A 144,179-nucleotide genomic window follows, 5' to 3' on the forward strand; every position below is an offset into this window, starting at 1 on the left:
CTACCATCACCAGGTAGCTACGCCACTACCATCACCAGGTAGCTACACCACTACCATCACCAGGTAGATACCACCACTACCATCACCAGGTAACTACACCACAACCATCACCAGGTAGCTCCACCACTACCATCACCAGGTAGCTACACCACTACCATCACCAGGTAGATACCACCACTACCATCACCAGGTAGCTACACCACTACCATCAGCAGGTAGCTTCACCACTACCATCACCAGGTAACTACACCACAACCATCACCAGGTAGCTCCACCACTACCATCACCAGGTAGTTACACCACTACCATCACCAGGTAGCTACACCACTACCATCACCAGGTAGATACCACCACTACCATCACCAGGTAGCTACACCACTACCATCACCTGGTAGCTCCACAACTACCATCACCAGGTAGCTACACCACTACCATCACCAGGTAGCTACACCACTACCATCACCAGGTAGCTACACCACTACCATCACCAAGTAACTACACCACTACCATCACCAGGTAGCTCCACCACTACCATCACCAGGTAGCTCCACCACTACCATCACCAGGTAGATACCACCACTACCATCACCAGGTAGCTACACCACTACCATCACCAAGTAACTACACCACTACCATCACCAGGTAACTACACCACTATTATCACCAGGTAGCTCCACCACTACCATCACCAGGTAGCTACACCATTACCATCACCAGGTAGTTACACCACTACCATCACCATGTAGATACCACCACTACCATCACCAGGTAGCTACACCACTACCTTCACCTGGTAGCTCCACCACTACCATCACCAGGTAGCTACACCACTACCATCACCACGTAGATACCACAACTACCATCACCAGGTAGCTACGCCACTACAATCACCAGGTAGCTATACCACTACCATCACCAGGTAGCTACACCACCACCATCACCAGGTAGCTACACCACTACAATCACCAGGTAGCTACACCACTACCATCACCAGGTAGCTACACCACCACCATCACCAGGTAGCTACACCACTACCATCACCAGGTAGCTACACCACTACCATCACCAGGTAGCTACGCCACTACCATCACCAGGTAGCTACACCACTACCATCACCAGGTAGCTACACCACCACCATCACCAGGTAGCTACACCACTACCATCACCAGGTAGCTACACCACTACCATCACCAGGTAGCTACACCACTACCATCACCAGGTAGCTACACCACTACCATCACCAGGTAGCTACACCACTAACATCACCAGGTAGCTACACCACTACCATCACCAGGTAGCTACACCACTACCATCACCAGGTAGATATCACCACTACCATCACCAGGTAGCTACACCACTACCATCACCAGGTAGCTACACCACTACCATCACCAGGTAGCTACACCACTACCATCACCAGGTAGCTACACCACTACCATCACCAGGTAGCTACACCACTAACATCACCAGGTAGCTACACCACTACCATCACCAGGTAGCTACACCACTACCATCACCAGGTAGATATCACCACTACCATCACCAGGTAGCTACACCACTACCATCACCAGGTAGCTACACCACCACCATCACCAGGTAGCTACGCCACTACCATCACCAGTTAGCTACACCACTACCATCACCAGGTAGCTACACCACCACCATCACCAGGTAGCTACACCACTACCATCACCAGGTAGCTACACCACTACCATCACCAGGTAGCTACACCACTACCATCACCAGGTAGATACCACCACTACCATCACCAGGTAGCTACACCACTACCATCACCAGGTAGCTACACCACCACCATCACCAGGTAGCTACACCACTACCATCACCAGTTAGCTACACCACTACCATCACCAGGTAGCTACACCACCACCATCACCAGGTAGCTACACCACTACCATCACCAGGTAGCTACACCACTACCATCACCAGGTAGCTACGCCACTACCATCACCAGGTAGCTACACCACTACCATTACCAGGTAGATACCACCACTACCATCACCAGGTAACTACACCACAACCATCACCAGGTAGCTCCACCACTACCATCACCAGGTAGCTACACCACTACCATCACCAGGTAGATACCACCACTACCATCACCAGGTAGCTACACCACTACCATCAGCAGGTAGCTTCACCACTACCATCACCAGGTAACTACACCACAACCATCACCAGGTAGCTCCACCACTACCATCACCAGGTAGTTACACCACTACCATCACCAGGTAGCTACACCACTACCATCACCAGGTAGATACCATCACCAGGTAGCTACACCACTACCATCACCTGGTAGCTCCACAACTACCATCACCAGGTAGCTCCACAACTACCATCACCAGGTAGCTACACCACTACCATCACCAAGTAACTACACCACTACCATCACCAGGTAGCTCCACCACTACCATCACCAGGTAGATACCACCACTACCATCACCAGGTAGCTACACCACTACCATCACCAAGTAACTACACCACTACCATCACCAGGTAACTACACCACTATTATCACCAGGTAGCTCCACCACTACCATCACCAGGTAGCTACACCACTACCATCACCAGGTAGTTACACCACTACCATCACCATGTAGATACCACCACTACCATCACCAGGTAGCTACACCACTACCATCACCTGGTAGCTCCACCACTACCATCACCAGGTAGCTACACCACTACCATCACCACGTAGATACCACAACTACCATCACCAGGTAGCTACGCCACTACAATCACCAGGTAGCTATACCACTACCATCACCAGGTAGCTACACCACCACCATCACCAGGTAGCTACACCACTTCAATCACCAGGTAGCTACACCACTACCATCACCAGGTAGCTACACCACCACCATCACCAGGTAGCTACACCACTACCATCACCAGGTAGCTACACCACTACCATCACCAGGTAGCTACGCCACTACCATCACCAGGTAGTTACACCACTACCATCACCAGGTAGCTACACCACTACCATCACCAGGTAGCTACACCACTACCATCACCAGGTAGCTACACCACTACCATCACCAGGTAGCTACACCACTACCATCACCAGGTAGCTACACCACTACCATCACCAGGTAGCTACACCACTACCATCACCAGGTAGATACCACCACTACCATCACCAGGTAGCTACACCACTACCATCACCAGGTAGCTACACCACCACCATCACCAGGTAGCTACACCACTACCATCACCAGTTAGCTACACCACTACCATCACCAGGTAGCTACACCACCACCATCACCAAGTAGCTACACCACTACCATCACCAGGTAGCTACACCACTACCATCACCAGGTAGCTACGCCACTACCATCACCAGGTAGCTACGCCACTACCATCACCAGGTAGATACCACCACTACCATCACCAGGTAGCTTCACCACCACCATCACCAGGTTGCTACACCACTACCATCACCAGGTAGCTACACCACTACCATCACCAGGTAGCTACGCCACTACCATCACCAGTTAGCTACACCACTACCATCACCAGGTAGATACCACCACTACCATCACCAGGTAGCTACACCACCACCATCACCAGGTAGCTACACCACTACCATCACCAGGTAGCTACACCACTACCATCACCAGGTAGCTACGCCACTACAATCACCAGGTAGTTACACCACTACAATCACCAGGTAGTTACACCACTACCATCACCAGGTAGCTACACCACTACCATCACCAGGTAGCTACACCACTACTATCACCAGGTAGATACCACCACTACCATCACCAGGTAGATACCACTACTACCATCACCAGGTAGATACCACCACTACCATCACCTGGTAGCTACACCACTACCATCACCAGGTAGATACCGCCACTACAATCACCAGGTAGCTACACCACCACCATCACCAGGTAGCTACACCACTACCATCACCAGGTAGCTACGCCACTACCATCACCAGGTAGCTACACCACTACCATCACCAGGTAGTTACACCACTACCATCACCAGGTAGTTACACCACTACCATCACCAGGTAGCTACACCACTACCATCACCAGGTAGATACCACCACTACCATCACCAGGTAGCTACACCACTACCATCACCAGGTAGTTACACCACTACCATCACCAGGTAGATACCACCACTACCATCACCAGGTAGATACCACCACTACCATCACCAGGTAGATACCACCACTATCATCACCTGGTAGCTACACCACTACCATCACCAGGTAGCTCCAGCACTACCATCACCAGGTAGATACCTCCACTACCATCACCAGGTAGATACCACCACTACCATCACCTGGTAGCTACACCACTACCATCACCAGGTAGATACAACCACTACAATCACCAGGTAGCTACACCACTACCATCACCAGGTAGCTACACCACTACCATCACCAGGTAGCTACACCACTACCATCACCAGGTAGCTCCACCACTACCATCACCAGGTAGCTACACCACTACCATCACCAGGTAGCTCCAACACTACCATCACCAGGTAGCTCCACCACTACCATCACCAGGTAGCTACACCACTACCATCACCAGGTAGCTCCAACACTACCATCACCAGGTAGATACCACAACTACCATCACCAGGTAGCTACACCACTACCATCACCAGGTAGCTACACCACTACCATTACCAGGTAGCTACACCACCAATATCACCAGGTAGCTACACCACTACCATCACCAGGTAGCTACACCACTACCATCACGAGGTAGCTACGCCACTACCATCACCAGGTAGCTACACCACTACCATCACCAGGTAGATACCACCACTACCATCACCAGGTAGCTACACCACCACCATCACCAGGTAGCTACACCACTACCATCACCAGGTAACTACACCACTACCATCACCAGGTAGCTACGCCACTACCATCACCAGTTAGCTACACCACTACCATCACCAGGTAGATACCACCACTACCATCACCAGGTAGCTACACCACCACCATCACCAGGTAGCTACACCACTACCATCACCAGGTAGCTACACCACTACCATGACCAGGTAGCTACGCCACTACAATCACCAGGTAGTTACACCACTACAATCACCAGGTAGTTACACCACTACCATCACCAGGTAGCTACACCACTACCATCACCAGGTAGCTACACCACTACCATCACCAGGTAGATACCACCACTTCCATCACCAGGTAGATACCACCACTACCATCACTAGGTAGATACCACCACTACCATCACCTGGTAGCTAAACCACTACCATCACCAGGTAGATACCGCCACTACAATCACCAGGTAGCTACACCACCACCATCACCAGGTAGCTACACCACTACCATCACCAGGTAGCTACGCCACTACCATCACCAGGTAGCTACACCACTACCATCACCAGGTAGTTACACCACTACCATCACCAGGTAGCTACACCACTACCATCACCAGGTAGATACCACCACTACCATCACCAGGTAGTTACACCACTACCATCACCATGTAGATACCACCACTACCATCACCAGGTAGCTACACCACTACCATCACCTGGTAGCTCCACCACTACCATCACCAGGTAGCTACACCACTACCATCACCACGTAGATACCACAACTACCATCACCAGGTAGCTACGCCACTACAATCACCAGGTAGCTATACCACTACCATCACCAGGTAGCTACACCACCACCATCACCAGGTAGCTACACCACTACAATCACCAGGTAGCTACACCACTACCATCACCAGGTAGCTACACCACCACCATCACCAGGTAGCTACACCACTACCATCACCAGGTAGCTACACCACTACCATCACCAGGTAGCTACGCCACTACCATCACCAGGTAGCTACACCACTACCATCACCAGGTAGTTACACCACTACCATCACCAGGTAGCTACACCACTACCATCACCAGGTAGCTACACCACTACCATCACCAGGTAGCTACACCACTACCATCACCAGGTAGCTACACCACTACCATCACCAGGTAGCTACACCACTACCATCACCAGGTAGCTACACCACTACCATCACCAGGTAGATACCACCACTACCATCACCAGGTAGCTACACCACTACCATCACCAGGTAGCTACACCACCACCATCACCAGGTAGCTACGCCACTACCATCACCAGGTAGCTACACCACTACCATCACCAGGTAGCTAAACCACCACCATCACCAGGTAGCTACACCACTACCATCACCAGGTAGCTACACCACTACCATCACCAGGTAGCTACGCCACTACCATCACCAGGTAGCTACACCACTACCATCACCAGGTAGATACCACCACTACCATCACCAGGTAGCTTCACCACCACCATCACCAGGTTGCTACACCACTACCATCACCAGGTAGCTACACCATTACCATCACCAGGTAGCTACGCCACTACCATCACCAGTTAGCTACACCACTACCATCACCTGGTAGATACCACCACTACCATCACCAGGTAGCTACACCACCACCATCACCAGGTAGTTACACCACTACAATCACCAGGTAGTTACACCACTACCATCACCAGGTAGCTACACCACTATCATCACCAGGTAGCTACACCACTACTATCACCAGGTAGATACCACCACTACCATCACCAGGTAGATACCACCACCACCATCACCAGGTAGATACCACCACTACCATCACCTGGTAGCTACACCACTACCATCACCAGGTAGATACCGCCACTACAATCACCAGGTAGCTACACCACCACCATCACCAGGTAGCTACACCACTACCATCACCAGGTAGCTACGCCACTACCATCACCAGGTAGCTACACCACTACCATCACCAGGTAGTTACACCACTACCATCACCAGGTAGCTACACCACTACCATCACCAGGTAAATACCACCACTACCATCACCAGGTAGCTACACCACTACCATCACCAGGTAGTTACACCACTACCATCACCAGGTAGATAGCACCACTACCATCACCAGGTAGATACCACCACTACCATTACCAGGTAGATACCACCACTATCATCACCTGGTAGCTACACCACTACCATCACCAGGTAGCTCCAGCACTACCATCACCAGGAAGATACCACCACTACCATCACCAGGTAGATACCACCACTACCATCACCTGGTAGCTACACCACTACCATCACCAGGTAGATACAACCACTACAATCACCAGGTAGCTACACCACTACCATCACCAGGTAGCTACACCACTACCATCACCAGGTAGCTACACCACTACCATCACCAGGTAGCTCCACCACTACCATCACCAGGTAGCTACACCACTACCATCACCAGGTAGCTCCACCACTACCATCACCAGGTAGATAGCACAACTACCATCACCAGGTAGCTACACCACTACCATCACCAGGTAGCTTCACCACTACCATCACCAGGTAGCTACACCACCATTATCACCAGGTAGCTACACCACTACCATCACCAGGTAGCTACACCACTACCATCACGAGATAGCTACGCCACTACCATCACCAGGTAGCTACACCACTACCATCACCAGGTAGATACCACCACTACCATCACCAGGTAGCTACACAACCACAATCACCAGGTAGCTACACCACTACCATCACCAGGTAACTACACCACTACCATCACCAGGTAGCTACGCCACTACCATCACCAGTTAGCTACACCACTACCATCACCAGGAAGATACCACCACTACCATCACCAGGTAGCTACACCACCACCATCACCAGGTAGCTACACCACTACCATCACCATGTAGCTACACCACTACCATCACCAGGTAGCTACGCCACTACAATCACCAGGTAGTTACACCACTACAATCACCAGGTAGTTACACCACTACCATCACCAGGTAGCTACACCACTACCATCACCAGGTAGCTACACCACTACCGTCACCAGGTAGATACCACCACTTCCATCACCAGGTAGATACCACCACTACCATCACCAGGTAGATACCACCACTACCCTCACCTGGTAGCTACACCACTACCATCACCAGGTAGATACCGCCACTACAATCACCAGGTAGCTACACCACCACCATCACCAGGTAGCTACACCACTACCATCACCAGGTAGCTACGCCACTACCATCACCAGGTAGCTACACCACTACCATCACCAGGTAGTTACACCACTACCATCACCAGGTAGCTACACCACTACCATCACCGGGTAGATACCACCACTACCATCACCAGGTAGCTACACCACTACCATTACTAGGTAGTTACACTACTACCATCACCAGGTAGATACCACCACTACCATCACCAGGTAGATACCACCACTACCATCACCAGGTAGATACCACCACTACCATCACCTGGTAGCTACACCACTACCATCACCAGGTAGCTCCACCACTACCATCACCAGGTAGATACCACCACTACCATCACCAGGTAGATACCACCACTACTATCACCTGGTAGCTACACCACTACCATCACCAGGTAGATACAGCCACTACAATCACCAGGTAGCTACACCACTACCATCACCAGGTAGCTACACCACTACCATCACCAGGTAGCTACACCACTACCATCACCAGGTAGCTCCACCACTACCATCACCAGGTACCTACACCACTACCATCACCAGGTAGCTCCACCACTACCATCACCAGGTAGCTCCACCACTACCATCACCAGGTAGCTACACGACTACCATCACAAGGTAGCTACACCACTACAATCACCAGGTAACTACACCACTACCATCACCAGGTAGATACCGCCACTACAATCACCAGGTAGATACCGCCACTACAATCACCAGGTAGCTACACCACTACCATCACCAGGTAGCTACACCACTACCATCACCAGGTAGCTACACCACTACCATCACCAGGTAGCTACACAACTACCATAACCAGGTAGTTGCACCACTACCATCACCAGGTAGATACCACCACTACCATCACCAGGTAGCTACACAACTACCATCACCAGGTAGATACCGCCACTACCATCACCAGGTAGCTACACCAGTACCATCACCAGGTAGCTACACCACTACCATCACCAGGTAGCTACAACACTACCATCACCAGGTAGCTCCACCACTACCATCACCAGGTAGATACCACCACTACCATCACCAGGTAGATACCAACACTACCATCACCAGGTAGCTACACAACTACCATCACCAGGTAGATACCGCCACTACCATCACCAGGTAGCTACACCACTACCATCACCAGGTAGCTACACCACTACCATCACCAGGTAGCTCCACCACTACCATCACCAGGTAGCTACACCACTTCCATCACCAGGTAGCTCCACCACTACCATCACCAGGTAGATACCACCACTACCATCACCAGGTAGCTACACAACTACCATCACCAGGTAGATACCGCCACTACCATCACCAGGTAGCTACACCACTACCATCACCAAGTAGCTACACCATTACCATCACCTGGTAGCTACACCACTACCATCACCAGGTAGATACCGCCACTACCATCACCAGGTAGCTACACAACTACCATCACCAGGTAGATACACCACTACCATCACCAGGTAGCTACACCACTCCAATCACCAGGTAGCTACATCACTACCATCACCTGGTAGATACCACCACTACCATCACCAGGTAGCTACACCACTACCATCACCAAGTAACTACACCACTACCATCACCAGGTAACTACACCACTACCATCACCAGGTAGCTCCACCACTACCATCACCAGGTAGCTACACCTCTACCATCACCAGGTAGTTACACCACTACCATCACCAGGTAGATACCACCACTACCATCACCAGGTAGCTACACCATTACCATCACCTGGTAGCTCCACCACTACCATCACCAGGTAGCTACACCACTACCATCACCAGGTAGATACCACCACTACCATCACCAGGTAGCTACGCCACTACAATCTCCAGGTAGCTATACCACTACCATCACCAGGTAGCTACACCACCACCATCACCAGGTAGCTACACCACTACTATCACCAGGTAGCTACACCACTACCATCACCAGATAGCTACACCACCACCATCACCAGGTAGCTACACCACTACCATCACCAGGTAGCTACACCACTACCATCACCAGGTAGCTACACCACTACAATCACCAGGTAGTTACACCACTACCATCACCAGGTAGCTACACCACTACCATCACCTGGTAGCTACACCACTACCATCACCCCGTAGATACCACCACTACCATCACCAGGGAGATACCACCACTACTATCACCAGGTAGATACCACCACTACCATCACCTGGTAGCTACACCACTACCATCACCAGGTAGATACCGCCACTACAATCACTAGGTAGCTACACCACCACCATCACCAGGTAGCTACACCACTACCATCACCAGGTAGCTACACCACTACCATCACCAGGTAGTTACACCACTACCATCACCAGGTAGCTACACCACTACCATCACCAGGTAGATACCACCACTACCATCACCAGGTAGCTACACCACTACCATCACCAGGTAGTTACACCACTACCATCACCAGGTAGATACCACCACTACCATCACTAGGTAGATACCACCACTACCATCACCAGGTAGATACCACCACTACCATCACCTGGTAGCTACACCACTACCATCACCAGGTAGCTCCACTACTACCATCACCAGGTAGATACCACCACTACCATCACCAGGTAGATACCACCACTACCATCACCTGGTAGCTACACCACTACCATCACCAGGTAGATACAGCCACTACAATCACCAGGTAGATACAGCCACTACAATCACCAGGAAGCTACACCACTACCATCACCAGGTAGCTACACCACTACCATCACCAGGTAGCTACACCACTACCATCACCAGGTAGCTACACCACTACCATCACCAGGTAGCTACACCACTACCATCACCAGGTAGCTACACCACTACCATCACCAGGTAGATACCATCACCAGGTAGCTACACCACTACCATCACCTGGTAGCTCCACAACTACCATCACCAGGTAGCTCCACAACTACCATCACCAGGTAGCTACACCCCTACCATCACCAAGTAACTACACCACTACCATCACCAGGTAGCTCCACCACTACCATCACCAGGTAGATACCATCACCAGGTAGCTACACCACTACCATCACCTGGTAGCTCCACAACTACCATCACCAGGTAGCTCCACAACTACCATCACCAGGTAGCTACACCCCTACCATCACCAAGTAACTACACCACTACCATCACCAGGTAGCTCCACCACTACCATCACCAGGTAGATACCACCACTACCATCACCAGGTAGCTACACCACTACCATCACCAAGTAACTACACCACTACCATCACCAGGTAACTACACCACTATTATCACCAGGTAGCTCCACCACTACCATCACCAGGTAGCTACACCACTACCATCACCAGGTAGTTACACCACTACCATCACCATGTAGATACCACCACTACCATCACCAGGTAGCTACACCACTACCATCACCTGGTAGCTCCACCACTACCATCACCAGGTAGCTACACCACTACCATCACCACGTAGATACCACAACTACCATCACCAGGTAGCTACGCCACTACAATCACCAGGTAGCTATACCACTACCATCACCAGGTAGCTACACCACCACCATCACCAGGTAGCTACACCACTACAATCACCAGGTAGCTACACCACTACCATCACCAGGTAGCTACACCACCACCATCACCAGGTAGCTACACCACTACCATCACCAGGTAGCTTCACCACTGCCATCACCAGGTAGCTACGCCACTACCATCACCAGGTAGTTACACCACTACCATCACCAGGTAGCTACACCACTACCATCACCAGGTAGCTACACCACTACCATCACCAGGTAGCTACACCACTACCATCACCAGGTAGCTACACCACTACCATCACCAGGTAGCTACACCACTACCATCACCAGGTAGCTACACCACTACCATCACCAGGTAGATACCACCACTACCATCACCAGGTAGCTACACCACTACCATCACCAGGTAGCTACACCACCACCATCACCAGGTAGCTACACCACTACCATCACCAGTTAGCTACACCACTACCATCACCAGGTAGCTACACCACCACCATCACCAAGTAGCTACACCACTACCATCACCAGGTAGCTACACCACTACCATCACCAGGTAGCTACGCCACTACCATCACCAGGTAGCTACGCCACTACCATCACCAGGTAGATACCACCACTACCATCACCAGGTAGCTTCACCACCACCATCACCAGGTTGCTACACCACTACTATCACCAGGTAGCTACACCACTACCATCACCAGGTAGCTACGCCACTACCATCACCAGTTAGCTACACCACTACCATCACCAGGTAGATACCACCACTACCATCACCAGGTAGCTACACCACCACCATCACCAGGTAGCTACACCACTACCATCACCAGGTAGCTACACCACTACCATCACCAGGTAGCTACGCCACTACAATCACCAGGTAGTTACACCACTACAATCACCAGGTAGTTACACCACTACCATCACCAGGTAGCTACACCACTACCATCACCAGGTAGCTACACCACTACTATCACCAGGTAGATACCACCACTACCATCACCAGGTAGATACCACTACTACCATCACCAGGTAGATACCACCACTACCATCACCTGGTAGCTACACCACTACCATCACCAGGTAGATACCGCCACTACAATCACCAGGTAGCTACACCACCACCATCACCAGGTAGCTACACCACTACCATCACCAGGTAGCTACACCACTACCATCACCAGGTAACTACACCACTACCATCACCAGGTAACTACACCACTACCATCACCAGGTAGTTACACCACTACCATCACCAGGTAGCTACACCACTACCATCACCAGGTAGATACCACCACTACCATCACCAGGTAGCTACACCACTACCATCACCAGGTAGTTACACCACTACCATCACCAGGTAGATACCACCACTACCATCACCAGGTAGATACCACCACTACCATCACCAGGTAGATACCACCACTATCATCACCTGGTAGCTACACCACTACCATCACCAGGTAGCTCCAGCACTACCATCACCAGGTAGATACCTCCACTACAATCACCAGGTAGCTACACCACTACAATCACCAGGTAGCTACACCACTACCATCACCAGGTAACTACACCACTACCATCACCAGGTAGCTACACCACTACCATCACCAGGTAACTACACCACTACCATCACCAGGTAACTACACCACTACCATCACCAGGTAGCTACCCCACTACCATCACCAGGTAATTACACCACTACCATCACCTGGTAGCTACACCACTACCACTACCAGGTAGCTACACCACTACCATCACCAGGTAGCTCCACCACTACCATCACCAGGTAGCTACACCACTACCATCACCAGGTAGCTACACCACTACCATCACCAGGTAACTACACCACTACCATCACCAGGTAGCAACACCACTACCATCACCAGGTAGCTACACCACTACCATCACCAGGTAGCTACACCACTACCATCACCAGGTAACTACACCACAACCATCACCAGGTAGCTCCACCACTACCATCACCAGGTAGCTACACCACTACCATCACCAGGTAGATACCACCACTACCATCACCAGGTAGCTACACCACTACCATCACCAGGTAGCTACACCACTACCATCACCAGGTAACTAAACCACAAACATCACCAGGTAGCTCCACCACTACCATCACCAGGTAGTTACACCACTACCATCACCAGGTAGCTACACCACTACCATCACCAGGTAGATACCACCACTACCATCAACAGGTAGCTACACCACTACCATCACCTGGTAGCTCCACCACTACCATCACCAGGTAGCTACACCACTACCATCACCAGGTAGCTACACCACTACCATCACCAGGTAGCTACACCACTACCATCACCAGGTAACTACATGACTACCATCACCAGGTAGCTCCACCACTACCATCACCAGGTAGATACCACCACTACCATCACTAGGTAGCTACACCACTACCATCACCAAGTAACTACACCACTACCATCACCAGGTAACAACACCACTACCATCACCAGATAGATCCACCACTACCATCAACAGGTAGCTACACCACTACCATCACCAGGTAGTTACACCACTACCATCACCAGGTAGATACCACCACTACCATCACCAGGTAGCTACACCACTACCATCACCTGGTAGCTCCACCACAACCATCACCAGGTAGCTACACCACTACCATCACCAGGTAGATACCACCACTACCATCACCAGGTAGCTACGCCACTACAATCACCAGGGGGCTATACCACTACCATCACCAGGTAGCTACACCACCACCATCACCAGGTAGCTACACCACTACTATCACCAGGTAGCTACACCACTACCATCACCAGGTAGCTACACCACCACCATCACCAGGTAGCTACACCACTACCATCACCAGGTAGCTACACCACTACCATCACCAGGTAGCTACGCCACTACCATCACCAGGTAGCTACACCACTACCATCACCAGGTAGTTACACCACTACCATCACCAGATAGCTACACCACTACCATCACCAGGTAGCTACACCACCACCATCACCAGGTAGCTAGACCGCTACCATCACCAGGTAGCTACACAACTACCATCACCAGGTAGCTACACCACCACCATCACCAGGTAGCTACACCACTACCATCACCAGGTAGCTACACCACTACCATCACCAGGTAGCTACGCCACTACCATCACCAGGTAGCTACACCACTACCATCACCAGGTAGATACCACCACTACCATCACCAGGTAACTACACCACAACCATCACCAGGTAGCTCCACCACTACCATCACCAGGTAGCTACACCACTACCATCACCAGGTAGATACCACCACTACCATCACCAGGTAGCTACACCACTACCATCAGCAGGTAGCTTCACCACTACCATCACCAGGTAACTACACCACAACCATCACCAGGTAGCTCCACCACTACCATCACCAGGTAGTTACACCACTACCATCACCAGGTAGCTACACCACTACCATCACCAGGTAGATACCACCACTACCATCACCAGGTAGCTACACCACTACCATCACCTGGTAGCTCCACAACTACCATCACCAGGTAGCTACACCACTACCATCACCAGGTAGCTACACCACTACCATCACCAGGTAGCTACACCACTACCATCACCAAGTAACTACACCACTACCATCACCAGGTAGCTCCACCACTACCATCACCAGGTAGCTCCACCACTACCATCACCAGGTAGATACCACCACTACCATCACCAGGTAGCTACACCACTACCATCACCAAGTAACTACACCACTACCATCACCAGGTAACTACACCACTATTATCACCAGGTAGCTCCACCACTACCATCACCAGGTAGCTACACCATTACCATCACCAGGTAGTTACACCACTACCATCACCATGTAGATACCACCACTACCATCACCAGGTAGCTACACCACTACCTTCACCTGGTAGCTCCACCACTACCATCACCAGGTAGCTACACCACTACCATCACCACGTAGATACCACAACTACCATCACCAGGTAGCTACGCCACTACAATCACCAGGTAGCTATACCACTACCATCACCAGGTAGCTACACCACCACCATCACCAGGTAGCTACACCACTACAATCACCAGGTAGCTACACCACCACCATCACCAGGTAGCTACGCCACTACCATCACCAGGTAGCTACACCACTACCATCACCAGGTAGTTACACCACTACCATCACCAGGTAGCTACACCACTACCATCACCAGGTAGCTACACCACTACCATCACCAGGTAGCTACACCACTACCATCACCAGGTAGCTACACCACTACCATCACCAGGTAGCTACACCACTAACATCACCAGGTAGCTACACCACTACCATCACCAGGTAGCTACACCACTACCATCACCAGGTAGATATCACCACTACCATCACCAGGTAGCTACACCACTACCATCACCAGGTAGCTACACCACCACCATCACCAGGTAGCTACGCCACTACCATCACCAGTTAGCTACACCACTACCATCACCAGGTAGCTACACCACCACCATCACCAGGTAGCTACACCACTACCATCACCAGGTAGCTACACCACTACCATCACCAGGTAGCTACACCACTACCATCACCAGGTAGATACCACCACTACCATCACCAGGTAGCTACACCACTACCATCACCAGGTAGCTACACCACCACCATCACCAGGTAGCTACACCACTACCATCACCAGTTAGCTACACCACTACCATCACCAGGTAGCTACACCACCACCATCACCAGGTAGCTACACCACTACCATCACCAGGTAGCTACACCACTACCATCACCAGGTAGCTACGCCACTACCATCACCAGGTAGCTACACCACTACCATTACCAGGTAGATACCACCACTACCATCACCAGGTAACTACACCACAACCATCACCAGGTAGCTCCACCACTACCATCACCAGGTAGCTACACCACTACCATCACCAGGTAGATACCACCACTACCATCACCAGGTAGCTACACCACTACCATCAGCAGGTAGCTTCACCACTACCATCACCAGGTAACTACACCACAACCATCACCAGGTAGCTCCACCACTACCATCACCAGGTAGTTACACCACTACCATCACCAGGTAGCTACACCACTACCATCACCAGGTAGATACCATCACCAGGTAGCTACACCACTACCATCACCTGGTAGCTCCACAACTACCATCACCAGGTAGCTCCACAACTACCATCACCAGGTAGCTACACCACTACCATCACCAAGTAACTACACCACTACCATCACCAGGTAGCTCCACCACTACCATCACCAGGTAGCTACACCACTACCATCACCAGGTAGCTACACCACTACCATCACCAGGTAACTACACCACTACCATCACCAGGTAGCAACACCACTACCATCACCAGGTAGCTACACCACTACCATCACCAGGTAGCTACACCACTACCATCACCAGGTAACTACACCACAACCATCACCAGGTAGCTCCACCACTACCATCACCAGGTAGCTACACCACTACCATCACCAGGTAGATACCACCACTACCATCACCAGGTAGCTACACCACTACCATCACCAGGTAGCTACACCACTACCATCACCAGGTAACTAAACCACAAACATCACCAGGTAGCTCCACCACTACCATCACCAGGTAGTTACACCACTAATATCACCAGGTAGCTACACCACTACCATCACCAGGTAGATACCACCACTACCATCAACAGGTAGCTACACCACTACCATCACCTGGTAGCTCCACCACTACCATCACCAGGTAGCTACACCACTACCATCACCAGGTAGCTACACCACTACCATCACCAGGTAGCTACACCACTACCATCACCAGGTAACTACATGACTACCATCACCAGGTAGCTCCACCACTACCATCACCAGGTAGATACCACCACTACCATCACTAGGTAGCTACACCACTACCATCACCAAGTAACTACACCACTACCATCACCAGGTAACAACACCACTACCATCACCAGATAGATCCACCACTACCATCAACAGGTAGCTACACCACTACCATCACCAGGTAGTTACACCACTACCATCACCAGGTAGATACCACCACTACCATCACCAGGTAGCTACACCACTACCATCACCTGGTAGCTCCACCACAACCATCACCAGGTAGCTACACCACTACCATCACCAGGTAGATACCACCACTACCATCACCAGGTAGCTACGCCACTACAATCACCAGGGGGCTATACCACTACCATCACCAGGTAGCTACACCACCACCATCACCAGGTAGCTACACCACTACTATCACCAGGTAGCTACACCACTACCATCACCAGGTAGCTACACCACCACCATCACCAGGTAGCTACACCACTACCATCACCAGGTAGCTACACCACTACCATCACCAGGTAGCTACGCCACTACCATCACCAGGTAGCTACACCACTACCATCACCAGGTAGTTACACCACTACCATCACCAGATAGCTACACCACTACCATCACCAGGTAGCTACACCACCACCATCACCAGGTAGCTAAACCGCTACCATCACCAGGTAGCTACACAACTACCATCACCAGGTAGCTACACCACCACCATCACCAGGTAGCTACACCACTACCATCACCAGGTAGCTACACCACTACCATCACCAGGTAGCTACGCCACTACCATCACCAGGTAGCTACACCACTACCATCACCAGGTAGATACCACCACTACCATCACCAGGTAACTACACCACAACCATCACCAGGTAGCTCCACCACTACCATCACCAGGTAGCTACACCACTACCATCACCAGGTAGATACCACCACTACCATCACCAGGTAGCTACACCACTACCATCAGCAGGTAGCTTCACCACTACCATCACCAGGTAACTACACCACAACCATCACCAGGTAGCTCCACCACTACCATCACCAGGTAGTTACACCACTACCATCACCAGGTAGCTACACCACTACCATCACCAGGTAGATACCACCACTACCATCACCAGGTAGCTACACCACTACCATCACCTGGTAGCTCCACAACTACCATCACCAGGTAGCTACACCACTACCATCACCAGGTAGCTACACCACTACCATCACCAGGTAGCTACACCACTACCATCACCAAGTAACTACACCACTACCATCACCAGGTAGCTCCACCACTACCATCACCAGGTAGCTCCACCACTACCATCACCAGGTAGATACCACCACTACCATCACCAGGTAGCTACACCACTACCATCACCAAGTAACTACACCACTACCATCACCAGGTAACTACACCACTATTATCACCAGGTAGCTCCACCACTACCATCACCAGGTAGCTACACCATTACCATCACCAGGTAGTTACACCACTACCATCACCATGTAGATACCACCACTACCATCACCAGGTAGCTACACCACTACCTTCACCTGGTAGCTCCACCACTACCATCACCAGGTAGCTACACCACTACCATCACCACGTAGATACCACAACTACCATCACCAGGTAGCTACGCCACTACAATCACCAGGTAGCTATACCACTACCATCACCAGGTAGCTACACCACCACCATCACCAGGTAGCTACACCACTACAATCACCAGGTAGCTACACCACTACCATCACCAGGTAGCTACACCACCACCATCACCAGGTAGCTACACCACTACCATCACCAGGTAGCTACACCACTACCATCATTAGGTAGCTACGCCACTACCATCACCAGGTAGCTACACCACTACCATCACCAGGTAGTTACACCACTACCATCACCAGGTAGCTACACCACTACCATCACCAGGTAGCTACACCACTACCATCACCAGGTAGCTACACCACTACCATCACCAGGTAGCTACACCACTACCATCACCAGGTAGCTACACCACTAACATCACCAGGTAGCTACACCACTACCATCACCAGGTAGCTACACCACTACCATCACCAGGTAGATATCACCACTACCATCACCAGGTAGCTACACCACTACCATCACCAGGTAGCTACACCACCACCATCACCAGGTAGCTACGCCACTACCATCACCAGTTAGCTACACCACTACCATCACCAGGTAGCTACACCACCACCATCACCAGGTATCTACACCACTACCATCACCAGGTAGCTACACCACTACCATCACCAGGTAGCTACACCACTACCATCACCAGGTAGATACCACCACTACCATCACCAGGTAGCTACACCACTACCATCACCAGGTAGCTACACCACCACCATCACCAGGTAGCTACACCACTACCATCACCAGTTAGCTACACCACTACCATCACCAGGTAGCTACACCACCACCATCACCAGGTAGCTACACCACTACCATCACCAGGTAGCTACACCACTACCATCACCAGGTAGCTACGCCACTACCATCACCAGGTAGCTACACCACTACCATTACCAGGTAGATACCACCACTACCATCACCAGGTAACTACACCACAACCATCACCAGGTAGCTCCACCACTACCATCACCAGGTAGCTACACCACTACCATCACCAGGTAGATACCACCACTACCATCACCAGGTAGCTCCACCACTACCATCACCAGGTAGCTACACCACTACCATCACCAGGTAGATACCACCACTACCATCACCAGGTAGCTACACCACTACCATCAGCAGGTAGCTTCACCACTACCATCACCAGGTAACTACACCACAACCATCACCAGGTAGCTCCACCACTACCATCACCAGGTAGTTACACCACTACCATCACCAGGTAGCTACACCACTACCATCACCAGGTAGATACCATCACCAGGTAGCTACACCACTACCATCACCTGGTAGCTCCACAACTACCATCACCAGGTAGCTCCACAACTACCATCACCAGGTAGCTACACCACTACCATCACCAAGTAACTACACCACTACCATCACCAGGTAGCTCCACCACTACCATCACCAGGTAGATACCACCACTACCATCACCAGGTAGCTACACCACTACCATCACCAAGTAACTACACCACTACCATCACCAGGTAACTACACCACTATTATCACCAGGTAGATACCACCACTACCATCACCAGGTAGCTACACCACTACCATCACCAAGTAACTACACCACTACCATCACCAGGTAACTACACCACTATTATCACCAGGTAGCTCCACCACTACCATCACCAGGTAGCTACACCACTACCATCACCAGGTAGCTACACCACTACCATCACCACGTAGATACCACAACTACCATCACCAGGTAGCTACGCCACTACAATCACCAGGTAGCTATACCACTACCATCACCAGGTAGCTACACCACCACCATCACCAGGTAGCTACACCACTACAATCACCAGGTAGCTACACCACTACCATCACCAGGTAGCTACACCACCACCAACACCAGGTAGCTACACCACTACCATCACCAGGTAGCTACACCACTACCATCACCAGGTAGCTACGCCACTACCATCACCAGGTAGTTACACCACTACCATCACCAGGTAGCTACACCACTACCATCACCAGGTAGATACCACCACTACCATCACCAGGTAGATACCACCACTACCATCACCTGGTAGATACCACCACTACCATCACCAGGTAGCTACACCACTACCATCACCAGGTAGCTACACCACTACCATCACCAGGTAGATACCACCACTACCATCACCAGGTAGCTACACCACTACCATCACCAGGTAGCTACACCACCACCATCACCAGGTAGCTACACCACTACCATCACCAGTTAGCTACACCACTACCATCACCAGGTAGCTACACCACCACCATCACCAAGTAGCTACACCACTACCATCACCAGGTAGCTACACCACTACCATCACCAGGTAGCTACGCCACTACCATCACCAGGTAGCTACGCCACTACCATCACCAGGTAGATACCACCACTACCATCACCAGGTAGCTTCACCACCACCATCACCAGGTTGCTACACCACTACCATCACCAGGTAGCTACACCACTACCATCACCAGGTAGCTACGCCACTACCATCACCAGTTAGCTACACCACTACCATCACCAGGTAGATACCACCACTACCATCACCAGGTAGCTACACCACCACCATCACCAGGTAGCTACACCACTACAATCACCAGGTAGCTACACCACTACCATCACCAGGTAGCTACGCCACTACAATCACCAGGTAGTTACACCACTACAATCACCAGGTAGTTACACCACTACCATCACCAGGTAGCTACACCACTACCATCACCAGGTAGCTACACCACTACTATCACCAGGTAGATACCACCACTACCATCACCAGGTAGATACCACTACTACCATCACCAGGTAGATACCACCACTACCATCACCTGGTAGCTACACCACTACCATCACCAGGTAGATACCGCCACTACAATCACCAGGTAGCTACACCACCACCATCACCAGGTAGCTACACCACTACCATCACCAGGTAGCTACGCCACTACCATCACCAGGTAGCTACACCACTACCATCACCAGGTAGTTACACCACTACCATCACCAGGTAGTTACACCACTACCATCACCAGGTAGCTACACCACTACCATCACCAGGTAGATACCACCACTACCATCACCAGGTAGCTACACCACTACCATCACCAGGTAGTTACACCACTACCATCACCAGGTAGATACCACCACTACCATCACCAGGTAGATACCACCACTACCATCACCAGGTAGATACCACCACTATCATCACCTGGTAGCTACACCACTACCATCACCAGGTAGCTCCAGCACTACCATCACCAGGTAGATACCTCCACTACCATCACCAGGTAGATACCACCACTACCATCACCTGGTAGCTACACCACTACCATCACCAGGTAGATACAACCACTACAATCACCAGGTAGCTACACCACTACCATCACCAGGTAGCTACACCACTACCATCACCAGGTAGCTACACCACTACCATCACCAGGTAGCTCCACCACTACCATCACCAGGTAGCTACATCACTACCATCACCAGGTAGCTCCAACACTACCATCACCAGGTAGCTCCACCACTACCATCACCAGGTAGCTACACCACTACCATCACCAGGTAGCTCCAACACTACCATCACCAGGTAGATACCACAACTACCATCACCAGGTAGCTACACCACTACCATCACCAGGTAGCTACACCACTACCATTACCAGGTAGCTACACCACCAATATCACCAGGTAGCTACACCACTACCATCACCAGGTAGCTACACCACTACCATCACGAGGTAGCTACGCCACTACCATCACCAGGTAGCTACACCACTACCATCACCAGGTAGATACCACCACTACCATCACCAGGTAGCTACACCACCACCATCACCAGGTAGCTACACCACTACCATCACCAGGTAACTACACCACTACCATCACCAGGTAGCTACGCCACTACCATCACCAGTTAGCTACACCACTACCATCACCAGGTAGATACCACCACTACCATCACCAGGTAGCTACACCACCACCATCACCAGGTAGCTACACCACTACCATCACCAGGTAGCTACACCACTACCATGACCAGGTAGCTACGCCACTACAATCACCAGGTAGTTACACCACTACAATCACCAGGTAGTTACACCACTACCATCACCAGGTAGCTACACCACTACCATCACCAGGTAGCTACACCACTACCATCACCAGGTAGATACCACCACTTCCATCACCAGGTAGATACCACCACTACCATCACTAGGTAGATACCACCACTACCATCACCTGGTAGCTAAACCACTACCATCACCAGGTAGATACCGCCACTACAATCACCAGGTAGCTACACCACCACCATCACCAGGTAGCTACACCACTACCATCACCAGGTAGCTACGCCACTACCATCACCAGGTAGCTACACCACTACCATCACCAGGTAGTTACACCACTACCATCACCAGGTAGCTACACCACTACCATCACCAGGTAGATACCACCACTACCATCACCAGGTAGTTACACCACTACCATCACCATGTAGATACCACCACTACCATCACCAGGTAGCTACACCACTACCATCACCTGGTAGCTCCACCACTACCATCACCAGGTAGCTACACCACTACCATCACCACGTAGATACCACAACTACCATCACCAGGTAGCTACGCCACTACAATCACCAGGTAGCTATACCACTACCATCACCAGGTAGCTACACCACCACCATCACCAGGTAGCTACACCACTACAATCACCAGGTAGCTACACCACTACCATCACCAGGTAGCTACACCACCACCATCACCAGGTAGCTACACCACTACCATCACCAGGTAGCTACACCACTACCATCACCAGGTAGCTACGCCACTACCATCACCAGGTAGCTACACCACTACCATCACCAGGTAGTTACACCACTACCATCACCAGGTAGCTACACCACTACCATCACCAGGTAGCTACACCACTACCATCACCAGGTAGCTACACCACTACCATCACCAGGTAGCTACACCACTACCATCACCAGGTAGCTACACCACTACCATCACCAGGTAGCTACACCACTACCATCACCAGGTAGATACCACCACTACCATCACCAGGTAGCTACACCACTACCATCACCAGGTAGCTACACCACCACCATCACCAGGTAGCTACGCCACTACCATCACCAGGTAGCTACACCACTACCATCACCAGGTAGCTAAACCACCACCATCACCAGGTAGCTACACCACTACCATCACCAGGTAGCTACACCACTACCATCACCAGGTAGCTACGCCACTACCATCACCAGGTAGCTACACCACTACCATCACCAGGTAGATACCACCACTACCATCACCAGGTAGCTTCACCACCACCATCACCAGGTTGCTACACCACTACCATCACCAGGTAGCTACACCATTACCATCACCAGGTAGCTACGCCACTACCATCACCAGTTAGCTACACCACTACCATCACCTGTTAGATACCACCACTACCATCACCAGGTAGCTACACCACCACCATCACCAGGTAGTTACACCACTACAATCACCAGGTAGTTACACCACTACCATCACCAGGTAGCTACACCACTATCATCACCAGGTAGCTACACCACTACTATCACCAGGTAGATACCACCACTACCATCACCAGGTAGATACCACCACCACCATCACCAGGTAGATACCACCACTACCATCACCTGGTAGCTACACCACTACCATCACCAGGTAGATACCGCCACTACAATCACCAGGTAGCTACACCACCACCATCACCAGGTAGCTACACCACTACCATCACCAGGTAGCTACGCCACTACCATCACCAGGTAGCTACACCACTACCATCACCAGGTAGTTACACCACTACCATCACCAGGTAGCTACACCACTACCATCACCAGGTAAATACCACCACTACCATCACCAGGTAGCTACACCACTACCATCACCAGGTAGTTACACCACTACCATCACCAGGTAGATAGCACCACTACCATCACCAGGTAGATACCACCACTACCATTACCAGGTAGATACCACCACTATCATCACCTGGTAGCTACACCACTACCATCACCAGGTAGCTCCAGCACTACCATCACCAGGAAGATACCACCACTACCATCACCAGGTAGATACCACCACTACCATCACCTGGTAGCTACACCACTACCATCACCAGGTAGATACAACCACTACAATCACCAGGTAGCTACACCACTACCATCACCAGGTAGCTACACCACTACCATCACCAGGTAGCTACACCACTACCATCACCAGGTAGCTCCACCACTACCATCACCAGGTAGCTACACCACTACCATCACCAGGTAGCTCCACCACTACCATCACCAGGTAGATAGCACAACTACCATCACCAGGTAGCTACACCACTACCATCACCAGGTAGCTACACCACTACCATCACCAGGTAGCTACACCACCATTATCACCAGGTAGCTACACCACTACCATCACCAGGTAGCTACACCACTACCATCACGAGATAGCTACGCCACTACCATCACCAGGTAGCTACACCACTACCATCACCAGGTAGATACCACCACTACCATCACCAGGTAGCTACACAACCACAATCACCAGGTAGCTACACCACTACCATCACCAGGTAACTACACCACTACCATCACCAGGTAGCTACGCCACTACCATCACCAGTTAGCTACACCACTACCATCACCAGGAAGATACCACCACTACCATCACCAGGTAGCTACACCACCACCATCACCAGGTAGCTACACCACTACCATCACCATGTAGCTACACCACTACCATCACCAGGTAGCTACGCCACTACAATCACCAGGTAGTTACACCACTACAATCACCAGGTAGTTACACCACTACCATCACCAGGTAGCTACACCACTACCATCACCAGGTAGCTACACCACTACCGTCACCAGGTAGATACCACCACTTCCATCACCAGGTAGATACCACCACTACCATCACCAGGTAGATACCACCACTACCCTCACCTGGTAGCTACACCACTACCATCACCAGGTAGATACCGCCACTACAATCACCAGGTAGCTACACCACCACCATCACCAGGTAGCTACACCACTAACATCACCAGGTAGCTACGCCACTACCATCACCAGGTAGCTACACCACTACCATCACCAGGTAGTTACACCACTACCATCACCAGGTAGCTACACCACTACCATCACCGGGTAGATACCACCACTACCATCACCAGGTAGCTACACCACTACCATCACTAGGTAGTTACACTACTACCATCACCAGGTAGATACCACCACTACCATCACCAGGTAGATACCACCACTACCATCACCAGGTAGATACCACCACTACCATCACCTGGTTGCTACACCACTACCATCACCAGGTAGCTACACCACTACCATCACCAGGTAGCTACACCACTACCATCACCAGGTAGCTACACCACCATTATCACCAGGTAGCTACACCACTACCATCACCAGGTAGCTACACCAATACCATCACGAGATAGCTACGCCACTACCATCACCAGGTAGCTACACCACTACCATCACCAGGTAGATACCACCACTACCATCACCAGGTAGCTACACAACCACAATCACCAGGTAGCTACACCACTACCATCACCAGGTAACTACACCACTACCATCACCAGGTAGCTACGCCACTACCATCACCAGTTAGCTACACCACTACCATCACCAGGAAGATACCACCACTACCATCACCAGGTAGCTACACCACCACCATCACCAGGTAGCTACACCACTACCATCACCATGTAGCTACACCACTACCATCACCAGGTAGCTACGCCACTACAATCACTAGGTAGTTACACCACTACAATCACCAGGTAGTTACACCACTACCATCACCAGGTAGCTACACCACTACCATCACCAGGTAGCTACACCACTACCGTCACCAGGTAGATACCACCACTTCCATCACCAGGTAGATACCACCACTACCATCACCAGGTAGATACCACCACTACCCTCACCTGGTAGCTACACCACTACCATCACCAGGTAGATACCGCCACTACAATCACCAGGTAGCTACACCACCACCATCACCAGGTAGCTACACCACTACCATCACCAGGTAGCTACGCCACTACCATCACCAGGTAGCTACACCACTACCATCACCAGGTAGTTACACCACTACCATCACCAGGTAGCTACACCACTACCATCACCGGGTAGATACCACCACTACCATCACCAGGTAGCTACACCACTACCATCACTAGGTAGTTACACTACTACCATCACCAGGTAGATACCACCACTACCATCACCAGGTAGATACCACCACTACCATCACCAGGTAGATACCACCACTACCATCACCTGGTAGCTACACCACTACCATCACCAGGTAGCTCCACCACTACCATCACCAGGTAGATACCACCACTACCATCACCAGGTAGATATCACCACTACTATCACCTGGTAGCTACACCACTACCATCACCAGGTAGATACAGCCACTACAATCACCAGGTAGCTACACCACTACCATCACCAGGTAGCTACACCATTACCATCACCAGGTAGCTACGCCACTACCATCACCAGTTAGCTACACCACTACCATCACCAGGTAGATACCACCACTACCATCACCAGGTAGCTACACCACCACCATCACCAGGTAGTTACACCACTACAATCACCAGGTAGTTACACCACTACCATCACCAGGTAGCTACACCACTATCATCACCAGGTAGCTACACCACTACTATCACCAGGTAGATACCACCACTACCATCACCAAGTAGATACCACCACTACCATCACCAGGTAGATACCACCACTACCATCACCTGGTAGCTACACCACTACCATCACCAGGTAGATACCGCCACTACAATCACCAGGTAGCTACACCATCACCAGGTAGCTACACCACTACCATCACCAGGTAGCTACGCCACTACCATCACCAGGTAGCTACACCGCTACCATCACCAGGTAGTTACACCACTACCATCACCAGGTAGCTACACCACTACCATCACCAGGTAGATACCACCACTACCATCACCAGGTAGCTACACCACTACCATCACCAGGTAGTTACACCACTACCATCACCAAGTAGATACCACCACTACCATCACCAGGTAGATACCACCACTACCATTACCAGGTAGATACCACCACTATCATCACCTGGTAGCTACACCACTACCATCACCAGGTAGCTCCAGCACTACCATCACCAGGAAGATACCACCACTACCATCACCAGGTAGATACCACCACTACCATCACCTGGTAGCTACACCACTACCATCACCAGGTAGATACAACCACTACAATCACCAGGTAGCTACACCACTACCATCACCAGGTAGCTACACCACTACCATCACCAGGTAGCTACACCACTACCATCACCAGGTAGCTCCACCACTACCATCACCAGGTAGCTACACCACTACCATCACCAGGTAGCTCCACCACTACCATCACCAGGTAGATAGCACAACTACCATCACCAGGTAGCTACACCACTACCATCACCAGGTAGCTACACCACTACCATCACCAGGTAGCTACACCACCATTATCACCAGGTAGCTAAACCACTACCATCACCAGGTAGCTACACCACTACCATCACGAGATAGCTACGCCACTACCATCACCAGGTAGCTACACCACTACCATCACCAGGTAGATACCACCTCTACCATCACCAGGTAGCTACACAACCACAATCACCAGGTAGCTACACCACTACCATCACCAGGTAACTACACCACTACCATCACCAGGTAGCTACGCCACTACCATCACCAGTTAGCTACACCACTACCATCACCAGGAAGATACCACCACTACCATCACCAGGTAGCTACACCACCACCATCACCAGGTAGCTACACCACTACCATCACCAGGTAGATACCACCACTACCATCACCAGGTAGCTACACCACTACCATCACCAGGTAGTTACACCACTACCATCACCAGGTAGATACCACCACTACCATCACCAGGTAGATACCACCACTACCATCACCAGGTAGATACCACCACTATCATCACCTGGTAGCTACACCACTACCATCACCAGGTAGCTCCAGCACTACCATCACCAGGTAGATACCTCCACTACAATCACCAGGTAGCTACACCACTACAATCACCAGGTAGCTACACCACTACCATCACCAGGTAACTACACCACTACCATCACCAGGTAGCTACACCACTACCATCACCAGGTAACTACACCACTACCATCACCAGGTAACTACACCACTACCATCACCAGGTAGCTACCCCACTACCATCACCAGGTAATTACACCACTACCATCACCTGGTAGCTACACCACTACCACTACCAGGTAGCTACACCACTACCATCACCAGGTAGCTCCACCACTACCATCACCAGGTAGCTACACCACTACCATCACCAGGTAGCTACACCACTACCATCACCAGGTAACTACACCACTACCATCACCAGGTAGCAACACCACTACCATCACCAGGTAGCTACACCACTACCATCACCAGGTAGCTACACCACTACCATCACCAGGTAACTACACCACAACCATCACCAGGTAGCTCCACCACTACCATCACCAGGTAGCTACACCACTACCATCACCAGGTAGATACCACCACTACCATCACCAGGTAGCTACACCACTACCATCACCAGGTAGCTACACCACTACCATCACCAGGTAACTAAACCACAAACATCACCAGGTAGCTCCACCACTACCATCACCAGGTAGTTACACCACTACCATCACCAGGTAGCTACACCACTACCATCACCAGGTAGATACCACCACTACCATCAACAGGTAGCTACACCACTACTATCACCTGGTAGCTCCACCACTACCATCACCAGGTAGCTACACCACTACCATCACCAGGTAGCTACACCACTACCATCACCAGGTAGCTACACCACTACCATCACCAGGTAACTACATGACTACCATCACCAGGTAGCTCCACCACTACCATCACCAGGTAGATACCACCACTACCATCACTAGGTAGCTACACCACTACCATCACCAAGTAACTACACCACTACCATCACCAGGTAACAACACCACTACCATCACCAGATAGATCCACCACTACCATCAACAGGTAGCTACACCACTACCATCACCAGGTAGTTACACCACTACCATCACCAGGTAGATACCACCACTACCATCACCAGGTAGCTACACCACTACCATCACCTGGTAGCTCCACCACAACCATCACCAGGTAGCTACACCACTACCATCACCAGGTAGATACCACCACTACCATCACCAGGTAGCTACGCCACTACAATCACCAGGGGGCTATACCACTACCATCACCAGGTAGCTACACCACCACCATCACCAGGTAGCTACACCACTACTATCACCAGGTAGCTACACCACTACCATCACCAGGTAGCTACACCACCACCATCACCAGGTAGCTACACCACTACCATCACCAGGTAGCTACACCACTACCATCACCAGGTAGCTACGCCACTACCATCACCAGGTAGCTACACCACTACCATCACCAGGTAGTTACACCACTACCATCACCAGATAGCTACACCACTACCATCACCAGGTAGCTACACCACCACCATCACCAGGTAGCTAGACCGCTACCATCACCAGGTAGCTACACAACTACCATCACCAGGTAGCTACACCACCACCATCACCAGGTAGCTACACCACTACCATCACCAGGTAGCTACACCACTACCATCACCAGGTAGCTACGCCACTACCATCACCAGGTAGCTACACCACTACCATCACCAGGTAGATACCACCACTACCATCACCAGGTAACTACACCACAACTATCACCAGGTAGCTCCACCACTACCATCACCAGGTAGCTACACCACTACCATCACCAGGTAGATACCACCACTACCATCACCAGGTAGCTACACCACTACCATCAGCAGGTAGCTTCACCACTACCATCACCAGGTAACTACACCACAACCATCACCAGGTAGCTCCACCACTACCATCACCAGGTAGTTACACCACTACCATCACCAGGTAGCTACACCACTACCATCACCAGGTAGATACCACCACTACCATCACCAGGTAGCTACACCACTACCATCACCTGGTAGCTCCACAACTACCATCACCAGGTAGCTACACCACTACCATCACCAGGTAGCTACACCACTACCATCACCAGGTAGCTACACCACTACCATCACCAAGTAACTACACCACTACCATCACCAGGTAGCTCCACCACTACCATCACCAGGTAGCTCCACCACTACCATCACCAGGTAGATACCACCACTACCATCACCAGGTAGCTACACCACTACCATCACCAAGTAACTACACCACTACCATCACCAGGTAACTACACCACTATTATCACCAGGAAGCTCCACCACTACCATCACCAGGTAGCTACACCATTACCATCACCAGGTAGTTACACCACTACCATCACCATGTAGATACCACCACTACCATCACCAGGTAGCTACACCACTACCTTCACCTGGTAGCTCCACCACTACCATCACCAGGTAGCTACACCACTACCATCACCACGTAGATACCACAACTACCATCACCAGGTAGCTACGCCACTACAATCACCAGGTAGCTATACCACTACCATCACCAGGTAGCTACACCACCACCATCACCAGGTAGCTACACCACTACAATCACCAGGTAGCTACACCACTACCATCACCAGGTAGCTACACCACCACCATCACCAGGTAGCTACACCACTACCATCACCAGGTAGCTACACCACTACCATCACCAGGTAGCTACGCCACTACCATCACCAGGTAGCTACACCACTACCATCACCAAGTAGTTACACCACTACCATCACCAGGTAGCTACACCACTACCATCACCAGGTAGCTACACCACTACCATCACCAGGTAGCTACACCACTACCATCACCAGGTAGCTACACCACTACCATCACCAGGTAGCTACACCACTAACATCACCAGGTAGCTACACCACTACCATCACCAGGTAGCTACACCACTACCATCACCAGGTAGATATCACCACTACCATCACCAGGTAGCTACACCACTACCATCACCAGGTAGCTACACCACCACCATCACCAGGTAGCTACGCCACTACCATCACCAGTTAGCTACACCACTACCATCACCAGGTAGCTACACCACCACCATCACCAGGTAGCTACACCACTACCATCACCAGGTAGCTACACCACTACCATCACCAGGTAGCTACACCACTACCATCACCAGGTAGATACCACCACTACCATCACCAGGTAGCTACACCACTACCATCACCAGGTAGCTACACCACCACCATCACCAGGTAGCTACACCACTACCATCACCAGTTAGCTACACCACTACCATCACCAGGTAGCTACACCACCACCATCACCAGGTAGCTACACCACTACCATCACCAGGTAGCTACACCACTACCATCACCAGGTAGCTACGCCACTACCATCACCAGGTAGCTACACCACTACCATTACCAGGTAGATACCACCACTACCATCACCAGGTAACTACACCACAACCATCACCAGGTAGCTCCACCACTACCATCACCAGGTAGCTACACCACTACCATCACCAGGTAGATACCACCACTACCATCACCAGGTAGCTACACCACTACCATCAGCAGGTAGCTTCACCACTACCATCACCAGGTAACTACACCACAACCATCACCAGGTAGCTCCACCACTACCATCACCAGGTAGTTACACCACTACCATCACCAGGTAGCTACACCACTACCATCACCAGGTAGATACCATCACCAGGTAGCTACACCACTACCATCACCTGGTAGCTCCACAACTACCATCACCAGGTAGCTCCACAACTACCATCACCAGGTAGCTACACCACTACCATCACCAAGTAACTACACCACTACCATCACCAGGTAGCTCCACCACTACCATCACCAGGTAGATACCACCACTACCATCACCAGGTAGCTACACCACTACCATCACCAAGTAACTACACCACTACCATCACCAGGTAACTACACCACTATTATCACCAGGTAGCTCCACCACTACCATCACCAGGTAGCTACACCACTACCATCACCAGGTAGTTACACCACTACCATCACCATGTAGATACCACCACTACCATCACCAGGTAGCTACACCACTACCATCACCTGGTAGCTCCACCACTACCATCACCAGGTAGCTACACCACTACCATCACCACGTAGATACCACAACTACCATCACCAGGTAGCTACGCCACTACAATCACCAGGTAGCTATACCACTACCATCACCAGGTAGCTACACCACCACCATCACCAGGTAGCTACACCACTACAATCACCAGGTAGCTACACCACTACCATCACCAGGTAGCTACACCACCACCATCACCAGGTAGCTACACCACTACCATCACCAGGTAGCTACACCACTACCATCACCAGGTAGCTACGCCACTACCATCACCAGGTAGTTACACCACTACCATCACCAGGTAGCTACACCACTACCATCACCAGGTAGCTACACCACTACCATCACCAGGTAGCTACACCACTACCATCACCAGGTAGCTACACCACTACCATCACCAGGTAGCTACACCACTACCATCACCAGGTAGCTACACCACTACCATCACCAGGTAGATACCACCACTACCATCACCAGGTAGCTACACCACTACCATCACCAGGTAGCTACACCACCACCATCACCAGGTAGCTACACCACTACCATCACCAGTTAGCTACACCACTACCATCACCAGGTAGCTACACCACCACCATCACCAAGTAGCTACACCACTACCATCACCAGGTAGCTACACCACTACCATCACCAGGTAGCTACGCCACTACCATCACCAGGTAGCTACGCCACTACCATCACCAGGTAGATACCACCACTACCATCACCAGGTAGCTTCACCACCACCATCACCAGGTTGCTACACCACTACCATCACCAGGTAGCTACACCACTACCATCACCAGGTAGCTACACCACTACCATCACCAGGTAGCTACACCACCACCATCACCAGGTAGCTACACCACTACCATCACCAGGTAGCTACACCACTACCATCACCAGGTAGCTACGCCACTACCATCACCAGGTAGCTACACCACTACCATCACCAGGTAGTTACACCACTACCATCACCAGATAGCTACACCACTACCATCACCAGGTAGCTACACCACCACCATCACCAGGTAGCTAGACCGCTACCATCACCAGGTAGCTACACAACTACCATCACCAGGTAGCTACACCACCACCATCACCAGGTAGCTACACCACTACCATCACCAGGTAGCTACACCACTACCATCACCAGGTAGCTACGCCACTACCATCACCAGGTAGCTACACCACTACCATCACCAGGTAGATACCACCACTACCATCACCAGGTAACTACACCACAACCATCACCAGGTAGCTCCACCACTACCATCACCAGGTAGCTACACCACTACCATCACCAGGTAGATACCACCACTACCATCACCAGGTAGCTACACCACTACCATCAGCAGGTAGCTTCACCACTACCATCACCAGGTAACTACACCACAACCATCACCAGGTAGCTCCACCACTACCATCACCAGGTAGTTACACCACTACCATCACCAGGTAGCTACACCACTACCATCACCAGGTAGATACCACCACTACCATCACCAGGTAGCTACACCACTACCATCACCTGGTAGCTCCACAACTACCATCACCAGGTAGCTACACCACTACCATCACCAGGTAGCTACACCACTACCATCACCAGGTAGCTACACCACTACCATCACCAAGTAACTACACCACTACCATCACCAGGTAGCTCCACCACTACCATCACCAGGTAGCTCCACCACTACCATCACCAGGTAGATACCACCACTACCATCACCAGGTAGCTACACCACTACCATCACCAAGTAACTACACCACTACCATCACCAGGTAACTACACCACTATTATCACCAGGTAGCTCCACCACTACCATCACCAGGTAGCTACACCATTACCATCACCAGGTAGTTACACCACTACCATCACCATGTAGATACCACCACTACCATCACCAGGTAGCTACACCACTACCTTCACCTGGTAGCTCCACCACTACCATCACCAGGTAGCTACACCACTACCATCACCACGTAGATACCACAACTACCATCACCAGGTAGCTACGCCACTACAATCACCAGGTAGCTATACCACTACCATCACCAGGTAGCTACACCACCACCATCACCAGGTAGCTACACCACTACAATCACCAGGTAGCTACACCACTACCATCACCAGGTAGCTACACCACCACCATCACCAGGTAGCTACACCACTACCATCACCAGGTAGCTACACCACTACCATCACCAGGTAGCTACGCCACTACCATCACCAGGTAGCTACACCACTACCATCACCAAGTAGTTACACCACTACCATCACCAGGTAGCTACACCACTACCATCACCAGGTAGCTACACCACTACCATCACCAGGTAGCTACACCACTACCATCACCAGGTAGCTACACCACTACCATCACCAGGTAGCTACACCACTAACATCACCAGGTAGCTACACCACTACCATCACCAGGTAGCTACACCACTACCATCACCAGGTAGATATCACCACTACCATCACCAGGTAGCTACACCACTACCATCACCAGGTAGCTACACCACCACCATCACCAGGTAGCTACGCCACTACCATCACCAGTTAGCTACACCACTACCATCACCAGGTAGCTACACCACCACCATCACCAGGTAGCTACACCACTACCACCACCAGGTAGCTACACCACTACCATCACCAGGTAGCTACACCACTACCATCACCAGGTAGATACCACCACTACCATCACCAGGTAGCTACACCACTACCATCACCAGGTAGCTACACCACTACCATCACCAGGTAGCTACACCACTACCATCACCAGTTAGCTACACCACTACCATCACCAGGTAGCTACACCACCACCATCACCAGGTAGCTACACCACTACCATCACCAGGTAGCTACACCACTACCATCACCAGGTAGCTACGCCACTACCATCACCAGGTAGCTACACCACTACCATTACCAGGTAGATACCACCACTACCATCACCAGGTAACTACACCACAACCATCACCAGGTAGCTCCACCACTACCATCACCAGGTAGCTACACCACTACCATCACCAGGTAGATACCACCACTACCATCACCAGGTAGCTACACCACTACCATCAGCAGGTAGCTTCACCACTACCATCACCAGGTAACTACACCACAACCATCACCAGGTAGCTCCACCACTACCATCACCAGGTAGTTACACCACTACCATCACCAGGTAGCTACACCACTACCATCACCAGGTAGATACCATCACCAGGTAGCTACACCACTACCATCACCTGGTAGCTCCACAACTACCATCACCAGGTAGCTCCACAACTACCATCACCAGGTAGCTACACCACTACCATCACCAAGTAACTACACCACTACCATCACCAGGTAGCTCCACCACTACCATCACCAGGTAGATACCACCACTACCATCACCAGGTAGCTACACCACTACCATCACCAAGTAACTACACCACTACCATCACCAGGTAACTACACCACTATTATCACCAGGTAGCTCCACCACTACCATCACCAGGTAGCTACACCACTACCATCACCAGGTAGTTACACCACTACCATCACCATGTAGATACCACCACTACCATCACCAGGTAGCTACACCACTACCATCACCTGGTAGCTCCACCACTACCATCACCAGGTAGCTACACCACTACCATCACCACGTAGATACCACAACTACCATCACCAGGTAGCTACGCCACTACAATCACCAGGTAGCTATACCACTACCATCACCAGGTAGCTACACCACCACCATCACCAGGTAGCTACACCACTACAATCACCAGGTAGCTACACCACTACCATCACCAGGTAGCTACACCACCACCATCACCAGGTAGCTACACCACTACCATCACCAGGTAGCTACACCACTACCATCACCAGGTAGCTACGCCACTACCATCACCAGGTAGTTACACCACTACCATCACCAGGTAGCTACACCACTACCATCACCAGGTAGCTACACCACTACCATCACCAGGTAGCTACACCACTACCATCACCAGGTAGCTACACCACTACCATCACCAGGTAGCTACACCACTACCATCACCAGGTAGCTACACCACTACCATCACCAGGTAGATACCACCACTACCATCACCAGGTAGCTACACCACTACCATCACCAGGTAGCTACACCACCACCATCACCAGGTAGCTACACCACTACCATCACCAGTTAGCTACACCACTACCATCACCAGGTAGCTACACCACCACCATCACCAAGTAGCTACACCACTACCATCACCAGGTAGCTACACCACTACCATCACCAGGTAGCTACGCCACTACCATCACCAGGTAGCTACGCCACTACCATCACCAGGTAGATACCACCACTACCATCACCAGGTAGCTTCACCACCACCATCACCAGGTTGCTACACCACTACCATCACCAGGTAGCTACACCACTACCATCACCAGGTAGCTACGCCACTACCATCACCAGTTAGCTACACCACTACCATCACCAGGTAGATACCACCACTACCATCACCAGGTAGCTACACCACCACCATCACCAGGTAGCTACACCACTACCATCACCAGGTAGCTACACCAGTACCATCACCAGGTAGCTACGCCACTACCATCACCAGGTAGCTACACCACTACCATCACCAGGTAGTTACACCACTACCATCACCAGGTAGTTACACCACTACCATCACCAGGTAGCTACACCACTACCATCACCAGGTAGATACCACCACTACCATCACCAGGTAGCTACACCACTACCATCACCAGGTAGATACCACCACTATCATCACCTGGTAGCTACACCACTACCATCACCAGGTAGCTCCAGCACTACCATCACCAGGTAGATACCACCACTACCATCACCAGGTAGATACCACCACTACCATCACCAGGTAGATACCACCACTATCATCACCTGGTAGCTACACCACTACCATCACCAGGTAGCTCCAGCACTACCATCACCAGGTAGATACCTCCACTACCATCACCAGGTAGATACCACCACTACCATCACCTGGTAGCTACACCACTACCATCACCAGGTAGATACAACCACTACAATCACCAGGTAGCTACACCACTACCATCACCAGGTAGCTACACCACTACCATCACCAGGTAGCTACACCACTACCATCACCAGGTAGCTCCACCACTACCATCACCAGGTAGCTACACCACTACCATCACCAGGTAGCTCCAACACTACCATCACCAGGTAGCTCCACCACTACCATCACCAGGTAGCTACACCACTACCATCACCAGGTAGCTCCAACACTACCATCACCAGGTAGATACCACAACTACCATCACCAGGTAGCTACACCACTACCATCACCAGGTAGCTACACCACTACCATTACCAGGTAGCTACACCACCAATATCACCAGGTAGCTACACCACTACCATCACCAGGTAGCTACACCACTACCATCACGAGGTAGCTACGCCACTACCATCACCAGGTAGCTACACCACTACCATCACCAGGTAGATACCACCACTACCATCACCAGGTAGCTACACCACCACCATCACCAGGTAGCTACACCACTACCATCACCAGGTAACTACACCACTACCATCACCAGGTAGCTACGCCACTACCATCACCAGTTAGCTACACCACTACCATCACCAGGTAGATACCACCACTACCATCACCAGGTAGCTACACCACCACCATCACCAGGTAGCTACACCACTACCATGACCAGGTAGCTACACCACTACCATGACCAGGTAGCTACGCCACTACAATCACCAGGTAGTTACACCACTACAATCACCAGGTAGTTACACCACTACCATCACCAGGTAGCTACACCACTACCATCACCAGGTAGCTACACCACTACCATCACCAGGTAGATACCACCACTTCCATCACCAGGTAGATACCACCACTACCATCACTAGGTAGATACCACCACTACCATCACCTGGTAGCTAAACCACTACCATCACCAGGTAGATACCGCCACTACAATCACCAGGTAGCTACACCACCACCATCACCAGGTAGCTACACCACTACCATCACCAGGTAGCTACGCCACTACCATCACCAGGTAGCTACACCACTACCATCACCAGGTAGTTACACCACTACCATCACCAGGTAGCTACACCACTACCATCACCAGGTAGATACCACCACTACCATCACCAGGTAGTTACACCACTACCATCACCATGTAGATACCACCACTACCATCACCAGGTAGCTACACCACTACCATCACCTGGTAGCTCCACCACTACCATCACCAGGTAGCTACACCACTACCATCACCACGTAGATACCACAACTACCATCACCAGGTAGCTACGCCACTACAATCACCAGGTAGCTATACCACTACCATCACCAGGTAGCTACACCACCACCATCACCAGGTAGCTACACCACTACAATCACCAGGTAGCTACACCACTACCATCACCAGGTAGCTACACCACCACCATCACCAGGTAGCTACACCACTACCATCACCAGGTAGCTACACCACTACCATCACCAGGTAGCTACGCCACTACCATCACCAGGTAGCTACACCACTACCATCACCAGGTAGTTACACCACTACCATCACCAGGTAGCTACACCACTACCATCACCAGGTAGCTACACCACTACCATCACCAGGTAGCTACACCACTACCATCACCAGGTAGCTACACCACTACCATCACCAGGTAGCTACACCACTACCATCACCAGGTAGCTACACCACTACCATCACCAGGTAGATACCACCACTACCATCACCAGGTAGCTACACCACTACCATCACCAGGTAGCTACACCACCACCATCACCAGGTAGCTACGCCACTACCATCACCAGGTAGCTACACCACTACCATCACCAGGTAGCTAAACCACCACCATCACCAGGTAGCTACACCACTACCATCACCAGGTAGCTACACCACTACCATCACCAGGTAGTTACGCCACTACCATCACCAGGTAGCTACACCACTACCATCACCAGGTAGATACCACCACTACCATCACCAGGTAGCTTCACCACCACCATCACCAGGTTGCTACACCACTACCATCACCAGGTAGCTACACCATTACCATCACCAGGTAGCTACGCCACTACCATCACCAGTTAGCTACACAACTACCATCACCAGGTAGATACCACCACTACCATCACCAGGTAGCTACACCACCACCATCACCAGGTAGTTACACCACTACAATCACCAGGTAGTTACACCACTACCATCACCAGGTAGCTACACCACTATCATCACCAGGTAGCTACACCACTACTATCACCAGGTAGATACCACCACTACCATCACCAGGTAGATACCACCACCACCATCACCAGGTAGATACCACCACTACCATCACCTGGTAGCTACACCACTACCATCACCAGGTAGATACCGCCACTACAATCACCAGGTAGCTACACCACCACCATCACCAGGTAGCTACACCACTACCATCACCAGGTAGCTACGCCACTACCATCACCAGGTAGCAACACCACTACCATCACCAGGTAGTTACACCACTACCATCACCAGGTAGCTACACCACTACCATCACCAGGTAAATACCACCACTACCATCACCAGGTAGCTACACCACTACCATCACCAGGTAGTTACACCACTACCATCACCAGGTAGATAGCACCACTACCATCACCAGGTAGATACCACCACTACCATTACCAGGTAGATACCACCACTATCATCACCTGGTAGCTACACCACTACCATCACCAGGTAGCTCCAGCACTACCATCACCAGGAAGATACCACCACTACCATCACCAGGTAGATACCACCACTACCATCACCTGGTAGCTACACCACTACCATCACCAGGTAGATACAACCACTACAATCACCAGGTAGCTACACCACTACCATCACCAGGTAGCTACACCACTACCATCACCAGGTAGCTACACCACTACCATCACCAGGTAGCTCCACCACTACCATCACCAGGTAGCTACACCACTACCATCACCAGGTAGCTCCACCACTACCATCACCAGGTAGATAGCACAACTACCATCACCAGGTAGCTACACCACTACCATCACCAGGTAGCTACACCACTACCATCACCAGGTAGCTACACCACCATTATCACCAGGTAGCTACACCACTACCATCACCAGGTAGCTACACCACTACCATCACGAGATAGCTACGCCACTACCATCACCAGGTAGCTACACCACTACCATCACCAGGTAGATACCACCACTAATATCACCAGGTAGCTACACAACCACAATCACCAGGTAGCTACACCACTACCATCACCAGGTAACTACACCACTACCATCACCAGGTAGCTACGCCACTACCATCACCAGTTAGCTACACCACTACCATCACCAGGAAGATACCACCACTACCATCACCAGGTAGCTACACCACCACCATCACCAGGTAGCTACACCACTACCATCACCATGTAGCTACACCACTACCATCACCAGGTAGCTACGCCACTACAATCACCAGGTAGTTACACCACTACAATCACCAGGTAGTTACACCACTACCATCACCAGGTAGCTACACCACTACCATCACCAGGTAGCTACACCACTACCGTCACCAGGTAGATACCACCACTTCCATCACCAGGTAGATACCACCACTACCATCACCAGGTAGATACCACCACTACCCTCACCTGGTAGCTACACCACTACCATCACCAGGTAGATACCGCCACTACAATCACCAGGTAGCTACACCACCACCATCACCAGGTAGCTACACCACTACCATCACCAGGTAGCTACGCCACTACCATCACCAGGTAGCTACACCACTACCATCACCAGGTAGTTACACCACTACCATCACCAGGTAGCTACACCACTACCATCACCGGGTAGATACCACCACTACCATCACCAGGTAGCTACACCACTACCATCACTAGGTAGTTACACTACTACCATCACCAGGTAGATACCACCACTACCATCACCAGGTAGATACCACCACTACCATCACCAGGTAGATACCACCACTACCATCACCTGGTAGCTACACCACTACCATCACCAGGTAGCTCCACCACTACCATCACCAGGTAGATACCACCACTACCATCACCAGGTAGATACCACCACTACTATCACCTGGTAGCTACACCACTACCATCACCAGGTAGATACAGCCACTACAATCACCAGGTAGCTACACCACTACCATCACCAGGTAGCTACACCACTACCATCACCAGGTAGCTACACCACTACCATCACCAGGTAGCTCCACCACTACCATCACCAGGTACCTACACCACTACCATCACCAGGTAGCTCCACCACTACCATCACCAGGTAGCTCCACCACTACCATCACCAGGTAGCTACACGACTACCATCACAAGGTAGCTACACCACTACAATCACCAGGTAACTACACCACTACCATCACCAGGTAGATACCGCCACTACAATCACCAGGTAGATACCGCCACTACAATCACCAGGTAGCTACACCACTACCATCACCAGGTAGCTACACCACTACCATCACCAGGTAGCTACACCACTACCATCACCAGGTAGCTACACAACTACCATAACCAGGTAGCTGCACCACTACCATCACCAGGTAGATACCACCACTACCATCACCAGGTAGCTACACAACTACCATCACCAGGTAGATACCGCCACTACCATCACCAGGTAGCTACACCAGTACCATCACCAGGTAGCTACACCACTACCATCACCAGGTAGCTACACCACTACCATCACCAGGTAGCTCCACCACTACCATCACCAGGTAGATACCACCACTACCATCACCAGGTAGATACCAACACTACCATCACCAGGTAGCTACACAACTACCATCACCAGGTAGATACCGCCACTACCATCACCAGGTAGCTACACCACTACCATCACCAGGTAGCTACACCACTACCATCACCAGGTAGCTCCACCACTACCATCACCAGGTAGCTACACCACTTCCATCACCAGGTAGCTCCACCACTACCATCACCAGGTAGATACCACCACTACCATCACCAGGTAGCTACACAACTACCATCACCAGGTAGATACCGCCACTACCATCACCAGGTAGCTACACCACTACCATCACCAAGTAGCTACACCATTACCATCACCTGGTAGCTACACCACTACCATCACCAGGTAGATACCGCCACTACCATCACCAGGTAGCTACACAACTACCATCACCAGGTAGATACACCACTACCATCACCAGGTAGCTACACCACTCCAATCACCAGGTAGCTACATCACTACCATCACCTGGTAGATACCACCACTACCATCACCAGGTAGCTACACCACTACCATCACCAAGTAACTACACCACTACCATCACCAGGTAACTACACCACTACCATCACCAGGTAGCTCCACCACTACCATCACCAGGTAGCTACACCACTACCATCACCAGGTAGTTACACCACTACCATCACCAGGTAGATACCACCACTACCATCACCAGGTAGCTACACCATTACCATCACCTGGTAGCTCCACCACTACCATCACCAGGTAGCTACACCACTACCATCACCAGGTAGATACCACCACTACCATCACCAGGTAGCTACGCCACTACAATCTCCAGGTAGCTATACCACTACCATCACCAGGTAGCTACACCACCACCATCACCAGGTAGCTACACCACTACTATCACCAGGTAGCTACACCACTACCATCACCAGATAGCTACACCACCACCATCACCAGGTAGCTACACCACTACCATCACCAGGTAGCTACACCACTACCATCACCAGGTAGCTACACCACTACAATCACCAGGTAGTTACACCACTACCATCACCAGGTAGCTACACCACTACCATCACCTGGTAGCTACACCACTACCATCACCCCGTAGATACCACCACTACCATCACCAGGGAGATACCACCACTACTATCACCAGGTAGATACCACCACTACCATCACCTGGTAGCTACACCACTACCATCACCAGGTAGATACCGCCACTACAATCACTAGGTAGCTACACCACCACCATCACCAGGTAGCTACACCACTACCATCACCAGGTAGCTACACCACTACCATCACCAGGTAGTTACACCACTACCATCACCAGGTAGCTACACCACTACCATCACCAGGTAGATACCACCACTACCATCACCAGGTAGCTACACCACTACCATCACCAGGTAGTTACACCAATACCATCACCAGGTAGATACCACCACTACCATCACCAGGTAGATACCACCACTACCATAACCAGGTAGATACCACCACTACCATCACCTGGTAGCTACACCACTACCATCACCAGGTAGCTCCACTACTACCATCACCAGGTAGATACCACCACTACCATCACCAGGTAGATACCACCACTACCATCACCTGGTAGCTACACCACTACCATCCCCAGGTAGATACAGCCACTACAATCACCAGGTAGATACAGCCACTACAATCACCAGGAAGCTACACCACTACCATCACCAGGTAGCTACACCACTACCATCACCAGGTAGCTACACCACTACCATCACCAGGTAGCTACACCACTACCATCACCAGGTAGCTACACCACTACCATCACCAGGTAGCTACACCACCATTATCACCAGGTAGCTACACCACTACCATCACCAGGTAGCTACACCAATACCATCACGAGATAGCTACGCCACTACCATCACCAGGTAGCTACACCACTACCATCACCAGGTAGATACCACCACTACCATCACCAGGTAGCTACACAACCACAATCACCAGGTAGCTACACCACTACCATCACCAGGTAACTACACCACTACCATCACCAGGTAGCTACGCCACTACCATCACCAGTTAGCTACACCACTACCATCACCAGGAAGATACCACCACTACCATCACCAGGTAGCTACACCACCACCATCACCAGGTAGCTACACCACTACCATCACCATGTAGCTACACCACTACCATCACCAGGTAGCTACGCCACTACAATCACTAGGTAGTTACACCACTACAATCACCAGGTAGTTACACCACTACCATCACCAGGTAGCTACACCACTACCATCACCAGGTAGCTACACCACTACCGTCACCAGGTAGATACCACCACTTCCATCACCAGGTAGATACCACCACTACCATCACCAGGTAGATACCACCACTACCCTCACCTGGTAGCTACACCACTACCATCACCAGGTAGATACCGCCACTACAATCACCAGGTAGCTACACCACCACCATCACCAGGTAGCTACACCACTACCATCACCAGGTAGCTACGCCACTACCATCACCAGGTAGCTACACCACTACCATCACCAGGTAGTTACACCACTACCATCACCAGGTAGCTACACCACTACCATCACCGGGTAGATACCACCACTACCATCACCAGGTAGCTACACCACTACCATCACTAGGTAGTTACACTACTACCATCACCAGGTAGATACCACCACTACCATCACCAGGTAGATACCACCACTACCATCACCAGGTAGATACCACCACTACCATCACCTGGTAGCTACACCACTACCATCACCAGGTAGATACAGCCACTACAATCACCAGGTAGCTACACCACTACCATCACCAGGTAGCTACACCATTACCATCACCAGGTAGCTACGCCACTACCATCACCAGTTAGCTACACCACTACCATCACCAGGTAGATACCACCACTACCATCACCAGGTAGCTACACCACCACCATCACCAGGTAGTTACACCACTACAATCACCAGGTAGTTACACCACTACCATCACCAGGTAGCTACACCACTATCATCACCAGGTAGCTACACCACTACTATCACCAGGTAGATACCACCACTACCATCACCAGGTAGATACCACCACTACCATCACCAGGTAGATACCACCACTACCATCACCTGGTAGCTACACCACTACCATCACCAGGTAGATACCGCCACTACAATCACCAGGTAGCTACACCATCACCAGGTAGCTACACCACTACCATCACCAGGTAGCTACGCCACTACCATCACCAGGTAGCTACACCACTACCATCACCAGGTAGTTACACCACTACCATCACCAGGTAGCTACACCACTACCATCACCAGGTAGATACCACCACTACCATCACCAGGTAGCTACACCACTACCATCACCAGGTAGTTACACCACTACCATCACCAGGTAGATACCACCACTACCATCACCAGGTAGATACCACCACTACCATCACCAGGTAGATACCACCACTACCATCACCTGGTAGCTACACCACTACCATCACCAGGTAGCTCCACTACTACCATCACCAGGTAGATACCACCACTACCATCACCAGGTAGATACCACCACTATCATCACCTGGTAGCTACACCACTACCATCACCAGGTAGCTCCAGCACTACCATCACCAGGAAGATACCACCACTACCATCACCAGGTAGATACCACCACTACCATCACCTGGTAGCTACACCACTACCATCACCAGGTAGATACAACCACTACAATCACCAGGTAGCTACACCACTACCATCACCAGGTAGCTACACCACTACCATCACCAGGTAGCTACACCACTACCATCACCAGGTAGCTCCACCACTACCATCACCAGGTAGCTACACCACTACCATCACCAGGTAGCTCCACCACTACCATCACCAGGTAGATAGCACAACTACCATCACCAGGTAGCTACACCACTACCATCACCAGGTAGCTACACCACTACCATCACCAGGTAGCTACACCACCATTATCACCAGGTAGCTAAACCACTACCATCACCAGGTAGCTACACCACTACCATCACGAGATAGCTACGCCACTACCATCACCAGGTAGCTACACCACTACCATCACCAGGTAGATACCACCTCTACCATCACCAGGTAGCTACACAACCACAATCACCAGGTAGCTACACCACTACCATCACCAGGTAACTACACCACTACCATCACCAGGTAGCTACGCCACTACCATCACCAGTTAGCTACACCACTACCATCACCAGGAAGATACCACCACTACCATCACCAGGTAGCTACACCACCACCATCACCAGGTAGCTACACCACTACCATCACCATGTAGCTACACCACTACCATCACCAGGTAGCTACGCCACTACAATCACCAGGTAGTTACACCACTACAATCACCAGGTAGTTACACCACTACCATCACCAGGTAGCTACACCACTACCATCACCAGGTAGCTACACCACTACCGTCACCAGGTAGATACCACCACTTCCATCACCAGGTAGATACCACCACTACCATCACCAGGTAGATACCACCACTACCCTCACCTGGTAGCTACACCACTACCATCACCAGGTAGATACCGCCACTACAATCACCAGGTAGCTACACCACCACCATCACCAGGTAGCTACACCACTACCATCACCAGGTAGCTACGCCACTACCATCACCAGGTAGCTACACCACTACCATCACCAGGTAGTTACACCACTACCATCACCAGGTAGCTACACCACTACCATCACCGGGTAGATACCACCACTACCATCACCAGGTAGCTACACCACTACCATCACTAGGTAGTTACACTACTACCATCACCAGGTAGATACCACCACTACCATCACCAGGCAGATACCACCACTACCATCACCAGGTAGATACCACCACTACCATCACCTGGTAGCTACACCACTACCATCACCAGGTAGCTCCACCACTACCATCACCAGGTAGATACCACCACTACCATCACCAGGTAGATACCACCACTACTATCACCTGGTAGCTACACCACTACCATCACCAGGTAGATACAGCCACTACAATCACCAGGTAGCTACACCACTACCATCACCAGGTAGCTACACCACTACCATCACCAGGTAGCTACACCACTACCATCACCAGGTAGCTCCACCACTACCATCACCAGGTACCTACACCACTACCATCACCAGGTAGCTCCACCACTACCATCACCAGGTATATCCACCACTACCATCACCAGGTAGCTACACGACTACCATCACAAGGTAGCTACACCACTACAATCACCAGGTAACTACACCACTACCATCACCAGGTAGATACCGCCACTACAATCACCAGGTAGATACCGCCACTACAATCACCAGGTAGCTACACCACTACCATCACCAGGTAGCTACACCACTACCATCACCAGGTAGCTACACCACTACCATCACCAGGTAGCTACACAACTACCATCACCAGGTAGCTGCACCACTACCATCACCAGGTAGATACCACCACTACCATCACCAGGTAGCTACACAACTACCATCACCAGGTAGATACCGCCACTACCATCACCAGGTAGCTACACCAGTACCATCACCAGGTAGCTACACCACTACCATCACCAGGTAGCTACACCACTACCATCACCAGGTAGCTCCACCACTACCATCACCAGGTAGATACCACCACTACCATCACCAGGTAGATACCAACACTACCATCACCAGGTAGCTACACAACTACCATCACCAGGTAGATACCGCCACTACCATCACCAGGTAGCTACACCACTACCATCACCCGGTAGCTACACCACTACCATCACCAGGTAGCTCCACCACTACCATCACCAGGTAGCTACACCACTACCATCACCAGGTAGCTCCACCACTACCATCACCAGGTAGATACCACCACTACCATCACCAGGTAGCTACACAACTACCATCACCAGGTAGATACCGCCACTACCATCACCAGGTAGCTACACCACTACCATCACCAAGTAGCTACACCATTACCATCACCTGGTAGCTACACCACTACCATCACCAGGTAGATACCGCCACTACCATCACCAGGTAGCTACACAACTACCATCACCAGGTAGATACACCACTACCATCACCAGGTAGCTACACCACTCCAATCACCAGGTAGCTACACCACTACCATCACCTGGTAGATACCACCACTACCATCACCAGGTAGCTACACCACCACCATCACCAGGTAGCTACACCACTACCATCACCATGTAGCTACACCACTACCATCACCAGGTAGCTACGCCACTACAATCACCAGGTAGTTACACCACTACAATCACCAGGTAGTTACACCACTACCATCACCAGGTAGCTACACCACTACCATCACCAGGTAGCTACACCACTACCGTCACCAGGTAGATACCACCACTTCCATCACCAGGTAGATACCACCACTACCATCACCAGGTAGATACCACCACTACCCTCACCTGGTAGCTACACCACTACCATCACCAGGTAGATACCGCCACTACAATCACCAGGTAGCTACACCACCACCATCACCAGGTAGCTACACCACTACCATCACCAGGTAGCTACGCCACTACCATCACCAGGTAGCTACACCACTACCATCACCAGGTAGTTACACCACTACCATCACCAGGTAGCTACACCACTACCATCACCGGGTAGATACCACCACTACCATCACCAGGTAGCTACACCACTACCATCACTAGGTAGTTACACTACTACCATCACCAGGTAGATACCACCACTACCATCACCAGGTAGATACCACCACTACCATCACCAGGTAGATACCACCACTACCATCACCTGGTAGCTACACCACTACCATCACCAGGTAGCTCCACCACTACCATCACCAGGTAGATACCACCACTACCATCACCAGGTAGATACCACCACTACTATCACCTGGTAGCTACACCACTACCATCACCAGGTAGATACAGCCACTACAATCACCAGGTAGCTACACCACTACCATCACCAGGTAGCTACACCATTACCATCACCAGGTAGCTACGCCACTCCCATCACCAGTTAGCTACACCACTACCATCACCAGGTAGATACCACCACTACCATCACCAGGTAGCTACACCACCACCATCACCAGGTAGTTACACCACTACAATCACCAGGTAGTTACACCACTACCATCACCAGGTAGCTACACCACTATCATCACCAGGTAGCTACACCACTACTATCACCAGGTAGATACCACCACTACCATCACCAGGTAGATACCACCACTACCATCACCAGGTAGATACCACCACTACCATCACCTGGTAGCTACACCACTACCATCACCAGGTAGATACCGCCACTACAATCACCAGGTAGCTACACCACCACCATCACCAGGTAGCTACACCACTACCATCACCAGGTAGCTACGCCACTACCATCACCAGGTAGCTACACCACTACCATCACCAGGTAGTTACACCACTACCATCACCAGGTAGCTACACCACTACCATCACCAGGTAGATACCACCACTACCATCACCAGGTAGCTACACCACTACCATCACCAGGTAGTTACACCACTACCATCACCAGGTAGATACCACCACTACCATCACCAGGAAGATACCACCACTACCATTACCAGGTAGATACCACCACTATCATCACCTGGTAGCTACACCACTACCATCACCAGGTAGCTCCAGCACTACCATCACCAGGAAGATACCACCACTACCATCACCAGGTAGATACCACCACTACCATCACCTGGTAGCTACACCACTACCATCACCAGGTAGATACAACCACTACAATCACCAGGTAGCTACACCACTACCATCACCAGGTAGCTACACCACTACCATCACCAGGTAGCTACACCACTACCATCACCAGGTAGCTCCACCACTACCATCACCAGGTAGCTACACCACTACCATCACCAGGTAGCTCCACCACTACCATCACCAGGTAGATAGCACAACTACCATCACCAGGTAGCTACACCACTACCATCACCAGGTAGCTACACCACTACCATCACCAGGTAGCTACACCACCATTATCACCAGGTAGCTACACCACTATCATCACCAGGTAGCTACACCACTACCATCACGAGATAGCTACGCCACTACCATCACCAGGTAGCTACACCACTACCATCACCAGGTAGATACCACCACTACCATCACCAGGTAGCTACACAACCACAATCACCAGGTAGCTACACAACTACCATCACCAGGTAACTACACCACTACCATCACCAGGTAGCTACGCCACTACCATCACCAGTTAGCTACACCACTACCATCACCAGGAAGATACCACCACTACCATCACCAGGTAGCTACACCACCACCATCACCAGGTAGCTACACTACTACCATCACCATGTAGCTACACCACTACCATCACCAGGTAGCTACGCCACTACAATCACCAGGTAGTTACACCACTACAATCACCAGGTAGTTACACCACTACCATCACCAGGTAGCTACACCACTACCATCACCAGGTAGCTACACCACTACCGTCACCAGGTAGATACCACCACTTCCATCACCAGGTAGATACCACCACTACCATCACCAGGTAGATACCACCACTACCCTCACCTGGTAGCTACACCACTACCATCACCAGGTAGATACCGCCACTACAATCACCAGGTAGCTACACCACCACCATCACCAGGTAGCTACACCACTACCATCACCAGGTAGCTACGCCACTACCATCAACAGGTAGCTACACCACTACCATCACCAGGTAGTTACACCACTACCATCACCAGGTAGCTACACCACTACCATCACCGGGTAGATACCACCACTACCATCACCAGGTAGCTACACCACTACCATCACTAGGTAGTTACACTACTACCATCACCAGGTAGATACCACCACTACCATCACCAGGCAGATACCACCACTACCATCACCAGGTAGATACCACCACTACCATCACCTGGTAGCTACACCACTACCATCACCAGGTAGCTCCACCACTACCATCACCAGGTAGATACCACCACTACCATCACCAGGTAGATACCACCACTACTATCACCTGGTAGCTACACCACTACCATCACCAGGTAGATACAGCCACTACAATCACCAGGTAGCTACACCACTACCATCACCAGGTAGCTACACCACTACCATCACCAGGTAGCTACACCACTACCATCACCAGGTAGCTCCACCACTACCATCACCAGGTACCTACACCACTACCATCACCAGGTAGCTCCACCACTACCATCACCAGGTAGCTCCACCACTACCATCACCAGGTAGCTACACGACTACCATCACAAGGTAGCTACACCACTACAATCACCAGGTAACTACACCACTACCATCACCAGGTAGATACCGCCACTACAATCACCAGGTAGATACCGCCACTACAATCACCAGGTAGCTACACCACTACCATCACCAGGTAGCTACACCACTACCATCACCAGGTAGCTACACCACTACCATCACCAGGTAGCTACACAACTACCATCACCAGGTAGCTGCACCACTACCATCACCAGGTAGATACCACCACTACCATCACCAGGTAGCTACACAACTACCATCACCAGGTAGATACCGCCACTACCATCACCAGGTAGCTACACCAGTACCATCACCAGGTAGCTACACCACTACCATCACCAGGTAGCTACACCACTACCATCACCAGGTAGCTCCACCACTACCATCACCAGGTAGATACCACCACTACCATCACCAGGTAGATACCAACACTACCATCACCAGGTAGCTACACAACTACCATCACCAGGTAGCTACACAACTACCATCACCAGGTAGATACCGCCACTACCATCACCAGGTAGCTACACCACTACCATCACCAGGTAGCTACACCACTACCATCACCAGGTAGCTCCACCACTACCATCACCAGGTAGCTACACCACTACCATCACCAGGTAGCTCCACCACTACCATCACCAGGTAGATACCACCACTACCATCACCAGGTAGCTACACAACTACCATCACCAGGTAGATACCGCCACTACCATCACCAGGTAGCTACAATAACTACCATCACCAAGTAGCTACACCATTACCATCACCTGGTAGCTACACCACTACCATCACCAGGTAGATACCGCCACTACCATCACCAGGTAGCTACACAACTACCATCACCAGGTAGATACACCACTACCATCACCAGGTAGCTACACCACTCCAATCACCAGGTAGCTACACCACTACCATCACCTGGTAGATACCACCACTACCATCACCAGGTAGCTACACCACTACCATCACCAGGTAGCTACACCACTACCATCACCAGGTAGCTACACCACTACCATCACCAGGTAGCTCCACCACTACCATCACCAGGTACCTACACCACTACCATCACCAGGTAGCTCCACCACTACCATCACCAGGTATATCCACCACTACCATCACCAGGTAGCTACACGACTACCATCACAAGGTAGCTACACCACTACAATCACCAGGTAACTACACCACTACCATCACCAGGTAGATACCGCCACTACAATCACCAGGTAGATACCGCCACTACAATCACCAGGTAGCTACACCACTACCATCACCAGGTAGCTACACCACTACCATCACCAGGTAGCTACACCACTACCGTCACCAGGTAGCTACACAACTACCATCACCAGGTAGCTGCACCACTACCATCACCAGGTAGATACCACCACTACCATCACCAGGTAGCTACACAACTACCATCACCAGGTAGATACCGCCACTACCATCACCAGGTAGCTACACCAGTACCATCACCAGGTAGCTACACCACTACCATCACCAGGTAGCTACACCACTACCATCACCAGGTAGCTCCACCACTACCATCACCAGGTAGATACCACCACTACCATCACCAGGTAGATACCAACACTACCATCACCAGGTAGCTACACAACTACCATCACCAGGTAGATACCGCCACTACCATCACCAGGTAGCTACACCACTACCATCACCAGGTAGCTACACCACTACCATCACCAGGTAGCTCCACCACTACCATCACCAGGTAGCTACACCACTACCATCACCAGGTAGCTCCACCACTACCATCACCAGGTAGATACCACCACTACCATCACCAGGTAGCTACACAACTACCATCACCAGGTAGATACCGCCACTACCATCACCAGGTAGCTACACCACTACCATCACCAAGTAGCTACACCATTACCATCACCTGGTAGCTACACCACTACCATCACCAGGTAGATACCGCCACTACCATCACCAGGTAGCTACACAACTACCATCACCAGGTAGATACACCACTACCATCACCAGGTAGCTACACCACTCCAATCACCAGGTAGCTACACCACTACCATCACCTGGTAGATACCACCACTACCATCACCAGGTAGCTACACCACCACCATCACCAGGTAGCTACGCCACTACAATCACCAGGTAGTTACACCACTACAATCACCAGGTAGTTACACCACTACCATCACCAGGTAGCTACACCACTACCATCACCAGGTAGCTACACCACTACCGTCACCAGGTAGATACCACCACTTCCATCACCAGGTAGATACCACCACTACCATCACCAGGTAGATACCACCACTACCCTCACCTGGTAGCTACACCACTACCATCACCAGGTAGATACCGCCACTACAATCACCAGGTAGCTACACCACCACCATCACCAGGTAGCTACACCACTACCATCACCAGGTAGCTACGCCACTACCATCACCAGGTAGCTACACCACTACCATCACCAGGTAGTTACACCACTACCATCACCAGGTAGCTACACCACTACCATCACCGGGTAGATACCACCACTACCATCACCAGGTAGCTACACCACTACCATCACTAGGTAGTTACACTACTACCATCACCAGGTAGATACCACCACTACCATCACCAGGTAGATACCACCACTACCATCACCAGGTAGATACCACCACTACCATCACCTGGTAGCTACACCACTACCATCACCAGGTAGCTCCACCACTACCATCACCAGGTAGATACCACCACTACCATCACCAGGTAGATACCACCACTACTATCACCTGGTAGCTACACCACTACCATCACCAGGTAGATACAGCCACTACAATCACCAGGTAGCTACACCACTACCATCACCAGGTAGCTACACCATTACCATCACCAGGTAGCTACGCCACTACCATCACCAGTTAGCTACACCACTACCATCACCAGGTAGATACCACCACTACCATCACCAGGTAGCTACACCACCACCATCACTAGGTAGTTACACCACTACAATCACCAGGTAGTTACACCACTACCATCACCAGGTAGCTACACCACTATCATCACCAGGTAGCTACACCACTACTATCACCAGGTAGATACCACCACTACCATCACCAGGTAGATACCACCACTACCATCACCAGGTAGATACCACCACTACCATCACCTGGTAGCTACACCACTACCATCACCAGGTAGATACCGCCACTACAATCACCAGGTAGCTACACCACCACCATCACCAGGTAGCTACACCACTACCATCACCAGGTAGCTACGCCACTACCATCACCAGGTAGCTACACCACTACCATCACCAGGTAGTTACACCACTACCATCACCAGGTAGCTACACCACTACCATCACCAGGTAGATACCACCACTACCATCACCAGGTAGCTACACCACTACCATCACCAGGTAGTTACACCACTACCATCACCAGGTAGATACCACCACTACCATCACCAGGAAGATACCACCACTACCATTACCAGGTAGATACCACCACTATCATCACCTGGTAGCTACACCACTACCATCACCAGGTAGCTCCAGCACTACCATCACCAGGAAGATACCACCACTACCATCACCAGGTAGATACCACCACTACCATCACCTGGTAGCTACACCACTACCATCACCAGGTAGATACAACCACTACAATCACCAGGTAGCTACACCACTACCATCACCAGGTAGCTACACCACTACCATCACCAGGTAGCTACACCACTACCATCACCAGGTAGCTCCACCACTACCATCACCAGGTAGCTACACCACTACCATCACCAGGTAGCTCCACCACTACCATCACCAGGTAGATAGCACAACTACCATCACCAGGTAGCTACACCACTACCATCACCAGGTAGCTACACCACTACCATCACCAGGTAGCTACACCACCATTATCACCAGGTAGCTACACCACTACCATCACCAGGTAGCTACACCACTACCATCACGAGATAGCTACGCCACTACCATCACCAGGTAGCTACACCACTACCATCACCAGGTAGATACCACCACTACCATCACCAGGTAGCTACACAACCACAATCACCAGGTAGCTACACCACTACCATCACCAGGTAACTACACCACTACCATCACCAGGTAGCTACGCCACTACCATCACCAGTTAGCTACACCACTACCATCACCAGGAAGATACCACCACTACCATCACCAGGTAGCTACACCACCACCATCACCAGGTAGCTACACCACTACCATCACCATGTAGCTACACCACTACCATCACCAGGTAGCTACGCCACTACAATCACCAGGTAGTTACACCACTACAATCACCAGGTAGTTACACCACTACCATCACCAGGTAGCTACACCACTACCATCACCAGGTAGCTACACCACTACCGTCACCAGGTAGATACCACCACTTCCATCACCAGGTAGATACCACCACTACCATCACCAGGTAGATACCACCACTACCCTCACCTGGTAGCTACACCACTACCATCACCAGGTAGATACCGCCACTACAATCACCAGGTAGCTACACCACCACCATCACCAGGTAGCTACACCACTACCATCACCAGGTAGCTACGCCACTACCATCACCAGGTAGCTACACCACTACCATCACCAGGTAGTTACACCACTACCATCACCAGGTAGCTACACCACTACCATCACCGGGTAGATACCACCACTACCATCACCAGGTAGCTACACCACTACCATCACTAGGTAGTTACACTACTACCATCACCAGGTAGATACCACCACTACCATCACCAGGCAGATACCACCACTACCATCACCAGGTAGATACCACCACTACCATCACCTGGTAGCTACACCACTACCATCACCAGGTAGCTCCACCACTACCATCACCAGGTAGATACCACCACTACTATCACCTGGTAGCTACACCACTACCATCACCAGGTAGATACAGCCACTACAATCACCAGGTAGCTACACCACTACCATCACCAGGTAGCTACACCACTACCATCACCAGGTAGCTACACCACTACCATCACCAGGTAGCTCCACCACTACCATCACCAGGTACCTACACCACTACCATCACCAGGTAGCTCCACCACTACCATCACCAGGTAGCTCCACCACTACCATCACCAGGTAGCTACACGACTACCATCACAAGGTAGCTACACCACTACAATCACCAGGTAACTACACCACTACCATCACCAGGTAGATACCGCCACTACAATCACCAGGTAGATACCGCCACTACAATCACCAGGTAGCTACACCACTACCATCACCAGGTAGCTACACCACTACCATCACCAGGTAGCTACACCACTACCATCACCAGGTAGCTACACAACTACCATCACCAGGTAGCTGCACCACTACCATCACCAGGTAGATACCACCACTACCATCACCAGGTAGCTACACAACTACCATCACCAGGTAGATACCGCCACTACCATCACCAGGTAGCTACACCAGTACCATCACCAGGTAGCTACACCACTACCATCACCAGGTAGCTACACCACTACCATCACCAGGTAGCTCCACCACTACCATCACCAGGTAGATACCACCACTACCATCACCAGGTAGATACCAACACTACCATCACCAGGTAGCTACACAACTACCATCACCAGGTAGATACCGCCACTACCATCACCAGGTAGCTACACCACTACCATCACCAGGTAGCTCCACCACTACCATCACCAGGTAGCTACACCACTACCATCACCAGTGTGACGGAGTTCCCCCCCTTATAATTCTCCCACGCCTGCAGTAAGAGTCATGTCTACTTTTCCCAAGCGTTCTCTACGTTGCAGGCTACAATTTGATATATGGGAGAGAGTGAAGTGTTCTCGGAGAGCCGAGAAATTTGTGAAATAGTAATATTTTGGCCTGTGGTTTAGGCCCTTTAGGGAGCCAAGATGGCGCTGGCCTCTCTGATCTCCCGCCAAAACCGTGTGACGTCAGTGGCACCGGATTGGTCACCGACAGCAAGGTGGCACCGGGAGCCAATGAAAACTTCCCTTAGCGAAAGTGACGTCACGATGGAAGGGGGTCCGGGCCGCGCGCCACTCTGGCGCCATCAGTCATACACGACACGTCATAGAGGTCGGACGTGCGACGAGTGGTCCTGTCTGTCGGACAGCTGTTTCCCACTACCGTGGATTTACGCGTCACCTGAAGTTCGCCAGTACTCTGAGAAGTCTTCCCTAGTTCATGTGTTGAACCAGAAGAGGGAATTGACGGTTATTTGAGCAACAAGTGCTCCAGTCAGGTACTGTGCCAGTAGCAGTGAAGCCGTGCAGTGACGTAGGTTGACGTCTGTGGCAATTCACCAGTTCGTGACAGCGTAGTGGCTGACAGAGCCACTGGGTAGCTGAGGAAGAGAGGACTATTTGGGGAAACCGGACGACTGTAGCTGAGACGTAGGCGACAGCCGTTGCTGGGAGAAGACGACGGCCAGGAGACCGACTCCAACCTTCAATAAGTCAAGGAGGAGGACGGACCTGCAGTGAGGAGGCACGGAGACGACGCGCTAAACGGTGGGACGACGAGAGGCTCTGGTAGGACACGACGACGTGTAGTGTGGGGGCGTTCCCGACACGAGGACCAGGAGCTACATCTCGACTCTCATCGGAGGATAGGGTGAAGTAGGTGGTTCTAGTTCCCTCCCCATTCCCCTTTAGTTAGCTATATTATTTGGCTATATTATCTAGCCTGAAGATTTTATATGTCGTGAGCAAGTCTCACCTATGTCACGGTAAAGCACCAGTGTGCTAGACAGTACTATCAAGAGTACTTGTAATATTCGTGTTGATTATTGGTGTGTACAGACACCAGGAACCAGTGATAAATTTACTGTGTTGTGTATATCTTTCTATAGATTTTGATATGAACATATAGTGGTAAATTATATATAATATTATGCCAGTATTTGGAGGTTAGGCTATGTGCCCAGAAACTAATTATTTTCCATGTATTGATGATTGATTTATATACCATATATATGTCTATGTTCATTCAGTGAATAATCATTTGTGAGTACAGTGAATTATTGCGTTATCGCCCACGAGAGAAAGTACTGAAAACTCCAGTGTTAATATTTCATAATATATTGTTGGATAAATAACAATGTGAAGCCATTACAGTGAATCATTATAGCATTGATTGTAGAAAAGACTGTTTGAGCCTGAGTACAGTGTAACTGAGTAATACGGTTTATTTGTGCCAATATCGAGTGTGCGAGTTTCTGGTAATATTGGAAATTTTAAAGAAACAGCGCGCGTGAATCTAGAAAACAAGCAAAGTTCGCGCGGAGAGGCCATTGCAATCAGCTGTTCTTGACACTTGATGAGGAGGGGGAGAGTGTTGCCCTCTAGTGATCGCATAATATCCGTGGGAATTACCGGCCGAGTCAGGATCAGTTGATTTATCGATTATTGTGTGGCCTTGTGACATCTTTCATACATTTTAAGTAAAATACAAAACTATCTTAGTGTTTTTATCATTCCCTCCATTGATCTTGTGACTATATTATACTGCTAAACATAGAGTGGTAACAATAAGTACCTGCCTGATTCCTGATCTTCGAGTGTGACCTTGCCAAGGCTATCACTGAATACACCAGTCCACTGAGGGTGTTACTGGCCACCTTAAACACCAGTTGGCGACCTTGTGATTAACCGTAGAGCCCTATTGTTGGGGAGGGCACACGACGGTCGAGGTGAACGAGTCGTGTTCTCACTCTTTCTTAATAAGAGGCCGTTAAGATTGACTGGGAGACTCACCTGGCGTGCAGTGGCGCCGTGAGGATCGAGGGAAGACCCGCAGGGCTACGGTGAGTTATCTTGAGCGTAACTATTGCTTACCCCAGAGTAAGGGTAGAGAATAATAGAGAGGTGAAAACCCCAACACCAGGTAGCTCCACCACTACCATCACCAGGTAGATACCACCACTACCATCACCAGGTAGCTACACAACTACCATCACCAGGTAGATACCGCCACTACCATCACCAGGTAGCTACACCACTACCATCACCAAGTAGCTACACCATTACCATCACCTGGTAGCTACACCACTACCATCACCAGGTAGATACCGCCACTACCATCACCAGGTAGCTACACAACTACCATCACCAGGTAGATACACCACTACCATCACCAGGTAGCTACACCACTCCAATCACCAGGTAGCTACACCACTACCATCACCTGGTAGATACCACCACTACCATCACCAGGTAGCTACACCACTACCATCACCAAGTAACTACACCACTACCATCACCAGGTAACTACACCACTACCATCACCAGGTAGCTCCACCACTACCATCACCAGGTAGCTACACCACTACCATCACCAGGTAGTTACACCACTACCATCACCAGGTAGATACCACCACTACCATCACCAGGTAGCTACACCATTACCATCACCTGGTAGCTCCACCACTACCATCACCAGGTAGATACCACCACTACCATCACCAGGTAGCTACACCACTACCATCACCAGGTAGATACCACCACTACCATCACCAGGTAGCTACGCCACTACAATCTCCAGGTAGCTATACCACTACCATCACCAGGTAGCTACACCACCACCATCACCAGGTTGCTACACCACTACTATCACCAGGTAGCTACACCACTACCATCACCAGATAGCTACACCACCACCATCACCAGGTAGCTACACCACTACCATCACCAGGTAGCTACACCACTACCATCACCAGGTAGCTACACCACTACAATCACCAGGTAGTTACACCACTACCATCACCAGGTAGCTACACCACTACCATCACCTGGTAGCTACACCACTACCATCACCCCATAGATACCACCACTACCATCACCAGGGAGATACCACCACTACTATCACCAGGTAGATACCACCACTACCATCACCTGGTAGCTACACCACTACCATCACCAGGTAGATACCGCCACTACAATCACTAGGTAGCTACACCACCACCATCACCAGGTAGCTACACCACTACCATCACCAGGTAGCTACACCACTACCATCACCAGGTAGTTACACCACTACCATCACCAGGTAGCTACACCACTACCATCACCAGGTAGATACCACCACTACCATCACCAGGTAGCTACACCACTACCATCACCAGGTAGTTACACCACTACCATCACCAGGTAGATACCACCACTACCATCACCAGGTAGATACCACCACTACCATCACCAGGTAGATACCACCACTACCATCACCTGGTAGCTACACCACTACCATCACCAGGTAGCTCCACTACTACCATCACCAGGTAGATACCACCACTACCATCACCAGGTAGATACCACCACTACCATCACCTGGTAGCTACACCACTACCATCACCAGGTAGATACAGCCACTACAATCACCAGGTAGATACAGCCACTACAATCACCAGGTAGCTACACCACTACCATCACCAGGTAGCTACACCACTACCATCACCAGGTAGCTACACCACTACCATCACCAGGTAGCTACACCACTACCATCACCAGGTAGCTACACCACTACCATCACCAGGTAGCTACACCACCATTATCACCAGGTAGCTACACCACTACCATCACCAGGTAGCTACACCACTACCATCACGAGATAGCTACGCCACTACCATCACCAGGTAGCTACACCACTACCATCACCAGGTAGATACCACCACTACCTTCACCAGGTAGCTACACAACCACAATCACCAGGTAGCTACACCACTACCATCACCAGGTAACTACACCACTACCATCACCAGGTAGCTACGCCACTACCATCACCAGTTAGCTACACCACTACCATCACCAGGAAGATACCACCACTACCATCACCAGGTAGCTACACCACCACCATCACCAGGTAGCTACACCACTACCATCACCAAGTAACTACACCACTACCATCACCAGGTAGCTCCACCACTACCATCACCAGGTAGATACCACCACTACCATCACCAGGTAGCTACACCACTACCATCACCAAGTAACTACACCACTACCATCACCAGGTAACTACACCACTATTATCACCAGGTAGCTCCACCACTACCATCACCAGGTAGCTACACCACTACCATCACCAGGTAGCTACACCACTACCATCACCAGGTAGCTACACCACTACCATCACCAGGTAGCTACACCACTACCATCACCAGGTAGCTACACCACCATTATCACCAGGTAGCTACACCACTACCATCACCAGGTAGCTACACCACTACCATCACGAGATAGCTACGCCACTACCATCACCAGGTAGCTACACCACTACCATCACCAGGTAGATACCACCACTACCATCACCAGGTAGCTACACAACCACAATCACCAGGTAGCTACACCACTACCATCACCAGGTAACTACACCACTACCATCACCAGGTAGCTACGCCACTACCATCACCAGTTAGCTACACCACTACCATCACCAGGAAGATACCACCACTACCATCACCAGGTAGCTACACCACCACCATCACCAGGTAGCTACACCACTACCATCACCAAGTAACTACACCACTACCATCACCAGGTAGCTCCACCACTACCATCACCAGGTAGATACCACCACTACCATCACCAGGTAGCTACACCACTACCATCACCAAGTAACTACACCACTACCATCACCAGGTAACTACACCACTATTATCACCAGGTAGCTCCACCACTACCATCACCAGGTAGCTACACCACTACCATCACCAGGTAGTTACACCACTACCATCACCATGTAGATACCACCACTACCATCACCAGGTAGCTACACCACTACCATCACCTGGTAGCTCCACCACTACCATCACCAGGTAGCTACACCACTACCATCACCACGTAGATACCACAACTACCATCACCAGGTAGCTACGCCACTACAATCACCAGGTAGCTATACCACTACCATCACCAGGTAGCTACACCACCACCATCACCAGGTAGCTACACCACTACAATCACCAGGTAGCTACACCACTACCATCACCAGGTAGCTACACCACCACCATCACCAGGTAGCTACACCACTACCATCACCAGGTAGCTACACCACTACCATCACCAGGTAGCTACGCCACTACCATCACCAGGTAGTTACACCACTACCATCACCAGGTAGCTACACCACTACCATCACCAGGTAGCTACACCACTACCATCACCATGTAGCTACACCACTACCATCACCAGGTAGCTACACCACTACCATCACCAGGTAGCTACACCACTACCATCACCAGGTAGCTACACCACTACCATCACCAGGTAGATACCACCACTACCATCACCAGGTAGCTACACCACTACCATCACCAGGTAGCTACACCACCACCATCACCAGGTAGCTACACCACTACCATCACCAGTTAGCTACACCACTACCATCACAAGGTAGCTACACCACCACCATCACCAAGTAGCTACACCACTACCATCACCAGGTAGCTACACCACTACCATCACCAGGTAGCTACGCCACTACCATCACCAGGTAGCTACACCACTACCATCACCAGGTAGATACCACCACTACCATCACCAGGTAGCTTCACCACCACCATCACCAGGTTGCTACACCACTACCATCACCAGGTAGCTACACCACTACCATCACCAGGTAGCTACGCTACTACCATCACCAGTTAGCTACACCACTACCATCACCAGGTAGATACCACCACTACCATCACCAGGTAGCTACACCACCACCATCACTAGGTAGCTACACCACTACCATCACCAGGTAGCTACACCACTACCATCACCAGGTAGCTACGCCACTACAATCACCAGGTAGTTACACCACTACAATCACCAGGTAGTTACACCACTACCATCACCAGGTAGCTACACTACTACCATCACCAGGTAGCTACACCACTACTATCACCAGGTAGATACCACCACTACCATCACCAGGTAGATACCACTACTACCATCACCAGGTAGATACCACCACTACCATCACCTGGTAGCTACACCACTACCATCACCAGGTAGTTACACCACTACAATCACCAGGTAGTTACACCACTACCATCACCAGGTAGCTACACTACTACCATCACCAGGTAGCTACACCACTACTATCACCAGGTAGATACCACCACTACCATCACCAGGTAGATACCACTACTACCATCACCAGGTAGCTACACCACTACCATCACCAGGTAGTTACACCACTACCATCACCAGGTAGCTACACCACTACCATCACCAGGTAGATACCACCACTACCATCACCAGGTAGCTACACCACTACCATCACCAGGTAGTTACACCACTACCATCACCAGGTAGATACCACCACTACCATCACCAGGTAGATACCACCACTACCATCACCAGGTAGATACCACCACTATCATCACCTGGTAGCTACACCACTACCATCACCAGGTAGCTCCAGCACTACCATCACCAGGTAGATACCTCCACTACCATCTGCACTAAGAGTTTTTGATCACTTTTTATTAGCTGACAGTCACCAACTTCAAGAATATTGTCAAATACTGGCATTTCCCTTCTTCTTGCCTTTACTGTGCCCCACACACTAGTTCTATTTTCAAGCAAGAACCTAGTTAGCGAGGGACTTGTATAATAGTTATCTGTGTATAAAATGTGGACTTTGTTCAGCCATGGTGCCATCAGTGTCTTCACTATAGAAACCATGTTGGTCCTTACTGCTTGATACCTGCTTGATGGGGTTCTGAGAGGAGTTCTACGACCCAAGCCCGGCCCGAGGCCAGACTTGACTTGTGAGAGTTTGGTCCACCAGGCTGTTGCTTGGAGCGGCCCTCAGGCCCACATACCACCACAGCCCGGCTGGTCTGGCACTCCTTGAAGAAAACAATCTAGTTTCCTCTTGAAGATGTCCACGGTTGTTCCGGCAATATTTATGATGCTCACTGGGAGGGTGTTCAACAACCGCGGACCCCTGATGTTCATACAGTGTTCTCTGATTGTGCTTATGGCACCTCTGCTCTTCATTGGTTCTATTCTGCATTTTCTTCCATGTCGTTCACTCCAGTACGTTGTTATTACGTTGTACGTTAGTACGTTGTTAAGACAGCTAATGTAGTCCCAATTTACAAAAAGGGTGACAGGCAAGAGTCACTGAACTACAGGCCAGTTTCCCTAACTTGTATACCATGCAAGGTGATGGAGAAGATTGTGAGGAAAAGGCTTATAAAGCATCTGGAGGGAAACAGCTTTGTAACACACCACCAGCATGGGTTCAGAGATGGTAAATCGTGCCTCACAGGCGTAATAGAATTCTATGACCAAGCAACACAAATTAGGCAGGAAAGAGAAGGGTGGGCAGACTGCATTTTCTTGGACTGTCAGAAAGCCTTTGACACAGTACCTCACAAAAAGCTGTTACAAAAGTTGGAGCAGCAGGCAGGAGTAAAAGGTAAGGTGCTCCAGTGGATAAGGGAGTATCTAAGCAATAGGAAACAGTGAGTAACAGTGAAGGGGGGTCATTAGAGTGGCGAGATGTCACCAGCGGGGTTCCACAGGGCTCTGTTCTCGGATACATCCTGTTTCTAGTGTATGTAAACGACTTTCCAGAGGTTATATGCTTATTCCTCTCAATGTTTGCTGATGACGCAAAAATTATGAGAAGAATCTAAACGGATGAAGATAGACAGAGACTACAGGACGACCTGGACAAACTGGAGGAATGGTCTAGAAAATGGCTGCTAAAGTTCAACTCAGGAAAGTGTAAAGTAATAAAATTAGGCGAAGGGAGCAGAAGGCTGAACACAAGGTACCATCTGGGAGGTGAAATCCTACAAGAGTCAAATAGAGAGAAAGATCTGGGGGTCGATATCACACCGAACCTGTCCCCAGAGGCCCACATCAAAAGGATATCATCAGCGGCATATGCTAGACTGGCCAATATAAGAACTGCCTTTAGAAACTTGTGTAAGGAATCGTTCAGGACCCTGTATACCACTTATGTAAGATCAATCATGGAGTATGCAGCTCCAGCCTGGAGTCCATACCTAGTTAAACACAAGACAAAGTTAGAGAAGATTCAGAGGTATGCCACCAGACTGGTCCCGGAACTGAGAGGAATGAGTTACAAGGAAAGGCTAAGGGAGCTGAACCTCATGTCCCTGGAAAACAGAAGAGTAAGGGGAGACATGATAACCACCTACAAAATTCTCAGGGGAATTGACAGGGTGGACAAAGACAAACTCTTTAGCGCGGGTGGAATACGAACAAAGGGACATATACGTGGCTCCTTTCCCTGACTACGAGGCAGTCGGGGTCGATGCCTTTTGGCAGGACTGGTCGAGGTGGGGTTACCTTTACCTCTTCCCCGCTGTTCCGCTGTTGCTCCAGGCCCTGGCTCGCTAGGAGACTTACCAGTGGGAGAGTAGTCCTCTTGGGCCCCTTGGTGGCTGGCCCAGCCTTGGTTTCGAGTGCTGCTTGCTCTGTGTCCAAACCTGGGGGTCTTCCTGCCGCTCTGCCTTTTTCAGGAGATCGCCCTAGTCCGCTACATGGCTGGTTCGATCTTCCCCTCGAGTCTTCGCGTCTGGTATTTTTTTACTCGAGTCTATCACCATTTGTATGGTGAGCAGGTGGCTTCTTTGATGGTGTCCCACGTGTGTGCTTTGTCTCGGCGTCAGTATAAAGTTTCCTGGCGGTCCTTTCAGTTTTTCTTATCCCTTCGTAGGTTTACTTAGGTTTCTGATGCTGTGGTGTTGTCTTTTCTTTCGTGGTTGTTACAGGACCGTCATCTTAGACCTAATACTGTCGCTTCTTATCGTGCGGCGCTGGCAGAGCCACTACAGCTTGTGTTTGGGGTCGATTTAACTTCTCTACCGTTCCGCAAGCTGTCTCGTGCATTATTTCACCTCTGGCCTGTTCACTCGCTACCTGAGTCATCCTGGTCTTTGGATCGGGTGCTCTCCTTTCTCTCTCCTCCTCCGTTTGTAGTGGCCCCTTGGGTTAAGGATTGTTTCTCTAAGGCTCTTTTTTCCTGTTGGAATTGGCCTCTGGGGGTCGGGTCTGTTAGCTTCATGCTCTCCTCTGGCGCAGAGGTTTCTGCCTGTTTGGTCCTTGTAGTAGGTTTGTTCAATTGCAGCCGTCTCCTTTTATGGCAAAGAATGGGACTCCTGCTTTCTGGAGTAGTCCTTGGTTGTTGATGCTTGGTTAGGCTGGGGGGTGCATCATGTTTTGTGTCCAGTTGCGGCTCTCTGCCATTATCTGTGTAATTACCTAAGTGTAGTTACAGGATGAGAGCTACGCTCGTGGTGTCCCGTCTTCCCAGCACTCTTTGTCATATAACGCTTTGAAACTACTGACGGTCTTGGCCTCCACCACCTTCTCCCCTAACTTGTTCCAACTGTCTACCACTCTGTTTGCGAAAGTGAATTTTCTTATATTTCTTCGGCATCTGTGTTTAGCTAGTTTATATCTATGACCTCTTGTTCTAAAAGTTCCAGGTCTCAGGAAATCTTCCCTATCGATTTTGTCGATTCCTGTTACTATTTTGTATGTAGTGATCATATCACCTCTTTTTCTTCTGTCTTCTAGTTTTGACATATTTAATGCCTCTAACCTCTCCTCGTAGCTCTTGCCCTTCAGTTCTGGGAGCTACTTAGTAGCATGTCTTTGCACCTTTTCCAGTTTGTTGATGTGCTTCTTAAGATATGGGCACCACACAACTGCTGCATATTCTAGCTTTGGCCTAACAAAAGTCATGAACAGTTTCTTTAGTATATTGCCATCCATGTATTTAAAAGCAATTCTGAAGTTAGAAAGCGTGGCATAGGCTCCTCGCACAGTATTCTTTATGTGGTCCTCAGGTGATAGTTTTCTATCTAGAACCACCCTTAGATCTCTTTCTTTATCAGAATTCTTTAAAGATTTCTCACATAATATATAGGTTACCTACCTACCTTGAGCTACCTTGAGGTGCTTCCGGGGCTTAGTGTCCCCGCGGCCCGGTCGTCGACCAGGCCTCCTGGTTGCTGGACTGATCAACCAGGCTGTTAGATGCGGCTGCTCGCAGCCTGACGTATGAGTCACAGCCTGGTTGATCAGGTATCCTTTGGAGGTGCTTATCCAGTTCTCTCTTGAACACTGTGAGGGGTTTGCCAGTTATGCCCCTTATGTGTAGTGGAAGCGTGTTGAACAGTCTCGGGCCTCTGATGTTGATAGAGTTCTCTCTCAGAGTACCTGTTGCACCTCTGCTTTTCAACGGGGGTATTCTGCACATCCTGCCATGTCTTCTGGTCTCATGTGATGTTATTTCTGTGTGCAGGTTTGGGACCAGCCCCTCAATTATTTTCTACGTGTAAATTGTGATGTTATTTCTGTGTGCAGGTTTGGGACCAGCCCCTCAATTATTTTCTACGTGTAAATTGTTATGTATCTCTCCCGCCTGCGCTCAAGGGAGTACAGATTTAGGCTCTTTAGTCGGTCCCAGTAATTTAGATGATTTACTGAGTGGATTCTAGCAGTAAAGGATCTCTGCACGCTCTCTAGGTCAGCAATTTCTTCAGCTTTGAAAGGGGCTGTCATTGTGCACTCCACTCTAGAGAGCACAAGCGTTTTGAAAAGTATCATCATCGGTATAGCATCTCTAGTGTGAAAAGTTCTTGTTATCCAACCTGTCATTTTTCTTGCAGTTGTGACGGCTACTTTATTGTATTCTTTAAAGGTAAGGTCTTCCGACATGAGTACACCCAGATCCTTTACATTGTCTTTTCATTCTATGTTATGATTTGCCTGAGTTTTGTACGTAGTTTCTGTTTTTATATTTTCAATTTTTCCGTAGCGCATGAGCTGGAACTTATCCTCGTTAAACACCATATTATTTTCTGTAGCCCATAGAAAGACCTGATCTACATCTGATTGGAGGTTTGCCGTGTCCTCTATGTTGCCAACTCTCATGAAAATCCTAGTGTCATCTGCAAAGGATGATACAGTGCTATAGGTTGTGTTCTGGTCTATGTCCGATATGAGGATGAGAAAAAGTACTGGAGCAAGCACAGTACCCTGGGGGACTGAGCTCTTCACGGTTGATGGGCTGGATTTTATTTTGTTGACTATTACACATTGTTTTCTGTTAGTCAGGAAATTGTAGATCCATCTGCCTATTTTTCCGGTAATTCCTTTTGAACGCATTTTATGTGCAATAACACCATGGTCACATTTATCAAAAGCTTTTGCGAAATCTGTGTAAATTACATCAGCGTTTTGTTTGTCTTCCATAGCATCTAATGCCATATCATAGTGGTCCAGCAACTGCGACAGGCAAGAGCGCCCTGTTCTGAATCCATGTTGTCCGGGGTTATGGAGATGCTGTGATTCCATGTATTTTGTGATCTTACTTCTTAGCACTCTCTCAAAAATTTTTATGATGTGCGATGTTAGTGCTATCGGTCTGTAATTTTTTGCCTCTGCCTTATTTCCTCCTTTATGGAGTGGTGCTATCATTGCTGTTTTTAGTATGTCAGGGATAACGCCAGTATCTAGGCTTTGTCTCCACAGAATGTGAAGGGCCTGCGATAGTGGTTTTTTACAGTTCTTGATGAATATGGAGTTCCAAGAATCCGGGCCTGGTGCAGAGTGCATAGGCATACTGTTTATGGCTTCTTCAATATCTAGTGGGGATAGGGCGACGTCTGATATGTGATTTGATGTTGGTATCATATCCATGAAAAATTCATTTGGGTTATCAATCTTTAGTGCATTTAATGGCTCGCTGAAAACAGAGTCGTACTGCTTCCTCAGTAACTCGCTCATTTCTTTGTTGTCATCGGTGAAAGTTCCATCTCCCTTTCGGAGGGGCCCGATACTAGATGTGGTTTTTGATCTTGATTTTGCATAGGAGAAAAAATATTTCGGATTTCTCTCTATTTCACTGATGGCCTTTTGCTCTCTTTGCCTCTCCTGGGTTTTGTATGATTCTTGTAGCTTGAGTTCAATTGTTTCTATTTCTCTACCTAACCTTCTTCGCCGTTCTTGAGATAGGGTGCGACTCTCAAGTTGTTCCGCGATTTGTTTTCTTCGCCTATATAGGGAACGACGTTCCCGTTCCAATCTGCATCTCTCTCTCTTTTTTCTTAGGGGTATGCGGTTTGAACATATTTCTTGTGCTACTGAGCTTATTTTTTCCAGGCACTGGTTCAGGTTTGCATTTCCTAGCTGTTCTTCCCAGTTTATTTCTGTGAAGTCCTGGTTTATTTGCTCCCAGTTTATCCGTTTATTATTGAAGTTGAATTTGCTGAAATCTCCTCCACCGGGAATCTGGACTGGTTTTGATGGTCCATTCCCCATGGTTGTCAGAACTTCAATTAAGTTGTGATCTGAGTAACAGGTATTTGTAATCATTATGTTCCCGATCAATTCATCATTATTAGTGAAAATGAGGTCCAGCGTGTTCTCCTTCCTAGTTGGTTTTACTATTGGCTGGTTTAAGGCAAACCTATCGCATATCCGTAGCAGGTCATTTGCATGTGCCTGTTCATTTAGGCTACTTCCTGGTATTCTTTCTGATATTACTGTATTAGCCAGGTGCTTCCATTTCAGGTGCCGTAGGTTGAAGTCCCCAAGCAGGATGATGTTCGGAGCTGGATTTGTGAGGTTTTCGAAGCAGTGTTCTATTTTCATAAGTTGGTCTTTAAACTGCTGAGGGTTTGCCTCCGGTGACTTATATACAAGGACAACAACTACATTTAGGATCTCTATTTTGAGTATCAGCACTTCCACCATATCATTTGAGGTGTTTAGCAGCTCAGTACAGATGAGTGTGTCTTTGATGTAGAGGCTGACCCCACCCTGAAGCCGGTGTTGCCTATCACATCTGAAGAGATTGTATTCTGAGATCCATATTTCACCATCAAGGTAGTCCTTTGTGTGAGTTCCCGTTAGGGCTGCAAACACTGCATTTGCCTCATGAAGGAGACCATCTATAAAGTGAAATTTGTTGGATTTGCGTGTTTTTATACCCTGGATGTTGGCAAATATAAATGATTTTATCGTGTTAGTGGAAGTGCTGGATGCTTTAATTGGTGTTAATATCTGAGGCTCTGATAAGGAGGCCACTGTGTTTGCGTCCTCTCTAGTATTTGACCGAGATGGTGGTAGAGTCTGGTCATTTTTAGCCATTCTTCTCCTCCTCCTCTTGCTAAAAAATTACCCCGGTCGATGGAGTAGTGTCTGTTTGCATAGTGGTAGTCTGTCGGTTTTATTCGCCTGGTACCTCTTATATGAAAAGCTGGGCATTCAGCATTGAAGCACTCTTTCCTGTCCAAAGAGTTCTTGCAAATTTCTGGATGAAAGAATTCACAGCTTTTGGTACATTTACCTGTATTGAGGAGGTTTCTGCACTTTCTAGGGTGATCGTGTGTACATGTTCCATTTATTCTTCCCGATTCCCCATGCTTACAGGTAGCCCATCTGTAATACCAACAGATTTTGGGGCCTTGTTTTGTTTGTGTCCCTCTGCCAGGGACCGCACTCTGCTGCGGCGCCCCCGACACTGTGCCCTGCTCCGGTGCCTGTGACACTGTGCCCTGCTCCGGGGCCTGTGACACCGCGCTCTGCTCCGGTGCCTGTGACACACTCTGCTCCGGGGCCTGTGACACTGCGCTCTGCTCCGGGACCTGTGACACCGCGCTCTGCTCCGGGGCCTGTGACACCGCGCTCTGCTCCGGGGCCTGTGACACCGCGCTCTGCTCCGGTGCCTGTGACACCGCGCTCTGCTCCAGTGCCTGTGACACCGCGCTCTGCTCCGGTGCCTGTGACACCTCGCTCTGCTCCGGTGCCTGTGACACCGCGCTCTGCTCCGGTGCCTGTGACACCGCGCACTGCTCAGGGGTCCCCGGGGTTGTGTTGGGTCTATGTTCTCCTATTCCACATTCCATAACATGGCATTTATTAACATTAAATTCCATTTGCCAAGTGGCGCTCCATGTACTTATTTTGTCCAGGTCTTCTTGAAGGGCATGACAATCATCTAAGTTTCTTATCCTTCCTATTATCTTAGCATCATCAGCAAACATGTTCATATAATTCTGTATACCAACTGGAAAATCACTTATGTAGACAATAAACATCACTGGTGCAAGAACTGAACCCTGTGGTACTCCACTTGTGACATTTCTCCAGTCCGATACATTGCCTCTGATCACAGCCCTCATTTTTCTGTCAGTCAGAAAATTTTTCATCCATGTTAGAAGTGTACCTGTCACTCCTCCAGTATTTTCCAGTTTCCAGAACAACCTCTTATGTGGAACTCTGTCGAAAGCCTTTTTTAGGTCCAAATAGATGCAGTCAACCCAACCATCTCTTTCCTGTAATATCTCTGTTGCTCGATCATAGAAACTGAGTAAATTCGATACACAGGATCTTCCAGATCGTGTCCCAAGGCTTCTGTGTCCGGAGATGTGCTATTGGGTTGACCTAGTTTCCCCTTCTTCCTTGTTCCAGGGTTCAGATCTCCCAGGTCGTCCGCAGGGTTATTCGGTCCAGCCAGCCTGCGGTCTATCCCCGTGCCCACAATATTCATAAGTTTGCTGCGCTTGCTGCCGTCTTCAGTACCATGTCTTAGGCTGACATTTGGGCGCGGGGTTTTTGGTGGTCGAACAGGGTCCTGGCTACGCGCTGCCTGGTCAGTGTTCCTGGGCCTAGTCGGGCCTGTGTCGCTTTGTATCAGCGGTTGCAGCCAGTTGTCTTGACTTCGGGTTGAGGAGCGAGTGCCGACCACCTCCCGGGTAAGTCCATTTTTATTTTTGTCTTTGGGGAAGTAGCTCTGAGGAGCCGAAGGGCCTTCTCCTAGAAAACCAGTGTTGAATGTAATGAAACACCATTATCTGGGTGCAACCTTGAGGCTCCTCGGCATCCCTCCCTCCCTCCGGTCGGCAATTTTTGTTGCATGTTTTTGACATCCAGCCTCAGAACTGAGGTGTGGGTATCTGGCATGAGGGTCTGGGGCTTCCCCTTCCCCCTTCCAGGGAGGGGGGGAGCTGTGCAGACAAGCTAGGCGGTGATGTGGTAACGTTGTGCTCATTTTTGGTTGAGGAGTTCTGTCCACTATTTCGGCTTTCTGCAACAATTTCTTCACCAGAATAAGGGTTTGTTTTGGGGTGCTTACCTTTCTGGGTGCCTAACCCAGTCAATGGAAGACATAATTCCTCCAACCTTACAGGGGTTTCTGTAGGCTATTGCTCCTTGTGCCTCTCTGTGGGGGTCAGATTCTGGCTCGTGGTACCTGGTAGGCGTAGAACTTCATTCACACTGACTGATGCCAAAGTCTAATACAGGGGTACCTCAGCTTACGAATTTAATCCATTCCCAGAGACAATTCGTAAGCTGAAAGTAAATTTTATACCTAATTCACGCAAATCTTCAGTACTAACATATGTATAAGTTTTCCCTTATCTTTATTGATGACTCTTGTTAGCGTATGGCAGACGGTGAGGAGGGGGGCGGGGGAGAGGAGGGAGAGGTGTTAGTGTTTGGAAGGGGAGTCTTCTTCCATTATAACATCAGGCAGTAATGACTTCTTTGCGGTACACTCTCTCGCATGTTTTGCCTGCATACCACTAGGACCTGCCTGTGGCTCACTGCTTCATTTTCTCACAAAAAATCTATCCATAGAAGATTGTTTTTCCCTTTGTCGTAACATTTTGTTCTACATTCATCTACGTCCTCTAATTACTTAACACAAAACTGCTATTAGAACAATATCAAACTCTGGCCCCAGACAGCACTTGGTACTCTTACTGAAGTCTTTAAGTATGTTAGATATTAAGTCACTGCACATCCTCTCATGTGTACTCTATATATTTAAAACTCTGAACAGTAATGCCAATCCTGACCTTAAGGATTAAGCTTTAGTCTAAGTGTTTTTTTCCCCCTCATCTTGCCCGAAGCGCTCTGTGTATTAGTGGCTTTAGGTATTGTATGTACTAGCTCTATCTATAAATCAAACATTATGTTTGTAACTTATCTTCTTTGTATGTACTTTTTCCATGAATAAACATTTTGAATTTTATTTCATTTTTAACTTGTCTGTTGTGAGGTATCACAGTGTCATTAAATAAAGTTGATGCAATGGCCTACTAGAGCTTGCTCTGGATGAGTCGTTTCGACAAAAGTTTGCATTTCTTCCCACAGTCTACACCATTTCCTAATTGTTGTGGAAGGGGCATTCCATACTGCCTTTTCCTCCCCTGAAAACATTTCCTCATCTGCCTTTTGTTGCTGCTCTTTGTTAGGGGCTAGGAGTTCGGTGGTCAGTTCTTCGCTGTGTTTTTACACCAACTCCTCATCAGCACCATCCAACTTCAAGCCCAATTTCCAGCCCAGAGTAACAATTTCCTCAACAATAGACACTTCAGATCCAGGCTCAAACCCCTCAAAGTCTAGTTCTGAAACACATTCAGACCACATTTTAACCTCATAACTGCGCCAACCGAGTATTCTCGGTTGGAGCAGCTTTCTGCCGAAGCTCTTTTCAAAAAATCAAAACTATTTTTTATTTTTTCGTACCCACTCTAAATGTGTGCGAGGTTGGTTGTGTACGAAATGGACTCTTAGGACCTCCAGTGAGAGGCAGCCATCTTGGAAAAAATTCCCAGAATGCCCAGTCGGGAGCATTAACCACTTAACTGTGCCAACCGAGTTTTCTTGGTCGGCGGGAAACTGCGCCAACCGAGAAAACTCGCTTTGATTTTTCGTAACCAATTCTAAATGTGTACGAAGTTGGTTGTGTACGAAATGGACTCTTAGAACCTCCAGTGAGAGGCAGCCATCTTGGGAAAAAATCCCAGAATGCCCTAGGGCTGCTTGCTGGGTTAGTACTGAATGAGCAACCATGGGTGGCGCACGCGCCTCTGCCTCCCAAACACCTGTCCGACGCGGTGTTGAAAGATAATGCTCTGTCGGTGAAATTCAAACCTTATTGTTTGAAGAACTTAAAAGTCATAATATTGGGGAAGCCAGGCGCAATAAGGACCTAACACAAAGGTCGGATGCAAGTGATACAGCACCTATGAGGACGATATAGCGAGTGTATCCAGTTGTAGCTCTTGAGCGTCACCCTTGCAATCCTATGATATTTATTTACATGATACTTACATGAATCGTTTTCTGCGTTCAGTGATGATGCATCTGATACAAATAGCATAGATGAACAGTGTTAGCGGCTTCCATGGTGGTGTTTTCAATAGATATTTTCAAGAATACCTGAATCTCTTCCTGACTGATGGACACTCTTGAGGTATGCTGAATCTCTTCCTGTGTGGGACCATACAAAGCGATCTTTTCAAGACTACCTTACAAATTGATCTTTTCCTATAATCTTTTGAATACTACCTTATGCTTTACAAGCTTGGTTACATACAACCTACGAGTTCTAAAGCCAAGGGTGTACGTGAGTGCGTTATTTGCAAGCACACAGAATGAAGAAACAGGAAGCGAAAATTTATCTGTACCTGGTGCACTGAGAGCAAAGTCGCGCTGTGTACCATGGGCTACTTCGTTGATTATTACTCACTTCCGAAGTACTGAGTGTGTAATACAGTGTGTTACTGTGTAAATAGTGTGTGAAACTGTACATATCGTAATTTTAGTGTTTTTTTAACAGGTAATATTGCGACTAAACATTTATTGTGGACACATTACTGAAACATGTATCACTGTTCCATGGAACATTATGAATGTTCTACTGTATACATATTGTAAAGGACACACATATGCATCATATACGATAAAAAAACAAATAAAACCGCATTGGAAATACATAAAACAAATAATTGAAAATATATTTGTGGCCACACCCGGTGCTTGAATGGCCCGCGCGACCGGGTCTGGGCGAGTCACGCACGCACGGGCGACCAGGCCCTGATGACGTCACAGCGCATCTTGTCCATGTCCCTACAGCCAAAGTAAGTGGAATTTGGTACTTATTTTGACATAGACATGTTCAGGGAAGGGAATTTATCATTTTACGAAGAAAAAATAATTTTTTGGGAACACTTCATTTCATGCACACCGGGGGGAATTTCTCAATAAACTCCGAGCAGCACGGTGGTTAAGGGAGCCGGTCGGCCGAGCGGACAGCACACTGGACTTGTGATCCTGTGGTCCCGGGTTCAATCTCGGGCGCCGGCGAGAAACAATGGGCAGAGTTTCTTTCACCCTATGCCCCTGTTATCTAGCAGTAAAATAGGTACCTGGGTGTTAGTCAGCTGTCACGGGCTGCTTCCTGGAGGTGGAGGCCTGGTCGAGGACTGGGCCTCGGGGATACTAAAGCCCCGAGATCATCTCAAGGTAACCTCAAGATAGCCCAAGGGCTGCTGACTGGGTTATTTCTTAGTGAGCAACCATGGGTGGTGCACATGCCTCTGGCTCCCAAACACCTGACAGACGCGGTGTTGAAAGATAGCGCTTTTTTGGTGAAATTCATACCTTATTGTTTGAAGAACATGAGGGTCATAATATTGGTAAAGCTAGGCGCAATAAGGACCTAACACAAAGGTCGGATGCAAGTGATACAGCACCTATGAGGACGATACAGCGAGCGTATCCAGTTGTAGCTCTGAGCGTCACCCTTGCAATCCTATGCTACCTCCAATTTATTTAGATGATACATATATGAATCGTTTTCTGTGTTCAGTAATGATGCATCTGATACAAGTAGCATAGATGAACAGTGTTAACGGCTTCCATGTTGGTGTTTTCCATAGATACTTGGTTGATGGGGTTCTGGGAGTTCTTCTACTCCCCAAACCTGGCCCGAGGCCAGGCTCGACTTGCGAGAGTCTGGTCCACCAGGCTGTTGCTTGGCCGCTCCAAGCCACACACCCACAGGCCACATACGCACCGCTGGGCCACATACCCACCACAGCCCAGCTGATCCGGAACTTCTCTAAGAAAACCGTTCAGTTCTCTCTTGAAGATGTCCACGGTTGTTCCGGCAATATTTCTTATAGTCGCTGGGAGGACGTTGATCAACCGCGGACCTCTGATGTTTATACAGTGCTCTCTGATTGTGCCTATGGCACCCCTGCTCTTCACTGGTTCTATTCTGCATTTTCTTCCATATCGTTCACTCCAGAACGTTGTTATTTTACTGTGTAGATTTGGGACCTGACCCTCCAGTATTTTCCATGTGTATATTATTTGGTATCTCTCTTGTCTCCTTTCTAGAGAGTACATTTGGAGAGCTTTGAGACGATCCCAATAATTTAGGTGTTTTATCTCGTCTATGCGTGCCGTATATGTTCTCTGTATTCCCTCTATTTCAGCAATCTCTCCTGCTCTGAAGGGGGAAGTGAGTACTGAGCAGTACTTGAGACAGGACAACACAAGTGACTTGAAGAGTACAACCAATGTGATGGGATCCCTGGATTTGAAAGTTCTCATAATCCATCCGATCATTTTTCTGGCTGATGCGATATTTGCTTGGTTATGCTCCCTAAACGTTAGATCGTCAGACATCATTATTCCCAAATCCTTGACATGCTGTTTTTCTACTATGGGAAGATTCGATTGTGTCTTGTACCCTGTATTATGTTTCAGATCCTCATTTTTGCCGTTCCTAAACAGCAGTGGTGCAAGGACTGTACCTTGAGGTACAGAGCTTTTAACATCGCTAGGACTCGATTTTATCTGATTGACTGTTACTCTTTGTGTTCTGTTCGACAGGAAATTGAGTATCCAGCGTCCTACTTTTCCAGTTATTCCCATTGACCTCATTTTGTGAGCTATCACCCCATGTCACATTTGTCGAACGCCTTTGCAAAGTCTGTGTATACAACATCTGCATTTTGCTTTTCTTCTAGGGCTTCTGTGATTTTGTCATAGTGGTTGAGTAACTGTGACAGACAGGATCTTCCCGCTCTAAATCCATGTTGTCCTGGATTGTGCAATTCATTGTTTTCCATAAAACTAGAAATTTGATTCCTAATCACTCTTTCAAACACTTTTATTATGTGTGATGTTAGTGCAACTGGCCTATAATTTTTTGCCAAAGCTTTACTCCCCCCCTTGTGCAACTGAGCTATATCTGCAGATTTAAGTGCTGCTGGTATCTCCCCTGTATCCAGGCTCTTTCTCCATATTACGCTGAGTGCTCTCGCTACTGGTACTTTACATTTCTTTATGAATATTGAATTCCATGAGTCAGGCCCAGGAGCTGAGTGCATAGGCATATTGTCAATTTCTCTTTCAAAGTCTTCCGAGTTTGTGGTAATATCCGTTATATTATCTGCAGCTTGAATGTCATTCAAAAAGAAGCTGTCTGGGTCATCAACTTTCATGTTGTTTATTGGTGTGCTAAACCTCATACATGAGGCCTCATACTGGCCTCTTAGAATTTCACTAATCTCTTTGTTGTCCTCTGTGTACGTACCTTCATTTGTAATTAACGTTCCAATACTGGTCAAGGTTTTGGATTTTGATTTTGCGTATGTGAAAAAATATTTCGGATTTTTCCTTATCTCTTGTATAGCTTTCTGTTCCAATTCCATTTCCTCAGACTCATATGATCGCTTCAACGTTTGTTCTATTTCTTCCATCTCCCTGCTTAGGCTTGTTTTCCTTGCTTGTGATAGTTGTGTCTGTCGAAGCATTTCCGTTATTTTTTTTTCCTTCTCCTGTACACTCGTCTGCGTTCTGTTTCTAGAGTGGTCCTCTTTCTCCCCCTCCTCACAGGCAAGTGCTTCAAGCAGACCTTGTAAGCTTCAGCTGTCAGTTGAGCTATTCCCTGTGTGGGAGTTTTGTCGCTTAAGACCGTCTCCCATTGAAAGGTTGCAAGGTCTACATTTATTTTTTCCCAGTCAATCCTCCTATTGTTGAAATTGAATTGATTGAATATTCCTTCTCGATTGTTGGGTCTCTTAGACCTACTACCGTTGTTTATGCTAGGTCGCTCTTCAATGAGCTTATGGTCTGAGTATGAAGTATTTGAGATTGTGATGTCTCTGATTAGTTCATCATTGTTTGTGAATAACAAGTCTTGTGTGTTTTCGTTCCTAGTTGGTTCTGTAATCTGTTGATTGAGCGAGAATTTGTCACAGAATCTCAAAAGTTCTCTGACCTGTGGTTGGTTATTTCCCGGGTCATTCCCTGCTACGATATTTGTGTTTGCCATTCTCCATCTTAGACTCGGTAAATTGAAATCTCCAAGGAAGATAATATCTGGAGCTGGGTTTGCTAGGTTATCAAGTATGTTCTCTATTTTGTGCATCTGCTTTGTGAATTCCTCAACTGTTGTATCTGGTGGTTTATATATTAGAATTAGGTTTAGTTTCTCTAACTTAATTCCAAGTACCTCTACCACCTCATTAATTGAGTTTAGTAGTTCTGTGCATACCAGGTCTTCTTTAATATACAGACTTACTCCTCCATTTGCCCTAGTTTTTCTATCACATCTATATAAATTATAATTTGGAATCCAGATTTCACCATCCATGTAATCTTTTGTATGAGTTTTCGTGAATGTCCCAAATATTGAGTTTGACTCTAATAGGAGGCCATTTATGAAATTAACTTTATTTCTTGACTTTGGCTTTAAACCTTGAATGTTTGCAAATATGAATGATTGTCCATATTGTGTGTCACTTCTGGAAGGTTTTGGTGATTCTCCCTCCTCTCTATCCTGACCCAGGGTGTGTTGTTGTGGCAATGGTTTGCCCAGTTTTGGAAGTGATACTGGGGAGTGTGGTAGTCTCTGTGTAGTTGGGGGTTGTAGTATGTGTGGGCTTGATGACGAACCGTAGTCCAGTTTTGGGCCTTTCCCCCTCTCCATCCGTACTCCTGCCATGTTTCTGCCTGTCTGTTTCTCCCTCTGTTTGTGCCTGCCTCTAAAAAAATTTCAGGGCTATTATATTGGACTTCCTTTCTTATATAGCGCTGTGTACCTCTGACGTGGAAATCTAGGCAATGAAGATCGTAGCATTTCCTCTCATTAACTGCGAGTTTGCATAGCTTAGGGTGAAAATATCTACACTCTGTATCAAAACGACATCTGCCTTTCCCTAACCAGTTTCGGCATTTCCGTGGGTGCATGAATGAGCATTCCGTGCCTCTGGGCCCATATCTGCACTGTCCTTTTACATAATACCTGCAAATATTTTCATCTGTGATTGTATTATTCTTGTTTGTACCCTTCTTCTTGAGATATCTTGAGATGATTTCGGGACTTTAGTGTCCCCGCGGCCCGGTCCTCGACCAGGCCTCCAACCCCAGGAAGCAGCCCGTGACAGCTGACTAACACCCAGGTACCTATTTTACTGCTAGGTAACAGGGGCATAGGGTGAAAGAAACTCTGCCCATTGTAACGGGGGGGTTGGGGAAATAGCTCTATCTTGTCCATTATTCCACCCCCCAGTTAACTAACGAGGCCGGGGGAAACAGCTCTCTCTAGTCCGTTATCCCGTCCCCAGTTAGCTAACTATTCTAGAGCACCTCCAGAGTTCCTAAGGCAGCCTCTCTCGTTCAACACCTTGTAACCTAGGTATTTGACTACCTAGGTGCTAAGACTACAAGGCGCCGTAACTTGATCCGCTACCAGAAACTCTAGAGAGAACTCTAGAATACATTTCACTGCCACAAACGTATAAGAGACACGAAAGGAAAGAAATGAATAGTGAAGTAATTAGTGAGGGTTTGGGGTGAGAGGTGGGAGGAGCGAGGAGGGTCATTAGTTGAAAGTGAGAGTTTAGAGAGGGGTGGAGGGAGAGGTATAGATAGGTAGAAGTAGAAGAGTAGATAGTAGAAGTAGAAGAGTAGATAGTAGAAGACGAAATGCTGCCACCATCCATTCAAGACCATTATATACCAGACAAGGAATGGAACTTGTCTGTATCACAATATTCACAAAAGATGTTATCAAGAGGTCATTATTAGTATGTCCCATCTTTATCATTTACTCATTAAATCATGAAACCAGTAATCACAGAGGCTTTCTCACCTCAACTCAAACTCTAGGGGACACAAAGGCAATTTAAATAATAAATTCAATTATATTTCACATGATAACTATTATAATTTAAGCAATGTTCAAGATCTATATATGTAAAGTGAGTCATCCTCCAAGAATCTGAGAACACTACAACTGACTGCCCCTGATCATCACACAACACTTGTAAAACACGACCAAGTCACCTTAATGTTCAACTCACCAAGTGTCTGCCTATAGCTGGATAGAGGGGGGGGGGGTCTATAGTTGACAGAGACTGTCTCGCCCTGCCAGCCGACAGCCTCCCTGCTAGGGCCGTCTTCTCTGCTCTGCTGACTGCCGTTCTTCTCTGTCTCGTTAATGCTCTTGAATCGATGGTTCTCCGAGTATATATTGGGGAACCTAGTAGCTAACTCCGCCCACAAGTAGATAGCCTCCGGCTCTCTACCAAGCCACTCCTTAAACGTCGGCATGTTTGAAGGCTACCAGGCTCCAATTATAAGATTAGCAGAAGCAAGGTGAAATTCTCATGATCTGACCTCAGGTCACTTGAGGTCATTAACGGTTAGAGGTGTGAAACTCAGGCCGACCAAGCTGGCGCCTTCTCAAATTCCTGTCTGTGACTCATGTACTCTATGTATGTATTAAATACAACTAAACCAAGCACTTTTACAGTGTTACACCATTGTTTCTCGCCGGCGCCTGGATCTGCAGGATCGCAAGTCCAGCGTGCTGTCCGCTCGGCAAGCATGACTTGGCTACCTCTGTGTTTTTTGTTCTAACTTTCTCGTTTCTGCATTCATTGCACATTGCCCTTGCACGACTTGGCTACCTCTGTGTTTTTTGTTCTAACTTTCTCGTTTCTGCATTCATTCTCGGTATTGGCCTTACCTCTCCTCCTTGTTGCTTTCGTCTTTCTCATTTGTGTTCTCATTCATCTCATTTTTTCTCTCCTTATTCATATCACCAGTTTGCTCTACAATATTGATTTCTTCATTTTTGCCTTCATTTTTGTGTACCTCGACACTATGTCCTTCTACATTGCTACTTTGACTCTCTAAATTCTCAGTCCCTGGGTTGTGCTCAGAGTTCGTTGCTGTCTTTATATACTCTGCATATATTTCTGGTAGTTTCTGTCTGTGTGAATTGTAGCCTGTGTACTTCAGGAATGTTATTCATTAGTATGGTAATGTTTTCCCACATCTGTCTGTCTCTTTGACAGATCCAGTAGTTACCTTCCTGGTTTGCATATTGTGTAGGTAATCCTGTACAACTCAGGTGAAATCTTGTTACAAATGTTACATACAATGCCTACAACAGTCTTCCGAAGTGACTTAAGGCAGCCTCCACACACCTCCATGTTGGGTTTGTGATGTTATGATATTATATGCATATACTGTATTTATAATATTATATGTATGTATTGTCGGGTATGCGAGGCAAGTAACAGTATACAAGATATCCTAAGTACTTTATCCTGTCAACGGTCGCCAACGTTGGGGTGTCTCTCTCTCTACATGGACACCACCCAATAGTATTAGCTATAACTGTTACTCACCGTAGCCCTGCGGGTCTTCACTCAATCCTCGCTGCGCCACTGTTCGCCAGGAGAGTATCCCAGTCGATCCCCAGCCAGCCTTAAAGCCAAAGAATGAGTGGGAACACAGTTTGCTCTCTCCTAACCATGTGCCCGCCCCAACAAGGGCTCTACTACTAACGGCAAGGTCGCCAACTGGTGTTTCCCGTGTCCAGTAACACGTCAGTGGTATTGTGGAATTGTGGTACTAATGGCAGAGCTCACTTATTAAATCTGGTCTCAGGCAGGTATATGTCTCTAATACTCTTACTCTTTGGAACTGTTCTATAGCAACAAGATATATGGAGGGATAATACAAACGCAAAGGTATTTTGTATTTTACTTAAAACTTTAAGGTATTATATCCGTATCAACAACGAAACATCAAGTACAATGCAGAAAGTTACTCTCTCTTCATAAAACTGGGGCTCATCTAGAGGGCAATACTCCCCCCTCCTGTCAATGTCATAATCAGCTGAGCGGCCCCCCTCATCATACGAATGCTTAGTACTTGTTTCTTTGGCGTGAAGCGCCTGACTCTTTAAATTCGCATTTAAATTAAAAAATTTAAATTCTATGTTTGTAATCAACACAATATTTCTATAATGGCAATAGAACACAATGAATCACAACACTGATCTCAAGTTCAATAACTCATTTCTACAGCAATTAACATAATATTTCACTATAATAGTGTAATCCACTGTACTTCATAATAATTACAATGAATGCAATTAACCACGGTACTGTTCTTAGATTCAGTAATTCCTCTCGAAGGCGATAACACAATTAATCACTGCACACATGGAAATGTTATTCATCACACCAACATATACATATACAGAGATAAATTCATCAATATCGATAATAATAAGATAAATACTGGGCACACAGCCTAACACCAATAACTGGTACACTTATATATATATTCTCTGGCATAAGTTATCATATTAATGTCACATGAAAGAAATCATCAACAACACAGTCAACTCTTCAATAATTCCAGGTGCCTGCACACACCACAAATATATATACTGTGAGAGCTTTCTATAGCCTCACTTCTCACAACTGTGTCCTACAAAACGCTTGTGCTCTCTAGAGTGGAGTACTGCTGCACAATGACAGCCCCTTTCAAAGCTGGAGAAATTGCTGACCTGGAGAGCGTGCAGAGATCCTTTACTGCTAGAATCCACTCAGTAAAACATCTAAATTACTGGGACCGACTAAAGAGCCTAAATCTGTACTTCCTTGAGTGCAGGCGGGAGAGATACATAATAATTTACACATGGAAAATAATTGAGGGGCTGGTCCCAAACCTGCACACAGAAATAACATCACATGAGACCAGGAGGCATGGCAGGATGTGCAGAATACCCCCGTTGAAAAGCAGAGGTGCAACAGGTACTCTGAGAGAGAACTCTATCAACATCAGAGGCCCGAGACTGTTCAATACGTTTCCACTATACATAAGGGGCATAACTGGCCGACCCCTCACAGTGTTCAAGAGAGAACTGGATAAGCACCTCCAAAGGATACCTGATCAACCAGGCTGTGACTCATACGTCAGGCTGCGAGCAGCCACGTCTAACAGCCTGGTTGATCAGTCCAGCAACCAGGACACTAAGCCCCGGAAGCACCTCAAGGTAACCTCAAGGTAACCAAGGTACCGTGACATAGACATTAGTGAGCCTTGCTCACGACATGAAAGATACTCTGGCTAAATATATAGCTGATTAAAGGGGAATTGGGAGGGAAACTAGAATCACCTATTTCCACCTCACTGATGTGGACTCGCCCTCCGGTGAGAGTTGAATTGCTGCTCCTGGTCCCGGCTCTTGCCTCGTTGTAGGGAACGCCCCCCCACACACACACTGATGCGTTCTCCAGGAACCCAATCAACGTCCCAAAATAAACGCGTCGTCTCCATGCTCTGTCCCCCGCAGGTCCGTGTTTCTCCACAACGTTTTGTGGGGTTGGAGTCGGTCTCCTGGCCATCGACTTCTCCTCACAACTACGGCTGCCAACCTACTTCTCGGCTGCAGTCGTCCTGATTCCCAATTAGTTTTCTTTTTCACTGCTTCCCGGTGGATTGGCCCAGCCGCTACGTTGTCACTGTGAAGCTATCATACGCCCCAGATATCACTGTCTAGACTTCACTTCTTGCACAGCACCTGTCCCTGGAGCACTTGTTGCTCAATATTCCGTCGATTCCCTCTTCAATCCAACACATGAACAAGGGAAGACCTCACGGCGTACTTGCAGACTACGGGTGACGCGTAAAATCCACGGGAGCGGGGTACAACTGTCAAATCTAACAGGACCAACCTTCGCACATCCGTCCCCCTTGATGTGTCGTGTCAGACTAGTTCCCTCACGGAGGATTGGCCGAGCCACTACGTCATCACTGGTGAAGCTATCAGATGCCCCAGTCGTCACTGCCTAGACTCCACTCTTGCACAACACCTGTCCCTGGAGCACTTGTTGCTCAATATTCCGTCAATTCCCTCTCTGGTCCAACACATGAAGGAAGGAAGACCCCACAGGTGCTGGCAGACCACGGGTGATGCGTAAATCCTCTGGAGATGGGGTAAACTGTCAAACTGACAGGATCCCCCAGCGCACGTCCGACCTCCTTGGCGTGCTGTCTCAGACTGGTCGCGCCAAAGAGGCACGATCTCCGGACCCCCCCTGCCTTCGTGACGTCATACTTGCTAGGGGCGGTTTTCATTGGCTCCCTGTGCCACGTCACTGTCAGTGACCAATCTGGTGCCACTGACGTCACACAGTTTTGGCAGCAAAATGGAGGGGCCAGCGCCATATTGGCGTCCTAAAGGGCCTAAACCACAGGCCAAAATACTCCTCTTTTACGAATTTCTCGCCAACGCGAGAACACTACACGCTCCCACATATATGAAATTGTTGCCCGCAACGTAGAGAACGCTCGGGAAAAGTGGATATGACTCTTACAGCAGGCGTGGGAGAAATATAAGGGGGGGAACACCGTCACAGTATATATATAATATGTATTCAGTATATTTATAATATTACATATGTTTATATGTTCAAGTTTGTGTAGGGGTACTTATTGCCTTGTGGAGAAAATATGGTCCTCTTGGGACCGTCTAGTTGACCGTTGTTTGTCCCAGGTCGGGAGCAGGATGCCACCGGTTGCCAGTTACTTGATTTATACACTGATTATTTGCCTGTGATGTCCTAAGGGAATTTCTACTTTCTTCCAGCTTGCAATGTTATTCACTTACTCTATTACTAGTTCCTAGATCCACTTTCCCGTATTACAGTATATATTGCCAGTATATTATCACTGAGGGAGTATACTGTTACTGAGGGACGTCCCCTATACTGTGTAGGCCTAGTGGCTGTGGTGTAAACAGTCAAGTGTGATGCCTCCTCCACAACTTCTCTTCCTGACTGACGGACACTCTTTGAGGCTAGCTGAATCTCTCTCTGACTGACGGACACTCTTTGAGGCAAGTTGAATCTCTTCCTATGTAGGACCATACAAAGTGATCTTTTCAAGACTACCTTACAAATTGATCTTTTCCTATAATCTTTTCAATACTACCTTATGCTTTGCAAGCTTGGCTACATACAACCTACAAGTACTAAAGCCAAGGGTGTACGTGAGTGCGCTCTTTGCAAGCACACAGAATGAAGAAACAGGAAGCGAAAATTTATCTGTTCCTGGTGTAACGAAAGTGAAGTTGTGCTGTGCACCATGGACTACTTCGTTGATTACTACTCACTTCCGAAGTACTGAATGCGTAATACAGTGTGTTACTGTGTAAATAGTGTGTGAAACTGTACATATTGTAATTTTAATTAATTTTTAACAAGTAATATTTTGACAATAAACATTTATTGTGGACACATTACTGACACATGTATCACAGTTCCCTGGAACATTATGAATGTTCTACTGTATACATATTGTAGAGGACACATATATGCATCATATATGATAAAAAACAAATAAAACCACATTGGAAATACATAGAACAAATAATTGAAAATATATTTGTGGCAACACCCGGTGCTTGAATGGCCCACGCGACTGTGTCTGGGCGATTCACGCACGGACGACCAGGCCCTGATGACATCACAGTGCACCTTGTCCAGTCCCCAGAGCCAAAGTAAGTGGAATTTGGTATTTATTTTTACATAGACATGTTCTGGGAAGGGAATTTATCATTTTACGAAGAAAAAATAATTTTTTGGGAACACTTTATTTCATGCGCACGGGGAATTTCCCAATAAACTCGGCGCAGCGCGGTGGTTAACCCTTAAATTGCGCATCGCATCATATCATATGATGCTTTGGTCTACTGCGCACGATTTGAAATTCCCGCAGGGTATAGGGGGTCCCCATATGCTACTCAGGGGCTATAGTAAACAGCCGCCATTTTGAAAAAAACTCCAGCTCACGCTACTATCGCTTGGGAGGCCTCAGTTACCCAGCAGCCTCCATGTCGAGCACACGGCCGAACGCTTCCCGGGCACGCCCCACGCAATCACTCACCCAAGAGCAAATAACCAGTGAATTATTTTCCGATGGTGAGGAAAGTGACTTTGATGATTCTGATATAGATAAAGACTACACACAATTGACTGATGAAGATAGCACGGACAGTGAAAATGAGATACAGCCGCCTCCCATGGCGAGGCCTATACGCTCACCCATGCCACCTCGCCCAGCGTCTACCCCAATTCACCCACGACCATACAGTTCCTGTGCTTATTTAGAGTCTGAGGATATTTTCGGTGACAAGTCAGAGGAAACTGACTCTTTTTCTGGTTTTAGTGAAGTGGAATCAGAACATAGTGTTACCCAGCCTGGTGCCAGTACCAGTGGTGTTACTGGGCGAGATTTTGTCGCGTCAGCAGCGTCTTGCCCAGCCAAGTGCCACCGCATGGAACAATTTGAGGCACCAAGAGCCTCATGTTCACGTTCTTCTACCTCACGTGCACGTAGCAACCATACTGTGCGTAGACGGGCTTCAGCTCCTGGTCCACGGGGTGCATCGCTTCCTCACCGTAGTGCCCCTGTTGTGCCCCCTGCGTCTCGCAGGACACCAGGTGTACTAGTGTGGAGTGATGATGCTGGTTTTATTCCCTGAATTCCTGCCTTTGACAATAAGGACATTGGGATTACAGAGCTTTTCCCTGATAATGGAGAGTATATGAGTGAATGTGATTATTTTACAGCATTCTATGATAAGCCGCTCATGGAATATATTGTACACCAAACGAACCTTCATGCGGCTCATCTCATTAGAAGAGAGATAACAGAATTTTTACGATTGCAACGTTGGAAAAACACCAAGAGCTACGCTTGTGGTGTCCCGTCTTCCCAGCACTCTTTGTCATATAACGCTTTGAAACTACTGACGGTCTTGGCCTCCACCACCTTCTCACCTAACTTGTTCCAACCGTCTACCACTCTGTTTGCGAAAGTGAATTTTCTTATATTTCTTCGGCATCTGTGTTTAGCTAGTTTAAATCTATGACCTCTTGTTCTTGAAGTTCCAGGTCTCGGGAAATCTTCCCAATCGATTTTTATCAATTCCTGTTACTATTTTGTGATCATATCACCTCTTTTTTTCTGTCTTCAAGTTTTGGCATATTTAATGCCTCTAACCTGAACCACTTAGTAGCATGTCTTTGCACCTTTTCCAGTTTGTGTGCACGTGTGTATGTGCATACGCACGTGTGTGTGTATTTATATGTGTGTATAAGCCTGAATGGTCGGAGGCGTCTAAGAATGTGCAAGAAGCAGCGCGTCCCCACCGTGTGGTGTTGACGTTACTCAAACCAGCGTTCGTCATACGGGACAATTTGACACCGATCGGGCCATTCGTTACCCAAAATGTTCGTCTTTTGGGGCGATCGTTATGCGAGGTACCACTGTACTTATATATAACGTGTGTATAGACAACCCGTTCTCGCAAATTTAATAAGTCAATATTGACTTATTAAATATGTGCATAGGTGACATACTTAACATAATAGATACCCTTAAAAAGATTCATAGAAAACACCGACCTTACCTAACCTTGTTAGTATCTTAAGATAAGCATCTTATAGCTTCGTAATTACAATTATTACCTAACCTATAATAGGTATAGGTTAAGTAATAATTGTAATTACGTAATTAGCTTCGTAATTACAATTATTACCTAACCTATAATAGGTATAGGTTAAGTAATAATTGTAATTACGAAGCAATAAGTTGCTTATCTTAAGATACTAACAAGGTTAGGTAAGGTCGGTGTTTTCTATGAATCTTTTTAAGGGTATCTATTATGTTTAGTATATCACCTATGCACGTAGTTAATAAGTCAATATTGACTTTACGAATTTGCGAGAACGGGTTGGTATAGAGGGTATAAACAGCAAGAGAAGGTTGAGAGCCGCCATTTTGGTGATGGCGGTGGCGTCGTCTGCATGACGCCACCGTGCAGACGACGGTGTTGTTTACTGGTTACCACGATGGTCTTTGGGCACCATACAAGTTAAGCGTGTCCAGACCACGGTTGTGTGCGGTCGCAAGGTTGGCGCTCTTGGCGTCCGCTGATTGGTGGGAGGTGGAGTATTGTCCCACACTCTTCGTTTTTGCACGTGGTGATACAGGATATTGTGAATTTGTTCTCGATTATTGACAGCGTCGAAGAAATGGCTGAGGCAGTATGTCTAAGTGGTAGTGAGGAGGAGAGACAAGATGATAACAGACCGTTTGAAGTACTAGTGAACAGAAAGAAACGGAGAAATAATAACAGACAGCGAGACAGTGAGAGTGACGATGAAATTACAAAGAGACCAAAGAATGAGACCTTACTCAGCAAGACTCAAGACAAGCAAGACAAGACAAGAAGGAAGAGGCTGTTGTTCCCTACAACATGCCAATTGAATTTCCACCAAAAGCTAGAGTGGACGGTACGTCTAGCTAAACAATATTTGGAATACAAACCACTCTTCAAGGAGGGTCTTCACCGGCCCTACATAACAGTTGGGACTGAACAGGCCGTGGAACGCCTCACGACGGTTGGTTTTGAAAATGTAGTGATGGTTCCTCCAGAAGAAGGTATGTTGCACACAAAGATCATAGTTTTCAAGTTTCCAACTTATTTGGATCCTGACTGTCTTCTTCTTAACAATGATAATGTTGTCTGGGCAAAGAGGAACAGTGTTCGTGGTGACAAACAAAGCCAGGTTGTTGCCTTGGTAAAGGGTGAGGCGCTGGAGAAAATTTTTGGGCAAGGACTAGGCTATAGGAACGTTGCAAAATACGTTGAGGAGCCCATACTGTGCATGAAGTGTTCACGTTGGGGACATATGGCATGGAAATGCCAGTTTGACTCCAGGTGTCGGTATTGTGGGAAAAAACACGACTCGCGAGAGTGTAGAGTCAAGATTGAAAGAAGTGAAAAAATCGTCCCATTTTGTTGCAACTGTCGAGGCAGCCACAATGCTGGTTCCTCCAGCATTGGAGCTTCAGATGAAGCCTCATCTGAAAGAGACTAGGACGGGTCCTACAAGCAGGATAGATGTATCCTCGCAGCAAGGAAAGATTGTGCAAGAGGAACATGGAGGTAACAGTTGGAAGCCAACGACAGCCCCTATGAACAATGTGTGGGAAAAAGGGACGGATAAAGTAAAGGCGAGCTTAGGGAAAGTACATCATGCAGTGGAAAAACTGAAACCTTGTGACGACAAGGTTCAGGACAATATGGTCACCTCTGAGGTTGGTAATCAAATTTTGGAGTATCTAAAAAAACTAGATAAGAGGATTGAGGCATTGGAAAAATTGGCTATGGAAGGTAGATGGGGTGAAGATGGTGGTGAAACAGGACGTGTAATTGAAAGTAAAACGGGACGTGAAATGGAAAGTGAAACGTGCGTAGAAGAAAGTAATGATGTGCATGAGGTAACGATGATAGAGGATAGTCAGGAGAATACACTTTCTAGTAGTGTTCGCAGTGTTCAACCTCCTGTTGTGACAAATGGTGAAAGAAAGGTTAAAGTAAAACGGGTTACAGAAATAACAAAGAAAATAGATATGAATAATATTACCTTCGATGTTAGTAGTAGTTGTGAAAGTGAGGAGAAAGAAAAAATGTTACGGTGTTGGAAGGAAGTTTCTAAGGTACTCTCGTATCTCATGGAATGTGACGGACAGGGCAAAGGTAGTTTTATTATTAATTATGGATGAAAGTAAATTGAGAATATTATCTTGGAACATTAATGGATTAAAAACTAGAGCGTGGATGTACACTATTATACTCCTAGAGAGAATATTGACATAGTAGCACTCCAGGAAACTGGGGATAGGGATGGTAGCATTCTGAGGCTGAATGGCTATAGAGGCTTTCACTTATATGCTGATGGAGGAACTAGGGGGGTCTCATGTTATGTCAAAAGTACCATACCTGCCGAGATAACTGGAATCCCTCAGAGATATAGAGGTATTGAAAGTATTAGCTTGCGGATACAATTAAAGGACCGAGAGTTAAATTTCATTAATCTATACATCTCTGATAGCTCCCTTGATTTAAGATACTTTCCAGATTCCTTCTTTTCTGAAGATACACTTGTGGTAGGGGATTTTAATGCCAGACATCCAGCTTTAGGATCAAGGGGTAAAGCAAATAGGAATGGTTGCAGATGGTACAAGTTTTTGCAGGAACATAAAGATGTTCAACTGCTGGACGAGCCCTCTCCTACTCATTTGAGGGGAGGGAGATTAGATTATGCTTGTTTAATAAATGCTGAGGGCATAGAGGGGAATTGTCTTACTGTGGATGAAATGCTAAGTGATCATTTTGCATTACAAATACAGCTTAAACTAGATAAAAAGCATGCCTGCCTTCAGAGGAAAAGGTTAAAGTTTAATGAGGGAGAATTAAGGGGTCTTGTTGGCCATATTAAGTCTTGGTATGATACTTATAAGCCAGTTTCGGCAGAAGCATTTTATGAAGATTTAATTAAGGAGGTAGATGTATTTAATGCAACATTGAACCGGAAACCATCTAGTATAAAAAGGCATCCCCCCAGAAAAGAAAATTATACACATGACAAGATGCTTAAGGGGTGGACATTAACAATGAGGAGAGCTCACAGGGATTGGAATAGGAATGATAGGACTGAGGAAGGGAAGAATGCTTTACTGGCAGTTGCTAGGCTGTGTGGGGAGAAGAGAAAGGAAATTAAGAGCAAGTATTGGCAGGAATTTGCAGAGAAAGTTGGGAGTAACAGAAACTTGAAGGAAATCTGGCAAGACGTAAATAAAATAAGGGGTAAAAAGCATAATTTTGTTGCACATTCAGACCCGCAAGGAATTGCAAATGGGCTCGTAAATAAATGGGCGGAAGCTGCCAAACTTAGTTCATTACCTGCTGTAAAGAGAGAGTCATTAGATTCTTGGAAAGATCTAAGAAAGGATTTTATACTTATAGCAGGTAACAGTGGTGATGACACTGTTACACTGACACTGACAATGGTGAATGACAATACCTCTTTCAACAGTATTCCCACATGTGAAGGGATCCACATGAATCTTACTTTATACCCAGTTTTTTCTAGTCTCTTAACATTCTCTCTACACTCTATCACAATATTCTGATCCACTGGGCGTCTGCTATTTAAAGACTCTAACGCTCCTCTGCTGTCAATAAAGAAGCAAGCATTTTTACCACATTTGACTACTTCCTGTAATCCTGCTAATACTCCTTGGATTTCAGCCTGCGTTGAAGAGACATTGTCAGTTAAGCGGCGTCCAATAACAGTATCTACAGTGCCGATGTCAGTGTACTTCCTGATCGAGACTCCACATCCTGCCTTCCCATCCCTAGCTACTGACCCATTACAATATACATGTAGAGTGTTTTCTGTAGGCAGTTTTCTAATTATACAATCATATGTTGCCCTCAGCTCTCCTATTTCATACATACTTTTTTTCTTATGCAAGGAAGTAATTACTACATCTACATTACAATCCTCCCATGGTGGTGTAAATTTTCTCTTGGGCACAGCAATACACTCTGTAATAACATCATACTTTATAACATTATAACATAATTTATTCATATATACTCTCTTCTTCATCATACATTGTTCACTACGTCCCACCTTTTGAACCGAGAGGATTAATTCATTCGCTCCCCCACCTCTCATTAATCTAATGGCAGAGGCTACATTTATCTCTTCAACTCTATCCCCAATACTCTGCAGATTCAATTCCATCCTCATTATCTCAATCATAGCATTTCTTGGGCATCCTAAGATAATTCTCATGACTTCATTTTGTACCTTCTCCAACTTGCCCATCCTACCTTTACCAAAACAAGAAATGACAGGTGCAACATAATCAATAAGAGATCTTACAGTACTCAAGTATATCATTCGTAGCACAGGGACTCCCACTCCCTTTCCACAGCATGCCAAGGCCTTCAGAGGTTGTAATCTCTTCCGACATTGACCCAACAGTCTGTTCATCTCAGCTTCCAAACTCTCATGGGTATATCCAATGTATATGCCTAAATATTTATATATATTAACTCTCTCTATATTTTTACCGTTTATTTTCAATATAATGGGCCTCCGACTTCTACATTCAAACTTAGTTTTGTTTTCATTAACCACCAGTCCCATATGGTGACACAGGTTTCCGAAATTGTCCAACACTGTTTGAACCTTTGAAATATCTATGCCCTGAAACAAAATATTATCGGCATATATGATTGGAGTTACCCCATTTGAGTATCTCTCAGATGCTATCTTATTCATTAGTACATTAAACAGGGTGGGACTCAACACTCCTCCCTGAGGTGTGCCGAGTTCAAAAGACTTCACACCTGACATACAACCTTGATACCACACCTGAGCCTTCCTTTCGTAAAGATAATCCCCTATCCAGCGCAATAATCTCCCTTTAACACCAAGACCAGCTAATTCATATAAAATAACCTCTTTGTTGGCTTTATCAAAAGCTCCTTGTAAATCAATGAAAACTCTATAATAATCATTTTCATTAGCTAGACATTTAATAATACAATCAGAGGTACTTTTTCCTTTGAGGAACCTGAACAAATTACTAGACAGCTGATCACCTATTATATATAAAAGTCTATTTAAAATGATCCTCTCCATCATTTTACAAAAACACGAGGTTAAAGACACAGGTCTATACTCTCCATTGGCTTTAGGGATAGGGATGATCATAGCTTTTTTCCATTTACTGGGAATACTGCCCTCTTTATAACCAATATTAAAGAGGTCTAAAAGTGGGCTTTTCGTCATAATGGCAAGTTCATTAAGTATTTCATAAGTTACTCCATCCTCCCCAGGGGGGCTAGATTTCCCAACTTTAATCGCCGTTATTAGTTTTTTTTTTTTTTTTTTTTTTTTTTTTTTTTTTTTTTTTTTTTTTAGATATATACAAGAGTTATTACATTCTTGTACAGCCACTAGTACGCGTAGCGTTTCGGGCAAGTCCTTAATCCTATGGTCCCTGGAATACGATCCCCTGCCGCGAAGAATCGTTTTTTCATCCAAGTACACATTTTACTGTTGCGTTAAACAGAGGCTACAGTTAAGGAAACCCATGACATAGCGCTCGCGGAACGCCAGGCGAGTGTCTTACCACTACACCACGGAGACTGCTCTTCTTCTCTGGTAATACCTGTGCAAGTGACATCACCACTGTTACCTGCTATAAGTATAAAATCCTTTCTTAGATCTTTCCAAGAATCTAATGACTCTCTCTTTACAGCAGGTAATGAACTAAGTTTGGCAGCTTCCGCCCATTTATTTACGAGCCCATTTGCAATTCCTTGCGGGTCTGAATGTGCAACAAAATTATGCTTTTTACCCCTTATTTTATTTACGTCTTGCCAGATTTCCTTCAAGTTTCTGTTACTCCCAACTTTCTCTGCAAATTCCTGCCAATACTTGCTCCTAATTTCCTTTCTCTTCTCCCCACACAGCCTAGCAACTGCCAGTAAAGCATTCTTCCCTTCCTCAGTCCTACCATTCCTATTCCAATCCCTGTGAGCTCTCCTCATTGTTAATGACCACCCCTTAAGCATCTTGTCATGTGTATAATTTTCTTTTCTGGGGGGATGCCTTTTTATACTAGATGGTTTCCGGTTCAATGTTGCATTAAATACATCTACCTCCTTAATTAAATCTTCATAAAATGCTTCTGCCGAAACTGGCTTATAAGTATCATACCTAGACTTAATATGGCCAACAAGACCCCTTAATTCTCCCTCATTAAACTTTAACCTTTTCCTCTGAAGGCAGGCATGCTTTTTATCTAGTTTAAGCTGTATTTGTAATGCAAAATGATCACTTAGCATTTCATCCACAGTAAGACAATTCCCCTCTATGCCCTCAGCATTTATTAAACAAGCATAATCTAATCTCCCTCCCCTCAAATGAGTAGGAGAGGGCTCGTCCAGCAGTTGAACATCTTTATGTTCCTGCAAAAACTTGTACCATCTGCAACCATTCCTATTTGCTTTACCCCTTGACCCTAAAGCTGGATGTCTGGCATTAAAATCCCCTACCACAAGTGTATCTTCAGAAAAGAAGGAATCTGGAAAGTATCTTAAATCAAGGGAGCTATCAGAGATGTATAGATTAATGAAATTTAACTCTCGGTCCTTTAATTGTATCCGCAAGCTAATACTTTCAATACCTCTATATCTCTGAGGGATTCCAGTTATCTCGGCAGGTATGGTACTTTTGACATAACATGAGACCCCCCTAGTTCCTCCATCAGCATATAAGTGAAAGCCTCTATAGCCATTCAGCCTCAGAATGCTACCATCCCTATCCCCAGTTTCCTGGAGTGCTACTATGTCAATATTCTCTCTAGGAGTATAATAGTGTACATCCACGCTCTAGTTTTTAATCCATTAATGTTCCAAGATAATATTCTCAATTTACTTTCATCCATAATTAATAATAAAACTACCTTTGCCCTGTCCGTCACATTCCATGAGATACGAGAGTACCTTAGAAACTTCCTTCCAACACCGTAACATTTTTTCTTTCTCCTCACTTTCACAACTACTACTAACATCGAAGGTAATATTATTCATATCTATTTTCTTTGTTATTTCTGTAACCCGTTTTACTTTAACCTTTCTTTCACCATTTGTCACAACAGGAGGTTGAACACTGCGAACACTACTAGAAAGTGTATTCTCCTGACTATCCTCTATCATCGTTACCTCATGCACATCATTACTTTCTTCTACGCACGTTTCACTTTCCATTTCACGTCCCGTTTTACTTTCAATTACACGTCCTGTTTCACCACCATCTTCACCCCATCTACCTTCCATAGCCAATTTTTCCAATGCCTCAATCCTCTTATCTAGTTTTTTTAGATACTCCAAAATTTGATTACCAACCTCAGAGGTGACCATATTGTCCTGAACCTTGTCGTCACAAGGTTTCAGTTTTTCCACTGCATGATGTACTTTCCCTAAGCTCGCCTTTACTTTCTCCGTCCCTTTTTCCCACACATTGATCATAGGGGCTGTCGTTGACTTCCAACTGTTACCTCCATGTTCCTCTTGCACAATCTTTCCTTGCTGCGAGGATACATCTATCCTGCTTGTAGGACCCGTCCTAGTCTCTTTCAGATGAGGCTTCATCTGAAGCTCCAATGCTGGAGGAACCAGCATTGTGGCTGCCTCGACAGTTGCAACAAAATGGGACGATTTTTTCACTTCTTTCAATCTTGACTCTACACTCTCGCGAGTCGTGTTTTTTCCCACAATACCGACACCTGGAGTCAAACTGGCATTTCCATGCCATATGTCCCCAACGTGAACACTTCATGCACAGTATGGGCTCCTCAACGTATTTTGCAACGTTCCTATAGCCTAGTCCTTGCCCAAAAATTTTCTCCAGCGCCTCACCCTTTACCAAGGCAACAACCTGGCTTTGTTTGTCACCACGAACACTGTTCCTCTTTGCCCAGACAACATTATCATTGTTAAGAAGAAGACAGTCAGGATCCAAATAAGTTGGAAACTTGAAAACTATGATCTTTGTGTGCAACATACCTTCTTCTGGAGGAACCATCACTACATTTTCAAAACCAACCGTCGTGAGGCGTTCCACGGCCTGTTCAGTCCCAACTGTTATGTAGGGCCGGTGAAGACCCTCCTTGAAGAGTGGTTTGTATTCCAAACATTGTTTAGCTAGACGTACCGTCCACTCTAGCTTTTGGTGGAAATTCAATTGGCATGTTGTAGGGAACAACAGCCTCTTCCTTCTTGTCTTGTCTTGCTTGTCTTGAGTCTTGCTGAGTAGGGTCTCATTCTTTGGTCTCTTTGTAATTTCATCGTCACTCTCACTGTCTCGCTGTCTGTTATTATTTCTCCGTTTCTTTCTGTTCACTAGTACTTCAAACGGTCTGTTATCATCTTGTCTCTCCTCCTCACTACCACTTAGACATACTGCCTCAGCCATTTCTTCGACGCTGTCAATAATCGAGAACAAATTCACAATATCCTGTATCACCACGTGCAAAAACGAAGAGTGTGGGACAATACTCCACCTCCCACCAATCAGCGGACGCCAAGAGCGCCAACCTTGCGACCGCACACAACCGTGGTCTGGACACGCTTAAATTGTATGGTGCCCAAAGACCATCGTGGTAACCAGTAAACAACACCGTCGTCTGCACGGTGGCGTCATGCAGACGACGCCACCGCCATCACCAAAATGGCGGCTCTCAACCTTCTCTTGCTGTTTATACCCTCTATACCAACCCGTTCTCGCAAATTCGTAAAGTCAATATTGACTTATTAACTACGTGCGTAGGTGATATACTAAACATAATAGATACCCTTAAAAAGATTCATAGAAAACACCGACCTTACCTAACCTTGTTAGTATCTTAAGATAAGCAACTTATTGCTTCGTAATTACAATTATTACTTAACCTATACCTATTATAGGTTAGGTAATAATTGTAATTACGAAGCTATAAGATGCTTATCTTAAGATACTAACAAGGTTAGGTAAGGTCGGTGTTTTCTATGAATCTTTTTAAGGGTATCTATTATGTTAAGTATGTCACCTATGCACATATTTAATAAGTCAATATTGACTTATTAAATTTGCGAGAACGGGTTGTCTATACACACGTTATATATAAGTACAGTGGTACCTCGCATAACGATCGCCCCAAAAGACGAACATTTTGGGTAACGAATGGCCCGATCGGCGTCAAATTGTCCCGTATGACGAACGCTGGTTTGAGTAACGTCAACACCACACGGTGGGGACGCGCTGCTTCTTGCACATTCTTAGACGCCTCCGACCATTCAGGCTTATACACACATATAAATACACACACACGTGCGTATGCACATACACACGTGCACACAAACTGGAAAAGGTGCAAAGACATGCTACTAAGTGGTTCAGGTTAGAGGCATTAAATATGCCAAAACTTGAAGACAGAAAAAAAAGAGGTGATATGATCACAAAATAGTAACAGGAATTGATAAAAATCGATTGGGAAGATTTCCCGAGACCTGGAACTTCAAGAACAAGAGGTCATAGATTTAAACTAGCTAAACACAGATGCCGAAGAAATATAAGAAAATTCACTTTCGCAAACAGAGTGGTAGACGGTTGGAACAAGTTAGGTGAGAAGGTGGTGGAGGCCAAGACCGTCAGTAGTTTCAAAGCGTTATATGACAAAGAGTGCTGGGAAGACGGGACACCACAAGCGTAGCTCTTGGTGTTTTTCCAACGTTGCAATCGTGAAAATTCTGTTATCTCTCTTCTAATGAGATGAGCCGCATGAAGGTTCGTTTGGTGTACAATATATTCCATGAGCGGCTTATCATAGAATGCTGTAAAATAATCACATTCACTCATATACTCTCCATTATCAGGGAAAAGCTCTGTAATCCCAATGTCCTTATTGTCAAAGGCAGGAATTCAGGGAATAAAACCAGCATCATCACTCCACACTAGTACACCTGGTGTCCTGCGAGACGCAGGGGGCGCAACAGGGGCACTACGGTGAGGAAGCGATGCACCCCGTGGACCAGGAGCTGAAGCCCGTCTACGCACAGTATGGCTGCTACGTGCACGTGAGGTAGAAGAACGTGAACATGAGGCTCTTGGTGCCTCAAATTGTTCCATGCGGTGGCACTTGGCTGGGCAAGACGCTGCTGACGCGACAAAATCTCGCCCAGTAACACCACTGGTACTGGCACCAGGCTGGGTAACACTATGTTCTGATTCCACTTCACTAAAACCAGAAAAAGAGTCAGCTTCCTCTGACTTGTCACCGAAAATATCCTCAGACTCTAAATAAGCACAGGAACTGTATGGTCGTGGGTGAATTGGGGTAGACGCTGGGCGAGGTGGCATGGGTGAGCGTATAGGCCTCGCCATGGGAGGCGGCTGTATCTCATTTTCACTGTCCGTGCTATCTTCATCAGTCAATTGTGTGTAGTCTTTATCTATATCAGAATCATCAAAGTCACTTTCCTCACCATCAGAAAATAATTCACTGGTTATTTGCTCTTGGGTGAGTGATTGCGTGGGGCGTGCCCGGGAAGCGTTCGGCCGTGTGCTCGACATGGAGGCTGCTGGGTAACTGAGGCCTCCCAAGCGATAGTAGCGTGAGCTGGAGTTTTTTTCAAAATGGCGGCTGTTTACTATAGCCCCTGAGTAGCATATGGGGACCCCCTATACCCTGCGGGAATTTCAAATCGTGCGCAGTAGACCAAAGCATCATATGATATGATGCGATGCGCAATTTAAGGGTTAACCACCGCGCTGCGCCGAGTTTATTGGGAAATTCCCCGTGCGCATGAAATAAAGTGTTCCCAAAAAATTATTTTTTCTTCGTAAAATGATAAATTCCCTTCCCAGAACATGTCTATGTAAAAATAAATACCAAATTCCACTTACTTTGGCTCTGGGGACTGGACAAGGTGCACTGTGATGTCATCAGGGCCTGGTCGTCCGTGCGTGAATCGCCCAGACACAGTCGCGTGGGCCATTCAAGCACCGGGTGTTGCCACAAATATAATTTCAATTATTTGTTCTATGTATTTCCAATGTGGTTTTATTTGTTTTTTATCATATATGATGCATATATGTGTCCTCTACAATATGTATACAGTAGAACATTTATAATGTTCCAGGGAACTGTGATACATGTGTCAGTAATGTGTCCACAATAAATGTTTATTGTCAAAATATTACTTGTTAAAAATTCATTAAAATTACAATATGTACAGTTTCACACACTATTTACACAGTAACACACTGTATTACGCATTCAGTACTTCGGAAGTGAGTAGTAATCAACGAAGTAGTCCATGGTGCACAGCACAACTTCACTTTCGTTACACCAGGATCAGATAAATTTTCGCTTCCTGTTTCTTCATTCTGTGTGCTTGCAAAGAGCGCACTCACGTACACCCTTGGCTTTAGTACTTGTAGGTTGTATGTAGCCAAGCTTGCAAAGCATAAGGTAGTATTGAAAAGATTATAGGAAAAGATCAATTTGTAAGGTAGTCTTGAAAAGATCACTTTGTATGGTCCTACATAGGAAGAGATTCAACTTGCCTCAAAGAGTGTCCGTCAGTCAGAGAGAGATTCAGCTAGCCTCAAAGAGTGTCCGTCAGTCAGGAAGAGATTTAGGTATTCTTGAAAATATCTATTTTCGCGCGAGTTCTCGGGGGAGGGGACGGGCGTGTGTCGTCGCGCTCCGTTAAAACACTGGAATAAACCGAGCGTTTTTAGGATTACAACCATGGATTACGGCCCACAGTGATCACCGAGTGCATAGTGATCCGTAGGAAAGTTGAATACAGAAATTAACAGTGGAACTTTGAGTTAAATACGGATTAAACGTGGGACCACGTGGTGAGCCAGGGCCACCAGGCTCATGTGTACAGGCATAAGCGATATATATCAAATATAGCGAGCAGTGATACGTTGAACAGTAAAGTGGAACGTGTAACACAACATATAAATTAGTGGATAGTGTTAGAGAATTGTACTTGAAAAAGTATAAATGTAAAGTTGTGGAGGAGGCATCACACTTGACTGTTTACACCACAGCCACTAGGCCTACACAGTATAGGGGACGTCCCTCAGTAACAGTATACTCCCTCAGTGATAATATACTGGCAATATATACTGTAATACGGGAAAGTGGATCTAGGAACTAGTAATAGAGTAAGTGAATAACATTGCAAGCTGGAAGAAAGTAGAAATTCCCTTAGGACATCACAGGCAAATAATCAGTGTATAAATCAAGTAACTGGCAACCGGTGGCATCCTGCTCCCGACCTGGGACAAACAACGGTCAACTAGACGGTCCCAAGAGGACCATATTTTCTCCACAAGGCAATAAGTACCCCTACACAAACTTGAACATATAAACATATGTAATATTATAAATATACTGAATACATATTATATATATACTGTGACGGTGTTCCCCCCCTTATATTTCTCCCACGCCTGCTGTAAGAGTCATATCCACTTTTCCCGAGCGTTCTCTACGTTGCGGGCAACAATTTCATATATGTGGGAGCGTGTAGTGTTCTCGCGTTGGCGAGAAATTCGTAAAAGAGGAGTATTTTGGCCTGTGGTTTAGGCCCTTTAGGACGCCAATATGGCGCTGGCCCCTCCATTTTGCTGCCAAAACTGTGTGACGTCAGTGGCACCAGATTGGTCACTGACAGTGACGTGGCACAGGGAGCCAATGAAAACCGCCCCTAGCAAGTATGACGTCACGAAGGCAGGGGGGGGTCCGGAGATCGTGCCTCTTTGGCGCGACCAGTCTGAGACAGCACGCCAAGGAGGTCGGACGTGCGCTGGGGGATCCTGTCAGTTTGACAGTTTACCCCATCTCCAGAGGATTTACGCATCACCCGTGGTCTGCCAGCACCTGTGGGGTCTTCCTTCCTTCATGTGTTGGACCAGAGAGGGAATTGACGGAATATTGAGCAACAAGTGCTCCAGGGACAGGTGTTGTGCAAGAGTGGAGTCTAGGCAGTGACGACTGGGGCATCTGATAGCTTCACCAGTGATGACGTAGTGGCTCGGCCAATCCTCCGTGAGGGAACTAGTCTGACACGACACATCAAGGGGGACGGATGTGCGAAGGTTGGTCCTGTTAGATTTGACAGTTGTACCCCGCTCCCGTGGATTTTACGCGTCACCCGTAGTCTGCAAGTACGCCGTGAGGTCTTCCCTTGTTCATGTGTTGGATTGAAGAGGGAATCGACGGAATATTGAGCAACAAGTGCTCCAGGGACAGGTGCTGTGCAAGAAGTGAAGTCTAGACAGTGATATCTGGGGCGTATGATAGCTTCACAGTGACAACGTAGCGGCTGGGCCAATCCACCGGGAAGCAGTGAAAAAGAAAACTAATTGGGAATCAGGACGACTGCAGCCGAGAAGTAGGTTGGCAGCCGTAGTTGTGAGGAGAAGTCGATGGCCAGGAGACCGACTCCAACCCCACAAAACGTTGTGGAGAAACACGGACCTGCGGAGGACAGAGCATGGAGACGACGCGTTTATTTTGGGACGTTGATTGGGTTCCTGGAGAACGCATCAGTGTGTGTGTGGGGGGGCGTTCCCTACAACGAGGCAAGAGCCGGGACCAGGAGCAGCAATTCAACTCTCACCGGAGGGCGAGTCCACATCAGTGAGGTGGAAATAGGTGATTCTAGTTTCCCTCCCAATTCCCCTTTAATCAGCTATATATTTAGCCAGAGTATCTTTCATGTCGTGAGCAAGGCTCACTAATGTCTATGTCACGGCACCTTGGTTACCTTGAGGTTACCTTGAGGTGCTTCCGGGGCTTAGTGTCCTGGTTGCTGGACTGATCAACCAGGCTGTTAGACGTGGCTGCTCGCAGCCTGACGTATGAGTCACAGCCTGGTTGATCAGGTATCCTTTGGAGGTGCTTATCCAGTTCTCTCTTGAACACTGTGAGGGGTCGGCCAGTTATGCCCCTTATGTGTAGTGGAAGCGTATTGAACAGTCTCGGGCCTCTGATGTTGATAGAGTTCTCTCTCAGAGTACCTGTTGCACCTCTGCTTTTCAACGGGGGTATTCTGCACATCCTGCCATGCCTCCTGGTCTCATGTGATGTTATTTCTGTGTGCAGGTTTGGGACCAGCCCCTCAATTATTTTCCATGTGTAAATTATTATGTATCTCTCCCGCCTGCACTCAAGGAAGTACAGATTTAGGCTCTTTAGTCGGTCCCAGTAATTTAGATGTTTTACTGAGTGGATTCTAGCAGTAAAGGATCTCTGCACGCTCTCCAGGTCAGCAATTTCTCCAGCTTTGAAAGGGGCTGTCATTGTGCAGCAGTACTCCACTCTAGAGAGCACAAGCGTTTTGTAGGACACAGTTGTGAGAAGTGAGGCTATAGAAAGCTCTCACAGTATATATATTTGTGGTGTGTGCAGGCACCTGGAATTATTGAAGAGTTGACTGTGTTGTTGATGATTTCTTTCATGTGACATTAATATGATAACTTATGCCAGAGAATATATATATAAGTGTACCAGTTATTGGTGTTAGGCTGTGTGCCCAGTATTTATCTTATTATTATCGATATTGATGAATTTATCTCTGTATATGTATATGTTGGTGTGATGAATAACATTTCCATGTGTGCAGTGATTAATTGTGTTATCGCCTTCGAGAGGAATTACTGAATCTAAGAACAGTACCGTGGTTAATTGCATTCATTGTAATTATTATGAAGTACAGTGGATTACACTATTATAGTGAAATATTATGTTAATTGCTGTAGAAATGAGTTATTGAACTTGAGATCAGTGTGGTGATTCATTGCGTTCTATTGCCATTATAGAAATATTGTGTTGATTACAAACATAGAATTTAAATTTTTTAATTTAAATGCGAATTTAAAGAGTCAGGCGCTTCACGCCAAAGAAACAAGTACTAAGCATTCGTATGATGAGGGGGGCCGCTCAGCTGATTATGACATTGACAGGAGGGGGGAGTATTGCCCTCTAGATGAGCCCCAGTTTTATGAAGAGAGAGTAACTTTCTGCATTGTACTTGATGTTTCGTTGTTGATACGGATATAATACCTTAAAGTTTTAAGTAAAATACAAAATACCTTTGCGTTTGTATTATCCCTCCATATATCTTGTTGCTATAGAACAGTTCCAAAGAGTGAGAGTATTAGAGACATATACCTGCCTGAGACCAGATTTAATAAGTGAGCTCTATTCCACAATACCACTGACGTGTTACTGGACACGGGAAACACCAGTTGGCGACCTTGCCGTTAGTAGTAGAGCCCTTGTTGGGGCAAGCACATGGTTAGGAGAGAGCAAACTGTGTTCCCACTCATTCTTTGGCTTTAAGGCTGGCTGGGGATCGACTGGGATACTCTCCTGGTGAACAGTGGCGCAGCGAGGATTGAGTGAAGACCCGCAGGGCTACGGTGAGTAACAGTTATAGCTAATACTATTGGGTGGTGTCCATGTAGAGAGAGAGACACCCCAACGTTGGCGACCGTTGACAGGATAAAGTACTTAGGATATCTTGTATACTGTTACTTGCCTCGCATACCCGACAATACATACATATAATATTATAAATACAGTATATGCATATAATATCATAACATCACAAACCCAACATGGAGGTGTGTGGAGGCTGCCTTAAGTCACTTCGGAAGACTGTTGTAGGCATTGTATGTAACATTTGTAACAAGATTTCACCTGAGTTGTACAGGATTACCTACACAATATGCAAACCAGGAAGGTAACTACTGGATCTGTCAAAGAGACAGACAGATGTGGGAAAACATTACCATACTAATGAATAACATTCCTGAAGTACACAGGCTACAATTCACACAGACAGAAACTACCAGAAATATATGCAGAGTATATAAAGACAGCAACGAACTCTGAGCACAACCCAGGGACTGAGAATTTAGAGAGTCAAAGTAGCAATGTAGAAGGACATAGTGTCGAGGTACACAAAAATGAAGGCAAAAATGAAGAAATCAATATTGTAGAGCAAACTGGTGATATGAATAAGGAGAGAAAAAATGAGATGAATGAGAACACAAATGAGAAAGACGAAAGCAACAAGGAGAAAGGTAAGGCCAATACCGAGAATGAATGCAGAAACGAGAAAGTTAGAACAAAAAACACAGAGGTAGCCAAGTCATGCTTGCCGAGCGGACAGCATGCTGGACTTGCGATCCTGCGGATCCAGGCGCCGGCGAGAAACAATGGTGTAACACTGTAAAAGTGCTTGGTTTAGTTGTATTTAATACATACATAGAGTACATGAGTCACAGACAGGAATTTGAGAAGGCGCCAGCTTGGTCGGCCTGAGTTTCACACCTCTAACCGTTAATGACCTCAAGTGACCTGAGGTCAGATCATGAGAATTTCACCTTGCTTCTGCTAATCTTATAATTGGAGCCTGGTAGCCTTCAAACATGCCGACGTTTAAGGAGTGGCTTGGTAGAGAGCCACAGGCTATCTACTTGTGGGCGGAGTTAGCTACTAGGTTTCCCAATATATACTTGGAGAACTATCGATTCGAGAGCATTAACGAGACAGAGAAGAACGGCAGTCAGCAGAGCAGAGAAGATGGCCCTAGCAGGGAGGCTGTCGGCCGGAAGGGCGAGACAGTCTCTGTCAACTATAGAACCCCCCCTCCCTCTATCCAGCTATAGGCAGACACTTGGTGAGTTGAACATTAAGGTGACTTGGTCGTGTTTTACAAGTGTTGTGTGATGATCAGGGGCAGTCAGTTGTAGTGTTCTCAGATTCTTGGAGGATGACTCACTTTACATATATAGATCTTGAACATTGCTTAAATTATAATAGTTATCATGTGAAATATAATTGAATTTATTATTTAAATTGCCTTTGTGTCCCCTAGAGTTTGAGTTGAGGTGAGAAAGCCTCTGTGATTACTGGTTTCATGATTTAATGAGTAAATGATAGAGATGGGACATACTAATAATGACCTCTTGATAACATCTTTTGTGAATATTGTGATACAGACAAGTTCCATTCCTTGTCTGGTATATAATGGTCTTGAATGGATGGTGGCAGCATTTCGTCTTCTACTATCTACTCTTCTACTTCTACTATCTACTCTTCTACTTCTACCTATCTATACCTCTCCCTCCACCCCTCTCTAAACTCTCACTTTCAACTAATGACCCTCCTCGCTCCTCCCACCTCTCACCCCAAACCCTCACTAATTACTTCACTATTCATTTCTTTCCTTTCATGTCTCTTATACGTTTGTGGCAGTGAAATGTATTCTAGAGTTCTCTCTAGAGTTTCTGGTAGCGGATCAAGTTACGGCGCCTTGTAGTCTTAGTACCTAGGTAGTCAAATACCTAGGTTACAAGGTGTTGAACGAGAGAGGCTGCCTTAGGAACTCTGGAGGTGCTCTAGAATAGTTAGCTAACTGGGGACGGGATAACGGACTAGAGAGAGCTGTTTCCCCCGGCCTCGTTAGTTAACTGGGGGGTGGAATAATGGACAAGATAGAGCTATTTCCCCGACCCCCATTACAATGTTGGCAGTGGTGTTGAACAATGTTTATGGTAGTGTTCATTTAACATTGTTCAGTCTCACGTGTCTTTTGCCGCTCAGGCGCTATCAGGGAGATCTTGACAGGTGTTTAATATTTGCGAGGTAGCGAGTTTTTTCAGGTTAGGAGATAGTGATTCTCTGGCGTTGTGTTTTAGTGATTTTGTGAGTTGTGTGGAGTTCAGATAATGTTCACCAGAACTTGCATGTGTAGTGATTTATGTTAGTGATAAGATTTGGTGATTTGGGAACTTAGCGGTGTTGGTAGTGCAGCTCAGCTGAGTGTGACAGGTGACCTCGCATGTCCCAGGGGGACACCCAGCCACCGCTGGTCCCCAGGTCAGTTGGGGAGTGGTAGGTGTAGTTCTTAAGTAGTTTTAAGTGGTGGTTCTGCTGAGATTATTGCGATCGACTGTTTTACTCCATTTGAACGCAATAACCCGAGGTGTACTGGTATTGTACAGCATACTAGGGGGAGGCTTAGTATGTCAGTAGACTTCACGTTGGGGACGCTCGACGTTAGATAGTCTGGTCACAGGGGTGGCAAAAGTTTTGAGTTGTTGACCGGCGGAGAAGCTAGGGAAACACTCTGGGTCACGTAGGTGGCTGTAGGTTAAGGGTGGGAGTAACGGTTAATTAAGTACTTAAGATTAAGAACGGTACAGTTAAGTTAGGCTAGTGTTTTGTCTATTAGTATTGATAATTTTTTTTTGTGGATATTCATTTAGTGACAAATTAAAAGTAGTGATGAGCTTATTCTCTCTTCTCTAAACTTTACTCTGTTACTGTTTTATGTTCCACCAAGTCAGTATCATTCAGAGTTAATTGGATTATTAAAATTTGAGTGTAGTCGTTGCCAGGAGGAGAACGTTATGATTTGACTGTGTAAACCCCATACAAACTACAGGGTCACACAACATTTTGGGAGCACGGTATTGTCGCCTTTCTGTTCATTCACAGGTTGGAGCCAGAAGAGAGGCGAGGCGCACATACAAAAGAGGGAGACGGCTGCTGTGTACCATACTCACGGGCGGTTATCACCACCACCACGACCAGCCCACTACCTGGAGGTCATGGCTCCACCACCACCACCACCCCGGGGGACCCCAAGATGCAGCCCTCTCGGTCGGTCAACATGGGTCTACCCAGTGGACCCCCAGGTCGTTCTGTAGACGACCCCAGACGACCCAGTAAAGATGGAAGAGGAACAATAACGACTCCAGTCTGTCCCACCAACATTGGTCTACCCAGGATGGACCCCAGGACAGACGGACCCCAATGGACCCCAGGTCGCTTGTCAAAGACCCATGGGAGGAGGAAGAGAGAAGGAAGAGAGAAGAAAGAGAAGAAAGAAGAAGATAAGACAAGCTGAGTGAGACACGATGCCTAGTGTCCCTTGCTGGTGTCAGCATCATTGCATGGAGCGTAATTGCAAGACAGGATCGTTTGCCTTAACTGGCCGCCCCTCCTGCAAGCATTGTGCTCTGTTGAGTGATTCTTCCTGTGTCGTGTGGACTTGATGTGGCTGTCAGAAGTGGCTCTCCGAAGGAGGCGTGCTGGAGCAACAGGGAGGAGAAGAGTAGGATGGGATTTCTACTGTTGGCAACTATTATATGAAGGTCTCGAAACTTGTAGTCCCCATAGCTGTGAAAAACCCCAATATACGTTTCTCATGGTGACTGACGTAGGGCCAATTACAGATCAGCTGGGACAACCAAATTCCACGGTCCTGTGCGCAGTTCAAGTAGTAACGGCTTTCTGGTTGACCAAGGGTTGTTGTGCGTTAACGACGGAGAAGCGACGGAGGCAGTTGTGTTGAAGAAATGTGGTACAGGATTATCTACAAGACCAAGCAGTGACGTCGCCCAGCCAGAGACAATGGACGTCTGTCTACATATTTCATTTTTAGAGTAGGGTGATGTATATTTGTTTAGCTAGGATGTATTTTTTTTTCGTTAATAAAGTTGTCGCACACAGCTAGCTTGCTTTAGCAGTGTTGCAAAAACTTTATTTTCGGGGAGAAGGGGAGATGTAACACTGTAAAAGTGTTTGGTTTAGTTGTATTTAATACATACATAGAGTACATGAGTCACAGACAGGAATTTGAGAAGGCGCCAACTTGGTCAGCCTGAGTTTCACACCTCTAACCATTAATGACCTCAAGTGACCTGAGGTCAGATCATGATAATTTCACCTTGCTTCTGCAAATCTTATAATTGGAGCCTGGTAGCCTTCAAACATGCCGACGTTTAAGGAGTGGCTTGGTAGAGAGCCACAGGCTATCTACTTGTGGGCGGAGTTAGCTACTAGGTTCCCCAATATATACTCGGAGAACCATCGATTCAAGAGCATTAACGAGACAGAGAAGAACGGCAGTCAGCAGAGCAGAGAAGACGGCCCTAGCAGGGAGGCTGTCGGCTGGCAGGGCGAGACAGTCTCTGTCAACTATAGACCCCCCCCCCCCCGTCTATCCAGCTATAGGCAGACACTTGGTGAGTTGAACATTAAGGTGACTTGGTCGTGTTTTACAAGTGTTGTGTGATGATCAGGGGCAGTCAGTTGTAGTGTTCTCAGATTCTTGGAGGATGACTCACTTTACATATATAGATCTTGAACATTGCTTAAATTATAATAGTTATCATGTGAAATATAATTGAATTTATTATTTAAATTGCCTTTGTGTCCCCTAGAGTTTGAGTTGAGGTGAGAAAGCCTCTGTGATTACTGGTTTCATGATTTAATGAGTAAATGATAAAGATGGGACATACTAATAATGACCTCTTGATAACATCTTTTGTGAATATTGTGATACAGACAAGTTCCATTCCTTGTCTGGTATATAATGGTCTTGAATGGATGGTGGCAGCATTTCGTCTTCTACTATCTACTCTTCTACTTCTACTATCTACTCTTCTACTTCTACCTATCTATACCTCTCCCTCCACCCCTCTCTAAACTCTCACTTTCAACTAATGACCCTCCTCGCTCCTCCCACCTCTCACCCCAAACCCTTACTAATTACTTCACTATTCATTTCTTTCCTTTCGTGTCTCTTATACGTTTGTGGCAGTGAAATGTGTTCTAGAGTTCTCTCTAGAGTTTCTGGTAGCGGATCAAGTTACGGCGCCTTGTAGTCTTAGCACCTAGGTAGTCAAATACCTAGGTTACAAGGTGTTGAACGAGAGAGGCTGCCTTAGGAACTCTGGAGGTGCTCTAGAATAGTTAGCTAACTGGGGACGGGATAACGGACTAGAGAGAGCTGTTTCCCCCGGCCTCGTTAGTTAACTGGGGGGTGGAATAATGGACAAGATAGAGCTATTTCCCCCCCCCCCCGTTACAATGGGCAGAGTTTCTTTCACCCTATGCCCCTGTTACCTAGCAGTAAAATAGGTACCTGGGTGTTAGTCAGCTGTCACGGGCTGCTTCCTGGGGTTGGAGGCCTGGTCGAGGACCGGGCCGCGGGGACACTAAAGTCCCGAAATCATCTCAAGATATCTCAAGAAGAAGGGTACAAACAAGAATAATACAATCACAGATGAAAATATTTGCAGGTATTATGTAAAAGGACAGTGCAGATATGGGCCCAGAGGCATGGAATGCTCATTCATACACCCACGGAAATGCCGAAACTGGTTAGGGAAAGGCAGATGTCGTTTTGATACAGAGTGTAGATATTTTCACTCTTTGCCTTTTTCAAAGGCAATTTAAATAATAAATTCAATTATATTTCACATGATAACTATTATAATTTAAGCAATGTTCAAGATCTATATATGTAAAGTGAGTCATCCTCCAAGAATCTGAGAACACTACAACTGACTGCCCCTGATCATCACACAACACTTGTAAAACACGACCAAGTCACCTTAATGTTCAACTCACCAAGTGTCTGCCTATAGCTGGATAGAGGGAGGGGGGGTTCTATAGTTGACAGAGACTGTCTCGCCCTTCCGGCCGACAGCCTCCCTGCTAGGGCCATCTTCTCTGCTCTGCTGACTGCCGTTCTTCTCTGTCTCGTTAATGCTCTCGAATCGATAGTTCTCCAAGTATATATTGGGAAACCTAGTAGCTAACTCCGCCCACAAGTAGATAGCCTCCGGCTCTCTACCAAGCCACTCCTTAAACGTCGGCATGTTTGAAGGCTACCAGGCTCCAATTATAAGATTAGCAGAAGCAAGGTGAAATTCTCATGATCTGACCTCAGGTCACTTGAGGTCATTAACGGTTAGAGGTGTGAAACTCAGGCCGACCAAGCTGGCGCCTTCTCAAATTCCTGTCTGTGACTCATGTACTCTATGTATGTATTAAATACAACTAAACCAAGCACTTTTACAGTGTTACACCATTGTTTCTCGCCGGCGCCTGGATCCGCAGGATCGCAAGTCCAGCGTGCTGTCCGCTCGGCAAGCATGACTTGGCTACCTCTGTGTTTTTTGTTCTAACTTTCTCGTTTCTGCATTCATTGCACATTGCCCTTGCACGACTTGGCTACCTCTGTGTTTTTTGTTCCAACTTTCTCGTTTCTGCATTCATTCTCGGTATTGGCCTTACCTTTCTCCTTGTTGCTTTCGTCTTTCTCATTTGTGTTCTCATTCATCTCATTTTTTCTCTCCTTATTCATATCACCAGTTTGCTCTACAATATTGATTTCTTCATTTTTGCCTTCATTTTTGTGTACCTCGACACTATGTCCTACATTGCTACTTTGACTCTCTAAATTCTCAGTCCCTGGGTTGTGCTCAGAGTTCGTTGCTGTCTTTATATACTCTGCATATATTTCTGGTAGTTTCTGTCTGTGTGAATTGTAGCCTGTGTACTTCAGGAATGTTATTCATTAGTATGGTAATGTTTTCCCACATCTGTCTGTCTCTTTGACAGATCCAGTAGTTACCTTCCTGGTTTGCATATTGTGTAGGTAATCCTGTACAACTCAGGTGAAATCTTGTTACAAATGTTACATACAATGCCTACAACAGTCTTCCGAAGTGACTTAAGGCAGCCTCCACACACCTCCATGTTGGGTTTGTGATGTTATGATATTATATACATCTGTCTGTCTCTTTGACAGATCCAGTAGTTACCTTCCTGGTTTGCATATTGTGTAGGTAATCCTGTACAACTCAGGTGAAATCTTGTTACAAATGTTACATACAATGCCTACAACAGTCTTCCGAAGTGACTTTATAAAACAGAGGTGTTTTAGAAACTTTGCTTAAACTTACTACGTCCTTTTGGAAAGGATCCTCTACTGCTCCACATTGAGAGGTGGAATGGTATATATAGCAACAAAAGAAAGCTTTCTCGGTTCTAATTTTTAAGAAAACATAATGCAACTATGTGCTTTTTATTCATGCAATTTCTGTTTGCACGCTGGTGTATCAATGGTTCATCTATCCCTTACAAAAAACTAGGGAAGTGCTTAAATTATTAATATAGATATAAAATTATAACTAATACCCGTATGTTGTGCAATTACTTCCTTGTACCCCAATAATTACATCTGGACATTGGTGAGACCACATCATCTCTGAACATACTAAATTAAATGTCTTCTTACATTATTTATATTTTGCACATTTGCAATTGAATATTCTTTCTATTATACACATTACACTTCACTACACTTGTATTTTTTTTTGACAATTTACACGAGGTTGAATAACCTATGGCCAATCTGAGTGATGATCTTTGCCAAGAGTTCAGTATGCACGTTCAACCATTCTGCCACCCATACTCCTACTTCTCTAATGTAGGCGGGAGAAGAGTATGCAAGTTCTCTTGCATTCGAAGTTATTGCTGCTGCAGACTCCAATCGAAGTCTTTCTCGAGGGATTTCTTTTAGAATCTTAACTTGTTGGGCCGTGGGTCTGTCCCCCCAACACCATGCTGAAATATGTAGTCGGGGCAAAACGGGTCCAATTATGGACCATAGAGGTGCTTTCCGTAAATGCCCTTAAGTGCATTGGCTACGACGAGCCACAATGCACTTGGAGGTCCTTCATTGCTGCAAAGTATATAACGTCTGGCTCTTCTCCCACGGCTGAACGTAGAGAAACTATTAGAGGGTGCAGTAAAGACGTATGCAGTAGCATCTTTCTGAAAATGCCTCATTGTTTGTCTTTATCTATCGTACTGGCTGTCCCCAGTCCAGGCCAATTGGTCCCAATGGTAATGAAGGGTTTTTGTCCATATAATTGCTCACAGATTCGCGATTTTCCGTACGAGTGTATCCAGCATATCCAACCTCACTCGGGTGGATTCTCAATGATACCACCCATCCCAGCTGAGTTTCGAGAGACTGTGGGTATCTCTGGGGTCAACATAAGCCATAACTCCACCCAGAAGATGATGGCGAGGCACAGGGTGAAGACTTCAGATCTACAGGAGAATTTTTAAAATTGTGTAGTGTGGAAGCAGAGTGTCTTCCCCGGACGCTAGTCCGCCTTGGACCAGGTATCACTGACCCTGGAATGATGGTCAAAGAATGCGGCCCCAAGGTCCTCCCCAATATGTAAATTAGCAGGATATCCTATCTCCCAGCTCCAGTCTGACTCTGTTAGGGTTACTATCCCCGTAGCCCCCGTGGAAACTCATGCAGCTTCCACTGTAGGTCCCATTCGAATGTTCTTGGACTCAAAGTCCGAGAAATCTGTTGATGAGGCCATTGTCTCTGAAGACTCTGTGGGAACTCCTGCAGGCTCTTATCTAAATGGTTTTGGACTCAAAGTTCGAGAAATCTTCTGAGGGTCCCCCAGTAGACATCTTGTGGCAGGTGTGGGGGTTTGTAAGGGGCAGTGCCCTGCCAGCAAAGAGGACATGTATTTAACTATTCCCGGTTTGATTCCCTACACTGTGGACATACATAATTTGGCTTGGAACGTACATTCGTAATGGTTGTTCTCACACGGCTCCTGTGGAACCATTCTGTGCACACATCACATTGTACCATAAATTTCCCCGTCGTATGGGTGCCTACACACACACACACACACACACAGTAAAACTCCTTATACGGTAATGATGCAGGATCCTGAACCTGTGCCTTACGCTGTTTAAACTTAATCATCCAGTCTGTACATACAGGGTCCTTGCATTTTTTAATTTATCGTGATTATCAGTAGTAAGGTCATGCTGGCGTTTGATCCTGAATAAGCAGGTAGAGAACCAGTGGATTATGATTCCTGGGCCCTTCCATTGTGGCGATAGCTTCTTACATTGCCCCTTTACCTGTGTAGTGTCTAACAGGTAAACCAGGTCACCCTTTTTCATAGACCTGTAGCCGTGCCCACAGGTCATAATCTCTCTTCATTCGTTCCTGGGTTGTAGATAACAATTTCGGGCCAATCGTGCACTTTCTCAATTTCCCTCCGCAAATTTGCTAAATCGGGTATTGCATCTTGACGAAACAGCATCTCCCTGGGATGCATTAAATGTATAAGCGGGTTAGCTTCCCAACCGAGCATTAATTTATTGGGAATGAAGCCGGTCTATTGATTCACACTGGATGTGATTGCCTTTGATTGAACTTAGTCATGCCAACTGTCATGTTGGGAACTAGTATAGCACCGCACCGCATCTATAATTGTTCTGTTATATCTTTCTACCTGACCATATGCAGAAGGCCTGTAAGTGGTAGTACGAGCCTTATGAACCTGTATCATTTCACAAAGTTTAGCAAATAGATCACTTTCAAAATTCCTACCCTGGTCGGTGACAATTTCAAAAGGGTACCGAACCGGGTGAAGAATCCAACGAGTGCTGCTCTAGCAGTGTCCTCTGCAGTCTGAGATGGTAATGGCACACACTCAATCCATTTGGTTAACTGATAAACCATCATCAAGAAATATTCGTTGCCTCTCCAAGTCTTGGCAATGGTCCCAGTTCCTGCCTTGGTGGCCCATATCTGGTATATCGTGGCACAGGTTCAGCACCTTCTCCTTAAGATTGGTAGGTATATATGAAAGTTTTTGGACAGCCCCCCCCCCCCCCCCCCCCCGATCCCATATCTACTTTGTGGCCCCCCACCAAAGGCCATTTTCCATAAGAAAAGCCTCTTTGTTCAACCAGAAGTATTTCACGGCCGAGCTGGTTCCGAACAGGTCACCTTCTGCTGGTTGATGGCCCTCCACCCATGCTCTTACCATTCTGATGTCCGGGTCTCTCTCCGTCTGATCCTGCAGCTCTAGCAAATGCATTCCCAATCTGTCTGCTGAGGTTTTGGTGATGCTCTTAACGCTTACTGCTTCCGGAGCAATTGTAATTAGCTCCGTACCCATTGTTTCTGCTAGTACCAGTCGGAAATCACCACCGGGGTATCACAGGAAGACAACGACATTAGTATTTGCCGACCACTAGTCTTGACTGGGAATCTTAGGGCTCCCCCCCCCCCATCTGTCCCCAACACCTAAATACTACATACACTCCCGAACGACCCCTTAGCCAGTGGGTCTACATCATCTATCATCTCCTGGAAGACCGCCCAGTTCTGATGCGCCTTGTGACAATAGGAACATCCCCTCCACACGGCAGGTCTTGCAATGGAATGTCCTGGCAAAATTGAGTACACACATTTTGGGCGTCTCCCTCCATGGATAGTCTTCAATCGTGAGCTTCTCTTTTGCTCGATGTTAGATCTTTAAATCCAATTGGCTCATCTCCAGCCAACGACCTAATTGGTCTTGGGGATTCTTTAACCAAGTCAGCCAAACCAAACTGCCGTGGTCGGTGCAAATTATAAAAGGCCGCCCAAGAGATACTGCTGAAAAAGTCTGGTGAACCTAACGACTGCCAATAACTCTTTTCATAGTAGTACAATACCTTCTCTGTTCCGGGGTTAATGCAAAACTGGCGTAGGCAATTATCTTTTCTTGTTCTTCTTGAGTCTGTAGCTGCTCTGCACCTATCGCCCAGTTGGAGGCATCGGTGTCCAGGGTAAAGGGGTCATGTCTATTAGGTAGCCCCAAAACAGAAGATGGCATTAAAGCCGTTTTTGATAGCCACAAGGACATCGTGGTGTTTGTCTCCCCATTCAAATCTGTTTACTCTAGTCAGTGCATATAGGGGGCAGCTAACTCTGCAAATCCCTTTACAAAGGCTCGATGGTAGTTGGCTCGTCCTAAGACTCTTTCCACGTCTTTGGATGACCTAGGAGTCTGCCATCTCGCTACTGCATCTTGTCCCAATTCTAGCCCCGTTCTGTTAACTACTCTGCCTGGGAATTTAACACACTTCTTAAAGAGAGCACATTTTTGTGGTTTCAGGGATTAGCCATAAGTTCTGAATCTCTCGAACACCTGTGCTAGGTTGGAGAGGTGATTTTGGAATGAATCACCCAGCACTAGGATATCATCAAAGAAGGTTAGCACAGTTTCCCAGTTTAGCTCCCATAATACCAGATTCATGACTCTGGCATAGGTGGCTGGGACATTAGAGACCGAAAGCCATTTTCTTAAATTCGAACAGCCCATATTTGGTGATAAATGCCATCTTTTTCCAATCTTCCTCTGCTATGTTGATCAGGTAGTAATCCGAGTTGGCGTCTAGCTTACTGAACCATTCATTTCCCGCCAATGTGTCCAGGCACTCAACTAAGGGGAGCGGGTACACATCCTTTATGGTGCGGGAGTTCAGCTCATGGTAATCTACACACCATTGAACAGATGCATCCCTTTTCCTCACTAGGACTGGTGCCAATGCCCACAAAGACATTTATGGTTGGATGATACCAGCATCAAGCATGCGCTGAAGATGTCCTTTTTCCTCTTGTGCAAAATATGCTGGTGTTCGTCGTATTTTCTTTTTCACGGGCCTTGCATTGACTGTGTTGATGTAGTGAGATACCTCCTTGAACTTAACGATCCCAGGTCAAATTCACTTGGGGCAAAGATGTCCTGAAAAGTCCATAACGGGTTGGTCAGTTGGCCCACCTGTTCTGCTGGCAGTGTTTCTTCAATGCCCTGTAGCATATTCATCATATGAAGAGGGGGGGGGGGAGGGTAAATTGCCTTGGGTTTCCTTTGATACCTTCCCCACTGTCCTTACTGCCACAGTTGGGCAAAATCCAGGTAGAATTAACCATGCCGCCTCTGCATAGGCCACATGCATTTGCCTCTTTAGTGTGATATTCTGTCCCGTCACATTGAGAATACATATCCTCAAGGCTCCCCCTCCTGATGGAGTGTGTGAACGACCGGCACTTGCCCATCTTCCAATTGCTCCGCTACACACTGAGGCATACTTTTGTCCAGTTCACATTTGACTTTGGCAACCGAATGCGGTGGGATAACAGTGTATTGGAACACTGCTACTTTAGCTATGCAAGGGTCTAGGCTAGGGTTATGTGCACCTTCCATCCCTAACTGTATGAGAATTACCTGCCCCTGTAATATCATATGAGATTTGGTTAGGGCTGTGCTGATACCCTGGCTTTTCATAAAATCCAGCCCTAGTAACATGTCATCTTCAATTGGGGCCACATACACGTTTACTTTATATATTTCTCCTGCAATTGGTAATGTAACAGGACCTACCAGCGTTCCAGGAATGCACAAACATTTCCCAGGTGTGTTGAGGGTAATTTGCCTTATTACCTGTGGTGGGGATATTAGCTTTTGGGGGATCTCCTGAGAAATAATTCTAACTTCTGCATCCGTATCCACTATTGCTCTTCGTTACATTCACCACCTGAATCAGAATCCAGAACATGGAACCGGATCTGAGCTGCCTGATAGTTATTTGTTCTTGCTCCTCCGCATCTTGCTCGTCAGTGTTCAAGGGTGTATGAACTGTGTCTACCTCACTCTCCATGGAGAAAAAACTATCCTCTTCTTTAGTTAACTGTTCCTCGTCACATACTTGCCACAAAATTTAAACCTACCCCCCTGTTGTTGATACGACCCTTTCTCTCCTTGAGACTCACCATTTGTGCTTACACCTATGTTCCTTATGTCGGCAGGTGCCGACATGTCAGCCACACAGTCAGATAATGCCTGATAGGTCTGCCTACCTTCCGGGTGGATGTCCCTTGGGGGGGGGGGGGGGGGAATTGGAAGGTACGATCTCCAGGCCCTTGAGGATGTTCTGGCATCCTCACATGTGGTTCAGCCACACACTGCTGGCCTGGTACAAAGTGGGTCGGATCTAGGCCTGTTCAGCAGACCTGTCTATGTTTAAAGACGAATTCTCATCATTGAATGAAACATGCAGCTTGCTGTCAGAATGTTCCACCTGTTGGCGGGTTTCGTCCCAGCCACCCCTGGATCCTGGACATTCCCAAGTAAAGTGACCACCTTCCCCACATCGGTAACATTCATTACTCCGCCTAGGTGACAGGCTGCGACGATTACGAGGTGACACAATAGCGGCTGTAAGATGCCTCAAACCCTCGCACACATCGTCCAATTTGTCTTGAACCCCTGAGATTCCCGAAACCATTTTGTCTGATTTTGCATCCATACCTGCAAGTTTGTCTAATTTTGCATCCATACCAGCCTGAGATTGAGAACCTAGCACCTGTTTGCTGGTAAGCACCGTTTTTATGAACAGACGGGCCAGAGGCCAGTGAAGATTCCAGGGACTTTGTGGGGGTACGTTGGCGGAAATGAAAAGCAACATTTCTCTGAAAGGGTTGCTCGTATCAGGAGGATCTACCCACAAACCTGAGGACCTGTGAATAGCAACAGTTATGTTGAAAAGTCTGAGCCCGATCAATAGCCTTCTCCATAGATGAAATGTTTGCGTTGGAAATATATTCCACTAGACTCGTGTGACACACTAATGCTGTGACTCATACGTCAGGCTGCGAGCAGCTGCGTCCAACAGCCTGGTTGATCAGTCCAGCAACCAGGAGGCCTGGTCGACGAAGTTGTTGCTGAAGTCGTAGCCCTGGCGTTGGCTGAGGCTGTAGTTGTGAAGAGTTCTTCAGGAACAGTAAATGTTGGTAGACCATTGTCAGTGTACATGTTGTTTAGAATTCGTACAAATTCCTTGGTGTTTGTGCCTGCAATCCTTTCAGCAGTGCGGATGAGGCCCATTATGGCACTGTGATTCCTGTTGGGGAGCAGCATCTGGTGTGGTGAAGGCTGGCTTGTTGATTGACCAGAGTGGGGTTGTGGCTGTCCCAGCTGCGTCAATGATTGGCTGGCGGACTGGGAGCCAGGGGCCCCAATGGGATGTAGTCTGAGCAGAAGCTCCGCCCCCACCCGGAAGCAGAGGAAAGTTGGCGGCTTGCACGTTGAATGTTGACGGTTCTCGTCGTGTGGTGTTGGCTTGCCTGGCGCTGGTCATCTTCTGTATTTCTTCACGTCTTCGTGGACACTCAGCAGAAACGGCAGTATGGTGACCTTGGCAGAGAAGGTATTGGAGGAAGTCGTTGGTGCATCGTTTGAAATGATGATTCTCGGCGCACTTGCTGCACCGTTGGTCCTGAGATGGACATTGTTTCGTAAAGTGCTCATAACTATAGCACTTAAAGCATTGTCGTAGCTGGTAGTAGTGTTCTTTGCTGATTTGTCGGGGTGAACAAGCGAGGCTGAAGCACCGGAAGCCATTGGTGGTAGCAGAGGTAGCTTCCTCAAGCGAGGTGAAGGTGACCTTCATAGTGGAGAGGTGGCTGTCCTGCACAGGGATGAATTTTACAGTGACTGCAGTCAAGGAAGGGTTATCTTTGGTTATACTGGTAGCGATGGCAATGGCAGCTCTTTCGGAGATGAGGGAGCTCACTCTCCTTATAAAAACAGTCCTGGCTGCGAGGTAGTGTCGTCGTGGGGTGAGGAATATGTGCGCCTCCTCGACAGCAGTAAGGATGATGGGGTCAAATAGACGTTGTACGGCCTCGGCACTGCTGAACAGCAGTTGAGGGAGTCCTTCATCATCGACGACGACGTCCAGTGGTGCAACGTTGATTGCTGTTCTGAAGAAATCCGAGATTTCTGACCGGGTAAGGGTCCGGTCCCCTCTAAATCGTACCTTGATTCGGTAGATCATGGTGGCTCTGGTCGTTGCTGTTCAATGTTTACCCACCCGGCAGTGCTAGGTGCAAGAGAGCCTGATCTAGAGGGTTGCACTTTCCCTAAGAGGTCTCCCGTCTCTTACTGGTATAATGCACCGGATCAGGGTGGGGTCAGGGGAAATTATTATGATTTATTAGTTTATATTTACCCATTTGGGTGGCTTGCTGCGTGTTCTAACCAGTATACCCTAATCTACCTACATTACTGGCCAGGAATGACTAGATTTAACGGGTTATCGGGTACACAACACTTCCCTTATTGTTGATGAAGATCCTGCAGATGACGGGACGTTTGTTTGTCCCATAACACTGCATCTAGAGGGAAATAATTGCGAAGCTTCAAGCGGGCTTCAAGCGAGACTTTGTTGTTGTTGAATTAAATGGCCCACTCACACCTCCGGCATCTTCTCCAGATGCGTTTTATCAAGAAGTGGAAAGAGGTTTTATATTTAATTTGTTTTAATATTGATAATTAAGTTCGTTCAAGGCAAATGTTTTTATGATGTTTACAGTCCAGAGACTAATGTTTTAAGAATAATTCCAAATATTATTAGCTGGTGAATTTCTTGACGACATGGCAGTGATATTCCGTTTTCTTCGGAGAAAAAGCCACAACAATCCACTTTTCTTTGAATGAATAACTAAGATATTTTGTTGAATTTGTTTGTACAAAATTAGCAGCAATATTTTGTGCATATTGTATTAAAGGTTAGTAAATGTTCTCGGGTTTACCGACATAAAAATTGTATTCATATGACAAACTGGGGTGGGATGCATATTTAATTATACATACATCATCATAGTAAGAATCAGATACTTTCTGATTCGTAACACCATGATACACTTGTGGTCAGTTGCCCCAACTCTGCGTATGGCCAGACTTACTACCTGGTTGATACCTGGTTGATGGGGTTCTGGGAGTTCTTCTACTCCCCAAGCCCGGCCCGAGGCCAGGCTCGACTTGTGAGAGTCTGGTCCACCAGGCTGTTGCTTAGAGCGGCCCGTAGGGCTACATACCCACCACAGCCCGGCTGATCCGGAATTTCTCTTAGAAAACCATCCAGTTTTCTCTTGAAGATGTCCACGGTTGTTCCGGCAATATTTCTTATAGTCGCTGGGAGGACGTTGAACAACCGCGGACCTCTGATGTTTATACAGTGCTACCTCACGGACCGTGGCACTTGCCAGTTAGATCAGGTGGTTAAAAGGCAAGAGTAGAGAAAAGTTCAGAAAGACAGCTGTTAGTACACATAGGTTGGTACACAATGGTTGACGGTGGTGGTAGTGAGTGGTGAGGTGAGTACTGGAGAATGGTTGCCGGTGGTGGTGGTGAGTGGTGAGGTGAGTACTGGAGAATGGTGGTGGTGGTGAGTGGTGAGGTGAGTACTGGAGAATGGTTGACGGTGGTGGTGGTGAGTGGTGAGGTGAGTACTGGAGAATGGTTGACGGTGGTGGTGAGGTGAGTACTGGAGAATGGTTGACGGTGGTGGTGGTGAGGTGAGTACTGGAGAATGGTTGACGGTGGTGGTGGTGAGTGGTGAGGTGAGTACTGGAGAATGGTTGACGGTGGTGGTGGTGAGTGGTGAGGTGAGTACTGGAGAATGGTTGACGGTGGTGGTGGTGAGTGGTGAGGTGAGTACTGGAGAATGGTTGACGGTGGTGGTGAGGTGAGTACTGGAGAATGGTTGACGGTGGTGGTGGTGAGTGGTGAGGTGAGTACTGGAGAATGGTTGACGGTGGTGGTGGTGAGTGGTGAGGTGAGTACTGGAGAATGGTTGACGGTGGTGGTGGTGAGTGGTGAGGTGAGTACTGGAGAATGGTTGACGGTGGTGGTGGTGAGTGGTGAGGTGAGTACTGGAGAATGGTTGACGGTGGTGGTGGTGAGTGGTGAGGTGAGTACTGGAGAATGGTTGACGGTGGTGGTAGTGAGGTGAGTACTGGAGAATGGTTGACGGTGGTGGTAGTGAGTGGTGAGGTGAGTACTGGAGAATGGTTGCCGGTGCTGGTGGTGAGTGGTGAGGTGAGTACTGGAGAATGGTGGTGGTGGTGAGTGGTGAGGTGAGTCCTGGAGAATGGTTGACGGTGGTGGTGAGTGGTGAGGTGAGTACTGGAGAATGGTGGTGGTGGTGAGTGGTGAGGTGAGTACTGGAGAATGGTGGTGGTGGTGAGTGGTGAGGTGAGTCCTGGAGAATGGTTGACGGTGGTGGTGGTGAGTGGTGAGGTGAGTACTGGAGAATGGTTGACGGTGGTGGTGGTGAGTGGTGAGGTGAGTACTGGAGAATGGTTGACGGTGGTGGTGGTGAGTGGTGAGGTGAGTACTGGAGAATGGTTGACGGTGGTGGTGGTGAGTGGTGAGGTGAGTACTGGAGAATGGTTGACGGTGGTGGTGGTGAGTGGTGAGGTGAGTACTGGAGAATGGTTGACGGTGGTGGTGGTGAGTGGTGAGGTGAGTACTGGAGAATGGTTGACGGTGGTGGTGGTGAGGTGAGTACTGGAGAATGGTTGACGGTGGTGGTAGTGAGTGGTGAGGTGAGTACTGGAGAATGGTTGCCGGTGGTGGTGGTGAGTGGTGAGGTGAGTACTGGAGAATGGTGGTGGTGGTGAGTGGTGAGGTGAGTCCTGGAGAATGGTTGACGGTGGTGGTGAGTGGTGAGGTGAGTACTGGAGAATGGTGGTGGTGGTGAGTGGTGAGGTGAGTAGTGGAGAATGGTGGTGGTGGTGAGTGGTGAGGTGAGTCCTGGAGAATGGTTGACGGTGGTGGTGGTGAGTGGTGAGGTGAGTACTGGAGAATGGTTGACGGTGGTGGTGGTGAGTGGTGAGGTGAGTACTGGAGAATGGTTGACGGTGGTGGTGGTGAGTGGTGAGGTGAGTCCTGGAGAATGGTTGACGGTGGTGGTGGTGAGTGGTGAGGTGAGTACTGGAGAATGGTTGCCGGTGGTGGTGGTGAGTGGTGAGGTGAGTACTGGAGAATGGTGGTGGTGGTGAGTGGTGAGGTGAGTACTGGAGAATGGTTGACGGTGGTGGTGGTGAGTGGTGAGGTGAGTACTGGAGAATGGTTGACGGTGGTGGTGGTGAGTGGTGAGGTGAGTACTGGAGAATGGTTGACGGTGGTGGTGAGGTGAGTACTGGAGAATGGTTGACGGTGGTGGTGGTGAGGTGAGTACTGGAGAATGGTTGACGGTGGTGGTGGTGAGGTGAGTACTGGAGAATGGTTGATGGTGGTGGTGGTGAGCTGAGTACTGGAAAATGGTTGACGGTGGTGGTGGTGAGTGGTGAGGTGAGTACTGGAGAATGGTTGACGGTGGTGGTGGTGAGGTGAGTACTGGAGAATGGTTGACGGTGGTGAGTGGTGAGGTGAGTACTGGAGAATGGTTGACGGTGGTGGTGAGTAGTAGGGATGACACGCCACAGGGGAATTTTTTTTTCTGGGAGAATATTCCCCTGTAGCGTGTCAGGGTTTTCAGGTGAATTTGGGCGGTCACAGATTTGGAAGTAAGGAATTTTTATGAGGAAAATAATTTCTGAGATTTTAGAGGTTTGTTAAGCATTCTTAATAGGAAAATAAGTAGGAAAATCTTAAAGAAAAAACTTTAGAAAATATCGTGTTTGTGTCACAGCATTTCCAGGTAAACTCTAAGGACAACCTTTGCCCGTTTTCAATCACGCATTTTCAAAGAGCATTTTCAGAGAATATTGTCTTAGACGTTTTGTTAAGGAAAACAGACAACTTAGCCATAACATTTAGTTTTATATCCATTTACGGCTATTTCACCTGTAAAGACCAAATTGAACAGAGCCCAGTTATAGACAGAAATTCGTCAGAGACCATTTTATACCTAAAAATGAATAGAGTCCACTTTGTGAGCAAAATTAGTCAGAGACAGTTTTAAGCTCAAATTTCATCAGTGTCCTGTAATCTGTGAAAATTCATCAGAGTCCAGTTCTTGATCGAAATTCATCAGAGTCCAGTTATCTAGCAAAATTCGTCAGAGTCCAGTTTATACCGAAAATTCGCCAGAGTTCACTTTGTGCAAAAATATTCAGAGTCCAGTTCGTGATCGAAATTAATCAGAGTCCAATTAAAGACCCAAATTTGACAGAGACCACATTTTCGCTACTAGCAGTCCAATCCCCCTGAAATTTTAAACAGTCATATTTCAGACGTAGTAAATAAGATCAAGTCAGTTACTGAGCTCCAGCTCTTGTCCCCCTGTATTTGCATATTTTCTCTATATTCAGCTGTGTTCTTCACATTTTTTCTGTGTTCATTCCATGTTCTACAAATGTTCACAGCACGCTCAGTTCAATTTTTTTCACCTGTTTTTCTCATTTTTTCTGTTTTCTACAATTTTCCCCGTATGTTCTCTATGTTCTTTGTCATGTTTTCATGTACATCATATGTTCTCTGTATAACTTTTATACTCAATATCCATGTTCTTAGCTTGTTCTTCACATGTTCAGTGTTCATTCTTTGTATTCCCTATGTTCCTTATCATGTCTTCATATTCTCTATAAGTTCATATTCCCTGCATGTTCACTCTATTCATCAACTTTTTCTTACATGTTTTCTGTGTTCACCGTATGTTCACTGTGTTCATTCCCCTACTTAACCTCATTTTTTTTATGTTCTTTGTTTCTTTAAACCAATTTGTTTTCTTCCATTCACTAACTAGTTCTTTGCCAAATATTATACAGCAATACAGTTCCCTCAACAATTTTAGTCACCCAGTTTTATTTGCAAAAATTATGTCAAAGTAATTCTCGTTGTCAACTTAATAGTTCTACCAACCCTGTTCTTAAACAAATCTACACTTTATTCAGTTCCAAATTTACAAAGACAAACCTTTCTTGTAACTTCTTAACTAAAAATCTTTCGCCAATCAACTAAAACATAGTCACTTTCCTCATTTCTCAACTAAACTTATTATCCAATCAACCAAAAATAGTCAGGATTAATCTCATTCAACACCGTTCTTAACTAAGGGGCCATGGTACCCGAAAATCCGATGAAAAATGGAATATTTACGAAAAATTACGAAAAATACTACAACGTTCTGGCAACACTGTGGTCCAAACCGTTTAATGATATCTTGAAAAATAACGTAATTAGAGTCAAATTTCCCGCTGCAACTTTCGTGAATCTGGTCCTCGCGCCGTGAGTACGCGGCGGGGTATTGTATCTTACGTTGTAGATGTCTTATTTTTCGTAATAGCGTTGAAAATAACATGTTATGCATAAAATGAATATAAACTAACACATATGGCAATAGTATCGTCTGACACGAGGGTGGTGCAGTCAGTGACTGCGTGTCTCTCATGGAGAGAGGATGTATGCTGACGCGCTCACACAATATCTCCCAGAACATGCTATTTTTGCTATTTGTACTGCAATATGACTTACCAAACGAACAAGAGAAAAGCATTGACAGCTAGATGCATGCGAGCTCTCCATACGACCTGGCCGCAATGCGTAAATCACCAGTCACGAGTGACCGCAGGTTGAGTAAACTTGTCGAGCGCGCTACGCAACTCCAACTTTTACAACTAGATCTCGTTTCACAGCCTTTATTTATTATTCAATTTACATGAAACTTGCACATTATATGTAGAGTTTACGCCTCTATAAACGCATGTCATTATTCTTATCTACGTAGATTTATTGATTTTATAAATATTGATACACTTCATTTTGTTGCATACGTTTTTGGGAAACTTTTATAAATCTGTATTATTGCACTAAATACATCTGGGATAATGATGTGACATGCAAATCTTTATTATATAGTAAGGTCATAGCTGAGTGTCGTATAAATGATTTTGGTTCACAATTGTGGGCTGTGAAATCAATTGAACATGGTTGAAAAATTCTTTTTTTTTTTTTTTTTTTTTTTTTCTCTCCGTCTCTATTTAGGCTGAGATGCTGAAACTTGGCCTAGGTGCAGCACCTTTCACATGTATCAGGATAATAAATTATGAATACCCTACAACAATTTTTTAAATCCTGGTACCATGGCCCCTAAAACAACCTTTCGCTTAGCTAAAAATTGTCAAAGGAATCTTTCCAGCACTATTCATAACTAACTTTATCCATCGTCATTCAACTAAAAATAATAACTTTCATCATTTCCTAACTAAACTTATCCATAGTCAACAGAAAATAACCGTGTTCATCATGTTTCATTGTCATTTCTTATCTAAAAATTATCCGCCAATCATCAGAAAAGTCATGTTCATCATGTTTTGTCTTTTGCTTAACTAAAAGTATTCATCAGTCAACTAAAAAATAGTTACTTCATCATGTTTCCTTGTCATTTCTTAACTGAAATATCACTTCTCTCATCTGAAAATAGTCATGTGTAGCCTCTTTCCAACACTGTTCTTAACTAAAGTAACCTTTCACTTCGCTAAAATAGTCATATTCATCATTGTTCCTAACTAAAATTATATGTCGTTAAGTAAGAAATATAGTCAAAGACACTCTTCGAGACATCAAGGACTTACTCAAAGACATCAAAGTTGCACTCAAAGACTTCCTTTGAGACATCAAAGACATCCTTTAAGACTTCAAGAGGACTCTTCGAGATATCAAAAGACACTCTCAAACACTCAAAATTTACTCGCATCCTCAAAGTTATTCCCAGAGTCATCAAAAAGTTAATCTCAGTCATCAAAATGCTATTCTTTAAGTAGCCTTTCGTTCATCAGAGAAACTTTCTAAGACATCTTCGTTCATTAAAGTTAATCTCAGAGGCATAAAAGTTATTCTCAGAGTCATCAAAAAGTTAATCTCAGTCATCAAAATGCTATTCTCTAAGTAACCTTTCGTTCATCAGAGAATCTTTCTAAGACATCTTCGTTCATTAAAATTAATCTCTGAGGCATAAAAGTTATTCTCAGAGCTATCAAAATTATTCTCGATGCCATCAAAAAGTATTTTCTCGTTCATCAAAGTTAATCTCAGAGTTAACAAAGGTAATCTCTAACTCACTTTCGTTCAACATATTAATTCTCAAAGTCATCAAAGATATTCCAAGAGACGTCAAAGTTAATCTAAGACATCATTTTTCATCAAAGATATTCTCTCTAAGCCATCAATGTTCTTCTCTAACTCACTTTTGTTCATCAAAGTTAATCTCAGAGTTAACAAAGGTAATCTCTAACTCACTCTCGTACATCAAAGTTGTTTCAAAGACATCAAAGTTATTCTCAGAGTTATCCAAAGATATTCTCATGTCCACAAAAGTTATTCTGAACTATTAAAGTTAATCTCACACATCTCCGTTCATGAAAGTTATTCTCTAAGAGCTATCAAAAGTTATTCTCAGTCATGAAATGTTATTCTCTAAGTAACTTTCCGTTCATCAAAGTTATTCTCTCTAAGCCATCAATGTTCTTCTCTAAGACATAAAAAGTTATTCTCTATGTCATCAAAAAGTTATTCTCTGAGCTGACAAAATACTACTCATGTTCTCAAAGACATTCTCAAAGTTATTCTCAGAGACATCTAAAGTTAATCTTGCTCATCAAAGTTGTTCTCTAAGACATAAAAGTTATTCTCGGAGTCATCAAAAGTTGTTCTTTAAGACATCAATGTTGCTATCTAAGACATCAAAGATGTTCTCTAAATCATAAAAGTTAATCATTAAGTCACCTTCGTTCATTAGAGAAACTTTCCAATCCATATTCGTTGACCAAAGTTATTCTCAGAGTCATCAAAGTGATCTCTGATTCACCTTCGTTCTCCAAAAGTTGTTCTCTAAGACACCTTCGTTCATCAAAGAAACTCTCCTTCTTCCATCATGTTATTCTTTAAGACATCTTCAGTCATAAAATTTCTCTCCAAAATGTAACTAGTTCAGCTTTTCATACCAAACCTGCACTTCTGTTAAAACATATTTTCTTAGTTGCTTTACCCTAAAACTGTTCAAACCTACGTAACCTATCCTCTCCACCCAATGTTACTTAGTTAACGTAACCTTCATAACCTAACTTTACCTATCCTAACATAACCTAACCTAACCTAACCTAACTTAACCTTCATAACCTAACTTTACCTATCCTAACATAACCTACCTACCCTTAACTATCTTACCTAACTTTACCTATCCTAACATAACTTACCTTACCTATCATACCTAACTTACCTAACCTAACTTACCTACATTTACCTAACTTACCTACACTACCTAACTTTACTTATCCTAACTTAACTTACCTAACTTATCCTGCTTAACCTAACTTACCTACATTTACCTAACTTAACCTGCTTAACCTAACTTTACCTATCCTAACTTAACTTACCTAACTTATCCTGCTTATCCTAACTTACCTACATTACCTAACTTAACTTAACCTGCTTAACCTAACTTACATAACTTAACCTAACTTAACCTAACTTACCTACATTTACCTAACTTAACCTGCTTAACCTAACTTTACCTATCCTAACTTACATAACTTAACCTAACTTACCTAACTTAACCTAACTTACCTACATTTACCTAATTTAACCTGCTTAACCTAACTTTACCTATCCTAACTTAACTTACCTAACTTACCTAACTTAACCTAACTTACCTACATTTACCTAACTTAACCTGCTTAACCTAACTTTACCTATCCTAACTTAACATACCTAACTTATCCTGCTTAACCTAACTTACCTACATTACCTAACTTAACCTGCTTAACCTAACTTACATAATTTAACCTAACTTTACATATCTTACCTAACTTAACATTCATAACCTAACCTTAACTATCCTAACATAACTTACCTTACATTACCTATCTTACCTAACTTTACCTAACTTACATAACTTAACCGGCTTAACCTAACTTATATTATTTATCTGACCTATCCTAACGTAACCTAACTTGCTTTACCTAACTTATTCTCACATTCCCAAACTGATGTATCCTAACTTATCTAGTCCAACCAGACATGATCTAACTTACATAATTATTCCTGCTTGTCTTTTGTGTTTCGTCAATCATTGTCTCATATTCATTTACTCATTTCAAGGGTTAATTTCTCAAATGGACATTTTTGCATTTCAAGTGCTATTTGTTTAAGATTGGGTGTTTAACCATTTCAAAGGATTTTTGTTATATATGGGAATTTACTCGTTTCAAGGGCTAATTTCTCAAATGGTCATTTTTGCAGATCAAGGGTTATTTGTTAAAGTTCATCAAGTTGCTCATAAGTTGTATTTATTATGTTTGTTATCATATGTTCTTATTCCCCAACCCCTTAACCTAACCTCTTGTAATCGTAGTGTATTTAGTAGGTTCTATCATATGTTCTTATTCCCCGACCCCTTAACCTAACCTCTTGTAATCTTAGTGTATTTAGTAGGTTCTATCATATGTTCTTATTCCCCAACCCTTTAACCTAACCTTTCAGATGTAGTTTATTGTGTTTTTTTGACGTATTTGTTGAATATATTATCCTTTTCCTAACCTTTCAGATGTAGTTTTGTTTCTCCTTTTTGTATATTTTTACCAAAACCCACCATCCCACTTAACCTTCTTTCCTTCTTTTACTTTGTTTTCACATATAAGTTCATTCTTTATCATAGTAATAATAAAAATTACAATAGTAAAGAATCAGATCTACTAAGACTTGAAATTGAGAAACAAGAGCTCAAGGGAGTGAGAGCATGAAAGAAGAGCAAGGAGTAAGAGAGAGGGGGCGGAAGAAAATGAGTCCAAAGAAGAGAGAATGAGAGAGAGTGCGGGCATGGGGGAACTAAGACTTGAATTTGAGATAAAAGAAAAATAAGAGAATGAGAGAGAGTGAGCGAAGGGGGAGAGAATGAGGACGATAGAGAGAACAAGGGGGGATAGAAGGAGGGAGATAAAGAGAAAGGGGGATAGAAGGAGTAGGAGAAACAAAGTAAAGAAGGAAAGAAGGTTAAGTGGGATGGTGGGTTTTGGTAAAAATATACAAAAAGGAGAAACAAAACTACATCTGAAAGGTTAGGAAAAGGATAATATATTCAACAAATAAGTCAAAAACACAATAAACTACATCTGAAAGGTTAGGAAAAGGATAATATATTCAACAAATACATCAAAAAAACACAATAAACTACATCTGAAATGTTAGGTTAAAGGGTTGGGGAATAAGAACATATGATAGAACCTACTAAATACACTAAGATTACAAGAGGTTAGGCTAAGGGGTCGGGGAATAAGAACATATGATAGAACCTACTAAATACACTAAGATTACAAGAGGCTAGGTTAAGGGGTTGGGGAATAAGAACATATGATAACAAACATAATAAATACAACTTATGAGCAACTTGATGAACTTTAACAAATAACCCTTGATCTGCAAAAATGACCATTTGAGAAATTAGCCCTTGAAACGAGTAAATTCCCATATATAACAAAAATCCTTTGAAATGGTTAAACACTCAATCTTAAACAAATAACACTTGAAATGCAAAAATGTCCATTTGAGAAATTAACCCTTGAAATGAGTAAATGAATATGAGACAATGATTGACGAAACACAAAAGACAAGCAGGAATAATTATGTAAGTTAGATCATGTCTGGCTGGACTAGATAAGTTAGGATACATCTGTTTGGGAATGTAAGATTAAGTTAGGTAAAGCAAGTTAGGTTACGTTAGGATAGGTAAGATAAATAATATAAGTTAGGTTAAGCCGGTTAAGTTATGTAAGTTAGGTAAAGTTAGGTAAGATAGGTAATGTAAGGTAAGTTATGTTAGGATAGTTAAGGTTAGGTTATGAATGTTAAGTTAGGTAAGATATGTAAAGTTAGGTTAAATTATGTAAGTTAGGTTAAGCAGGTTAAGTTAGGTAATGTAGGTAAGTTAGGTTAAGCAGGATAAGTTAGGTAAGTTAAGTTAGGATAGGTAAAGTTAGGTTAAGCAGGTTATGGTAGGTAAATGTAGGTAAGTTAGGTTAAGTTAGGTAAGTTAAGTTAGGATAGGTAAAGTTAGGTTAAGCAGGTTAAATTAGGTAAATGTAGGTAAGTTAGGTTAAGTTAGGTAAGTTAGGTTAAGTTATGTAAGTTAGGATAGGTAAAGTTAGGTTAAGCAGGTTAAGTTAGGTAAATGTAGGTTAAGGTAGGTAAGTTATGTAAGTTAGGTTAAGCAGGTTAAGTTAAGTTAGGTAATGTAGGTAAGTTAGGTTAAGCAGGATAAGTTAGGTAAGTTAAGTTAGGATAGGTAAAGTTAGGTTAAGCAGGTTAAGTTAGGTAAATGTAGGTAAGTTAGGTTAAGCAGGATAAGTTAGGTAAGTTAAGTTAGGATAGGTAAAGTTAGGTAGTGTAGGTAAGTTAGGTAAATGTAGGTAAGTTAGGTATGATAGGTAAGGTAAGTTAGGTAAATGTAGGTAAGTTAGGTATGATAGGTAAGGTAAGTTATGTTAGGATAGGTAAAGTTAGGTAAGATAGTTAAGGTAAGGTAGGTTATGTTAGGATAGGTAAAGTTAGGTTATGAAGGTTAAGTTCGGTTAGGTTAGATTAGGTTAGGTTAGGTTAGGATAGGTAAAGTTAGGTTATGAAGGTTACGTTAACTAAGTAACATTGGGTGGAGAGGATAGGTTACGTAGGTTTGAACAGTTTTAGGGTAAAGCAACTAAGAAAATATGTTTTAACAGAAGTGCAGGTTTGGTATGAAAAGCTGAACTAGTTACATTTTGGAGAGAAATTTTATGACTGAAGATGTCTTAAAGAATAACATGATGGAAGAAGGAGAGTTTCTTTGATGAACGAAGGTGTCTTAGAGAACAACTTTTGGAGAACGAAGGTGAATCAGAGATCACTTTGATGACTCTGAGAATAACTTTGGTCAACGAATATGGATTGGAAAGTTTCTCTAATGAACGAAGGTGACTTAATGATTAACTTTTAAGATTTAGAGAACATCTTTGATGTCTTAGATAGCAACATTGATGTCTTAGAGAACAACTTTTGATGACTCGGAGAATAACTTTTATGTCTTAGAGAACAACTTTGATGAGCAAGATTAACTTTAGATGTCTCTGAGAATAACTTTGAGAATGTCTTTGAGAACATGAGTAGTATTTTGTCAGCTCAGAGAATAACTTTTTATGTCTTAGAGAAGAACATTGATGGCTTAGAGAGAATAACTTTGATGAACGGAAAGTTACTTAGAGAATAACATTTCATGACTGAGAATAACTTTTGATAGCTCTTAGAGAATAACTTTCATGAATGGAGATGTCTGAGATTAACTCTGATAGCTCAGAATAACTTTTGTGGACATGAGAATATCTTTGGATAACTCTGAGAATAACTTTGATGTCTTTGAAACAACTTTGATGTACGAGAGTGAGTTAGAGATTACCTTTGTTAACTCTGAGATCAACTTTGATGAACAAAAGTGAGTTAGAGAAGAACATTGATGGCTTAGAGAGAATATCTTTGATGAAAAATGATGTCTTAGATTAACTTTGACGTCTCTTGGAATATCTTTGATGACTTTGAGAATTAATATGTTGAACGAAAGTGAGTTAGAGATTACCTTTGTTAACTCTGAGATTAACTTTGATGAACGAGAAAATACTTTTTGATGGCATCGAGAATAATTTTGATAGCTCTGAGAATAACTTTTATGCCTCAGAGATTAATTTTAATGAACGAAGATGTCTTAGAAAGATTCTCTGATGAACGAAAGGTTACTTAGAGAATAGCATTTTGATGACTGAGATTAACTTTTTGATGACTCTGAGAATAACTTTTATGCCTCTGAGATTAACTTTAATGAACGAAGATGTCTTAGAAAGTTTCTCTGATGAACGAAAGGCTACTTAAAGAATAGCATTTTGATGACTGAGATTAACTTTTTGATGACTCTGAGAATAACTTTGAGGATGCGAGTAAATTTTGAGTGTTTGAGAGTGTCTTTTGATATCTCGAAGAGTCCTCTTGAAGTCTTAAAGGATGTCTTTGATGTCTCAAAGGAAGTCTTTGAGTGCAACTTTGATGTCTTTGAGTAAGTCCTTGATGTCTCGAAGAGTGTCTTTGACTATATTTCTTACTTAACGACATATAATTTTAGTTAGGAACAATGATGAATATGACTATTTTAGCGAAGTGAAAGGTTACTTTAGTTAAGAACAGTGTTGGAAAGAGGCTACACATGACTATTTTCAGATGAGAGAAGTGATATTTCAGTTAAGAAATGACAAGGAAACATGATGAAGTAACTATTTTTTAGTTGACTGATGAATACTTTTAGTTAAGCAAAAGACAAAACATGATGAACATGACTTTTCTGATGATTGGCGGATAATTTTTAGATAAGAAATGACAATGAAACATGATGAACACGGTTATTTTCTGTTGACTATGGATAAGTTTAGTTAGGAAATGATGAAAGTTATTATTTTTAGTTGAATGACGATGGATAAAGTTAGTTATGAATAGTGCTGGAAAGATTCCTTTGACAATTTTTAGCTAAGCGAAAGGTTGTTTTAGTTAAGAACGGTGTTGAATGAGATTAATCCTGACTATTTTTGGTTGATTGGATAATAAGTTTAGTTGAGAAATGAGGAAAGTGACTATGTTTTAGTTGATTGGCGAAAGATTTTTAGTTAAGAAGTTACAAGAAAGGTTTGTCTTTGTAAATTTGGAACTGAATAAAGTGTAGATTTGTTTAAGAACAGGGTTGGTAGAACTATTAAGTTGACAACGAGAATTACTTTGACATAATTTTTGCAAATAAAACTGGGTGACTAAAATTGTTGAGGGAACTGTATTGCTGTATAATATTTGGCAAAGAACTAGTTAGTGAATGGAAGAAAACAAATTGGTTTAAAGAAACAAAGAACATAAAAAAAATGAGGTTAAGTAGGGGAATGAACACAGTGAACATACGGTGAACACAGAAAACATGTAAGAAAAAGTTGATGAATAGAGTGAACATGCAGGGAATATGAACTTATAGAGAATATGAAGACATGATAAGGAACATAGGGAATACAAAGAATGAACACTGAACATGTGAAGAACAAGCTAAGAACATGGATATTGAGTATAAAAGTTATACAGAGAACATATGATGTACATGAAAACATGACAAAGAACATAGAGAACATACGGGGAAAATTGTAGAAAACAGAAAAAATGAGAAAAACAGGTGAAAAAAATTGAACTGAGCGTGCTGTGAACATTTGTAGAACATGGAATGAACACAGAAAAAATGTGAAGAACACAGCTGAATATAGAGAAAATATGCAAATACAGGGGGACAAGAGCTGGAGCTCAGTAACTGACTTGATCTTATTTACTACGTCTGAAATATGACTGTTTAAAATTTCAGGGGGATTGGACTGCTAGTAGCGAAAATGTGGTCTCTGTCAAATTTGGGTCTTTAATTGGACTCTGATTAATTTCGATCATGAACTGGACTCTGAATATTTTGGCACAAAGTGAACTCTGGCGAATTTTCGGTATAAACTGGACTCTGACGAATTTTGCTAGATAACTGGACTCTGATGAATTTCGATCAAGAACTGGACTCTGATGAATTTTCACAGATTACAGGACACTGAAATTGAAATTTGAGCTTAAAACTGTCTCTGACTAATTTTGCTCTCAAAGTAGACTCTGGCGAATTTCTGTTGATAATTGGACTCTGATGAAATATGAGCTAAAAACTGTCTCTGACTAATTTTGCTCACAAAGTGGACTAGACAATATTCTCTGAAAATGCTCTTTGAAAATGCGTGATTGAAAACGGGCAAAGGTTGTCCTTAGAGTTTACCTGGAAATGCTGTGACACAAACACGATATTTTCTAAAGTTTTTTCTTTAAGATTTTCCTACTTATTTTCCTATTAAGAATGCTTAACAAACCTCTAAAATCTCAGAAATTATTTTCCTCATAAGAATTCCTTACTTCCAAATCTGTGACCGCCCAAATTCACCTGAAAACCCTGACACGCTACAGGGGAATATTCTCCCAGAAAAAAAAATTCCCCTGTGGCGTGTCATCCCTCCTACTGTGGTGGTGAGTGGTGAGGTGAGTACTGGAGAATGGTTGACGGTGGTGGTGGTGAGGTGAGTACTGGAGAATGGTTGACGGTGGTGGTGGTGAGGTGAGTACTGGAGAATGGTTGACGGTGGTGGTGGTGAGGTGAGTACTGGAGAATGGGAAAAATGAATGAGGAGTGAGTTGGGCTGAGGAGGGATGTGAAGGAATGTGGAGGAGAGGTGTAGATGGCGGGTGGGGAGGTGTTGGTGGTGGGTGGGGGAGGTGTAGGTGGCAGGTGGGGAGGTGGCGGGTGGGGAGGGGTAGGTGGTGGGTGGGGAGGGGTAGGTGGCGGGTGGGGAAGGGTAGGTGGAGGGAGGGGAAGTATAGGTGGTGGGTGGGGAGGGGGTAGGTGGCGGGTGGGGAGAGGTAGGTGGTGGGTGGGTAGGTGGCGGGTGGGGAGGGGGTAGGTGGCGAGTGAGGAGGGGGTAGGTGGTAGGTGGGGAGGTGGCGGGTGGGGAGGGGTAGGTGGCGGGTGGGGAGGTGGCGGGTGGGGAGGGGTAGGTGGCGGGTGGGGAGGTGGCGGGTGGGGAGGGGGTAGGTGGTGGGTGGGGAGGTGGCGGGTGGGGAGGGGGTAGGTGGCGGGTGTTAGGTGGCGGGTGGGGAGGGGGTAGGTGGCAGGTGTTAGGTGGCGGGTGGGGAGTGGGTAGGTGGCGGGTGGTGAGGTGGCGGGTGGGGAGGGGGTAGGTGGCGGGAGTTAGGTGGCGGGTGGGGAGGGGGTAGGTGGCGGGTGGGGAGGGGGTAGGTGGCGGGTGGGGAGGTGGCGGGTGGGGAGGGGGTAGGTGGCGGGTGTTAGGTGGCGGGTGGGGAGGGGGTAGGTGGCGGGTGGGGAGGGGGTAGGTGGCGGGTGTTAGGTGGCGGGTGGGGAGGGGGTAGGTGGCGGGTGGGGAGGGGGTAGGTGGCGGGTGGGGAGGTGTTGGTGGCGGGTGGGGCCGGCGGCCTCAGTGATGGCGCTTGGGAGTATTCTTCTAGGTGTTGGTGATTCTTCTTCTTTCTTTACGTCTGTTATTAGTAGACTAATGAGACCAACAGCCGACGGCCACACGGGCCTCGGATCGGCGATGGGAGGTCAAATTTACTGCTGGAAGTTAGGAGCGGCTACGAGACACGTCCGTTCTTGACCACTGCTGGCTGAAGACCTGTTTCATGATCTGTGATCGTTTTGGGCCTGTGATTCTGTTTCTATTTACAGTTCTTGTTGAATATAGATTTCCAGGAGTCTGGTCCTGGTGCATAGTGCATGGGCATGGTGTCTATGGCTACTTCCATGTCGAGTGGGGTTAGGGTGGCATCTGATATATGGTTTGATGGTGGTGTCACATTCATAAAGAATTCTTTTGTATCATTAATCTTCAATGTGTTTAGGGGTTAACTGAAAACAGAATCATACTGTAACCTCAATATTTCACTCATTTCGTATCTCTCATCTGTGAAGGTTCCATCATCCTTGTGCAAGGGCCCAATGATGGATGTAGTTTTTGTTTTAGATTTTGCATAGGAGAAATTGTATTTTGGATTCTCCCTCTATTTCGCTTATGAACTTTTGCCTTCATTATTCCAATGATACCAATACTGCTGGAACTATTAATTGATAGCGCTATCTAGGGGCGAGTCACTAACTTGACTATCCTGCATAGTAAATTTTTCAAACATTACTAACTCTTTCAGTGGTACCGGAGGTTTGTGAATAGGGCGAGAAGTTTGGTTAAAAATCTTATTTATGAGTGGCCATAAGGGGCCTTGTCTCTGTTCTGTTTCAACTTCTTTGGCATCTAAAGACGGATAATATACACGTGTTGCAACTACTTGCCTTGAAAAAGCATCTGCAAATGAACAAAGCATCTGCAACTACAGGCGATGAGTCACAATAACTTGGCTGAAGTATGTTGACCAGACCACACTAGATCGGACGACGACGTTTCGGTCCGTCCTGGACCACTCTCAAGTCGATTGTGGTCTTGAGAATAGTGCAGGACGGCCCGAAACGTCGTCGTCCCTTCTCCTTCTAGTGTGTGGTCTGGTCAACATCTGCAACTACTTTCGGGTTTCCTGATATGTAACCAACTGTAGGGTTGAACTCTTTAGTGGTGAGCAAGTATCCAGCACACTATCCACCTGGATTATTGTTATTCTTAGATAAAGAAATCAATGGTTGGTGTTCTGTGAGAACATGAATGGGGTAGTTATAAGATGTTTCTAAAATGCTTAAGTCCCCACAATTGCTGAAGCTTCACGTTCTGTAGCACTGTAATACTTTTCATTGTTAATGTATGATTAGCATAAGTTACTGCGTGAAAATTACCATCGTGAGTACTAACAGCTGTTAACTGTTTACTGTTCTCCTCAAGTAGGAGTTGTGAGAACCTTGCAACAAATCTATCCTTTTTATCCCATACTTTGTAGTAAATAATTAAGGACTGGGAGTGTGAAACGATCAGGTATAGTTACACTATTTAACTTGCCATAATCAATGACTGGTCTCCACTTACCATGGCGAGTTGCTAGACTCGATCACACCATGTTGTAACCTTCCATCTATGAGAAGCAACTTAGAGTGTGGCGCGAATGGTAAGTTGGGACATAAATTGGTCTAGTTCACGGCTCGAAGGGATACTTTATGAATAATAAGAGGTGTCAGACCTAGTTTTTCTCCTGGTAAGCCTACAACTCATCTGTTCTTGTTCAGAATCTCTGAAAGTAGAAATTCAGAATAAGGGAAATCATTGGGATTGAGATGTTGTGCTTGCACCTCGAGCTGACATCCACTTTCTCCATGGTCTGTGCCACTCGCACCGGTAATGTCTAACCCAAGATGGATGACGCCTCTGTTACTGTTTGTAACCTACAGTATAATGGTACCATCCTGAACTACAAGCCAGGAAGGCTGTCTTGGTACGTACCTCTTACCCAGGGGCCGGATTAAGACCTTTAAAGACCCTAAGTACTGACAATATTATGGTACCCACATGTACCACACTTGTATTTAAACATAAAAGCAAAAGGTTACCATAAAATATATATATTCTAATGAATAAATATCAGTAGTTCTATGAAACAAAACTGCTATTGTTCCATTGCTTTCTTGACTTGAAGATACATAACATTATAATTTGGTTTCTCACCTGGATCATTCGTAGCTTCAACAGAAGACTGACTTAATTGCACATGTTACTAGCAACAACATTGATATAACTGTGCTCTACAGGAGCTCTACACGTCTAACATGATAAACAAAACCCCACCAAAGATGAGAGGGTATGTCTCCTACACAAACAGTAATGCCACAGGCCTACTAACACACATTAGAAGTGATTTACCGTATGCTCTTGTGAGCTCATCAAACAGTGTGTTCACATTGTACATAACTTCCATATACAAACTTCAGCAGGCCCCTTTTCCTTTCTTAAAGTTGTCAGAAGTCAGAAACTCAGTGTAACAACTCAGCTCCTAGATCTAGACCTAGATCATGTCGAGTTGAGAAGTGCAGTCTTGGGTGCGTAAAATTCCTGATCCAACCAGCTGGTGAACGAAGTGAAACGTGTTAGACTGTTAAGTAGAGTTTATGATCTTTTAGATTAGTCTGACCTACGTCTTAAAAAACTTCTGACGATGATTGGATATCCTCAATCTTTCTCCTCGACCCCCTCTTTTAAATCACCTAGAGCATGATCAATAGCTAACCTAGCAAATGGTAAATGATCAGCGTCAGTGGGAGTAGGGTATCTTACCGTTGTCCGACTCTCAACTTTCTTGATGAAAGACTAGAAACAGAGCATTGTTATAAGAGCCGGATAACCATTTCCTGGCTCTTTTATGGGAATGACTGGCTGTCGCCAGTCGTTCCCGCTGGTCCTCTACCTGTCCCTGGAAGGAACATGTAGAGGACTCTTGATCTGTAATTGTTACTAAGATAAAGTTCATTTGTGATCTCAAATTGTAGTGGGTCACACCTCACTTAAATGCACACTTTTAAGAAAAATTATTGCACAACAAAATATGTAAGCAACAGTATGCAACAACTACTCAATAAAACTACTGAGAAGCAATTAAAAAAAGTGGCACATAAACAAAATGTAAAAATTTTTATGCAAGAACTCAATGAAATGGCATAAGGAAACTGTTAACTAGGTCTTAAGATGACTTGAAATGACTCCTTAATAGACGAAAGATCACAGGGCGGGAGGGGAGGCAAAAATGATATGGTCAAAAAGAAAAAAAAAAGTCCATAAGGCCTGAGACAGGTCTGTAAAAATTATTTCCTGCATAAACATGAATATATACAACTTGCTGGTACGACCTGCCTGCCTCACGTCACTTTGAGAAGATGGCTCACTTTGAGGAAGAACATTAGGCCGCCAATTATGTCTTAGAGAACTAGCTAGATGACATCAAAGTCAAGTGTCATATGGAAACTTTCAGGGAACTTTTGGAGGGGTCGGCATTAAGTGCATTAGTACTTGCAGGTGAGAAGATGCTTGATTGAGAGGGTCATGTTGCAGTTCAAACAGATGTTAGGAAATTGCTTTGCATTATGTAGGATTGGTGTAATGTTGCAATGACCAGTGCAGTTGTGGGAACCGACCTGTGAGATTTATATTTATTTAATTTATATGAATTTATATAGAATTTATATTTACGTTAATTTATATATTTCGATAGCAATTTGTATGATGTTAAGTGAACTGTATTTCTTTAATAATCTCACAAATCGATCCTTACACATTAGGGGGGTTTATATTAAATTTATATATATGCAGCCAATCAAACTACAGTATTAAACTACATATATTAGTATACATTGAGGAGGTTCCTTATCTTATTATAGAGCAGGCTTAGTTCACCAGATATAACTAGGATGTAGACACCAAATTACCTCGTGTGAGGCTGCTTCCATCACCCTGGTAACTGATACACAAAGCTTGTTTCCTCTTCTTGTACCTGTCAAAGGGCGCTAGCTGTAAAGCCAGAATCCTAATATATGACAGCTATATCAGAGAAAACACTGTATAATGAATCAGATAAGGACCAAGGCTTAATTACCTTTTTTGAGTCGATCATTTGTGTTCTCACCGGTTCGCCCAATATCTACCTAACATTAATGGCCAAAAATGAATAGATAAACAGGTTTCGGAAAAACACTTCCCTTGTGATTGATGACAGCGTGCTGATGATGAAAGACCTTTGGTTTCCATAACACTTCGTCCAAGAGAATTTATAGGAGCCGAATTTGCCCCACAACTCTCAGGTCTTAACAACAATGGCTAACCACTCCTTCCTCACTGACGCTACTGGCCTACTTTGTCCAGATATCAGTAACTGATAGAAGGGTCACGTTTACTTTATTTTAATACTGATAATTAAGTTAATTCAAATAAGATGTTTTTATGATGGTAAAAGTCCAAAGACTAATGTATTTAAGAATAATTCCCAACAAATAGCTGGTGAATTTATAATAGTATGTGGCAATGATATCCCGTTTTCTATTGATGGAAATTTCCACTATAAGCTACATTTTCTATGGGATAACTTGTGTATACAATGGCTGTAATATTATCTGCAATTGCATGTAATATTATTAAATAGTGTCGGATTTTCCGACATAATTCCACAGGGGGCTGCTCACGGGTCGAAGTCCTATTTAGAACAGACGAACACCGATACTCCTCCTTCGAATTATTAAATTAATTTGATGTTAGTAGTTAGTAATCACACATTTGTGCGTCTGTTCGTACAGGATGGATGTCCCGTACTAGAGTTGCAGGGGTTAGAAGTCTAATGCGATTTCATTTCCCTGTTAACTCTTGTAAGGCTAAAATTCAAGCCTAATTACATATTATTTAACCCAGAAGATTGAATGTGATCAAGTGGTACAGTCAAGAATGATTCAGGGACTGCAGTGAGATCAGTGACATTAGCTATAACTTGAAGCTTGTTCAGGTAACTGGTCACTGATATATAAACACTGTGGCCCATGGAATTCATCTTGATTAAATAATAAATGTTTCAAAATCAGTCGTCAGATTTATTGGGGTTTAATTTAGTTAATTGATTCAGAGGATTGAATAGCCCATCATTAAAGTAAAGTATGATTCTGAGACTCCAGTGGGTTCAGTGACTTGTAGCTGTTTAGGCTACTGTTCACTGATTTGCCACTGAGGCCTCATGAACTCATCTTTAGCTTTAAATGATGATATTAACATCAACCTCTGTTGCTATAGTCAGCTGTAATCTCCTTAGTATAATGCTACTGGAGAAATATAATCAGCTGACAAATTTAGATTTCTATTAGTATTGTTTATCTGCATCCATAGCTCTGCTCAGGCTTGATACTGGGCCTGAGAGTAATTTACCTCCTGCAGAATTTAGCATGGTTATGCCCAGATATTTATCAGGGCTACCGATGAATCGATGGCAATAGTCTGTCCCTCCAAGGAGACCGAAGTCGGTGAGTGATCAGACTTAATATTATCTGGCAATTTTATTACTCTATTTCTCAGGAATTTGGCTGTTGCTCTCAGACCTTGAACTTGTAGGTCTACTGGTATTTTGTCCACCACAATGGCTTGTACTTGACAGACGTACCTGCCTAAACATACTGAGGGTTGTACCACCTGGTAGACTTGAGGTCCCGCATCTGTTATAAACCCTGAGATGTTGAATGTCGTCTGGGCTACAGGCTTTAATTGTAGTTCATCTGCTAACTTTTTAGTGACATATGTTCTCTGGGACCCTTGGTCAAACAACCCACGGGTATGGACCTTGGCCCTCTTATTCTGGATGGTAATTTGGGCAGTAGGCAAAGTCGTATTACCTTTAGACTTTGCCGATTGAACACTCGTTGTTTGTTGCACCTTGCAGTACTGTACTGTGGTGGGAATACTATCTTCCACCTTGGGGTTTGGAGACGTTGTTTTGGTGTCTCTGCACAATGCTGCATGGTGCTGACCTTTGTTACACCTATTACAGGTGTGTAATTGGGTATCACAGACGTTTATGTTATGTTTCCTGAGGCACCTCGTGCAATGTTGCAAATCTTTGAGTCGCTCAACACGGGCGTCACTATCAGGAAAATTAGAGCAGTGGTACATTGAATATTTCTCATTACAGAACAAACATGTTCCATAGCTTCCAGTACCCTTTGGTGTCACGTTCTTGGATGACACAGTAACTATAGGCTTAGCGGGTTCCACTGCATATACGCCCACACTGCCACTGTTCCACTTTGGTGTTGAATTATATTGTCTAGATTGATTTGGAGTACCTTTGGTACTCTGTGGTTTACTATTATTGGTTTCTGAGGGTTTACTTGGTGGTTTTAATTTGTCATGTGTTCGTAATTGATGAACTACTGACCTTAAACCCTCAGATATTTCATTCATGGATATGATGCTTTTATTGTAATGAGCACTCATTTGTCTCAATATGTCCCTAGGTATTTTCTCCTGGACAATTATTTTGAAGACCCACTCTGCCCCGTTTGTATCTGCTGTCAGGCTGAGGGCCTTGATCATTGATTCTACCTCCAGCTTGAAGACTTGGAGTGAATCAGCTGAAGCCTCCGGTGAGGGTAAATGCAACAGCTCATGAACTAAATGTGATGTTCTTACTTCTGGATCAGAATAATTATCCTTGAGGAGTTTTACTGCCAGATCATAGCCGTCATTAGTTAATCTCAGATGGGATACTACTGTTTTAGCCTCACCTGATAATTGGCCTTGCAAATAAGAGAATTTACTACTCTTTGGTAAAGATTGTTTTGAGTCCACAAGGTCAACGAATTTGTTCCAAAATTCATCCCAATCTTCCTCATCTTTTCCTGAGAAAGTGGGTAAATTAATTGGAGGGAGTCGAGCTTCTGCTTGACTCGTATTAGATGCAACTGTTGTTGTTGTTGTTGTTGTTGCCTCGTTCTGGGCAATTAATTTGATGTAAGGCTGTAACGTGGCCTGAGTGTGATCTTCATAACTCGCAAGATCAACCATAATGTCGTCTATTTCTGTTTCTGATAAATTGGCGTTGGCAAGTTCAGCCACATATGTTGCTATTTGGCATTTGATTTGCTCAAATTTACCTGCAGCTGCTTGATGATAGCTTTCCAGGTCAGCATAATCAACTGGTGATTGTTGTGACAAATCTTCACATTTCTTGATCTGTCTTGTTAACACTTTCGCACTCTCGGCGCTCAAAAAAAAAAATACCCCAGATGCTTTCGGCACTTCGCGCGCCTATGCGGTAAAACCGAAAAAGTGTACACTCTTTTGACTGTCCTGACAATAATTGAAGGCGCACGTATTTAAATTTGGTATCACTGTGTTCGCAATGAAATTGTCTATAAGAGCATACGTATAAAATGCCGCCCAAGCATAAGGAGTATCAACACCAAATAAAAAACTATGCAGATCACTCGCCGAGAGCGCCAAACAGCAACAAAATGTTTCCACTCTCTTAATGGTTGCGAAGCCTACAGTTGTCCTACATCGCTAATTTTGGTATCATTGGAATCGCAATACAATTTTCTACACGGACATATGCATATGAATGTTTAATATAGGTAATTGCCCACCCGCAAGAGTGTGTGAAGTGGAGAGTAGTTAGCCGCGAGCGCACTGGCGAAAACACAGGGGGGAAATCATGCTTGGAAAGTTTATACGTTTCCTGACCCTACTTTTCTATGTACGTAATTCTTTTTTATACCAATGTGTTCGCAATAAAATTTTCTATAAGATGAACTGTATAACATTTGTACAAAGCATGTGTAAGAGAAGCGCCAAATATAGAACCACGTCGCTCAGTCTGCGTTCGCGGCAGAAACGAACGCATTGTTTTCGTTCGTTTGATGTTTGGCATGTTTATACTTGTTGAAACATTTTATAATTTGTATGACAGTGATCACAGTAAAATTCCCTACACAGACATATACATAACACATACAAATATTTCCCACGTGTTGGATATATCAACGGCTAAAGGGAACCCACTGCCACACGCTCGCCACACCCCCAAACATACTTTGTGTATTTTTTTTTTTACTCATAGAAGTTTATGTGATATAATATTCATTCTGGTACCAAAAAATTCGCAAATAAATTCTCTACAAAACAAAAGTATCCCCATCCATTTCGGTTAAAAAATGGAATTTATAGAAATATTTTTTCGATTGACGAGAAAAGTAGGCAGTTATGCGGAATCGTAAGAAAAACCAGTGACGAGTTATCTCTAATCGAAAGCGTGAAAGTGTTAAGTGGCCTTTAAGACCTGCAAGGGTTCTTTTCATTCTCCCTGCATTATCCATACTGGCTAGTTGATGAAGCCTTGTGAGGCTGGTACTTATGGTAGCCTAGGGTAAAATTCG

The sequence above is a fragment of the Procambarus clarkii genome, chromosome 23 (assembly GCF_040958095.1).
Source record: "Procambarus clarkii isolate CNS0578487 chromosome 23, FALCON_Pclarkii_2.0, whole genome shotgun sequence".
Taxonomy (NCBI): domain Eukaryota; kingdom Metazoa; phylum Arthropoda; class Malacostraca; order Decapoda; family Cambaridae; genus Procambarus; species Procambarus clarkii.